Below are 114,700 nucleotides of genomic sequence, written 5' to 3'. Positions count from 1 at the left end.
GACCATGTCTCTGCAGTATTTAGGAGGACGGGGATCATTGCTGATAGGTAGACCATGTGTTTGGTATTGGGTTTAAGGCCAAATTGTAGAATACCGATGAGCAACTGGGTAGACAAAGGTAAAACAATCAATTGTTACTATGTGAAAGAAATTAAGTCATACAGCGTGGAGGCAGGCCCTTCAGCCCAACTTGCCTACACGGGCCAACATGCCCCAACTACACTAGTCTCAACTGCCTGCGCTTGCCCCATATCCCTCTAAATCTATCTTATCCATGTGTCTGTCCAAATGACTCTTAATTTTTTTTACAATACCTTTAGCAGTAGATGCAGTCAAACTAATTAGACCAAAGATTAACATGATCCCTAGCTTCAATGGCCCTCAATCTGGAGTCAAAGATATAGTTGAAAGATCGTGAGGTTCAGGAGGATACTTAACTTCATTAAAGAACCTAGAAATGGGGGAATCATTTCAGAATAAAGAGTCACACATTTAAGGAGGAGATAAAGAGGAATTTCCTATCTCAGAGGGTCTTGAAGTTTTAGAATTCTCAACCCCAGAGAGATGTGGAGGCATAGTCAATGAATATGTTCTAGCTGAGATAAACAGATGCTTGGAACATTATATAATATGATCAGTAATTTATGGGGATAAGCAGGACAGTAAAATTAAGAGTGGGATCAGGTAAGATTGGACACAATGTAACTATATCATTATTTTATTGAATATTCCAGGAGATCTGGTAAGTAAAGCATATTAGATCAGATTAAATGGGAAAAGAGAGCATTTGGACTTTCAAGCATATTCTCCATTCAACACAGGTAGTGCTGCTATAGCACTAGAGTTACATTTCTCAGAAACCCTGTGCGATAGAAAATCACATGATAAAAACAATCGTGTTAATGAGGAAAGGGGTTTGAGAGTTTCAAATTTAAAATGATAGTGTTATTTCCCCACCGTATTTTACCAAATAAAAGTATTTTTAATAACTATGTCTACTTTTGTTGCTGCTAGCTAAAACTACCAAAGACTGGGTTACATTGTTTTAGAGGGTAATATCTATCGCAGCGATCACTTGGCAATTTCTACAGCCTCCCACAGTGAACGTAGCCATCAGTGTTCTAGCAAAACAGTGGCGGCTGATTAGTGCAGGGAGGCTACATGGAAAATATTATTTGCAGATCAGCTATTTTTCTGCTTGCCAATTGTTTGAAGTAACATGTAAATAATTCTCCATTCCCCAGTTTAAATCACCGATTAGGTTCACGTAATTAAAATATAGTGCCCTACTTTATCCGTCACATGATATTCAATTCACATTATGGAAGGAACTCATTATAGCCGAATTACTTGTAATGTCATGGCCTGAGCTTCACTTTCCTGCCTGATCCCCATTGTGCAAGACTCCCTTACTGAGCAAATATCTGACGCTGTTTTCAACATATTCAGATACAACATTCTCCATTCCCTCTTGTTAGAGAATTCCAAAGAGCAACAACCTGAGAGAGAAGAATTTCCAGCTTCATTTCCATCTTGAACGTGCTTTTCCCGCATACCCCAAATCCACATTTGCCTTTTTTGTACACAGGCCCCTCAATCCTCACCCCACATCTTGTATGCAACCAATACTCCTAACTGGCACTGCCCATCGAACAACATCTAATGATACTTTGAAAATCACCCCCTATGATTCTGCCCCCGATACATTATAAAGTATCACTGCCAGGAACACTCTCACAAAACTTCCTCTACCCATGCAAATTCATGACATTGTCTTTTCAAACACATTACAGTTTTTAGCCCAGAATGCTTAACAATAAATTGGCTTCAGCCACTGAGTTGCAGGACAGAGGGTAATGGGAATTAGTGTAATTGGGTTCATAGCAAACAATCTATTGCAATACAAGCAAATAACGGCAGTCCAAACAAGTGCAGTACAAACAAATAAATGGATACTTTTCTAAAGAGCAGAAAAAACAGAATGCAGTTGAAACCACAGCATATGTTCCCAGTAAAAGCAGGATGATTAGAACAAACTTTCTGCATAAAGTCAATATTAGTCACGGACCACAGTGCAGATAACAGGCTTGGTGGACAAGGGAATTAATCGATCCTCTCCACTCCAGATGGAAATGGTGTTGTCATGATGTACAGCATTGTGAAAATTAGGGTCAGACCATGCTGTAACTCAGGAACACGTTTGCACCTTCTCTTAATTGAAAGTCACGAAATGAAATTGCAAGCATAATAAAATTGCCAGCGAATTACTTTTTCTCACCCCAATAGGGACTGTTTCAATCACTGCTGATATTGAGGCCAAGGGCAACGGAGATATCAGGAAACAAATGGATCTCATTGCATGTGTTTTATAGTCACTAGTGTGTATGGGGAGCAATTTGGTGGAAGGATGTCACACAACCAAAATAAAGCGTCTGACCCACCACTCCCACGTCAATCTGCACATTACATGCATCAGCTGCCCACTGTACTAAACTCATCAGTACTCCCAGCTGAGCTGGTCAACAATAGTTCACAGGCAATGGCAGGGGAAAATAACACACAAAGGCTATAAAAGTGTTTTATTCAATATTCTTTCAAAAAATGAATTTTTAAAACAATTATTTGTTCATCTGACAAGGTTTCCCAGTTAATTAAATGTGTTTGTTATGTGTTCAATCAGTAGTTTCCCACTTGATTTACAGTCCATTGTCACAGTATCTGACACATAAAGACACAGCAAGGATGAAGGGGAAAAGGAATTTACCTCACAAGGAAAGACCAATTCAATAAACCATGAGCAACATTGCTTTAACAAAATATTCCACTGTGAACTTTCAGTGCTCAATGCTTCCTTGACTGTTCATTGCCATAAATTGGTTGCCACTGGACATGTTTGCTGATGGAACAGCAGATAGACACAAAATGCTGGAGTAACTCAGCAGGTCAGACAGCATATCTGGAGAAAAGGAATAGATGCCATTTTGTGTCCTTCATACTCACTTTGCTCGGCCAACTTTGGAAGGTCCCCTCCACAATATTTCCCCACCCAACACAATTGCTATCCTTGGTCACATTACAAGGACCTGATACTGTGAATTGTATGAAGATGGTGCTGAGCAGGCTCCAGAATGGTCTTGGGGCATATATCTAACTTATGTTGTTAATGCATGAGACACGTAGAATAAAGGTATTACTGTAGACCTCGTCATCCTGCGATTTATATTTTGTCCTTAGAAGTGTAGAATCAATTTTATTCCTGCAAGAAACAAATAAACTCCAAATATATGATCTCCTTTCCTGGAGGGCTGTGGAGCAAGATGTTGTGTTCGTGTACATGATGCTTTTCTAGACTCTGAAAATGGAAACAATGGAAGGATGAGTACAAGGTGCTGGGGGGAGGGGAGGGTATATTAAAGAGGTGAAAGTGTTCTTTTTTATGTACCACATCTGACTCTTGATAGCAAAGTTTTACAGTTAAAACTTAAATGTCAATGTTTGTTCAAATATTTTGACTTTAGAAACTTCTCTATGAACACTCAAACACCAGAAAATTAGCAGTGACACATGGACACAATTAAAACCTTCATTTCTTCGTTAGACGAGGAATACACCAACTTGGAACTTTTTTTTTTTAAACACTTTGCATTTTAATCAATTGAAATTTTTACAGGAATTTGGCAGTGAAGTTTATGTAACTCTTTGACGTTAAAAACCAACAATGGCACCCAGGAAGTTACAATTTTAGAATGTTACACCAGATATGCTCATTTATTACAATACGATAACAAAAATATATCTCACAATTGTGAGATCTCATCTGCAGTTTGAAAAATACATCATCAACATGAAATGTCCATCACCACAATGTTTAAACTTGAGGCTAACTCTTTCTATGTACAATATATACGTGTTCACATCGTGGAGATCCTGAGTATAATACCAATAAATGTAAAAGACTGACTATATTTACACAAAAAAACAGTAATCCAAAAAATCAAGACGATTAATGGTAAGAAATGTTCCTATCTTTCCCTAATAATGTTTGTGAACACCTTTTGACTGAGCATAATGCATATCTCTGAATTTATACATGAGTAAAAAGTATTCAGAAACATCAGTAAACAAATGAAAATACACCCCGAGAAAGCTATGTTGATTTAGTAAATCAATTAGAGGAAACTAGGAATCATTCTTTTTTTACCATGTCTTTAGGTGTGGAAATGTTATGTTTCTTCAAATAATGAATCGGGCAAATTGCCATCTAATTTGGAAGCTCTTCAAACATATCAGCCAATATAATAGGCTCCAATCATGGATATCACTTGCTTAAAATAGGGGCATTAAAAAGAAAAGCATTGGGCAGCTAGTTGGGCTCCCAATGGCACTGCAAAGGAAAGCACTACTTCCGAGACCAATTTAATTAAGCGCCAATCATGGATATCACTTGCTTAAAATAGGGGCATTAAAAAGAAAAGCATTGGGCAGCTAGTTGGGCTACCAATATCTTAAATCTGGATGCCTGAGCAGTACTTCGGCAACTGGACATGCTAGATCACTGAGGTGTCCCCCCATTAATCTATGATACAATATTTTATACACATCCATTGTACAATACTTTGAAGGTTGTAAATCATGAAGAGATACCAGCACACCACGATTCTAAACATCTCCTGTGCACGCTGATAATCTTAAACGTTTTGGAAATTGTTGATTGCATCAGGAGGTCTGGTTACCATTTGTGGCAATAAAACGATGGTACACAAATATTTCCTCCACCAAAATACTAGGGAAAGGTGGTGCAGATGTATGATATGTAACAAGGAAGGATGGTTCTGTGGAATTACGTACATATATAAAGAAGAAATAAATGTTCTTTGAATTATTGGAGGGAGGGTCCTTCCCTCGCCCTAAAGACGAAATTAGTGTTCACTTATGAGCAATGAATTTTTCCACAAACTTCATGAGCACCATAAAATAGCAACCAATTTGCCATTCCTTCCGTAAATACTTTATATTGAAAATCTTGCCGGAAATCTGACAAGGTTGAGTTGAGATTTTAAAAAATTGGCAAGCAAATTACAGGAACTAGCAAATGATTCAAAAATCTCACACATTCCATCATACTAAAATATACATAGGCTGGCTGGTGATCCAGTGTACAGTCCAACAGTCAATAAGGTTTGGTTTGATGAAGTGAAGCAAGCGAGGCATTCAGATTCCAGAAGGAACGTGTTGAGCGGTGCAAACAAAGAAGAAAAGATTGCTTCGAGCATCATCCATACAAGCATAGAATAAAATGAAGGCAATATTGAACTCTTCATGCTGGGTAGAAACAAGCCTGTTTTGTTGTTAGGTCAGATGAGAGTAATGGCACAATGTTCTTTGGTCCAAAGCAGCCGACAGTTAATGTTCACGGACAGAGGAACAGAGGTAGAGCAATTCCTAATCTGTTCCTATATTCTGTACATCTTTGAGTTTGTCCAGGAATGTTAAGTCTCCTTAAACTTCTTTAAGTGTTATTTGACAGCCACCACATATGTCCTTTATCTCCACCAGGAATGCGGCATGGTTGCAGTAATGCTGCACGATGTTATCATCCATGTTCACCAGGATTCTGTAGGAGGCAAATTGGAAAATTAATGTCAAGTAGAGCTCACTAATTGTGATCTAAACTACCAAAGTCAAAGATAATTGCACCACAAATGTAACTCCTCCATATCTGAGTCATGGAACAAACATTTCAAATTACTATGACTATGAATCATAAGCAGGGAGGTGGCATTAGTCTAACAATAACCTTTGAGCGTCATGGTCACAATGGCTTCCTATTCTGCCATAACTTCAACTTTTTATTTCCCTGTGAAGTCCTCTTTCTGTAAAAGTATTTGAAATCCGCACAGTGGCAGAGAGTCAGAGATGCTGCCTTACAGCGCTAGAGACCTGGTTCGATTCTGACCGTGGGTTTTCATAGAGTCATAGAGTGATACAGTGTGGAAGCAGGCCCTTCGGCCCAACGCGCCCACACCGGCCAACAATGTCCCAGCTACACTAGTCCCACTTGCCTGCGCTTGGCCCATATCCCTCCAAACCTGTCCTATCCATGTACCTGCCTAACTGTTTCTTAAACAATGGGATAGTCCCAGTCTCAACTACCTCCTCTGGCAGCTTGTTCCATACACCCACTACCCTTTGTGTGAAAAGGTTACCCCTCGGATTCCGATTAAATCTTTTCCCCTTCACCTCGATTCCCCTACTCTGAGCAAGAGACTGTGCATCTACCCGATCTATTCCTCTCTTGATTTTGTATACCTCTATAAGATCTCCCCTCATCTTCCTGCGCTCCATGAAATAGAGACCCAGCCTACTCAACCTCTCCCTATAGCTCACACTTTCTAGTCCTGGCAACATCCTCGTAAATCTTTTCTGAACCATTTCAAGCTTGACAATATATTTTCTATAACACGGTGCCCAGATCTGAACACAATTTTCTAAATACGGTCTCTCCAATGTCTTATGCAACTGCGTCATGAAGTTGTTTTTGTACGGAGTTTGTATGTTCTCCCTATGACCACGTATGTTTTCTCCATGTGCTCCAGTTTCCTCCCACATTCCAAAGACATGCAGGTTTGTAGGTTAATTGGCTTCTGTAAATTGTCCCTACTGTGTAGGATAGAACTAGTGTACAGCTGATTGCTGGTTGGCGTGGACTTGTTGGGCCGAAGGGCCTGTTTCCACACTCGCTATATCTCTAAACTAAACTAACTTAAGCTACAAATCAGAGCCCTCTGCCTGAGCAATGCTAATACCATTTGATAGGGAGCAAGGAGGAAGCATGTTTCCTAAAGGGTGGCACACAAAATAGGTGGTTTTTATCCTCTCTGGAATGACACATTTATCGAGCAATTTGATTCCTTCAGTCCCTCTGGCTTAGAATTCAACCGTTGCAAAACGCCTGCAACAATTTTAAATCCCTTATGAAAACAGAGTTTAAATAATCCGACTGGTTCGCAATATTCATTGTATTTAAAATTAAATACAAAATTCCTTCCAATGAACTGGTAACACCTGTTTAAGGTTCATCAGATGAGACATTGAGCAAGGAGCAAAAAATCAGTGCTCAAATCAGCCATAGTCACATTCCAATCAAGTCACGAACGAACATTCCAAGGCCTTTAACTATCTGAGAGCATTCACTTCCTCTTATTTACTTGCTATTCCTTTTGTCTTGCATTGCTATAATATTAAAATTATCAAAAGCCATAAATCATCTCTAATTAGGGCTTTGGCACGACATTTTTATGATTGAACGAAACACCTCAAAGAAATTATAAGGCTAATATTAAACTCCTCTTCTACCTATTGTTCAATATCTGGATGGTTTCATCTGTGGCATTTGCATGAATGTAGTACAGATCAAAACATGCAAATGTAAGTATTCAAAAAATACATTGATATGAAAGTGTGCAGACAAATTTTAAGATTGCAGATCAATTTTGAAATCAAGGTACAGGCATTGCAATCTTAAAGTAACTTATTTCCAGTGACCAGCATGAGAATCATTTCAAAGTAATAGCATTACAACCATTTCCAAACCCATGTTTTGAGCTGTATTGTATTCTGCACTGATGTTAGACTTTGGTTTATCATCTACGCAAACACTGGATCTGGGAATAAAATCAATTTTCTCCAGAGGAAAAGTCACCTACTCCTTTTCTCCAGAGTGTCCCCCCCCCCCCCATCTCTACTTTCAGTCTGACAAAGGATTCAGACCTGAAACGTCACCTGCTCCTTTTCTCCAGAGATGCTGCCTGACCCCGCTGAGTTACTCCAGTATTTTGTGTCTACCTAGGTGAAGAATACTATGGAGATGAAGAATACTAGCTGCCGTACAAACAAATGGCAGGAGATGAGCTTTGAAAATGTCCAATTGGAAATGACACTATCAATGAAGAATTGCAAAACAAAGCAGGCCATTTGAAGCATCCATTTTGTGTTTCCATTTATTCTCCATTGAATTAGAATCCTCTTCACATTTTTGCCCTGTTCTCTTATGACAATTTAAAGAGGAATACCATGCATGTTCCCCTCATTAACTTGTTACAAATGAGAACTGAGGTCACTTCGTTACTGTGAATAGGGAAAGTTATTCCATCAAGATAACCAATACCTGAAGTGACTTTGATTTTAGTTTTGCTGATTTCTGGTTTGAACTGTACAGTTCGGGAATAGAGTTCTTGCACTGGTCATGTCTCCAGCTTGTGTATTCACCACTGAGGCTTGCTATTAATGCGGCAATGTAAACAAACCACTCCCAACAAAGATAAAATCTGCTCAATTACTCACCCTTTCATACACTTCTTGTAAACTTTGCAAATCCTCTCTTCAAGCAGCCCATACTTCTCTGAGATCTAGGTCGAGAATGTCAAAATACAATTGTCAGAAAAAAAGGTCAAACAAAATTGCTTCATCGGTCAACTCTTCTAAAGGCCTTATATTAGCAAGTCCTAATGAGAGTTGAATTACGGGAGAGAAACATGCTATTTACTAAAGGCTTTTACGAACCATTGCAGTTTTAGTGGACTTTAAAAAACTTTTTTGTTAAATGAAAGATCTGTTTTAAAGTCAAACGACCGACAATATTAAAACATGATGAAATTACGGGATATTCAACAGTTCTGCACTCCCACTTGTTACAATCCAGGACTACACACTTCTCAAACTCAACTTATTTGTGACCTTCCAGACTTGTTTCTCTGCTCTTTTATTCTGCGGTGAATTCTCTTTAACGTAGGAATGAAAGAACATATCAGGAGCAGAAGTAGATCACTTAGCCCCAACTGGCTCCAACATATAAGATCATGGCTGATCTGACTGTAATCTCAACTCTGCATTTCTAACTATCTACAGTAATTGTCTTGCTTATCAAGTACCTGTCTAACTTCACCTGAAATATTATTATTATTATTATTATTATTATATTATTATAAAAAGTCTCACCATTGAAAATGATAGCGCAGCTTTAAGGATTCTTGTAACAATGTTAAAAAAATAAAGTGAATAAATCAGGAATCTTGTGTCACAATGTCAGAAAAACAACCTAGCCTTTAACATCATCAAGACGAAGGAGTTGATTGTTGACCTTAGCAAGCAAGGCGTGAACACAACCCTGTCTTCATCAATAGAGCTGCAGTAGAGATGAACAACAGCTTTAAGCTCCTTGGGAACTAATCTCACCAGCAACATAACCTGGTCCCCGCATACTGATGCAGTGATCAAGAAAATGCATCAGCACATATATACTTGCACAGGCATCTGAGAACATTCGCCGTGTCCATGGGGATGCTCTCCAACTCCCACAGATGCGCTACATAAAGTATTCTGAAGGGATGCATCTCAGCCTGATATGGCAGCTGCTCTGCTCTTGATCACCTGAACCCGCAGAATGGTGAACACAGCCCAGTCCATCACAGGATCATCAATCATTCCATCTAGTTCATCTTGATGATGCATTGCATCAAGAAGCAAGAAGCCATTCCCTTTCTCTCTGCTATCTTCTGGAAGAAAATATAGGAGCTTGAAAGCCCATACATCCAGACTTACGGACAACTCTTCCCCACTGCTATCAGACTCCTGAAACAATCGCCTCTTTCACATCCGCTTCAAGGAGATGCCACATTAACTTATTCATAATTCTACCTCATTCAGTTATTCTGTTATTGCACCTTAGTATTTGTGCACCATTTCAGATTTCGCTACAATCTTTGAATTTTGCTTACGATGTTGTATTTATTGTATGTAGCTATTATTACCATACACTGTTATTGCATGAGTTTCACACAAACAAAGAATTTAATTGGACCCTCATGCACTTCTCAATAAATTAATCTGAATCTGAATCCGAATCTGAGTTGTTGCCGAAGTGCAAATTACCACCAGGGATAATGTGTACTCCATTAACTATCTGTTTCAGTCTATGCCTTAACACAAGATGCTAATTGCAACCAAGATTCAATCCCCTAGCAAATTGGAGTAAGTCACAATGCAAAATCATTTCAGAAATCTTGAAATCTAATGTCCTCATTAATAGGTACACAAAAATGTTGGAGAAACTCAGCGGGTGCAGCAGCATCTATGGAGCGAAGGAAATAGGCAATGTTTCAGACCTCATTAACGTCCCCATTAATATATGAGTCAGAGAAATATGCGGACAAATCCCTACTGTTCGACTGCATGATAAAATTATTTTAGTTTAGTTTAACGATGCAGCGTAGAAATGGGCCCTTCAGCCCACTGAGCCCATGCAGACTTTCCCTTCCGAATGTACACATGGTATCATATTCTTGCATGTCAATGTTCTTCCATCTTTCAACCATTCCTTTCCTGAGCTTCATGCAGGGGCAGAGCTTTGCACATGCCAAGCACTATGGGTGAGGACATGCTCGCTACGCTCTGCATTACATGTCCATTCCTCACTGATTTTGAACTAAACAGTTTGTGATGCTATATCACAGGGCAATAAAGAGTCCCTAGAAAGAATCCAAATGGGTATGCACTTTGGACAGATAAGAAATTTAACCCCTAAAAGGGTGTTAGTGAATCAGATTGGCTCCTAATGACCATCCAATAGTTTTTTAGTAATTACTGTTAATTTGCTAATTGTTTTATGATCATCTCTGCTAGTTATTTTGAGGTTTACTTTATTGACTACTTGCATTTAAGTTGCACAGTTGCTAAGCTGAGCTTTGAGCTTTTGTCTTTAGTTCCTTTGTCCTTTAGACTTCAGACATTACTTTAGTGATACATCGCGGAAACAAACCGGCCCACCAAGTCCGCGCTGACCAGCGACCACCCCATACACTAACACTAACCTACACACTAGGGACAGTTTAAAATTTTACCGCAGCCAAATAACCTTCAAACCTGTACGTCTTTGGAGTGTGGAAGGAAACCGGAGCACCCAGAGAAAACCCACAGGGTCACAGGGAGAACATACAAACACCTTATAGCCAGTAGTCAGGATCGAATTGACATCACATTCTCCCTCTGAATTATTATTCCAGCAATATAACTAATATTGTAACCATACTCCAATCCTTTGACTTTCACTGAAGGAGCCAAGATTTTGGTCTCACTTGACACCCATTCTCACATATATCCAGCAGGTCACTTGCTAAATATCAGGAGCTGTGATCCTGAATTATTTACTCCTCTCTTAAATCAGGAAGATAACAATAAGTTTTACCACCAGTAAAGTCACACAAACTGTGATTAGTTTACCCAGAAAAAAATCTCCAGATTGGTTTATGTCTTCCACTGAGGAAATAGTGCTGCTAAATATTTAGGAAAATTTAAAAAATAATAATTTAGTTAAATTCAATATATTAATATATTGCAAACAGTCAGTTTCTAGATCCCTGATGCCAATTTTTTCCCCGTAGGCCAACACTGGACCAAGGAGATACAAGGAACTGCAGATGTTGGAATCTTAAGCAAAACACAAAGTGTTGCAGGAACTCAGCGGGTCAAGCAGCATCTATGGAAGGAATGGACAGTCAAAATTTCGAGCAAAGAAGAATGGTCCTGACTGAAAACGTTACCTGTCAATTTCCTCCACAGATGCACCCTGACCTGTTGAATTCCTCCAACACTTTGTGTTTTGACAGTGGAATTATCTCAGTTTACAATTCAGTGTTATTTCCATTTCCAAATGTGTTAGAATGAAATATCTCATACAAAGGATGATCAAAAAAAGGTAAACCTCATCAGAAAGTTTAGCATCATTCCTGCCCAGGACCATCAACAATTAGGAGCCTTCACAGGAGAGGATACTAGGGTGCAGCAGTAATTCAGCGGATCAGTCGGTAGCTCTGGAGAACAAGGATAGGTGATGTTTCGGGTTGAGACCCTTCTCCAGCCTGAAGAAGGGTCCTGATTCGAAATGTCATCTATCCATGCTCCCTGGAGATGCTGCCTGACCCGGTGAGTTATTCCAGCACGTTGTGTCTTTTGTGCAAACCAGCATCTGCAGTTCCTTGCTTCTACAGCTACACGAGGATCAGGTTAAAAGCGAGCAGCTGCAGGAATCTCCTGTGTGTGGGTGATGTAAACAAACAATGACAAATTGGCAGCCCATTTGACACCTTTCTTGGTTTTTATTTCCTTGGAAGTCAGTGAATGAGATGCCGAACAAGCTCCCCCGCTGAGTTCCTGCAAAGTCAGATCCGGACTGTCAGGAAATGACTCATTTTAAGGAACATGCTCAGCTGTTTAATACTATAAAATGTACTAACTTGCACATTGATTTTCCTCATTTGCTTAATAACAATAAAAAAAAACAGGATCTACAGTTAAGGCAATTATGCAATAAATACTTACAGCATTCTTCAGTCCCTTAAGATTAGGAGTCTGTAACATCAAGGCATCAAATACATCTTCACACTCCCTGCGTACATATAGCAGCACTGGCAAAGGAACATGGAAATGTTTTATTTAGATTATATTTTAAAGTTGCTCATTATTCATTAAATTTGCTGGGAAAGCCGTGCAGGCTAAAGTATCAATATTCATGATATTATTATTATAACATCAAACAATTTTAGCGTCCCTAAGTCAGGAAGACTAAAATCAATTGTTCTACCAGTAAAGTGGCACAAGCTGTGAGTAGTTAACCATCCGAAATTTGCAAGTTGTTACGGTTCTTCCACTTCATAAATAAACTTGCTAAATAGTTAGGAGAATTTAAAAAAAAGTTGAATTCTGCATCTACATACACACTGCAACACTGTTTACATAAGAGACACTGCACAAGGTATTGCAGATGCTGAAATCTTGCAAAGAACACAAAGTGCTGGAGTAACTCCGTGCGTCAGGCAGCATCTGCGGAGGACATGGATCAGTTTTGGGTCAGGACCCTTTTACAGGCTGAGGGTGGAGAAAGCTGGAAAAAAGATTGTGTGGGAAAAAGCCTGGCAATAGATGAAGAGAGGCCCCGACCTGAAACGTCACCTACAATATTCACGTCCTCCAGAGTTGCTGCCTAACCCACTGAGTTACTCCAGCACTTTGTGTTCTAGACACTGCAACAGTTGATTGTCACAATGTCATTGTTAGTTTAGCATTTAAAAAATCAAAGGAATCTGCAAGCTGAATTAGATTTATTAGCTTTTTGTATTGCACAGTGGCTCCATAAAAACATACCGATGTTTTCTACATTTTATGAGAACATGTCCAAATTGCTGAATCAAACTATGTTTATGCCTTGAAGAGTCCTATTAAGTTTGATGCTGTGAGTTCAATCAAGAACATTTGTTGCAGATAGGTTTACTTCAATCCAATATTAAATTCATTACTTCTAATAATGTTAAAACAAACATAAATAAGTTCCATCCTGAGGGAGCCTTGTCCTGAACTTTGATGAATAAACACGATTATATTAAAAAACTATTATTTAATTTTTTTAAACTAAAATAAAGCACTGGCCATTTTATCCTATAATATCATTTACCCTAAAAAATGAAAAGTATTCTTCCTATATTTTAAACTATGAAACAATCGTCTAATACATTAGTTAATAATCGGGGGGAGGATTTATAAAAACGCTTTTGTGAATATTTGAATTATACACTTCATGTGTTTTAGTTTTCTTTATTCATTCTCAGCTTTGTTTACATAAGAAATTGTTCTTTTATTGATAATTAATTGAGAGTAACACAATCAATGAAAAACCATGTAGCAAACCGCTTGGATATAATAGACTTTGATGAGGACTTAGGTTTTCTTTATGGTTACCATACAATGGTTCAGCACGGTGGCGCAGCGGTAAAGTTGCTGTCTTACAGGACCGGAGACCCGGTTTTGATCCCGACTACGGGTGCTGTCTGTACGGAGTCTGCACGTTCTTCCCGTGACCTGCTAGGGTTTTCTCTGAGATCTTTGGTTTCCTCCCACACTCCAAAGACACTGGTATGTAGGTTAATTGGCTTGGTGTATGCGCAAATTATCCCTAGTGTGTGCAGGATAGTGTTAATGTGCGGGGATCGCCTTTTTGGCGAGGACTCGGTGGACCGATGGGCCTTTTCCGCTCTGTATCTCTAAACTAAACTAAACTGAACTAAACTAAACTAAACTAAACTATTTTCTGATTTTTATTGTATACTAGACCAAGTGCAGACCCGTTGGGTCTGCTCCCCCAATGGTGTGATCCCCCAACCCAATATTCCACCATGCACCCGTCTCCTCCAACGGAACTGAAGCCGTGCCCAAATGTAAGATTCCAGCACTCCCCTGCTTCCCTCAGCAGTGGATTAAAATAAAATCCAATTTCACCTTCCTGCCTGCTGCAGCAGTTCCAATTGCAATATCAATTGGCCCTCCTCCTCCTGTTGAAGCACTTGCTGTGATATCCCATTGAGGTGAAAAGTTCAAAGTGTTCCTGTCTTGCAACTTTGTTTTGAAGTGTGTTGGAAGCTGATAGGAAGGAGCAGCGAATCAAAAGGCAGAAAGGCAGCCGGACGGACGGCAGGCGGCAGCCACAGACTTTTATATAATAAAGATAGATAGAGATAGATAGATAGATAGATAGATAGATAGATAGATAGATAGATAGATAGATAGATAGATAGATAGATAGATAGATAGATAGATAGATGTATTAAAGGGTTGAAATAAAATACAATCAGCATGTACCTTTCCATTAATCAGTAAGATGCATTTTTCGAGTAGCTGCTTATTCTAGGAGGACATAATAATTAGTTTATCATCTTCCTGATGACTGAGGCAGACTAAACAGCAGGAAAGGTGCTGAGTTGAGTCAGCTTGGCCAGCTTCTGATTATGTTGCTGTTTGGATTGGCACAGGCTACAGTGTTAAACCAATTTTTTCTCCAAGGCTATAGCACCCAGCTTTCGACCCTACTTCATTCCAGCAGACATTTGGGCTGGCGTCCTTGCCACCATTACAAACATATTCAGGCTTCAAAATCATTAATTTTCAAACAAATTACTTCAAATGTAAAAAGGCATTTATTTTACCACAATTGGCACAACGTGGGTTGGCAAAATGTCAGTCACGTGGTATCCTGTGCCTTCCTATCCCTTACCACTTACAAAGAACACAAGTATAGCAAGGTTGTAACCCCAGTACCTTACTGATATGATCTGTGACTAGGCACAAACATTGCCATCTGAGCAAGGAGGCATGAAAAATCTAAGTAAATCTTAGACAATAGACAATAGACAATAGGTGCAGGAGTAGGCCATTTGGCCCTTCGAGCCAGCACCGCCATTCAATGTGATCATGGCTGATCATCCTCAATCAGTACCCCATTCCTGCCTTCTCCCCATTGTCCCCAACTTTACATTATTTCCTGAGATTTCTCTTACTGCTCCTCAGGTCCATAAGAATACTAAAGTTTCTCCATCCTTCCCCTTGCTGCGATGCCAATTCCTCCTATTTCCCATTCCTTCCCATATCTTCAGTCTCCAGCAGTATGTTTGTTGCAGGCTCTTGCAAGAGAGAGTGCTGCTGCTCTATTCAAGTGAGGCTTGGGAGTTAAAATGGACCATGTGCAACTCTTCACAGAAAGTTCCCTCCTTTCCTGTACCCGACCCATCGCAAACAAGCCCCAAAGCAATTTCTGCTAATACTCTACCTCGCTCTGGTTCACAAAGCTTGGCAAATTTGATGGGTAGATCCCCTTCATCCTTGAACAGTGTCTTGCTTCCCCTTTTGACTGGTAACCTGCAGATTTAAAGCAGATGATTGTAAGCAAGCCTACTTTAAAACAGAATCTTAAGTTTAAATGACTATCTTCATTAAAATCCTTAACATGCTCCAATGTAAATTGAGACTTCTTGGTCGAATATCTTGATTTTGTTGATGTTTTTGTTCCATTTAGATTCAGGAATCTCTTTGTTCAATGCAAAAGTTGGCTTGTAGCTCAGCCTTTGCCACCATGTTCAATGAGAACATCTAGTCTCCAAAGCATTTATTTATGAACCTTGGAGCCAGGTTCAAGAGTCCCTCCCTGAAGGGATCAGTGTCTTTGGGCAGACTGTGCTTGTTTGACAGTCCCTTCCAAAATAACAATCTTTGACACTCTCAAGAAGGTGTGGAGGATGTTTGAGATGTCACCACCTCCAAGAATACATTTACAACACACTCAATTACTGCTTGGATTGGTATGTGCCTTGGGTATAATCTTACTGAATCAGTCTGAAAAAGGGTCTTGACCCAAAACATCACCCATTCCAGAGATGCTGCCTGTCCGGCTGAGTTACTCCAGCATTTTGTGTCTTTCTTCTATTCTATCTGCAGTTCCTTCCTACACATTATTAATAATGCCCCTGTCTCACTTAGGAAACCTGAACGGAAACCTCTGGAGACTTTGCGCCCCACCCAAGGTTTCCGTGCGGTTCCCGGAGGTTGCAGGTGGTTGCCAGAGGTTGCAGGTAGTGGAAGCCGGTAGGGAGACTGACAAAAACCTCCGGGAACCGCACGGAAACCTTGGGTGGGGCGCAAAGTCTCCAGAGGTTTCTGTTCAGGTTTCCCAAGTGGGACAGGGTAAGCTTACTGGCCAGCTGTGGAATACCTCCATTTCACAAATTGCAGAGGGTCAAGAAGAAAGTGGTTGTTCGCCTTTACAAAGAGTAATTAAGGAGGGAGAATAAATGCTGGCCTAGACTTGCATTATTATCATGATTAAAAATAATAAATTTGGCACTGCTCTAACTTCCAACTTCACTGAATTGCAGCAGTGGGAGACCTCCCTCCTCCCATTTCCCTCTGATTTGCTCAGGGGCCAGGGCTGCCCAATTTTTCAATTTGCACTGTTAGCTTTGCAGAGCATCATTAATTACTTCATGCTGAAACATAATCACCAATTGTGCATTAATATTCTGCAAATCATATAATCATATAGTGTGTATGGAGAGACAAACGGGGCTAATGTTTCACCTTGATAAAGTTCCAGTAGAATGAGAGAGAAAAAAGATTTTAGGCCAGGAGAAGGTGTGGAGGCAATGAAAGTAAGAGTGAAAAGAAGTATTTAAATAGCGTGAATAGCAGCAGAGATTAACTAGTTAAATGGTTCTGGCGTATGAGGGAGTGGTCGTGAGACATAGGAGATATAACCATAATCAACATTAAAAAGGTCCTGATTTAAAGAACTGGGCAATGGTTACAATCTGAAAATGTTGAACTCTAAAGTCCCATTAAGCAGTGCCAATTAAACTCTTCCCATAAGCCGACATATGTTTTTGCATATCATTGTTTTGTGATGTCTGCATGTACCAACAGGCTTTACAGGCAAATAAATGCACTTGGTGTATGATCGCTGTGATGGAAGCACTGTGATGTTATATAACCCTGTAGGTGTTGTCAGTGCACAAAGCCGTTCGAAATTTCCTTAATCACCTTCTCATCTGATGATCAAGTTACTGGTTACTATGTTTCAGTTACTGAAATACACACCTACAACTTCTCACAAGGGAAAAGATTGAATGCACACAATTTAACAGCATAGGATCTTTGATGACCATCAGCTTATATACATCACACTATATCCCAATTCACCTCACAACAGAATAATTTGAGTCATACGCCACATAAATAGGCCCTTTCCCCCAACTTGTATACACCAACCAAGATGTCAATCTTTGCCAGTCCCATTTCCCTCTAAACTTTTCCTATCCATGTACCAGTCTAAATGTCTTTTAAACATTGTAATTGCAGCTGCCTCCCCAAATCCTCTGGCAGCTCATTCCATATACTGTATTCACCACCCTCTGCGCCCCTTCTCAATCTTTCCCCTTTCACATTAAATCTATGCCATCTAGTTTTAAACTCCCCTACACTGGGAAACAACCGTGACTATTCAACTCATCTATGCCCCTCATATATTCTATGTACCTCAATAACGCCAACCCCTCAACCTCCTACGTTCCAGTCAAAACAGCCCAAGCCTATCCAGTCTCTCCTTACAACTCAAGCCCATCAGTCCCAGTACCATTCTTGTGAATCTTTTCTGCACTCTTTCCACCTTAATGACATCCTTCCTATATCTGGGCGACCAAAGCTGCACAGAGTACTCTAAGTGTGGTCTTACCAATGACTTGCCCAGTTCTAATGTGCCATCCCTACTCCTGAATTTAATGGCCCGACCGATAAATTTCTTTATTCTTCATTATCCCATCCATTTGTGTCTCCACTTTCCAGGAACTATGTTCTCTCTGTTCTACAACACCTTCCAGGACCACCATCCACTGCATAAGTCCTGCCCTGGTTTAACCTTCCAAAATGCAACACCTCACACTTGTCAGTATTCAATTCCACTTCATTTCTTGGCCCATTTGCCCAGTTTACCCAGGTCCTGGTGTGATATTGTGATAACCCTCTTCATTGTCCCAATACTCCACCAATTTTGGTGATATCCATAAATTTACTAATTGTGATAAGAACATTGTCGTTAAAATCATTAATAAAGATGACAAACATCAGTGGACCCAGCACTGATCCTTGTGGCACACTCCTGGTCATAGGTCCCCAGTCTGAATAACAACCCTCCACTACCACCCTCTATCTCCTACCATGAAGCCAATTTTGTATCCAGTTGGCTTGCTCATCATGAATCACATGTAATCTAACATTTCAAGTTAGCCTCTCATCATTAAAGGCGTCGTTAAAGTCCATGTAGACAACTTCTACCTACCCACCCACCCACATCAATACTCATGGCCATATCTCAAAAAGCACAATCAAATTAATGAGGATAAACAGAAAGCATTCCTTACCTCTCAGGGTTTCTTGCTTCACCACTCATTGAGTGCTCCTGAAAACAAACAAGCCCAAGATGTAAATATAATTTTCAAGCGTTATCCGGGGTGCATTTAAAAATAATACAGACATGGTGGCTGAAATGGAAAGAAGATTTTGGAAGTCATTTTTCCAAGTGGCAGTTTTTCAATTGGGAACACTGAATGTGGCCAAGTTATATTTTCCAAGGTTTGTCTGTGTTACTTCATTTGTAACTATAGAGGTCTGTTAATATTCATGCTAATACTCCTGGATAACATGCTGCAGTGGCAACCTTGGATTCTGCTTTGATAAAGCAACTGTATTGAACAACTGTTGTGTTTATAATTAGGCTTGAGAGAGGAGCTCACTTGAACTGCAGCATTTCAACCTGAAATCTTGACAGTCCCTCTGCCTCCACAGATGCTGCCTGACCTGCTGAGTTCCTCCAGCAATTTGTTTTTTGCTCCAGATTTCAGCATTTGGAGATGCTTGTGTCTCACAAGGAGCAATGCTGTGCATGTATGCTTTTAAACTTTTATAAAGGGATTATGCACCAAACTGATTGCAATACAGTCTGGAGAAGGGAGATTAAGTTTGCGTTCTCTTTATTGGGCATGAGAGTGTTATGTGCTAACGTGTGTTCCAAAAATGGATTTCAAAATAAAATTTGCGAGTGGTTTGAATACTTGAGTGACAAAGCACAGCAGGGGGGTTGAGCTAAGCCATATAAAACAGGAAAATAAATTGGATTTCCAGTCGGAAAGCATTGGGCAATCTCTATTGAAATAGCAGAAATAGTTTGAAAGATCTTTTAGAGTCATAGAGTAAGTAATACAGTGTGGAAACAGGCCCTTCGGCCCAACTCACCCACACCGGCCAACAATGTCCCAGCTGGCCAAGTCCCACTTGCCTGCGCTTGGTCCATAATCCTCCAAACCTGTCCTATCCCTGTACCTGTCCAACTGTTTCTTAAAGGATGGGATATTCCTAGCCTCAACTACCTCCTCTGGCAGCTTGTTCCATTCATCCACCACCCACTGTGTGAAAATGTTACCGCTCGGATTCCTATTAAATCTTTTCCCCTTCACCTTGAACCTATGTTCTGTGGTCCTTGATTCCCCATCTCTGGGTAAAAGACTCTGTGAATCTACCTGATCTCCTTTAGTGAGAGCAGAAGGAGATCTAATTGTGCAGACTTTCATTCTAAACTGGTTCACCTGGCCACATTATATAATTTTGTGCATGAGAAATAGCTGCTTCAGGAGGGCCATGAGCGCGAGCAGAACAAGAGAGATAATGGCAAGCAAGAAATGTTACAATTGGTGCCACATAAACCTAAACAGGAACGAGCAATAGGCAGTATTAGTCCATCGTTACATACCAATCTAGTTCGCTGTGAATAAAGGAAATGAGCTTCTGGCGTGAATAGAACAGGAGATGAAATTAGGTCTGTCATTGGCTTGAAATATGTACGATCATTTCCTCTGTGATCTGGTAGTGGAATCCTCTTGTTGGTAATAGCTGTTAAATGGAAAGGACCAAGCATAAAATCAGGCAATTGGATATCGTTTGTTAATATTTTCTGTTCATATCCTAAGAGTAAAAGGGTCACATCTTCTGAATAATTTCCTTTACTTTCTTAATATAATTTACCTGTGATTTAACGTTTGAAGCTATTGTGTGGATTTCAAGCATTGACATAGAGGTACAGTTGCTTTTTTCCAATACTGGGTGTGGACAGAGAGGTGGATGTGCCCTTTAACTATCAAGAGGCTCATTGGCATCCTCTCTGGCTATTGAAGTCGTTCTGTGCTCCCACACCACTCTCTCCCCAATGGTGTTTAGACCTTGCCCAAAGGTCATATCCTGTTTTTCTTTCAAAGGCACATCTGATGACCATACTTTTTGAAGGGCACAAGGTCCCCAAACCCCTCCCCAGGTTGTTGTCAACTATCCCCGAGCATCCCTTGCTTGGAATCCCTCTGTTAATGGCTCTCACCATCCCAGCCAGGTCACTAATTTACCCAGGTGTTAGGTGGAAAATGTATCTAAAAATAATAAAGTATACTCTTTGTGAACGCTTTCTTTCAAGTTGCTTCCATCCTAGCTTCTTCTGCTGACTCTGTTTGTATTGTCAGTCAGAATATTTTTTCTTTCCCAAGATTTGGTCTCCATTTATCAACTTATTACAAGTATAAGGTGCAACATAACTTTGAAAATAAATGGTTTCAGGACCTGGTGAGGGGTGTGTAAAGATACGAAGTTGGTATATCCCTTTTATCTTATTTTACTTTCTTATATCATCTGTTCTCTATTTTCTCTTTCTTTTTCTTTGGTTTTCTTTTTAACTTTTTTTCGTGTTTTACGTTTCTATGGGTCTCTCTTGATCACTCTTTCACGCACTTACTATCCTATCTAACTCTCTCTACTTTCCTTCTTTTTTAAAGTTTCAAATAAGAAGTGGTTCAGGAAATGTATTATGTTATTTTTGGCTTGTATCATTGTAATGTACATTACTTCTAATAAATAAAATATTAAAAAAATAATATTTCTTTCCCAAAATGCTTTCACCTCAGAGGAACATATCCAGTGCATGCATGTGAAAGTCACGTTGAATAGCAGTGTGACCACACTGTATGAGAAACCTATCATTAAATAAAAAGGGAATACTGCGGAAGCTGGACATTTAAACATAAACAGGATATTGGAAAACACCAGCAGGTTAGTCAGCTTTTTATTAAGAAAAGATAGGTCATTATATTTTACATGTGCAGCCTTTATCAGACTGGTAATTCAAGTTAATTTTAGTGGGTGAAATGAAATAATGTATGTTGGTAGTTAGGAGGAAAGAAGAAGCAGTTACCCCAACCACAGAGGTCTGGTTAACGGAGTAAATAACCCGAACATGACTAAGTGGAAAGTGGTTGTTACAAAAGGTCATCGATGAGATAATACTAGCAAACATAAGGGGCAAAAGAATGTGCAAATAATGAAAAGGGAAAGAGATGAACTGACAAAGGTGAGGCTTAACGCAAATCCACATTTACAAAATAAATAAACATTAAAGAGGAAAAATGTAAAAAATTTGGGTGCAGCAGGAAATAAACTGCGGTGAAGAAGACGAGTAAAATGCAGACTGAAATGACAAGAAATAATGAACACCAAAACGGTAATGCAATGGTCTAATAGGGATATTAGAGTCCAGATATTAGGTACATGGTGCAAGGAATGTGGGATTTATCATTTCTTTTCAGTCACTTTCAGCGCATATGAACTGGATTGGCTCTGGAGGAGATGGGGAATGAGAGACAGTTACGGACAAAAGGCACATCCATTGTACAGGAGTGTGTCTTTGAAATTTCTTCTACCCGCCCCATTCCTACCATCCAGAACTATGCGTTCACCCAATATTATCGCCACAAGTTGCTCAGCCAGACCCTGCCACCTTTAAAGATCTCAGAGGCAGCTGATTGTAAGTGTTCCTTATCTTGCTTACCATCTGTGGTGGAATCTGGGAACTTGCTTTTTCGTTTAGATTGTTTGCGCTCTTCATCCCTCATTTTTCTCTCAGCGCCCTGTGTGAAAGGACGTGAAAAGAGTATAAATGACTATCCATAATAGGAATGGCAGATGAATCAGTAAACAAAATGGCATACTCTTTCCTTGTAGAAAATTCATCAAACTGTTTAATTTAACAAGTCAATAACAGTCACTCTACACCAGTTCTGTCTTCACCACTCTCAAAGAGTGCAGAATAATACATTGATAGTACCATCATCAGCTGATGACCACAAGAGGTCAACTGACCTACTCTGTCTGTGCTAGCTCTTTGATAAAGCTATATAATTCATCCCGCTCTCCACTTCTTTCTCTTGGTTCTTGGTTCTTAGTTTCTTGGTCCTCCAAAATATTCCAAATGGAATTTAAACTGGAGGTGGTGAAGGTAGGGATTAAGCCAGAAAGGGTTATTGGGAAGAAAATCTCCATTGCACCGTAATCTGGTTTTTACTTCAACTATTTACATAGTTTTTTTCCAACACTGATATCTGCTTCCAGTGCCATTTGGATCATGCAAGGTAGATCACGATGATGTCCTAGGTAAAACAAAACTCAATTTGTTGGCTTTAGCTCTTAGCAGTTATCAACCCCAACTCGAATGGAAATACTTTCTCTTTATCTGTTCTGACAAAACCCTTCATAATTTTGAGCATTTCTGCCAAACCTCCCCTTGAACCTAGTTGCTTTGAGAAGGTTCTCAATTCACTTTAGAAATTTGAAGACCGTCAACCCGTTATATTCGAATAAATCTATTGTGATTTTTTTTCAACCTTAGTTATATTCTAATAAACCAATGGTAGTGTATATAATCAGTGATGGACTGGGTCTAAAAATATTGGTTGATTCAGATTCAGATTCAATTTTAATTGTCATTGTCAGTGTACAGTACAGAGACAACGAAATGCAGGAGACAAAGGGGGCCCACTTCATCAGGGGCCCACTTGATATAGGGGGCCCACTTCATCAGGGGCCCACTTGCCATCGGGCAAGCTGACACCCTGGCCAGTCCGCCACTGTATATAATGTATATAATAGTGTATATAATAATAACTGTCACTTTAATAACTGAGTATCAGAATGGTGTGATTTATGTCATGTGATATATTCATTATCTCATGATACTGTACATTCATATTTCAGTGACATATTCAGTCTCGTGAATATGTGTGAGTATGCGCAGTGTACTTTTGTAAAATAAGGATGACCCACACTGGCAACAGCGTGTACTGAAAACCTATGTTTTGTTTTCTATCTACATGCTCCAGCTGTAATATCTTACATCTATTGTGCATTTTATTATGATTACATCCATTCCTCAAATGAGAGGCTCAGAACTGAACATAATGCTTTATTCCAGATCAAGTTCATCTTTCAAAGAAAATTCTTTACTTTCATACTCTAATCCATGATCAGCAATGTTGAAGATATCATATATTTTCACATACTTTCAAACAATCCATGCACCCCAGAATTCACTGCCTTTTCATTATCCTTTAAAATTCCATTCTTTAATTCACAATGTTCTCTGAATTATCTGTGCCAAATAGTATGATGTTATAATTTTCTACGTTAATTTTGTGAACATTTCACCACTATAAGTTTGTTATAATGTGCCTCATTGTTTACAACATTAGAGGTCTATACCATCTGCAAACATTGAAATTAATCTGTGGATATCCATTAATGTATTTCAAAAGAGCAGTGAACCTAATACTGAGACCCGGGAGTGCTAATTTTCAAATATCTTGTAAAAACCCAGTTAATCTCTTTGCACGCTTTATTTCAGACCATTGCTAATCTACTACTTAAATCTGATTTAGAACTAAAGTGGTTCTATAAACTGTTTAACCTAGTTGCATCTCTTGCCTGGTGTATGCAGGATGTTTGGTTGCAGGACAATCCATCACAGCATTGTTAAATACCAAACCATGCGTTTTCATGCCGTAAAAATATAAGGGTGGGGAATAGGATCACATATCATATCACAACATAAACAAAACTCTGTGAAACTGTATTTGCGTATTATTTAAACTCAATGAGTTCTTTCTCACCCATACTCTCTTTCATAGCTACATTCCATTTCAGCTTCATCAGTTATTTTGTGTTGGTTGAAGTCTCAGGTGTTTATTACATATCTTTCATTAATCCCTGCTCAGTTTTTAAAAGAGATCCTATCTCTTTTCCTTTTCTACCATTATTCATAATGGAAAACAAAAATCAACTCACACCAGAAACCTTCAGGTTTTCTTACAGTCATTACTAAGCCAGTGAAAATATTCTACAGTTTAAGTCGTCAACGGCTGGCATTTCCTCATTGAGGCAGGTTGTTAAGTTACTGATAAATATTGCAAGCTTTTACACTTCATTTATTTGTTAACAAGTCTGTGTAATACCCTAGTTGAACACCTACCAATGTCAGGTCAGGCAAACTCTATGCACATTATCTTTTTCCTGTTTCATACAAACGAATACAGGTGCTGGAAATCTAAAACTTTCTGTTAGGTTCTGTCAATAGCTGCACTTAGAGATAATGTTGGATATTTTTTGTAGTCAAGGCATTCAGTGCATGCTGAGAGATATTTTTTATTTTCCTTGGTCATCAGCTCCAAAAGGATGCAAAGATTCTAATCCAAATATTCGTTTTTATTTGCTTCATTGCAACCAGGGTGGGGGGTGGAAGATTGCAACCTTCACGTGGTCTGCCCTGTTTCGACTAATGTAATCAACTCGACGTGCACAAATGGAAGATCAAATAGAACAAGTTGTCCAACAACTTTAGGCTGTGCAGGACACACGAAAGAAGAAGAAGAAGAAGAAGAAGAAGAACCAGGGTAGCACAGTGGGATAGCGGTAGAGTTGCTGCCTCACAGTGCCAGCGACCTAGATTCGATCCTGACTACGGATGCTATCTGTGCGAAGTTTGTAAGCTTACAGCATGGATTTACTCCGGGGGCTCCAGTTTGCTCACACATTGCAAAGACATGCAGGTTTATATATAGGTTAATTGGCTTCAGTAAGTTGTCCCTAGTGCCTAGGTGCTAAGTGCATGGATGATCAAAGGTCGGCATGGACGCAGTGGACCGAATGGCCTGGTTTTCCATGTTGTATTTCTAAACTAAATTAAACTATCAAGATTGGAATATATCTGGCATCCAGAAGCATATTCTACACCTGGGCATCTATTCTGTGTACAGAGAAATTTGTATAGCTAATACCCTTTGGGAAAGCAGCTATTTCAAGCTATTATAGATTTAAATATTTTTCATTTACACAGTAATTGCAGGGTTTACCTTCACAATGTTGCCAGAAAAGCACAGTAATTGCAAAAGTACTTTGAATACCAATCAAAAGTTCGTGCTATCATTTGAGATTGGTCCACGGGTAATAGAAGAAGTCTGAAGAAGGCCCTGACCCAAAATGTTGCCTATTCTTGCCATCTACAGGTGTTGTCTGACCCGTTGAGTTACTACAGCACTTTATGTTTTTCTCAAGATTCCAGCACCTGTAATTTCTTATGCCTCTCAAGAGAAATCTGTGGGTCTATTCCAGCATTACTTTTTCTTAACATTGTATCCATTTTGATGCACTAATAAATCTCAAAGCCTTGACATAACTCAATTATTGAACAATTAGTGCACAGGTTAGGGGGCATTCCATTCATTGCACTCAATTGCAAAACAATTTTGGAAGTCTGGCTGTCATTTTAATTGTGCAACACCTATTCCTGTCACTGAGACTATTTTCATTGCAGGCAAATTATTCTCACATCGTTGGTGTCACTTTGCAACAATAAAAAATAATGCCATTATTGGCATTAATAGGAGTTATAAAAAAGTGCAAAGTACCCCTCATGTTCCCCCAAAATACTAAAAGTTTGCAATAATTAAAAAAAAAAATTTAAACACTGAGCCTCATTGACCATTGGGCCATGCTTACTGGAAATATGCACGTTATGCTTAATCTGTAGAATCTACGGACTGGAGGCAGGTGATGAGTGGTGTCCCTCAAGGATTGGCGCTGTACCCATTGCTATTTTTGATTTATATCAACAATTTGGATGAGAATGTAGAAGGCGTGATTGGTAAGTATGCAGGTGACACTAAAGTGGGTGGTATGGTAGATAGCGAAGATGGTTTTCAAAAATTACAGCAGGATCTTGATCAGTTGGGCAAGTGGGCTGAGAAATGGTTAATGGAGTTGAATGCAGATAAGTGTGAGGTGTTACATTTTGAGGAATCAAACCAGGGCAGGACCCTCACAGTGAATGGCAGAGCCCTGGGGAGTATTGAAGAGCAGAGGGGTCTAGGAGTGCAGGTACATAGTTCCTTGAAATTAGCATCACAGGTAAATATGGTGGGCAATAAGGCTTTTGGTACATTGGCCTTTCATCAGTCAGAGTATTGAGTATAGAAACTGGGATGTTATGTTGTACAAGATATTGGTGAGAGTATTGTGTTCAGTTTTAGTCACCCTGCTAACAGGAGGATATTGTTAAGCTGGAAAGAGTATAAAGAAGATTTCCAGAATGTTGGGGGCCTTGCAGTCGGCTGCCCTGCCAGCAGCGTGTTTGTTATTTAGACTACTTTTGTTTTATAGAGCATGTCTTAGGTGAGGGGTGGTGTGGGGGAAATGGGGGAAACCGTTTTTTCAGTCACTTCCTCGACGGACGTGACCTTTTCTGTCGCTACTCTGCCTCCCCTCTCGCGGCCTAACAGCTTGGATTGGAACTGCCTTTCCTGGAGTCTAGCCCAGCAGCGGGCGCAGCATGGACTTCTCCATCGCGGAGCGGGGGCGAACACTTGCCGGGGGTCACCAGAGTGGAGTACTCCGATTGCTGGCCTGGTGACTTTGGCATCATGGGGCTGTGTCTGCGGAGCTTCTAGCCGCAGGTGTGGACTTACCATCCGGAGTCTGGGATCCCTTGCCGGGGATCGCCGGAGAAGAGCTCCAAAGGCCGGCCTGCGGCCTGCAGCCTATAACATACTGAAGCCGCGGTCTCCGGTAGGAAAGTGCTGATTCGGGCACTCCAAGTGTGTTCGACCCTCCCAACGTCAGAATTTCAATCATCCCGACGAGAGGGCCTGTACATCTGGCCATCCATAGTGGCGACTACGGAGGGTTTATGGCCCCGAACACAGATGAACAAAGGAGGAGGACTGACTGAAGTGTATCGCTGCTGGCAAATTCATTTCACTGTACCTCCGTCGGTGCATGTGACGAATAAATTTGACTGTGACAGAATGTTTCCTGTACTTGAGGGCTTGAGCTGTCGGGAGAGGCTGGCTAGGCTAGGAGTACAGGAGACTGATGTGGTGATCTTATAGAGGTGCATAAGATTGTGAGGGGAATAGATAGGGTGAGTGCACACTTTTAACCAGAGTAGGGGAATCAAGAAGTAGAGAAGCAGTATTTAGTCAAATTGAAATTTCAAATGTTCAAAAATATTTAAATACTTTTATGACTTGTTCCATATTAAATGTGGGAAAGTGTCAATTTTACTGTGGCAGAATGAAATTTCCATTTTCTCTACAGTCCTTAGAAAGTCAATTTTGCACTGATGAAAATTATGCCCACATTTGCCTTGTGGGTTTTGATTCATTAGGAATGACACTGAGATCTACTAAACATATCATTTCAGTTTCTGCTTTCAATTTGATTAACAACTTATCTACTTTTTTTATACTTTGAATATATTTTTCAATCTTTAATGTTATTTGGTGTATGTCAATATTCCCCAGTTATCATAAACACCAGGTTTTAATTCTTAGCAATAACACGGCACTCAGGTGAAACAGTACCTTGTCCACAAATATTTTAATCTGGCAGACAGCCCGATGAATAGGTTTGTCCGATTTGGTTTCACAGTCAAAGGTGTCTATCTGGAGGTTTAAGGGCAGACCTTTGACTCCCTTCTGTGAGGAGAAGTCTGTACTCAGGCAGTTAATTCCAATGTGAACCTAATGGAAAGAAAACAAAATGAAATCTTTGTACACAGTTCAATGCATCTTTTTACAATGCATCCCATTTGAGCAAGACGGTAGCCTGTGGGAGGATCAGGAGTCAGAATGTTCCCAGGCAAGAGAGCACGTACTTAGTGTTGTCCTTCATTGGAGAAATTCCTTCTCATAAACGGATCCTTAGCACTCAGTGTTAGAGTGTAGAGTGAAACGTATTTTAGTTTTGGTCTCTGATCCATTTTAGATCACCTTGAGTAGAACTGTCAACAATGTTGTACTTTCAAAGTACAGCTGTGTGTTGATTTTAGACTTTTGTATTTTGTTTTACGTAGAGATCTCTTCATTTTATTGGTTTTCTTTTTCTCTTTAACGTCCCCAGCTCATGCTGCAAATTGATTTGTAGCAAGAATACAGAAAAATAATAACTACTTCTTTAGTTAAACCTCTTTCATTATGTACAGAGTACATAATGTACCGTGTCCATTGGGAAACAAGAGACCGCAGATGCTGGAATCTAGAGCAAAATAAAATAAAGGGCTGGAAGCACACAAAGCATGAAGCAGCATCTGTGGATGCAAAAAGGGATGTATCAATGATTTAAGTTGAGACCCTTCATTTTGATGGAGGGTGTGGGGAGGAATGAGCAAGATGGCCAGTGTATAGAAATGCAAGGGAAGGGTGGGATAAGTACAGGTACATGGTAGGTGGAACTAGATGGGTATGGCATAATGGGCAGATAGAGTCAGATGGGGATGGAAGGGAGAGAGAGAACCTGGGTGCAAAAAAGATCATAGGGAGTGTGGATTACCTGAAATTGGGACATTTCAATGTTCACACCATTGGTGTGTAAGGTACCTAATCGGAATATGAGACGTTCATATTCTAGTTTGTATTTGGTCTCTCTGTAGAAGTTCAAGAACAGACAGGCTGGTGGAGAAATGGGAAAGTTAATAGTGAAGAAAGGTTGAAATAACAACAGCGGAATGAGAGTTATTATTGGACACCAGTCAAATTTAACACATACCGTTCCTGTAGTACAAGTGGGTGAGGTTTCTGAATAGTAAACTTGGCAAGAAATTCCCTCCAGAATGCATTCATAGGAACTTAAGAAATAGGAGCTAGGGAGATCACAGGCCTCAGGGGTAAAAACCCTTTGAAAGAATACATTTCTCCTCATCTGAGTCCTAACCAGCCAACCCCTTATTCTGAATCAATGACTCCTCCCTGCACCCAGCCTGTCAAGGATTGTGAGAATTTTTGTAACCTTCAATGGGATCTTCTCTCACTCTTCTGGAGATCAAAATCCATTGGTCGCTCATGTGAACATCAACACTACTCAATCTCTCAGCATATTCTGTTTTACCTTACATTTTTCCACATTAATTTCCATCTGTCATGTGTTTGCCCACTAAATCAATTAATCTATATCACCCCACCCCCAAAAACTTCTCCCAGTGTTTATAATTCCACCTACCGTATTTGCCGGCAATGCCCCAAAAATAAGGCATGAAAATTTAACTGCGTCTTGGAGGCCGAAGGTTATGTTGTTAACCAAGAAAGATGTTGCTGTACTGAGGGTTAGCCAAGTCTATCCCTCATTGCTGGCAGCTGATGGGAAGCAGCTGTAAAGTGGGAAATGGCTGCAAAAGGACAGCTGGGGGGGGGGGGGGGGGGGGGGGGGGGGGGGGGGGGGGGGGTGTTGGGTAAGAGTTCCCTTTCACACAGCGTGTGGGGAGTCTGGCCCGTGTCAGCATGGCCTGGGCTGCACAAATTGGCTGGGCCACCAGGGGTAAAGTTACGGGGAGGGCAGGAGCATCTTTGGGCAGGAGCGTTGAGAAGGGGGGGGTCGGAGATCATGCCAACAACTCACTCACACACTGCTGCCGCGGCGCTCCGGGTGCGGAGCCACCGCATTGCGGCCGGGGACAGAAGTAGCTCGGATGGGTGCGAGCGGCCGCCAGGACCGGAAAATGGGACCGGTCACCACCTCAGCGCCAGCCAGCCACGGTGTCCTTCAGCACAGGCACAACCGGTGGAGGTGGTGGTTGGCGGGTAGCTACTGGGCGGAAGGCTAACTGCTCCGTCCCGAGCTTGCGCTCTCTCTCTCTCTCTCTCTCTTGCTACTAGTCCCGGGCGCTGTGCCTGGGTGCTACAGCCAGTCCTGGGGCAGGCCACCTGGGAACTACAGTTAGTCCCGGGAACGCGAAGGATCTGGAAACTGCAGCCAGTCCCGGGGCACGCAGGTGATGTTGCCGACCCCTGGACTAAACCAAACCCTTGATCCTGACCCGCCATCCTTTCCTCAAAATTTAGCAACTTAAATTGTGGGTGCGTCTTCTTTGCCGGAAAATACGGTACTGTAGTATCATCAGCAAACTCATTATTGTCACATTTGCACTGAGCACTAATCCCTTGAAATCCTTTCAAATGCGTTACGAGCCATAGCCTGCCAACTGAAGAAGGATTAATTTATCCCCACTCTTTGCTTACTGCCATGGGTGATTCAAAACAACTGAAAAACTGATGACAAAATCTAGGGCAAGATATAACACAGCTTTCCATTGCAAAACTTTGTTGAGCCATTGCCAGGCATTGTAAATAATCCAATTATCACATGGGGAGAACACAATATGGGAGGTTTCCAGATCGTAATTTGCACCCTTGGAACTGAATCGCAGGTGGAAAACAAAAACCGGTGGAAAAGAATTGAAAAAAAATCAATTTATGATTGATTTTTAATAAATAATAAAATACTACAATAATATGTTGCAGTATTGTTATATAAAGTCACAATTTAAATCAATCCTCATTAAATTATCGCTCTGCTCCCCTGGAATGCCTTTAATTTCTATAAATTGCAACAACAACACAAAAAAGAAAATAAGAGGGATAACATTAAAGATGAAATTCCTGCCCTGTAGCACAATTGTGATTAACATCTGGCTTCTCTTCAGGGTCTCAGGGTTATGCTTTATGGTATCAGTGCTCATTTTCAAACCACTTCATTGTTAAAATCACAAATCAACATTTCAAGCCGACAGGGGTTTTCTTTCCACAAATAAAGAAAGCCAAATAGAACATGGTTTACTGATTTAGATCCCAATTTAATCCTGTTCCAGGGATGTGAATTTATTGGGTTCTTTATTCAGTTTACTCAGGTTTCCTTTACCTTGGGACAGCTGCATAATGATTACAATCAGAGCCTGAAGGAGTTTCGTTCCAAGTACATCTATAGGCTGTGCTGTCAGAAGAGTTCTGAATCATCTGTCCAGGCTGGATTTTTTTTCAAATTTATTTCCTTGTTCTGTTTGACAGCGATGGATATGAATATATTACGCGAGCACTAAAGGTTGCCTGCATAGCAGGAAGAAATCTCGATTTTGTCGAGCAGCAGTTGAGGTTGTAATTCTCGATTGCTAACTCTGGAAAGGACAGAGAGAACGTAGAATAGACTGGGGAACGAGGCCAACTGGAACTAATGGGCACTGCACAGGTCTGCACACAGCGAACAACACTTTAATTGTTGCTGAAGATACAGTGAGATACAGTACAAGCCATCCACTCCACTAAAAAGACACACACATGTATATATATATACACACACACACGCACACACGTATACACACACACACACACGTATAAACACAAATGAATGCACACACGGATATGCACACATGCATACGCAAACATGAATGGAAATGCACACACAAAAACACACAACCACACACAGGCACGCTCACACACAAACAAACATGCACACATAAACACACACAAATGCTCGTGCACACACATATGAAAACAAACAAGCGCACTCACAAACACACACACACACACACACACACACACACACACACACACACACACACACACACACACACACACACACACACACACACACACACACACACACACACACACACACACACACACACACACACAGAGAATGGGGGCTTGGAGATAAAGGATTGAAGATAACAAAAACACATTAATACCAGGGGAAATCTACTCTTGATCACAAATGATAAACATATGTTGGAGTGTTGTTTGCTGGCTGTATTCACCTTCCTCACTATTGGCTTCAGTAAAGTCAAACTAACCAATTCTGCAGCATTCAGAACTACTCTCACATGGGTTTATAAGGATCATTTGCTCCGTTTTTATTTATTTCTTTGTATGCCCTTGTCTGTAATTAACTTGGATATACTGTTTGCAAATCTACGCCTCACAGCCTTTAAGGAGAAAGGTTCATAATGTTTAGGCACCTGTTCAAGGTGTACATTATTGAAAAAAGCCCTCTGGAATGTTACATACCTAAAGTGTTTTTAATGGGATGATGTCTGCATCCCCACCTCTTAAAATAACATTCAACTAACTCTCCAGCAGTGGTTATGTTGCACTAATGTGGAATGCGTATAATTTTAAAGTAGCATTGGAACATATCTTGCAAATCTCCAGATAAGGTTATATAAAAACCATTGAAGCAATGACCACATCGAGGTTATTGCTTGAAATCGGGCCAATTTAGTATGTTCACAATATCATAGACTCGCCAGAGTGTTTGGAATATTAAAATATTGAAAGTCTGATTTTATGAAGCATGTGACTCTTCATTGTGATTATTTATTCATTGATCGAATATAGACATCGCTGGCAATGCCAGCATTTATAATCCATACCTAATTGTTCTTGCACCAAGAGGTCACATACAAATTAACTACACTGGAAGATCTGTAATGAAATATCGGCTCGACAGGCCAAGCGTAACCAACACTGGTCAACTCCATGAATGTTTATATTAATTTTGTAGTTTAGTGGCCATTGTAATGAATGGCTTTATTTTTTTAACAATCTCAATAAATCCAATTAATAAATACAGATTTTTTTTTTAATGAGTTTTATGTAGCTTCATTGTACTTATTTGTAAAAAAAAAGCTTCTTTAAACATACAAATAACATTTCAATCATTTAACTGTACAAAAGCACCAATTCTCTATTATGTTTATCATCTACAATCTGAATACTGATCAATCCCAATTAATTCAGACTGGGGGTCATTTACTATATCAGCAGAATACTTCCAGGTGTGATATAAATTATATCTGTAGCTCACTGAAAAATCAGAACCTATTTTGTGAACTTTGAGCTAATCCCCAGAGGGTATCTCTGGAGAGAGGGTAGGTCAATGCTATGTTTTGTTTACAATCTATCATCATGTCAAAACTGGTCAATGAACTTTAATTGAAGGTGGAAGACAGGTAATAATTATCAGGCTACAGGCATCCCAGCAGAGATGTTCCATTGCTGTTAGGAGTCTTGGCTAACAGTGCGAGTTTCCTAAGAGATAATACCATTTTAAATTTGTTCATTTAAATAAATTGGATTCCTTCCTGGATAATGGCTATGGACTATCATAATGATGCTTCTGTGATCCGATGAAGCCTGACTATTATCACAACTTTCCAATTCGTAGATGTGATTTGCTTCCATTGGCAATGGCCTGAATATTCTTGAATTGCTGCACTCCAGTGAAAACTGCCTGCTCTCCAGATGATGCCAACATTCAAAGGAATGAGCTATCAACGACTTGTTCCTGCAGTTATGACATTTGATTTTTCTCATTATAAATATGTGTAACACAGAGCCTTCTTGTTACAGATGGACCTTGAATTATCTTGGAAAGCTTGATCTTAAAATTAGTTGCAATCGCATTGGAACCTGTCCAAATTACTGCCTACAGTTATATTTGTAAAAACGTAGAACATAAAACAATATAGCACTGGAACAGGCCCTTCGGCCCACCATGTCCGTACTGCACATGATGCCAAGTTAAACTAACTTTCACTGCTGACACGCAATCCATATACCGTCGTTCCCTGTATTTCCATTTCCATTTGCCTATTTAAAAGCTTCTTAAAACCCATGATCATAGATGCCGCCAACACCTCTGGCAGCACGTTCTATACACCCACCACTCACCATGTATAAAATTAGCCCCGCACATCTGCTTTAAACTTTTCCACTCTCACCTTAAAGCTATGCCCTCTAGTCTTTGACATTTCTACCCTAGGAAAATATGTTTTGACTGTCTACCCTAGCTATGTCTCTCATAGTTTTATGGAATTCTATAGGGTCTCCCATCAACCTCCCACATTCCGGAGCAAATAATCCGTGTCTAATTTCTCCTGTTACTGGAGCTTCAGGAGAGACAGGGGTGAGGGAAAAAGAGGAAAAAGAGTTGCATTGTTGGTTAAGGAGGATGTCACGTCTGTGTTCAGAGGTGACATTACAGATGGTTTGTCCAGTGTGGCTATATGGGTGTATAAGAAAGGGGTGATCACCTTGTTGGGGATGGACTACAGACCCCTGAATAGTCAATAGGAATTAGAAGAACAAATGTGCCGGGAGATTGCAGACAGCTGCAGGTCAAATAAGGTTGTTGTAGTAGGGGATTTTAACTTTCCCAATATAGACTAGGAAAATCATAGCGGGAAGGGTTCAGATGGGGTGCAGTTCTTCAAAAGTGTTCAGGAGAGTTTTCTTAAGCAGTATGAGGAGACCCCCACACATGAGAGGGCAACGCTGGGTCTAGTACGTCCTTAAATATTGTATCTCTTTTCAAGGGCTGCAGGGAGAATGCTGGTAACTATAGGCCGGTGAGCTTAACATCTGTAGTTGGTAAGTTACTTGAGAGCATCCTGAGGGATAGGATATACAGGCCTTTGGATGGGCAAGGGCTGATTAGGGATAGTCAGCATGGTTTTTTTTGTGGGAGGACATGTCTCACAAATATGATTGATTTTTTTGAAGACGTGACCAAAAAGTTTGATGAGGGCAGAGCTGTAGATGTTGTGTACATGGACTTCAGCAAGGCGTTCGACAAGGTTCCACATGGTGGATTGCTCTGGAAGGTTAGGCTCGCATGAGATCCAAGGAGGGATAGCTGAATTGATCACCAATTGGCTCCATGGAAGGAAGCAGGAGGTAATGGTGGAAGGTTGCTTCTCAGATTGGATGCCCGTGACTAGTGGTGTGTCTCAGGATTCGGTGCTGTGACCGTTACTGTTTGTCATCTACATCAATGATTTGGATGAGAACATACAGGGCAAGATTAGCAAGTTTGTTGATGAAAGCGAGTGGTTTTGCAGATAGTGAAGATGGTTGTGAACGAGCAGGATCTGGATCGATTGGCCAGGTGGGCGCTGGAATAGTTGATGGGATTTAATACAGAGAAGTGTGAGGTGTTGCATTTTGGAACGTCGAACAAGGGCAGGACCTACACTGTAAATGGCAGGCCTCTGGGTAGTGTTGTGGAGCAGAGGGATCTAGGAGAACAGGTGCATGGTCTCCTTGAAGCTCAAGTCGCAGGTAGATAAGGTGGTCAAAAAGGCTTTAGGCATTTTGGCCTTCATCAGTCAGAGTATAGAGTATAGAAGTTGGGAGGTCATGTTGCAGTTGTATAAGACATTGGGTGAGACCGCATTTAGAATATTGTGTTCAGTTCTGGGCACCATGTTATGGGAAAGATATTGTCAAGCTGGAAAGGGTTCAAAAAAGAGTTACGAGAATGTTGCCAGGACTAGAGGGTGTGAGCTATATGGAGAGGTTGAGTAGGCTGGGTCTCTATTCCATGGGGCGCAGGAGGATGAGGGGATATCTTATAGAGGTGTATAAAATCATGAGAGGAATTGATCGGGTAGATGCACAGAGTCTTTTGCCCATAGCAGGGGAATCGAGGACCAGATTCCCTAGGTTCAAAGTGAAGGGGAAAAGATTTAATAGGAATACGAGGAGTAACTGTTTCACAGATAGGGTGGTGGGTGTATGGAACAAGCTGCCAGAGGAGGTAGTTGAGGCTGGGACTATCCCATTGTTTAATAAATAGTTAGACAAGTACATGGATAGGACAGGTTTGGCGGGATATGTACCAAGCACAGGCAAGTGGGACTAGTGTAGCTGGGAGATTCTTGGCTAGTGTGGGCGAGTTGGGCCGAAGGGCCTGTTTCCACACTGTATCACTCTATGACTCTATGACCCTCTAATCAAGGCAGCATTCTGGTAAATCTCATCTGCACCTATCCAAAGCCTCCACCTCCTTCCAGCTTGGCTATAGATGTTCAACATTTCTGGTTGCACTGTCCTGCACTGTTCCTAATATGAGCCTTTTCAATAACTCCCTATTGGTAGTCATCAGTTCAATAGATCCTTCATTGGGAAGTGCCTTAATCATTTGGCATTGTAACAACAACAGCATAAGCACGAACATCTTCCCTGCCACTCCCTTTTCCATGGTTGGATAGATGTCAAGTTGTTGTCTGAACAATGGAAATTGTACAAAGCCTTTAATTTCAGCTGACTCAATTAAGTTAGAAATGTCCCTGTCAGAAGCCGACCATAATTCACAATTATGCTTGCATCATCAGCAATTTCGTAACATAATTCAGCCTTTCAATTTGCATAATCCATTGAATTTGCTGCTCGAAAGCAGAGAACCTGGTAAGTATTTGGGTACCACGTAGGTTTTATTCCATATTACCTTATTGAACCTTGATGTACAGCCATATATAATATTAGTTTATGATCTGATGACCAGTCTGAACTTTGGTCCTTATGTTTGTTTGCTGGCTATGAAATAAGGGAGTGTGACAGTTTTTGCTTGGCCTTGAAACTCGAAATATATTATTTTGGTCAGTCATGAAGATCATTTATTTCACGTGCTGTTGGACTGTATTGTGGAGCCGGCTATCCATGTTCTCCAGAGATGCTGCCTGACCCGCATTGTTATTCCAGCATTGTGTATCCTTTTGTGTATTAACCAGCATCTGCGTTTCTTTGTTTCTATTTCTACATCACTGGGTCCGGTTAGCATTAACAAAGGTGTAGAAAGGGAATTCTTATCAAAATAAACTTGGCGATTTCTTGTGTAGAAAGGAACTGCAGATGCTCGTAAACAGTGCCCTCCATAATGTTTGGGACAAAGACCCATCATTTATTTATTTGCGTCTGTACTCCACAATTTGAGATTTGTAATAGAAACAAATCACATGTGGTTAAAGTGCACATTGTCAGATTTTAATGAAGGCCATTTTTATACATTTTGGTTTCACCATGTAGAAATCACAGCAGTGTTTATGCATATTCCCCCCATTTCAGGGCACCATAATGTTTGGGACACAGCAATGTCATGTAAATGAAAGTAGTCACGTTTAGTATTTTGTTGCATGTCCTTTGCATGTAATGACTGCTTGAAGTCTGCGATTCATGGACATTACCAGTTGCTGGGTGTCTTCTCTGGTGATGCTCTACCAGGCCTGTATTGCAGCCATCTTTAACTTATGCTTGTTTTGGGGGCTAGTCCCCTTCAATTTTATCTGCAGCATATAAAAAGCATGCTCAATTGGGTTCAGATTGGGTGATTGACTTGGACACTCAAGAACTGACAATTTTTTAGCTTAGAAAAACTCCTTTGTTGCTTTAGCTGTATGTTTGGGATCATTGTCTTGCTGTAGAATGAACCGCCGGCTAACGAGTTTTGAGGCATTTGTTTGAACTTGAGCAGATAGGATGTGCCTATACACTTCATAATTCACTATGCCAGTACCTTCAGCTGCCATACATGCAACAGATGAGGTGGTATGCTTTGGAATTGGATCACTCTGATATAAGTTAATCTTCGTCTCATCTGTCCACAAGGCCTTTTTCCAGAACTGTGGTTGCTCTTTTAAGTACTTCTTGGCAGCTGCCATCCTATAGTGGTTTGCACTTGCAGTGTGCCTCATTTCTGTTTATGAAGTCTTCAGGTCATTGACAATCCACACCTGACTCCTGAAGAGTGTTTGCTGTTTGGGTTGTTTGGGGATTTTTCTTTATTATAGAGATCTGTGGAGGTCTTCCTTGGCCTGCCAGTCCCTTTGCAATTAGTAAGCTCACCAGTGCTCTCTTTCTTCTTAATGATGGTTCAAACAGTTGATGTTGGTAAGCCTAAAGTTTGGCTGATGTCTCTAACAGTTTTATTCTTGTTTCTCAGTCTCATAATGGCTTCTTTGACTTTCATTGGCACAGTTTTGGTCCTCATGTTGATAAACAGCAATAAAAGTTTCCAAAGGTGATGGAAAGACTGGAGGAAAGACTGGGTGCTGAGAGCTCTTTGATACCTGCATTAAGGAGGCATTTAAGCACACCTGAGCAATTACAAACACCTGTGAAGCCATGTGTCCCAAACATTATGGTGCTCTGAAATGGGGGTGAGGGGGGAACTGTGTATAAACACAGCTGTAATTTCTACATGGTGAAACCAAAATGTATAAAAATAGCCTTTAATAAAATCTGACAATGTGCACTTTAACCACATGTGATTTTTTTCTATTACAAATCCCAAATTGTGGAGTACAGAGGCAAATAAATAAATTATGGGTCTTTGTCCCAAACATTATGGAGGGCACTGTATACTGAAGATAGACACAAAGTCTATGGGTCAGGCAGCATCCATGGGGAGGGGTGCCGACCCAAAACTTTACTGATCCTTTTTCCCCAGGGATGCTGGCTGACCCGTTGAGTTACTCCAGCACTTTTTGAGTCCATCTTATGGGGATTTCTTACATGATGGCAACACCTAGGTTGTTCAATCCACTCTGGAATGTAACCACAAACACTGTGTTCAAAAGAAGCCTTAACGCAAAACACAATTTTTACAGATGTAGTGTCTTCATTATGCTGTAATGCTAATTAATCCATTCTAACATATTGCACTTTTAAAATTAAACATTTATCATAAAGAGATTAGCTTATGATATATATTTTTTCTTTTGATCACTGTCTGGTGGTTTTGAGAATTCTGTAAAAATTGAACACTGACTGGGAGGCAAGGAACCCCTCAGATGCTGGAGGAGTAACAAGCATTCATAAACCACAGCCTACCACCTCCTCATTCTAACAATAGAATAGGTGCGGTCCTCAGCATTTGCCTCCTGAGAAAATATTATGTGGTTACAAACATGAGTTTAAGATTGCTTAGCATTCAAAGTAGGCGAAGCAACATTTGCAAATGGACAAGATTCTTGGGAAGCAAGTATGTGTCACAACCCAACTATTGGCTCCACTCCTCCACTTCATAACTCAGCAAAATAATCTGGTTTATCCTTTCACCGGGACCCATTTGTGCTATAATCGTCTGTGAAACCCTGCTAAATAGTAACATTAGTTTTATGATTGCACACTCTAACTGGCACTGTCCATTAATTTCTAGTCCAAGCAATGGTTCTTGGCATTTTTTATCCAAACCTCCTTACTAAAACCTCGTGAGTATAATGTTGGGCTAGGTTCATATGGAATGTCCACTGCTCTGTCCCAGAATGAAGGAGTGCTTTTAGAGTACAGGAGGAGAGATCACTTAATAGAAATTCTCTAATTGCCTCAGTGGAATTCAAAGTCACACATCTGGATCAATATTCCAGAACTCTGGATAATAGTTCACTAATTTAATCAATAGCTGGGAAAATAATTGCTTTTGCTTTCCAATAAAAAAACCCAACAGAATGGTCAAATAAAAGGCTACCTTTAAGTGGCATACTAAAACCAGTAGGTTATGGATGGAGTGAAGTGCTGCTGGAATTATTATATCAAAGATCTATACACTGTAAATGGATTGATTTTAATCATGTATTGTCTTTCTGCTGACTGATTAGCACGCAACAAAAGCTTTTCACTGTCCCACTGGTACACGTGACAATAAATAAACTGAACTGAACTGTTCCTGTGACAAGTAGGTTCCGTAAACTTTCCACAGAGTTACGATAGAAATGTGTAGGTTCAGTAAGGGGAGAAAAATGGAAGTATTTCTACACATCCTCAATCACAGGAGGCAGATAGATGACCTTACACAACCTCTTCCCAAGGTACCCTCCACCAAACATGACAATACACAGTCAGTGTGGTTTACTTTAGATGGCTTTAAGGAATTGTTTACTACACTAAACACAGGAAAAGGAATTTCTGGACCACATGTGCTCTCTTGAACACCTCCAGATGTTCACAAACTTGTAGACACACTTTTGGCTAAGTTACAACAATACACGACTGACACCACATTTACTGGATAATTTAAATGTAACCCAATCCTGTGACATTTTTCCTGTCCACGTTGCAGCATAAGACCAGCCATGGATGCCAGAACTCATCTCATCCCCAGTATATTGCACCTGCAGTTCCCTAGTGCAGACTTCTATGCCCAATGCTTCTCAGTACTTTCCTTTAGTAACCTCCATTTCCTGTGTGCATATTTATTTACAACACCTCCAGTTCAGCACACTCAGGCTAAATACCACAAGAATCTCACCTTAACCGCTTTCTGTATTAGGATGGCAAGATATCCAATGACTCGATTAGATCAACGAGGAATAGGCAGTAAATGTTGATCTTATCAGCAATTAACAAACTCAAAGACTGAGTGGATGTTTGACCATTTATGAACTCATAAAAATATGAACACATAATCACTTCTGTCAATCTATCATTTACAAAAACAAAACAATGGAGGTTGCCATTTATATATATTTTTCATAACCTTAGGGATGCGTTGACACAAATCATTTTTTTCATTTTTTGCTCAATTTATAAATAAAGATAATTGTAGATATAAGAATCTTTTAAACCAATTTGAAAAAAAAAATTGTTGGATTTTTTTGGTACAGTGTTGACTGGGTGTTTAAAAAATATATATATTTAATAAAATATGTGATTTCTGTTCTTTGGAAGAATTTATTCAGCTTTTCTATCTGACATTCTGATCTGTTGCTGTTCTTGGAATGAAAATTTGAGCAATCATGTACGACTATGAAAATATCAAGATGTTAACTTCGACAGCAAAGAATAGGAAATGTGATTGGACTTGCAATACAGATAACCCTCGTTATAAAGGAACATAGGGGGGGAAAGGGTGTCCATTATTCCCAATTGTCCACTATAACCGAGTAAGGGATTCGCTCCAACAACCTAGTGGTCACTCCGTGAAAAAAGAAGTTGTTTACAAATACAGTACAAAGCTCTTTTTAACAGTTAAAATTGATTTTTTGTTTTTGTTTAAAAATACTAAAGGCTGTTTGTTACATTGTTTAATAGAGTGTCATTGCACAGGATTGATCGAAGCAATTGCTTGTCAATTTCAATGGCCTCCCGCAGTGTAGCTGGCAGCCTGTGTACTTAAAGAGGCAGTGGTGTCTGCTTACTGTTGGGACACTCCGTCCACTATAACCAAAATCTGTTATAAAGACGCCCGTAATAACGAGAGTAGACCGTACACTGTTTGAACATAGAATAAGTACATAGAAAAGTGCAGCACAGGAACAGGCCCTTCAGCCCACAATGTCTGCACCAAACATGATGCCAAGCTTGGAAGCACCGGAAATTGGAGGAACAGCACCTCATATTCCGTTTGGGGAGTCTGCACCCCGGGGGCATGAACATCGACTTCTCCCAATTCTGTTAGTCCTTGCTGTCTCCTCCCCTTCCTCAGCTCCCCTGCTGTCTCCTCCCACCCTCCAGCCTTCCGGCTACTCCTCCTTTTCCCTTTCTTCTCCCCACCCACCCCCACCCCTGATCAGTCTGAAGAAGGGTTTCGGCCCGAAACGTTGCCTATTTCCTTCGCTCCATAGATGCTGCTGCACCCGCTGAGTTTCTCCAGCTTTTCTGTGTAACCTTCGATTCTCCAGCATCTGCAGTTCCCTCTTTAACATGATGCCAAGCTTAGCTGCCTGCACATGATCTATGCCTCTCAATTCCCTGCATATCCACGTGCCCATCTAAAGCCCCTTAAACGTTACAACATTAATACATTATACAGATCTGTAGAAAGACTGACTGTCTGATATATAGAGAAAGGCAGAAAGAATTAGGTGGATATAAAACTAAAAGCAAGATGTTATTTCTTCTTGTTTCATCATTTCTCTTTGGTCACATGCTTTTCCAAATCAATCTGTGCATTTCACTGAAGGTGTATCTGACACATTGCTTGCCAATTTTATCCCAGACAATTCCCAGTTTTACCTTGGCTTCCTTGCTGGAATCCCAGATGAAGGAAAGAGCATTGAACGCCACCTCTTCGACACAGCTGATAGTGCTGTTGCTTTCCTTGTAATCTGCTGTTAAATCAAATGGACACAAATAAGGCACAATATGGACAACACAAACACCTTCAGACAGGCAGCATCTCTGGAGAGAAGGAATGGATGACGTTTTGGGTCAAGACCCTTCTTCAGACTTTTCTCTCAACCCGAAACGTCACCCATTCCTTCTCTCCAGAGATACTGCCTGTCCCGCTGAGTTACTCCAGCATTTTGTGTCCATCTTCGATTTAAACCAGCATCTGCAGTTCTTTCCCACACATCATTGTTCTCCTTCCCTGCAACGTTATTCAAGATTCAAGAGAGTTTATTGTCATGTGTCCCAGATAGGACAATGAAATTCTTGCTTTGCTTCAGCACAACAGAACATAGTAGGCATAAATACAGATCGGTGTGTCCAAATACCATTGAATATATATATATATATATCTACACATACATAAATAAACAGATAAAGTGCAATACGCTATTAATGTTCAGAGTTTAGTATGAGTTACATAGATACATAGAAAATAGGTGCAGGAGTAGGCCATTCGGCCCTTCGAGCCTGCACCGCCATTCAATATGATCATGGCTGATCATCCAACTCAGTATCCCGTACCTGCCTTCTCTCCATACCCCCTGATCCCTTTAGCCACAAGGGCCACATCCAACTCCCTCTTAAACATAGCCAATGAACTGGCCTCAACTACCCTCTGTGGTTGAGTTGAGTTTAATAGCCTGATGGCTGTGGGGAAGAAATTATTTCTGAACCTGGATGTTGCAGATTTCAGGCTCGAGTACCTTCTACCAGAGGGCAGCGGGGACATGAGTGATTGGCCAGGATGGTGTGGGTGTTCTATACATTTGTGACGTCAAATGTATAGAACACCCTGACCCAGTTTTGCGAAGAATCATAGGATCATAGAAAGGGCTCAGCACAGGGGAAGGCTGTTCAGCCCATTGTGTCCATACTAGCTCTCTACCAGAGAAACTCACCAGTTCCAACCCTGCATTTTTGTGTACCTTCGAAGTTCCAACCCTCGGTCTGTTTTCTGCTGTCTTGCAGATATTTCCTCACCAGATCTTTACTCTACAGGCTCTGGAAGGCCACAATGGACTCTGCTCCCACCACATCTGTGAGATTCTAACCACACGCTGCAAGTTTTTCTTTGTGCCACTATTAATTCCATTCCCCTTTATGTTATGCTTGGGATAAGTAGTAATTCACCCTTCCAATGATGGGACTCATAATCCACTTTAACCAGACAGATCATCATTTTTGATACTCCGATCAGATGAATGACAAGGTGCTGATAGGATTCCGTGTGCGTTTTTCATTCCCCAACTACTAATTCCTCGCTACATTGCAACAGACATGTTGGTGGAATGTGAGGTGAACTCAGGTATACATTTAGGCAGAAGAGCTTCCAAAAATGTATCCTTGTACCTACAGTCTGAGCAGTGACTGTAGCTTTTGACAAGGGAAAGGTACAATAAAACTCCCACTACAAGTAAGCTTGGGCCAGGATGATATTGATTTTCTTACCGAAATCAATGACTCGTTGCTTTGCAGTATGCTGTCGGGAATGCCAGTGTTTCCAGTACTTAATTTGTTCTTCCACAGGCTTCCCATTGTCAAATACAGCCATTATCATGCTCTGCACAAAGAAAAACAGTAAATTATTATATAGCAATTGTTTTTAGGTATTGATTTGATGTGGATTTTTTACTTTATACTTCTACTTCCAATGTACACCTTTGGGGCATCCGTCTTACTGTGAGAGTCTTTGCACATGAAACCCTCAGCAAACAATATATTGCAGGTTAAGTTCATCAATAATATGCTAAGTGATTATTAGAACTAATATCTTCATTGAGAGTGTATTGAAGTGGCTTCCATTAAAATGAATGTCAGTATTGTGTCTATTAGTAATCCATTATGTACAAATTAATTTGAGCCTTAACATCCTTATGTTTTAGCTGCATATCTCTATACAGAGAACCTTTATGAATTCATAAGAATTGTTAAATTAAAAGCTACTGCCAACTTGTTTTAGATCAGTGTGCCCTGGGTGTTTTGTTAGCATAATAGGTCTTGTTAAAGGTTTAGAAACCACAACAACAAGGCAGAGCTTCCTTTCTCATTATAATCGAGTGTTGCTGAAAAGCAATATTATTCCTGGAAGCCCATTTCAAGAGGCAAATTTATTAGCTTACTTCCTGGTATATCTCTGACAACTATTTTCCATTGAACTAGAAGCAATTATTCTCAGATACCCTTTTTTTTTTGTCTATTGAGTGTGGTGCACCTATTGCCACTGTGTATCTTTTTAAACCATAGGCCTGCCGTACACAGTTCTCTGTATCAGAAGTAAGAAGGTTTAGGCCACAGCTCAGGATCGTGTGCAACAAAACCTAGGCTGGCCCTCCAGTCCAGTACTGCAGGAGCGCAGTATTCTCAGATAGAACCTTAATGGCACTGGAGGACAATGGTGCAGCTGTTAGAAACTCTGCTTCAAAGTCTTGGTTTCAATCCTGACCTTGGATACTTTCAGTGTGGCGTTTTCCATGTTCTCCTAACGACTGTGTGAGTTTCTTCAGAGTTCCTCCCACATCCCAAAGACATGTACATTGCAAGGTTAATGGTGTTGAGGTAAGTGGTAGTACCTGGGGAGAAGTGGGGAGTTGGGAGTTCATGAGGAAATGGGGAGAATACGTTTAAAATGTAATGTGATTGATGGTTGGTGGTCAATGTGAACTCCATTGGTTGAAGGTCCTGTTTCTGTGCTATGACCCCGTTAAACCAAGCCACTATTTGTTTCTGAAATGGATTGCACTGTTTCAAAGGCCATAAGATATAGGAGCCGAATTAGGTCGTTCAGCCCTTGGAGTGTACTCCGCCATTCAATAATGGCTAATCTATTTTTCCCTCTAAATCCTGTTCTCCTACCTTCTCCCTGTAATCTTTTACGCACTTCCTAATCAAGAACCCATCAATCTCTGCCTTAAAAATACCCAATGCCCTGGCCATCTCCTCCACAGACATGTGTGACAATGAATTTCAAGAGTAGGGCGGTTAAACCTAAAGATGTTGCTGGAAATATTCAGCAGGTCAGGCAGTAAATGTGTAGAGGGAAACAGAGTTAATGTTTCAAATCAATTACTTTTCATCAGAGTGGAGTTAATTGTTTTTCTTTCCACAGATGCTCTCTAAACTATAGTGCACTTCCAGCAGACACAGGAATTGATGTGTTTTTGACCTATTGAGTTACTCCTGCACTTTGTGTCTTTTGGGCACTCCAGAACTTAGTCAGATACCCAGCGTCTTTCCTTGCGTGAGTTATTCCCAGTTTCCTGTCAAATACTTATGCATCAATCAACATCTCAAACAATATTTGATTGCCACGTTTCCAACATTGCAACATTGGCCTAATTCCAAGATAATTTCCTTGGCTAAAAAAGGATTTCACCTTAAAGGGATATTACGACACTACATTAATTCAGGTATTTTTTTTTAACTTGTTTTATGGAACTCCTACCATTGAAGGAAACCTAAAATTCTACTGCTGGCAGAATGTCTTCTGTGGAAAGTATTTCTATGTTCAGAGAGCTTAAGGATGAGGAGGAGCTGGAAATAATCAGAGGGAAGATTGATGCACCCCAGGCAAGTTGGACTGACGTGTTGTTACCTACTGATGACTAATTCTGCAAGATCTCCTTGAACATATGCACGTACACGTGCTTCACTTTCACCCCCCCCTAAACTTCCCTAGTGAAGCCTTTCTGCAGGCTAGGTCTGTGCTCTCGATGATGTCTGCACATGTGTGGAACTGAACCACTTAAAAGTTAGTGTGTGACAATGATTCGTACTATTAGATTGTTGTACCATGATTTAAGGTGTTCAACCTCAAAATAAGGGGCTACCAATTGCACAATGCTTTAAATTGGCCTTGAAGCATGCCTAACTCTGCAGAAAAAGGATGATACTACCACTGAACCTATAAGGTTTTCTTCCTCCGTCCTTACGGGTTGAAAGTTTCTCCAGCTTTTTTGTGTACCTTCCTTACCTTTGGAGTTTGAATTATTTAAAAAAATTCCAAATTGGACACAAACCGTTGTAGTAACTCACTGGGCCAGCCTGCATCGCTGGAGATCATGGATAGGTGGTGTTTTGAGGCAGGAAACCTTTTCAGAGACAGTTCCTCAAAGAGAGCTCCTAAACCTGTATGGTTTTCTTTCTCTTTTTACTAAACAAAGAGCTGAAGGAACACAACTGGGGCGCTGCATGATGGCAGCCTCTGCCTACAGTCTGTGTGTTTTTCTATCTTTAAAAAGTTTTTAGTTTGTTTAAAAGTATGTTTTGGAAGATTTTTGGAGTATTTCTATGTGGTGTAGGGGGAAACCGTTTCCCAGTCACTTCCTGGCGAAGATGCGACTATTCTCCGAGTCGTGTCCTCGCCCCCCCTCTCGCGGCCTACCAACTGGATTGGCGTGGCCTTTCCTGCCGGAGACCAGCCAGAGCTTCAGCGGCGGTGCAGCGCTGGATACATCATTGAGCGTGCGATGCCTTACTTGGATCGTCGTTTGAAGCTCCGGAGTTTTGGGCCTGCTGCTTCAACATTGGCGAGCTGTGCTTTGCGGAGCTCCCAGCCGCGGGCAGCGTTGACCAACATCGCGGAGTCCTGGGATCCCTTTGCCAAGGGCTGCCAGAGTGAATCTCCGCCCAACTCGACCTGTAGACTTCGGGAACCGCGGTCTCCGGTAAGAAGTGGCCGATTCGGAGGTCCAAGCCTATTGAGAATGTTCTCCCGTTCCGACGTCGGAGTTCCATCATCCTGGCGAGAGGGCCTGAACATCGGGCCGCCCGTAGCGGAGGATGCCTGAACTTTAGTGCCTTCCCTCACAGTGGGAAACTTTGATTCTGCTGTGTGGGGATGTTTATGTTAAAGACTATCGTGTTCTGTGTTCTTTTTTATTCGTATGGCTGTATGGTGACGACAAATTTCACTGTATCAATTGGTGCATGTGACAATAAATGTCTCTTGTCTTGGAAGGAATTGGACCAATGACATTTTAGATCAGGACCTTTCCCTCAAAGAGAAACACTGAGCCTGTAGTCTCTGGCTCGTAGATTCTAACACAGAACCTGACTTTTTGATACAAAGAGTTCAAGGAAATGACAAAATAACTCGCAATAAAATCTTATGAAACAAACATGAAGAAAAAGAGAAATTATAAATGCTGGACCCCTCCCCCCTCCCCCGCAGGCTGAAGAAGGATCTTGACTCAAATAATCACTTATCCATGTTCACCAGAGATGCTGCCCGACCTGCCGATTTACCCCAGCAATTGTTGTCCTTTTCTGCATTAACCAGCACCTGCAGTTCCTTGTTTCTACATTCTATCATCTTGGGAACGTTCCTCAGGAATGTGACAGATCTAAAGGGTCATTTGTTCTTTGCACATAATTCCAATTCATCTGCTGTTTTCTTGACAACATTTTCTGGTTTGTTTTGGACTTACACCTTAGAATATGTTTGCTCTCTGAAAGAAAAATATAACCAATGGTCCAATTAAAGTCCAAGCCAGATCCCAGATGATAAAATGATCTGTTTGTGGCATACGTGTAGGGCAGCCTGAGGCACTGAAACCATAATAATACCTGCATGCAGCAGTATCCAAGACAACTGCCAGCATGATAAACCGCTTTGCAGGAATATGTTCAATGATAGCAGCTTTGCATTTACCCGCTTCTTTCCTGTACATACACTTTCTCATGTGTAGAGATGAAAACATTACAACTGCACAGTTTTAGTGTAAACAGGTTAATGAAACCAACATGAAGAATGTAAGATTTCTTACTCGAACTTTGGTTGAGGATGATTGTAAACATTTGTCACTCTCCGCAGCTCTCAGTGTGACTGGATAAAACTGTCCTTTGTTGAGGTAACCCAGTGATTCCTCCCCTAGTTTCTGGTTGACGGATTTAGGTGCCTCCAGAATGTACTCAAAGTCGACCCTTAAAAGATGGCAACAATCAAATCTGTAATCATTCATGTCACTGTTCTTAAACAATTAAGAGTTCAATTTCCACACATATCCTCCCTGTAGGACAACTTGTCTGCTGGTAGTCGATGTCACATTATTTGATCACATGTGCCAGCATAAGACGATAAGACAAATTGTCTCTTTCAATGCTGCTATTTTGTACAATCTTGGTAAAGTTCAGATCATAGAGGTACCAGGCAAACCTCCCTGTGGAAACTCAGCATCAAAAAAATCAACCAGGGATGTCATCATTTATATTTTGCTGCTCTAATATTCCTCAGCTTAGGAAGCCATATGGAGATTTTTTAAATTATCATTTAGTTATCATTTATATTAAAATATCTATGTAAGTTAATTTGTATGGAGTCTTATGAAAATCCATTGAAGTCCCAGGTATTACCTAATTAGAAGAAACTTTGTTTTGTATATATTTTTCAATGCATATTATAAATAAATAAAAATGTTAAAAAAAAAAAAAACATTACCTGCTATTATTAGTTAAGGTAAAATAAATATTCAATTAACTAGAACTTCTTAAATAGTTTGGCCTTTCCATCAATTTAACAACTAATTATACAGGGCTGTTCAAGAAGGAACTGCAGATGCTGGAAAATCGAAGGTAGACAAAAATGCTGGAGAAACTCAGCGGGTGCGGCAGCATGTACAGCAACTGCTTTGCAGGCTCCTTACCTGAGCATTTAGGAGGTAGGAGGTTTAAATGGATTGGCATCTAATAGCTGGAGTCTGGGGTGAGATTGGTTGGTCATTGGCATGATGAGTAGGTGGCAAAGTGAAGGGATCTGTCCCATACATAGGGAAACAGAGGGAAACACAGGGAAGGGCTCTATCCCACTCTGATCCAAATCCAGTGCTGCATTACTAAACCACGATTGCCCTTGGAGTGACCTCTGACCTCTAATGTCCCTGGCAACGCTCCTGGAGGATTGTTGCACAGTAAATCACTTCATCTCATGAACAGCCGATATAAAAGGCATGTTAGAGGTATCGAGATGATTTGTAATCAGAAGTTACTGGTCAAAACACCCTGAAAGTGGTTGTTATCTTACTGTTAGTAAAATGATCTTACTGTCACAAAATGCTGAAGAAAATACAATTACGCAATCACATTTCTATGTACTGAGGTTAAATTGCAGTGCACTCTGTGTCACACAAAATAATATATTAGGTTGAGTTGGCTTGAGTGCTCTGCCTGGGAAGCTTAGGAATTTTTAAATGGCTATCTATTCATCAATTACTTAGCATCAGGTAATCTCTTCATTTAACATGTCCAAGCATTACACGAATAAGAGCTGGGAGGGTCTGAGAATATGTGATGTTTCTTTTTCTCACACTCCCTTTCAACAGTTAACCTCAAAGTGCCAACAAAATCTGTAAAATAAAGCATGTTCCTTTACAAGACTGTGATTAACAGTGTGCAGTGGAATTCACCTACCTTGAGTTATTATTTGTGATATTCTCTTCGACACAAGGTGGTCTCATCAAATCGTTAAGAAAGGCCTACATTTTTTTTAAATCAAGAGATTTTTACATTAGTTACATTTGTTTTATTATTATACACAAGTTTTTCATTCATCAATGTTTATTCTGCCCTGCATCGGCTCCCTGTATCGAGGGACAATGCAATAATGCTCTTTAATCTCCTTCGCAGTAGGTAACTTTAAACATGAGACGGATGATATTCCTGCAGTCTATATGTGTCATTTGAAAAAACTTTGTTAATCAAGGAACTGAAGATGCTGGGAGCCTGAAATAAAACAAAAATGCTGGAGAAACTCAGCGGATGCGGCAGCATCTATGGAGCGAAGGAAATAGGCAACCCTTCTTCAAACCCTTCTTCAGGTTTCGTCTCGAAACGTTGCCTCTTTTCCTTTGCTCCATAGATGTTGCTGCACCCGCTGAGTTTCTCCAGCATTTTTGTCTACCTTCGATTTTCCAGCATCAGCAGTTCCTTCTTGAACATAAAACAACAGGTGCTGGAAGTACTGTTAACGTTACAAATTGGGATCCTTCATCCGAACTCCGAAGGGTTCCAGAGCTGAAATGTTAATTGTTTCACCTTCCACAGATGCTGCCTGCCCTGCTGTGTGTTTCCAGAATTCTGTGTTTTTATTATTGGACAAAGCCTTGATGCCAAAGTAAATATAGCTATTTTAATTATGTCTCTTAAATGGGAGTTCAATTTTGTAACACAATAGCCACTGAACCAGCTTCCCATTTAAATATGAAGCATGTTCTAAATTAAACTTGTTGTAAACATTTGAAAACATGCATTAAATTAGCTGAAGTGGAGGAGAATCAAATTCAATGATCACCTTTGCTCTGAGTTCAATAATTTCACAGCAACAACCCAGACATAACTATAGGTCCCAGCCTTGAAAGGCGCTTGGTTAAAGAAAAGAACATTAGCTTGGGTTCTATATCCTGACTTGTACCCTGAGATTCTTATGGGAGGTATGAGCTGGGGTTGTTTTATTTCTTTCTTCACCCGGTTATTCATTGGCCAATATATACCGCCTGTGGATTACTTGGGAATTATTGAACAGATTATCCCTCATAAAGTGATCTCTTTCGAACCAAAAGGAGAACATTTTCAATACATTTTGTTGCAAAGAGCAACAGGGTTTTGCTGGCATTTGTTGCCTTTTGCTCAAGGGGACAGGAGGATGCAGAAACTTTGGAGAAGGTGCAGGTAGAGTTTTTTCCAGATTGTTTTCCCTGGAACGTTGGAGATTGAGGGAAGACCTGATGGAAATATATAAAATTATGAAAGACATAAAACAATAAGAATGTTTCTCCTCGGGTAGGAATGTCAAAGATGAGACGGCGATGCTTCATGGTGAGAGGGGCAAAGTTGAAAGGAGATGTGTGGGACAGTTTTTTACACTAAGGGTGATTGTGCCTGGAACACGCTGCCAAGGACATTTGAAAGGCTTTTAGATGGGCACATAGTTATGCAGAGAATGGAGGGATATGTATCATGTGCAGCCAGAGGAGATTGATTTTATGGCAACGTGTTTGGCATGATGTGTCTTATGTTCTATGCTCCGTGATTCTTTGAGCTACATCAGGATTTACATAGTCAAATTTAAGGACTTGAATGCTGACATTTTATTTCCTTGACTGAGTTGTTTTGTCATTGCTTTAAGTGAAATGTTTTGTTCTCCTTGATTAGCTACCGACCGCTCATTCCCAACTGGTGTGACAATGTCCATGAATGCCCCCAAGGAATTTTATATCACTATTTGGATCATTTTATGATTTTGAAAATTAAATGCATCGTTGAAACTGCTGGAACCATTAAACATCATGAATAACTTAATTTTCTTTGCGGGGAAAATAAACTTCACTTTGTAACTTTCACTTTCAAATTCTTATCTAACATATTAGGTTCTTTCTAACATATTCAAAAGCTGAAAGGGCCAGAAAAGACTAGGCTTGTATTCACTGGAGTTTAGAAGGATGAGGGGGTATCTTATAGAAACATATAAAATTATAAAAGGACTGGACAAGCTAGATGCAGGAAAAATGTTCCCAATGTTGGACGAGTCCAGAACCAGGGGACACAGTCTTAGAATAAAGGGGAGGTCATTTAAGACTGAGGTGAGAAAAAACTTTTTCACCCAGAGAGTTGTGTATTTATGGAATTCCCTGTCACAGAGGGCAGTGGAGGCCAAATCACTGGATGGATTTAAGAGAGAGTTAGATAGAGCTCTAGGGGCTAGTGGAGTCAAGGGATATGGGGAGAAGGCAGGCACGGGTTATTGATAGGGGCGATCAGCCATCATCACAATGAATGGCGGTGCCGGCTCGAAGGGCCAAATGGCCTCCTCCTGCACCTATTTTCTATGTTTCTATGTTTAAATCTTCATTATAAGTTGTCTCCTGAGTGGTGATTCATTCATGCTTCCAGCCCGTTCTGGAATCAATCATTGTTAACAATTGTGAACTAATTCACTTTTATTGCCCATTTTTTCTTATCCCCATAACCAATACCATCGGCTGCAATTCCACTTGATGACATATACAGTAAGTGTAGGTTAACTCTGTGAAAACATATCAAGGAATCTCAAAGGTTATCAATGGAAAGTTCAGAATATTCAGCTCCATGTGGTCTTGTTCTCTAAACATCTCACATGCAATCCTCATCTCCAGTGCTTAGTAACCCCAGAAACATAGAAGCAATTTTCATCTCTGGATTATTGCTTCATGTTTGCCATTATTTAACTTGGAGTACTGCCTGATGACTCATTCACTGTGGATGCATTCTACAAGCAACCATCACGAGGGGTGTGACAGTAGGTAAGGATAACATCATCTACTGTTCTCGTCCCCAACCAAGAAGCCACCAAATTAAGGTAAAGGCTATGCCAAGAGCAAAAAGGCAAGTCCTCACCTGCATTGCATAAATCCTGTGCTGCACATACAATAACATACAATTAACATTGCTGATATTAAAATTAGATGTATCATTATCTCTCTAAAATTATGTTTCCTTCATTTTGCAGATGTGGGCATTGTTGGCAAGGCTGGAGTTTACTGGCCTTGAGGCCTTGTGACGAGGTGACATCTTCTTGAACTGTTGTAATCCACTTGCTGAACCTACTGCCACAATGGTATTGGGATGGTAGTAGCAGGATTTAAACTCAGCACCAAGGAAGGAATGGTCATTTGTTGCCAGTTCAGATTTGGGTGCACCTTGGGGAAAAAAATGATGGTGATAGTGTGTCCATGCAACTCCTGCCCTGGCCTTTCTTTGTGGTAGTGGTAGTGGTTTTATGACATGCTGTCTAAGTAGGATAGAAGAGTAACTGCAGTGCATTTTATAGATGATGCACACTGCAGCCAATTGATGGAGAGAGTAAAAGTTTAGGATGGTGTTCCTGAATAGAGTCATAGAGTGACACAGTGTGGAAACAGGCCCTTCGGCCCAATTCGCCCACACCAGCCAACAATGTCCCAGATACCCTCGTACCACTTGCCTGCGCTTGGTCCATATCCCTCCAAACATGTTCTATCCATGTACCTGTCTAACTGTTTCTTAAACAATGGGATAGTTCCAGCCTCAACAACCTCCTCTGGCAGCTTTTTCCATATAACCAGCACCCGTTGTGTGGAAAAATTTCCTCTCGGATTCCTATTAAATCTTTTCCCCTTCACCTTGAACCCATGCCCTCTGGTTCTCGATTCCTCTACTCTGGCCAAGAGACTGTGCATCTACCCGATCTATTCCTCTCATGATTTTGTATACCTCTATAAGATCTCCCCTCATCTTCCTGCGCTCCATGGAATGGAGACCCAGCCTACTCAACCTCTCCCTATAGCTCACACCCTCTAGTCCTGGCAACATCCTCGTAAATCTTGAATGTTGTTAGAGGTGATTTCATCCACGCCAGTGGAGACCTTTCCATTACACTCCTGGCTTGTAGATGGAGCAAAGGCTTTGGGATATCAGAAAATGAGTCTCACCTTCTGATAGACCCACTCACTGTTCGGCTCATTTAGTCATATCATTCATGGTGGTCGCCTTATTTCAGATTAGTCGTGGAGAAACCCAGCGATTGTAACAGTCAAGGGTAAGGACTTCCCTCCAATTAATATTGTTTCATAAAATGTAAGAAATAATTGCAATATATATTTGCCATACTAAAGAAGATAGACTAACCTCAGGTGATATGTTCTCAGCGACCCATCTCTGTTGTGGCTGTGTCATTAAAATATTATCAAATGATTCGGTGAGATTGCAGTCGTATAAATCTCTGGGGGCGATGATACAGCTATCTAATGAAGGCTGACATTTGGGAACTGGAAAGGAAGCATCTGAATGGAACCGTTGGGATCTTCTAGTTGGATCAAGGTACTCTGTTGACATAATGATATCTTCAGGCAAAGGTTTCATAGTTGGGATGGGATTTTCCAGAAATGAAATGTTGTCAAAATCAAATCCAATGCCAGTGTTATTCCTGTAGAAAAAAATATATCTTGAAGTTAATATTTCAGGTTGATGATTGTTCCGATGAACTGCCGAATGCCTCCAGCATTATCTGTTCTATTTAAGAACAGTGGTGGTCGTTATGTCGACCTCTGAGGAACTCTGTTGTAAACCTCCTTCCAGTCCAACAAACACGTGTTCACTACACTCCGTGCCCTGTATATTTATCTAGTTTCCATCCATGCAGCCACACACTGCTTTTAATTCCGAATGCTTTAACCCTGATTGAACCCTATTATGAGTCACTTTGTCAACTGCCTTTTGAAAGCACCATATCAACAGTGTTTTCCTTATTGCCTCCCTCTGTTAATTTGCTGAATCAGGTCAGTGCGATCTGGGTTCTGAATAAGAGGAGATCATTTGGGCTTTCCATTTGCCATGACTCGCCCAACATTTCAGGACAGGGAGGAGGAAATGATGGGCCATGGATATGTTTGATGGTCCATTCAGCAGGTCTACGATGGTCCACAAAATTTGCCTTGGCCACTACCACAAATGGTCCTACACCTACCATTATGTGCATTGTTGTGGGAGCCAGTGGTCTTATCCAACACCAACTGGTCAGCCAGATTTTAACAAATGTGGGTCCACTGTTTTGGAAATTGTGTAGCTATTGGGCATTCTCTGGCATATAGGTTAAAGTAGGGCAAGGTGCCATTTTAGCGTTTTGGAAGGGAGAGCTACTTTGTTCATTTTGCCACTGCTGTAAATGAAATAAGTTCCTTTTCTCTCAGATAAAAGTCAGTTAGAATAGAAAATACAGATTGCTCTTAGGCAAATTCAATCCAATATTGGTTACTTCTGCTCAACTAAATAAAATGTAACGTGGCAAAAAGTACGGCAGGATCTGATTTCTCCTACCTCCTTACTGCGTTTGGTTCACACGGGCGGGTTACTTTTCCGGGCAGCAGAAGTCTTTCTTCCTTTGGCACCTTTGAAAGAAAGTGCGAAAGGTTAGCAAACATGAACACAGAAATATGCAAATTGTTCAGACTGGAATATGAATACCATATTGTTACATGTGACTAGGCACAGTGAGATTCTTTGCTTGCAGACACAATATACACAGATAACAGCCACCTACGGCGCTGACAACGTTACAAAGCACGCTGGCTCCCCCTTTTGTCCCCCACCCTCCCACCCACCACCCCCCAACAGTTCCCCCATGCAGGGTCCTCCATTGTTCTTCCCTGGTGAAAAAAATTATACCAGTCATCAGGAGTCAATGTGAACTAACGATAGCAATTGTTGAACACTTGCTGCAGAAGATTCATCCACCAGCACTGGTCACATCAGATATTATAAACAGAAAGGACACTCATTTTTAATCTCCAATTACATTATTTTGAAATGTGTTGAAATGGCAATAACAAGACTGCAAGATCCCTGAAAGATGGTGATATCCACAATAAATTGAATCATTTCATAATGTCAGTGAAGGAAGAATATTGGCCACGGCACCAGAGCTGAATCACCACCTCTTCTTCAGACTAGAATAATCAGAGCTGTTACATGTGGAAAGAGTTTTGTTTGACATCTTGTATATAAAATCATGAGAGAAATAGATCGACTAGACACACAGTCTTTGCCAGGAATCGAGAACCTGTGGACATAGTTATAAGTTAAAGGGGGAAAGATTAAATAGGAATCTAAGGTGTAACTTTTTCACATAGTGGGTGTATTGGACGAGCTGCCAGATGATGTAGTTGAGGCAGGGACAGGCAGAATGTGGCCATTGACCCAATGTCATACTACGAATAGACTTCACGTTATCTGTATTTTGACAGTGACATATTAGCCTTGGTTCCTTTTTTTAATTATCAGAATTGTGCACATAATTTCAGAGTGACAGCACGTCTCAATTGAGACATACTGTACCAATCCTTCTTTTCAAATCCCAGTGTTTTCAATTCCCCTTCCCTGATGTGAAGAGAAAATAGTTGCACGGTATGCTTTTGTGTTAGTGATATAATCACATTTACGAATTTCTCAGTAGCATGCTTGGCCCTCAGGGGGAATACATTCTTATTGACCGAAAACAACACGGTAGTATGTACAGGAAAGAACTGCAGATGCTGGTTTAAATCAAAGGTAGACGCAAAATGCAGGAGTAACTCAGCGGGACAGGCAGCATCTCTGGAGAAAAAGAATGGGGGGATGTTCTGGTTCTGACCGTATGTTGGTGAAGTACAGCAATGGAAAATAAAGTTGAGCTTCACTTCAGAATATTAAGTGCAGATGGTGATGTTTGTGGTAGTAAAAAATAATTAGTTTGATGTTAATAAATCTAAATTTAAAATAATTTTTCTCATCACCTTTGTATCAATTGGCTATAAAATGATTCGACATGATATATTTTCATTGGCTTTATACTATTATAGCATCGAGAAAAAACCTTAAGGTTTAATTTGTTATTCATTTTTAAAGTAAGCATGTGAGAGAAATCTGTAGTTATTGAAACACTCAAGAATAATTTTGTGACATTAGTGTAACTAATTTATATAAAGTGACATTAGTGTAACTAATGTCACAAAATAGTTACTAACAGTTTGGGCAACTTTACCCATCCAGAAGGAAGATAGAATCACAAAAAAATGGGAGAGAATAAAATTTGCAACACGGCCTCAAGTTATTCTGATGTCATATCAAAATCGAACATGTTGAATAGCCGGAGGGAAAAATGACATTATATTTTGTTTGTTTACCCCTTGTTTTATACAAAATTAATATTTCCTTTTGGTCATCGGACCTTCAATCAAAACAAATACCTTGTAGTAATCATAGAGGAGGCTTAAAGCAGCCACACTTTCATCATCACCATTGATGCTCATCATGGCCTTTGTTGCTGCAGTTAATGGGTTTTCAAGGTAGCTTTTCCAGGCTTCATCCTCATTGGGGACAGAATTCAATTGGAAGTTAACACCCTCATTGTGCAGAACCATCACCGGCCTCATCCTGAAATAAATTCAGCAGAATTTCCATTAAAACCAAGTAAATCAGACATCACTGGAATAACCAAAATACAGCCCAGGGGGGATTCTTTTACCCTCTGCGGCTATCAATCTGTACAACTCCTCCCCCTTCTCTCGTCGGGTAGACTGACTCCCTCCCCAACTACCCCCCTCCTCCCCCGAATCTTTGCACAACCCCAATCCTTTCCACTCGTCACTTTATTTTCAAGTTTGATGTATCTTGTGTTTTAAAACCGATTTCCCTCCTGGGATAAATAAAGTTTGATCGTATCGTATCAAGTAGTAAAAAAAAAACAAATGTTTAATTGATACCTCAACCTGTGATGCCAAAGACCAGTTGCAGAATGTTTAGTTTTAGCCACTCATTGATACCACTTCTCAATGAACTGTTCTACAAAATTGTAAGGCAGGTAAGATCAGACAAGTGGGAATGAGAACTTGTCATAGAATTCTGGAGGCACAAGAGACAGCAGATGCTGGAATCTTGAGCAAAAAACAAAGTGCTGGAGGAACTCAGCGAGTCAGGCAGCATCTGTGGAGGGAATGGGCAGATGATGTTTTGGTTCGGGACCCTTCTTAAGACTGGTCTCATGACGGGTCATGAACAGTCTCATGAAGGGTCCTGACTTGCAATGCCACCAGTCCATTCCCTCCTGAGATGCTACCTGACCCGTTGAGTTCCTCCAGCACTTTGTGTTTTGTTCATTGGTTTCTGGATTGGCTGCTGAGCGTAATTGTGATCAGCACACCTAAGATTCCAGGGAGCGTGACATTTCAAAACTGACATTGGGCAAGGGAAGAAATATATACAGTATATATAAATGGGTACTATAGCAAAGTCCAGCTTGTTTTTTTGCACCAGAAATAAAATAGTGGTTAATGTAACCTGACAGCTAAAAGGCTAATTTAAATGAAATAAGAATAGCTGTGAAGTTGGGAAAGAGATGAATTATAATCTCATCAAAATTGAAGAGTGAATGCAAACTTCACTAATTGTCAGAAATGAAAGATTGATTAACAAAAACCCAGCATGGTTCTGTAAAATGGTGTCTATCCCAAAATAGTATAGTCTGAGCAGTCACAAATATTCGTAAATGCTTGATGCGTGAATGACACTAATGGCTCCTGTGATGATAATCCACGCAGTTTCATTATTGCTTGTTTTCCTTTCTATTTTTGAAATGTGGTTCAATAGTCAAAGCTCGTCACACCCCTGATGACATTTTAACTGCGGGCTCTTTGCTGCACTACAAAAGCTTGTTTTTCTCAAGCTCCTAATGACAATCTTATTTAAAAATCTACTTTTCAAAGGAAAAATATCCTCAGAATTTGCCATGCAAAAGACTGATCTCTGAGATAAGGGTCGCATTCCTCTGCCACATCCAGAATTAGCACCATCAGTGCATTGCTTTGCATTCTAACCAATTAATTTGGTAGAAAAGATTAAGAAAAGTCAAAAGTCACATAAAATTATATACATGGGAGGGTGCTTTAAGTGATACATAGACTTTAGAGAAAAGTGCTTTTAAGCCAATAGTTCTCCGTATATTCTCAATTTGGTTTTCCAAGAGCAGGAAAGAAGTGCTAGATTTTGCTACACTGGGACTATCCTTGTCATGGTTCCTCTCTTGAGACGGTCAGTGGAGGTGTCAAAGACTTGGGGTGACACAGTGGTGCTGCGGTAGAGTTGCTGCCTAACAGTGCCAGAGATAAGGGTTCGATCCTGACTATGGGTGCTGTCTGTAAGGAGTTTGTACTTTCTCCCTACGAATGTGTGTGTTTTCTTCGGGTGATCGGGTTTCCTCCCACGTTCCAAAGACAGGCAGGTTCGTAGGTTAATTGGCCTACTTAAAAATTGTGAATTGTAGCTAGTGTGTAGGATAAGGCACGGTAGGTACGGGGTGATTGCTGGTTGGCGCGGACTCGGTGGGCCGATGGGCCTGTTTCCTTGCTGTATCTCTAAAGTCTAAAGACTAGAAGGGGAAAACTGAACAGGGATGTGGGGGGCAAGTTTTGCACACAGAGTGGTGGGTGCCTTGCAATGTCAGGAGTGGTGGTGAAGGCAGATATGGTCATGACATTTAAGTGGCTTTTAAATAGGTACATGATTATGCAGGGAATGGAGGGATTTGGATCACATGCAGGCAGAGGAGATTTGTTTAACTTAGTTTGACACACACATTATTGGCCAAAGCGCCATTTCATGTGATGTGCCTATCTATCTGTTATGCTCTATGTTCCAACTCTGACATTTCCTCAACAAAATGCATGGAACATTTATCTGGTTCCCTTCCACAGCTGAAGGATTTCACATACTGAACAGAATGACAGATTGTGCACATTTATGTGAAGGCAAGGAAACCTTTATTATTCATTTGGAGATTGAAGTTTTTTCACTAAAATTAAGCTTTCAGTTTTAGGATATATACATTTTCATTTTGTGCCATGGGAATAGTAATAATGTCCGTTTCCATAAATGAATAAATCAAGTGTAAAACTTTTGTTACTTTAGCTCAATAATAATCCATCACTGTGATGCACCATTCCCACTGAGAGAAGATAACATCTAGTAGTAGACTTTTGATCTGATGAAGAAATGTTTGACACTTTTCCCAATGTGATAAAAACTGTCAAATGTTTCCTCACTAGAACTTCAGAAGTTCTTTTGAATTAAACTTCAGTTGATGGTACTAAAGGGCATAAATTAAATATCTGAACTATGTTGGAAATTTCATAGTCAGCGAGTGAAAATCAAAAGAAATTTTGAAAAACCTGCAGAAGCTAGATTTCTGAAATACAAATCCCAAACTTGATATTTGACATCCAAGTCCTGAAATATTCATTCTGTTTCTCTTTACACAAATGTTGCATAGCTCGCTGAGTGTATCCAGCATTTTCTGTTTGTGAGCAGAAGTTACTAACCTGGGCTAAGTTTAAATTAATTTGCCAGTGATTTGTCTGATTTAATTCTTCAAGAATGGAGCAGGAAGCTAAAAAGACTTGTATTTTTGACATAAAGTGCTGGAGTAATTCAGCGGGCCAGGCAGCATCTCTGGAAAATAAAGATTGGTGGCATTTCAGGTTGCGATCCTTCTTTAGACTCCTTCTGACATGATACGCCACCTATCCTTTTTCTCCAGAAATTCTACCTGATCCACTCAGTTGCTCCAGCACTTTGTGTCTATCCTGTGTTGACATGTTTTAATGAATCATTACTAAACCGTATGGAACAGAGGTAAATTTCAGCTTCTCACACTATCTCCCACAAATGCTTTGATTTCCTTCAAAAAGCATGTACTTTAATGCTCCCTGCTTGCTCACCTGAACTAGTGTTTAGTAACATCAAGAAATGCTCTGAATACAAAAAGGATGGGCCATTGGGGAAAATATACAAGTTTCTTTTGTACAGTGCCTTTTACAGCCCCTTCTGAATAATGAAGTCAAGTCACATTGAGTTTATTGTCATATGCACTAGTGTGGTGAGGTATACCATCATCTTCGTTGAAAACATCAACGGGAATGGTGCCTTACAATGCACTGTACGACAGTGGTCGCAACTCTACTTAAGTGTGGATGGCCGTTGGCTCACTAGGAGCTCATCCGCCCTTTGACAGGTCTTGTTTTTGATCTTGCTGGGGGTCCACCAGGTGGGGGAGACGGTTTAGTTGCTGACTATCCGGCCATGGAGCAGGTAGCACGGGATTACATGGTACCCGTGGCGGGGGGAACTCCCCCCGAACTGAGTCTAAAACTCTAAATACTCTAATGGTATAGGTACAATGAAAGTTTTGTTTGAACAGCATCACATGTACAACCTCTCAGACAACATTTAAAAAAACATAACATATATTAATCAAACATAGACAGTCAAAAGAAAAAATAACTGTCCAAAAAAACAATTACAACCCAAAATATGCCCATGGTAGTGGAAAAGGCGGTTTAGAGTGTTACATCTTCGAGGTAGGATTAAAGTTGTGCAAGTTGGTTCAAGAACCTGATAGTTGTCGAAAAGTGGCTTTTCCGGAACTAGGCAGTGTGGGACCTCAGGCATCTGTACCTCCTGCCCAAAGGCACAGGAGTTACAAGGTGCAACAAGGTATTTCTGAAATGTAATTATTATTAAAATGTAGTTAGTCTACCTGCGAGGCCAGTTGTACTTGAGTTTCATGTACCATTTGAAAGATGATCTCTGACAGTTCAGCAACCTCTCAGCACTTTACTGTGTCAGTGTGGAATCGTATGGGAGCAATATTAGCCATTGAATACTGTAATTTGCCCTGCTTTAAGTGGTTGAGGTCTACAGCATCTGTCAACCTCTTTTTTTTTGCTTACAAGTGTACATCTATGATTGACAATTCTATGTATAAATATGCAATCAAAAATATTGTGCCAAAGTGACATTTTCAAGAACCATGTTAAACAAAACAGAGTTAACTTCTCAGGACTTGAGAGTCAAATACTAAGTTTGGGATTATCTCATTGGAATAGAATAAAATATATTTATCTCCACAAGGATGTAAGAGCTGCTACGTTTCACATAAAATAATGCATATTATCATTGAAGATGGAAGAAGTGATTAGTATGGGTGTCAGGGGTTATGGGAAGAATGCAGGAGAATGGGGTTGAGAGAGAAAAGTAGATCAGCCACGATTGAATGGCGGAGTAGGTGTGATGGTCCAAATGGCCAAATTCTGTTCCTATAACTTAGGAACTTGTGAAGGTGATTTTCACTATTGCACTTCCAGAGATAACAATCGTCATTGCAAATGTGGATTTCACAGATATGCAGCCCTCTGGATTATGTACATGATCTTTGTAGAAAACATATTGTTGCAGCCTGCATGGGACCGTAACTTGCAATGCAGATAACTGATGGGACTTTTGGAGTTTGCATCGACTAAACATCCTTTCGTTTCATTTCCGGCTTGGTGTACAGAAATATTAGGTAAATTTCAGGAAATGCTTATTCCTATGATGGTTCCTATCAAGTTTAAAGAAGCAAAAAAAGGACAGAAACTCAATCTATTTGATGCACTGTTGAGTCCACACGTTGCTCAACAAGATAAAGATAACATCTGCCCACCATTAACAGTGTCCGACAAAGAATTGCACACTCATCTAAGCATCTTAGAATTTATTGTTTACTAGTTTGATCATCAGCCTCCCACCACTGATACTTCCTCATGCATACATAAACAAGTGGGAGAAAGACATTATCACTCCAAAAATAATGATGGCAACCTTTAACTGCTGCATTCCTGTGGCCCCCGCTGCTAATTTTGATCTGTCCTGATAGCCCTCAGTTGCAATGTTCACCTTTCCAAGCAGACAGTTAACCCTAATATACTAACTGGCGCCTTGCAATATTTACAGTGCATCGAATTAATGGGCATGGACACTTCTCCTGACTGCTGTAAGTATTGCCATTGCTGCCCCATCGCTGCATTCCAAGTTTCTCCCCTCTATGAGGAAAACATTGACTGATCATCTGTCCTGATCAGCTCATTCACTCTATGCCTCGCAGTCTTCAATGATCCATAATCTGATTTAGATAAAACATTTGAAAGACTTCTCCCCCAAGAATCCCCCTCCCCCTTTTTTTTCTCCCACCCACTCCCTGCCCCTGAACCCTGGCTGACCTTGCACTGGTTTCTCCCCCCTCCCACCCATCCTCCCCACCACTTCACCTGCATCTCTTCCATTTGCTACACAACTGTCCTAGCCTTTCTGCCTTTCACAACTCACAACCCTTTATCCTTTTGGGCTCACATCTGTCTTTTCATCCCTGGCCTTTGTCCAAAGACCTGCCTATCAATGAAAACCCTTTTGCTTGTTTCACCGATTACCAGCCATGCTCTCCCCTGCCCTTCCTATTTTCCAGCTTCCTTTCCTAACACCTCTTCAATCATTCTGAAGAAGGATCCCGACCTGAAATGTCACCTATCCATGTTCTCCAGAGACCCATTAAGTTCCTCCACCACTTCTTTAGTAAACCAGCATTGGTAGTTCCTTGTTATTACACAAAGACTGAAGAAAGCTGTTGTCTCCAATCCTTGCTACAAATAGAATATCGTTACCACCATTATTATTCAGTGATTATTATTTCAGTCTCAGCTCTACAATGTGAAACATTGATGGCCATAAACTTAGGATCCCTTCATCAATACAACTCATTTCCAAGAATGAAGCCACATAGATACCTCAGTTCTGATATCTGCTGCTGAAACCTTCATCCATGTCCTTGTTCTCCTCAAGCTCAACTATCCCAATACTTCTTTGTCCAACCTATCACTCGTCTCCAAAAGTTGTTTCATCTTCACTCGCCCTTCACTTAAATGAACTTCCAGCCTTCTAAATATTTTCAGTTCAAAATGTTTATCCTTGTGTTAAAACCCATAATGCCGTAACATCTTGTTTGTAACCCCTACCCTATCATCAGCCCATTCAAACACAGTTTTCTATAAACAGAACACTTCAGCATCACCTCTTCCCATAATCTTCCATGGCTAATCATTCTTTAATCCATCAATTCCCCATGCTTTGGATATCATTCCATAAATCCCCTTTATCTTTTCACCTCTGCCTGCCTAGATCCTGCAATGCATTTAGTTTTAGAGAGACAGCGCCCACCGAGTCGACATTGTCCAGCGATCCCCGCACATTAACACTATCCTACACACACTAGGGCAAATTTACACTTATACCAAGTATACAAACCCAAGCCAATTGACCTACATACCTGTACGTCTTCGGGCTGTGGGAGAAAACCAAAGATCTTGGAGAAAAGCCACGTGGTCACGGGGAGAATGTACAACGTACAAACTCCGTACAGGCAGTGCCCATAGTCGGGATTGAACCCAGGTCTCTGGCACTGCAAGCGCTAAATGGCAGCAACTCTACCGCTGCGCCACAGTGCCGCCCGTCATTTGGCATCTATCCTTGACCAAGTCCATATGGCTTTGAACATCAGTCTATATTTAAGACATGGTACAAATTTATGATTATTAAGGGCCTGTCCCACTTACGTGACTTTTTCGGCGACTGCCGGCACCCGTCATAGGTCATTGCAGGTCGCCGAATATTTTCAACATGTTGAAAATTCAGCGGCAACCAGAAAGACGCTACAACTCTTTGGGTGACTGAGGAGACGACTCACGACCATACAGGCAACACCCTGGCGACATGTCGCGGGGTGAAGCATGTATGGTCGTGAGTAGTTGCCTAAAGAGTCGTACCTTGTCCTGGTCACCGCTGGATTTTCAACATGTTGAAAATTTTCGGCAACCTGCAAATTTTCGGCGACCGATGACGGGTGCCGGCAGTCGCCGAAAAAGTTGTGTAAGTGGGACAGGCCCTTAACAGATCTTGCACTGAATTACTATGCACACTCATTCATTAATCAATGCTGTGTGGCATTTAAAAAAATCTAGTGACGTATTATTCCTTTCTTTAGCAATAGGCAGAAAATTGCAGGGAGTAGGCACCAAAATTCTTGATATGCATGACAAGCATAGGCGCCACATATGAACAGTCAGTGGAGCATTATACCTTTGTGATCGATGTAATGAAATTTTGCATGTGAGTTCTCAAGTCCACCTTATTGTTAACCATTGCACAGAGGGGAACCTACAGCTCCTAAGTCGAAACATTTGGAGTAAGCCTATGAATGTTTGAAAACATTTTATTATAATTATGATGTTGAAGGGAAATACTGCGCAGTTGCAGCTTCCATATTTATGTTGGCCATTAGAATTTTGGAAATTGACTATTGTATTTGCTAATATTGTGTGTATGATATTTCCAAATTGTAGCAATAAAGTGAGGGGAAAGTTTGATATAAGCAGAGAACATTGGGGTATTACACACATGTTCACACCATTGGGTTGCAAGCTACCCAAGTGGAATATGAGGTGGTGTTCCTCCAGTTTACATGTGGCCTCATGCTGGCAATGGAGGAGGCCCAAGGTAGATGGACAGAATGACGCATTCCCACACTGATAATTCCCTATCCCATTCCCACACTGATAATTCCCCTGCCTATTCCCATAAGGACCTTTCTATGCCGGGCCTCCTCCATTGCCAGAGTGAAGCCACACGCAAACTGGAGAAAAGTAGCTTACATTCCGCTTCAGTACCTTACAACCCAATGGCATGAACATTGAATTCTCCAATTTTAGGCCATCTCTAACAACCCCACTCCCTTTTCTTCCCCTCCCCTCTGCCCCACCTGGACAACCCACATATTTTTATCCTCCTCCACCTAGACTATTTCCTCTTACCCCCCACCCCTTGCCTGTTTTCACCTATTATCTGCTATGCTTTGCCCTGCCTCGATTCGAAAAGCTACCTCATAATGTTCTCCAATGCCTGACCCGCTGAATAACACAAGCACTTTTTATACCACTTTCCAGTATCTGCAGTTCATTGTTTCCACAGTAATGCCAAGTCACTCTGAGTACTAGTGGAGATAATTTAGCAAAGAAGATAACTCAATTAATGATCTGTGTATTTCTTGATAACTTCTTTAAAAAGGTGCCCATTGAAATTAGCTAGAGGGAAATACAAAGCCTTGTTCACCCTAGATGGTGGACTGAGATGGTCCATTGAGCAATAGCAGTAAGCTATTGTGCTTTTGTGTTGGTGGCATGAGTGCCTTTGAATATTAAGGACTGAGGCATGAAACCCAAAGCAACTGTTGGTAACTGGGTGCAGGTGATGATGAGCATTAGTCTGTGTCTAAGATGGCGATGGAAGGGCAGGTGTGGCATTTGAAGATGCATTCAATGATCTATACAACAAATGTACGGTCATTGAAAATGCCTTGGCATTGTACCTATATATCCTCAGGAGTGGACTCCACGTACTAATCAATGCTTCTACATGCAGAGGAGAGTCTCCTCTCTATGTCCATAGGGCACTTTTCTAACATGGTCTTCAGAACCACATTAGAACATCTCAAAGTCCTCCCCAAGGCATTGTACCCAGCTCAAAATTAGTATCAAAATGAATTCCCACAAGTGTTACAGCCATGGTACACATGTCTTTAAGACGCACAGACTAGCTTTGAGTGTTGCTGACAGAAAATATTACTCTCCATTGGGGCATGCAGCCACTCAGTTCTGCCTCCTACAGCCTGCAGGCTGCAATCACATCTGCTTCATCAGCATGTTTGCAAGCTGCCTGTTTCGGACGCAACAGTCCTGGGCTAATTGAACATCAGAGACTCTTTGTTCACTTACAAAGGCTACCCAACGTTGCTGTCTTCTAATACTTTTGTTCCTTACTTTACAGGAGATATCAAAAAGTACTTAAAAAAGTTTTGTCAGGGTCCTCCCATAGGAATCTTACATTTTAATGAAGCACCAGCATTGCTTAATTAGTCCTGAAACCATTGCACAATTTTTCGCTTCTGGAACGGTTTGGAGGGAGGGCTCATCAATTACCTAAAGCATTAGTCATAAACGAAACCTGACAAATACAGACATGTTGTTGCTATGGGTGGTTCGAAACTACAAACTCTAAATCCCTGAACTGTTATATGTTGCAGTGGGCAGCACACCCATACTTCTGTTCACGGAGTATTCCTTTACATAGAATGGCATATAGTTTTAAGCACACAATTAGACATTCGGTTGAACAGTCTTTGTTTATTCTCCACTCAGCCTTCGTCCCAAGCATTTTCAACAACTTTCTATATTGTTTTCACCATTATGTTTATTTAGCTTCAGATTGAATGTGCCTTTAATTATTTCTCCAAACTATTCCTTGTTCATCATTCTCACAGTAAAATGTAACTATTGAGTTCACTCAATTCATAAAATGTGTGCTTCCATTTTGTTCCTTCAGAATACAATAATGGAATTTCAAGAGATGAGTGTTCTGGTGCCCAGGATATGTGAGGTCATGCAATAAGACAAGTAGGTGAAGGTGAATGGGGGGGGGTTGCTCTACCTCGTGGTTGCCTCTCAGGAAATTTTGGATCTGCCCCTTTGGAGAACTGAAAAGCATGCGGTCTCAGAGTTTGAGTAAACAATGTTGATGCTAGCCTTTGATTAATGTTAATCCAGTGGTTTGATTCAAGTTGGTTTGATTATTAACTGTAGAGTTATAGATGTAGCCCAGTCCAACACACAGATCAGACTCCTCACCATTGTCTCCATCTACACCTCACGATGTCTTGAAGAAACATCCAACATAATAATGAAAGACTTGTCCCACCCTGGGCATTCCTTCTTGTCCCTGCTCTCATCGGGCAGAATGTAACAAGAAGCTCAAAAGTGCGCACCATCAGTCTCTGGAACAGCTTCTTCCCCTCTGTTATTGGGTTTCTGAATGGCCCATCCTTAAGCTAGGGTACTGTTTGATTCAACACTACCCCATTGTGGATATTGGACTTTATCCATGTAACTGATGTGTTACAATGCTGAGAATTATATTCTGTATTATTTATCCTTCCCTTTACCTATTGCACTTGATTTTGACTTATTTGTATGTATGTATGTATGTATGTATGTATGTATGTATGTATGTATGTATGTATGTATGTATGTATGTATAGTATTATCTGGTCTGATTGGATGGCATGCAAAACAAAGCCTTTCAGTGTACCTCATTACACATGTCAATAATAAACATAGCCTAAGATTGTGGTATGATATCCTACCCTAGTAGGCCATGATATTAGTTAAATCCAAGAACTAGTAATATCAGCCAAGACGCTGGTCCACTATATTCTTCAGAAACAGGAACTTTGGTCTTCATCCTACTATCCTTTGTCGGTCAATTAAAAAAAATCACAACATTCAAGGGCACGACTTTCAGCTAAAACTTTAAAGATACACCCAAAACCTCCTAATAGCGGGAGGCAATAGGAAATTAATGTGGATTCACCAGCCCATGGATACCTTTTGGAGTCAATCCCCACAAGGAAAAGAAGGTGGATGAGTCAAAGATCCCCTCTAATGCTATTTTGACTGCAGAGTTAAAAGTTATTTAGTCTGCCCTGCCAATGTTATTTGCTTCCAATGAATCGATGGTGCCAAACCACATTCCAATGGCAATTGTTTCCGCCAACCAATCTGATATGGAAGTGTATCTACACATAAATATGCAGGTGTATTAGGGCCATGTACAAATGACACACAAATTGTTACTTAGTCGCTCCTTAGTGTATCAGATTTAAAAAATAACCACGATGGAAAAGTGTGGACAGGGTGACACAATACATTGAAAACTACGCAAGTCATTAAACTATGTGACTTGGCGACTAATTATTTCAATCTAGATGTTATTCATCTTATAATGTTGCAGTGTTCGTGTGTATCCAATGTATCACAACAGTCCAGCTCATAATCACAGAATATCATCCGTTCATTGCTGAAGCTCAGACCTTAGAGCGCAAGTGCACTTTGTTGCTAACATTTAGCAAAATGTCAGAAACTATTTTATAATTGTTGGCCAGAATTGATTATACAAAGTAGTATGAAAATTATTTTTTTCCTTTACCCGATTGTATTTTCCTCAAAGCAATCTGAATGTATGATGAAAATCAAATGTATGTAATGAAAACTTAATAAACAAAAATTTACAGTCATTTCTAGCCAAAGTTTAACTTTATGCATGTAAGTTTGTGGTTCATTAATAATAGACTTAGTAGTTTTAAGAGCAGAAAAAAGATCCTGAGCTGCAACAAACCTGTCCTTTATGATTGCTTTCTAGCCAACTCCCTGTGTTTTCATCTTATCTTTCAATCTCCTCACTCTCTTGAAAGATATGTAGCTGTGCCCTGAACCCATCTATTACTGTCCAATTGCTTCTGCTTTAAAAGCCACAATCTTGTAAATTAATTCTCAAGCTAATTACTCTTTGTGCAAAATAATTCCTCATTCTGAATTTACATCCTCTGACATTCAGGCTTCTTGCAGTAGTAAGTAACATGCTTTGATGAACCTTTACATAATGTTGAAACCATGATGTTTGGTCGTATTTAGGTTATTACCAAATAATTCACATCTTGCTTCACTTATAACTTTAAGTTCATGACATTGATGGTCATTTTTGTTGGTTTCAAATGGGGCAATGATTGCTCTCATAGCCCAGTGAGTCTGATGAAGATTTAGCTATCAAAATAGCTTTCTCTGACGTTTAAATTAAATGGGAAATATCAGAAATACTCAGCAGATCAGGCAGCATCTGAAGAGAGAAACTGAGAATGTTTCAGGTCAGAGGCCCTTTGTGAAATCTGGAAAATCACTTATTCCTCACTTTCCAGTTCTGACAAAAACTCTTTTACCTTAAATGTTAACTCAGATGCCACCGAATGTACTGAGTGCAGTTTTCATCTTTATTTCATATTTTGGCAGCTTTGCTTGCTAATCAACACATTAACTGCATAACTGTGTTGTTCCACTCATTCATGTTTCATATTGTAAATTAGAAAAGTACCAGTGAAAAAGATGAGCTGTGTCATAGAGTCTACACATAGAAAACTTGGTCATTACGCTATCTAATTCATGCACTTAGCAAGGTTTCTGTCGGCCTAAGGGCAGGGTTACAATAGCTGAATGTACGGATCTGAGGAACCTACTTGCCATGGAGTCAACTCACCATCCTTGCTCAGGGATCTATGTAAATACTGCACGTTCCCACTTGCATGCTTCTGAGATAGTTTCCAATTTCCTCAACTGCGATATCTTTCCACTGCAGCCTTTGAACACATTGGTTCCACATCCTGCTCTTATGCTTTCATGCTCATTTCTTCCAGCAGGTATGAAGTTGTGATTCTCTTGTTCTCACCCTCCACCTCCTCACTTCCACATTAACAGATTATCCTCCACTGCCAGTCACATCTTCCCACCAAACACCTCAATTGCCACATTTTGAAAGGACCATTCTATCTGCATTTCCCTAATTTCTCTCCACCGGCTGCCACTCACCTTCCAATCCAACTGCACGAGAAACGACATCTGTCCTTTTACCTCCACCCTCCCAGGTGATGCAGAGAAGGTGATGCAGAAAAATTATGTCTATTTCTTTGACTTTAATGTTTCTCAAGATGTGGTATCCACATCAGGGGAAATGAAACACAGATTGGCAGATCATTTACTATTCTATTTGCAAAAATGCCTTGACGCTTTAGTTCTACATCCCACCGTAACTCTGACCTCTCTGTAATTTGTTCCATATACCTTTTCAACAAAGCTTAATATAAACTCAAAGAACAGCACCTAGCACATGGCACCCTTCAAAAATCTACATTGAATTCACCAATTTCACATTAGCCATTTTATGACTTGCATTACCAACATATGTATTTTTCTCTCTCTCATCTTGTGCTATTTCAAATTTCATTTGTCTCCTCTTATTTACACTTCCTCACACATACCTTTTTTTTGGCCAATAGCACCAATATTTACATAATTTATTCATTCTCCACCCTGTCTGTGGCCATTCATTTGTTCCTGTTGTCCTTCCCCCTTTGGCTGCAACTTAAAAGCGGTTCAATGCTTACTTTTCTAATTTCTGATGAAAGATCGATAAACTGAAAAGCTAGCTCTGTTTTTTCACAGGTGCAACTGCTGTTGGCTATTTCCTGTATTTTTTGGTTTTATTTCAGTTGAAACATCTGCTTTACTGTGCATTTGTGTGAAGCTTGTAAACATAGAAACATAGAAACATAGAAATTAGGTGCAGGAGTAGGCCATTCGGCCCTTCGAGCCTGCACCGCCATTCAATATGATCATGGCTGATCATCCAACTCAGTATCCCGTACCTGCCTTCTCTCCATACCCTCTGATCCCCTTGGCCACAAGGGCCACATCTAACTCCCTCTTAAATATAGCCAATGAACTGGCCTCAACTACCCTCTGTGGCAGAGAGTTCCAGAGATTCACCACTCTCTGTGTGAAAAAAGTTCTCCTCATCTCGGTTTTAAAGGATTTCCCCATTATCCTTAAGCTGTGACCCCTTGTCCTGGACTTCCCCAACATCGGGAACAATCTTCCTGCATCTAGCCTGTCCAACCCCTTAAGAATTTTGTAAGTTTCTATAAGATTCCCTCTCAATCTCCTAAATTCTAGAGAGTAAACAAATTATAACATTCCATTATATGTAATTCCCATACCTTCAAAGGCAATGCAAATATGCAAGAATGGTAAATTAAAATTAATAAGGTAAAGCTGTGCTACATTAGATTAAAATCATCAATTCAAAAATAAGTTTAAGAAAGGACTGCAGATGCTGGAAAAATCAAAGGTAGACAAAAATGCTGGAGATACTCAGCAGGTGAGGCAGCATCTATGGAGAGAAAATAGGCGACGTTTCGGGTCGAGAACCTTCTTCAGACATGTCGAGGGGGGGGCGGGAAATAGAAAAGAAGATGCGGAGGCAGTAGGCTGTGGGAGAGCTGGGAAGGGGAGGGGAAGGAGGGAGAAAGTAAGGACTACCTGAAATTGGATGTCAATGTTCATACCGCTGGGGTGTAAACTACACAAGCAAAATATGAGGTGCGGTGAGATCAAGCGCAGGCTTGGCGATCGCTTTGCCCAACACCTCTGCTCAGTTCACAATAACCAACCTGATATCCTGGTGGCTCAGCACTTCAACTGCCCCTCTCATTCCAAATCCGATCTTTCTTCCTCGGCCTCCACCACTGCCAGAGTGAGGCCCAGCGCAAATTGGAGGAACAGCTCCTCATATTTTGCTTGGGTCGTTTACACCCCAGCGGTATGAACATTGACTTCTCCAATTTCAGATAGTCCTTGCTTTCTCCCTCCTTCCTCTCCCCTTCCCAGCTCTCCCACAGCCTACTGTCTCCACCTCTTTTTCTTTTCAATTCAAATTAAGAATCCACTGAATGTGCAGAATTCACAGCCCAGAATTTATCCATTCAGCCGAAGAGGTCCATCCTGTTTATATTCTGTATTCCAATATAATGACCTCATTCATCCCATGTCAGCAGTCATTCTCTCTTGTGTTCATTTCAAACCTTCCCTTCATGTGTTGATGTCCACAACTCTATTCATTATCATCGCAATGCCAAGAAATTCCCCCAAAGTTCTGTATTGGATCTGTTGGCTGCAACCTTATCTTTATTCCCCATGAACGAATCTCACAAGTGGAAACAGTTTCTCCACATCGATCTTTCACATGGATTTTGAAGGGTTTTCTCAGATCAAACTTCCACAGACACCAGAGTTCAGCCTGTCCAATATTTCCAGAGAATTCAGACTTTCAGTAGTCGAGATTTTTCTGAAAGTATGAAAGCTGGAAGCTATTCCAAGGCTACTCAACCCTTCTTTCTCACAAATGTAACTTACAGGTAATATATGTTTGAATGAACAGAGCATCTATTAAACAGCAGGTATCAAATTGTCACGTAAATTTAGTTTTCTATTTGATTTACTCACACATAATATAACATGGAAACTCTGTGTAGGAAATGCCTCAAGACTTTTCAATATATAACACCAAATTATAATTAAATACTGTTCATCAGCTTTTCATAACAGGGAGGCCATCATTGCATATCAGATCGGATTATTGTCCCATGTGACAACTGTTTATTGTGTTTGCCATAGCTAGATTTTCTTCTTTTGCTTCCTTTCCGTTCTTCAGTTCAACCAGCTAAATCAACATCTTTCACTTGTAATATTTATTGCACATACCTTTTATTAAAACAGATGGAGGACGAATGAATCTCCGACTTATCTGCTCCAGAGCAATAGCTTTCAATACGCAACCAAGTTCTCTAGGCTTTACTTTAAGTGCGGTTCCCACCAATAGAGCTCCAATAAGGTGTGCGCATCATACTTAATTTGCAGAACCACATATACACCACAGTTTGCTCAAACTTGACTTGCACGTGGAAAATCTGCTTTCTTATAATGATGCTTTCTTATAATGGAGGTGATGGCCCAGATGTTATGAATCTCTCTGCACGAAGCCTCCAACTTGTGTATCAGATTCCTAGTCCGTTCAGAGAACCCCCCAAAACAAAAGCCTGAATGTTGGCGGACTTGCTTGTTAAAAAAAAACTGGCAGAAAACTTCTTAAACCCAGCAGAAAACTCCGCTGCATGCACACTGTCACATTAACAAGGAAGTAAGTGTATTTTTTAAAGAGAGACTTGATATTAATGCAATTTCTTTGGGCAAAGACATCATAAAGTACTATAGCTGTAACCAACAAGGAAGTTAATAAAGGGGTGATTGCAATAACTGATGACATTCCAAATGTACAATCATAATCTTTAATTATTAGCTTTAACACATCTGTGTCTGTCTCCAAACTTGCAATTGCCTCATGGCAAAAGAAACTATGACCCAAAAAAACAAGAGCAAACAGGTGCCTTCTGATCTATATGATGTTTTGTGTTAAATGGCCTTCACTTTACAGCTGTTGAGTTTTCTTTTAAGATCTGAGTAGGAGCCCTGCTTCACAGCTATGGGAAGTGTTTCTCCTGATTCAGACTCTTCACACTTTCCCAACACCCACTTAATAAGGAAGAAAATTACATGCATAAAAATTTGCCTCCGGCAATATTGTGTTCTGCTGTCGAAACCGTCGAATGACAGCGGGGTATTTTAAGTTTGTTTAATTCTAATAGTGGGCTTGGTCTGACAACGTGACAAGTTATCTGTGATCACTTTGACTTACGATATCATAACAGAAACTAAGGAAACCACGGGTTTAATTGACAATAGAAAGACTTTCCTAACCCTCTTTCTTCAACTCACGCAATCAAATTTAAATGCATTACAACACCAGGGAGTTTCTTTAAAAGAAAGACATATTATGCTGCTTTCCTTGTCCCAGTTTTTAAACTTGGTAAATACTACAGCAATTCTACAGGAGTTTATTTAGTCTGGTAACTGCATGATATTACACTTTACTTTCACAGCTACATAGTTTATTTCATTTTATTTTAGCTTAGTTTAGTTTAGCTTAGTTCATTTTACTATATTTTATTTTATTTAGTTCAGTTTAGTGGTACAGCATGGAAAAAGGCCCCCTGGCCAATCGAGTCAACACTGACCATCGATCACCCGTTCACACTAGTTCTATGTTATCACACTTTCTCATCCACTCCCTGCACACTAGAGGTCAATTAACCTGCAAAACCGCACATCTCGTGGACGGGAGAGGAAACAGAGCACCCAGAGGAACCCCACACAGACACAGGGAGCATGTGCAAACTCAAGGCAGACTGCAACTGGGTTCCTGGGTTTAACGACAAAAATGCTATGTTATAACGATATCTGTCTCAGATCTGCTACTGCATTAATCATGCCTGTGTCCTTTCTAGTAGGAATTAAAAAAACATCAAATTCTCTCTTTCTGTTCAATTATAAAACTTTCCCTACATTTCTAATACCTTTCCTTGTCTATTAAGCACTTTGGGAAATTTTGAGTTTGCAGGTGCACCATTAAAGCAACATCTTTCTTTATATATTGAAGATGTTGCCTGCTGTGAACAGGTAAATACTGTATATAAATTAGGAGCAGGTCTGTCAAATTAAGTCTGTCAAACCTTCACCATTTAATAAGATTATTTCTAATCTGATTTTAATCTTGAACCTGCTTTCCTGTGGGCCCGTATATTTCACTCCTTGATCAGGTATCTATCTCTGCTTCAAAAATATTCAAAGGCTTTGCTTCCACACCCATTTGAAGAAAGTTCAATAGATTCATGATTCATAAGAGAAGTTTCATCATATCTCAATGTAAAGAGTGGCCCCTTTTTTAAAAATAGTGATCCATAGTTCCAGATTCTTTACAGGAGGAAATATGTCCTCCTCCTCCTCCTCCTGTCTGTTGAAACTCATCAGTATCCTAAATGCTTCAATTAATTCTCCTCTCATTCTTCTAAACTCCAACAGATATGAGGGCAACCTCAGCAACCTTTACTCATAAGCCCACCCATCCTTTCCAGAGATAGACATAAAATGAAGCAGGTCAGGCAGCATCCCTGGAGGAAAGGAATGGGTGACGTTTCATCTTAAAATTGCCATACAAAGGGTACTTTCGTCTCCTTTTGGGTTGGGACCCTCCTTCAGACCCATTCCAGGTGGAGACACAAGAAAGTTGTTGACGTGGAAAAGCTTTTCCCACTGAGAGTAGGGAAGATTCAAACAAGAGGACATGACATGAGAATTAAGGGACTGAAGTTTAGGGGTAACATGAGGGGGAACTTCTTTACTCAGAGAGTGGTAGCTGTGTGGAATGAGCTTCCAGTGAAGGTGGTGGAGGCAAGTTCGTTTTTATCATTTAAAAATAAATTGGATAGTTATATGGATGGGAAGGGAATGGAGGGTTATGGTCTGAGCGCAGGTATATGGGACTAGGGGAGATTATGTGTTCGGCACGGACTAGAAGGGTCGAGATGGCCTGTTTCCGTGCTGTAATTGTTATATGGTTATATTATATGGTTAAAGTGTGGTGGTGGCATCTGAAGAAGGGTCCCGACCCTAAAGGTTGCCTGTCCATTCCCACCACAGATGCTGCCTGACCCTCCGAGTTCCTCCAGTACTTTTTTTTAACCCTTGCTCTGAGCTGCTTCCGATACATTTACATTATTTCCACATAAAGAGACCAACATTGTACACAATTATTCAGACGTGCATTTACTTATGGAGTATATGAAACCTAATCTCTCTGCTTTTGTATTCAGTTCCTTGGCAATAAATAATAACATTCTGTTGGCTTTCCTAATCATTTGTAGGATCTGCACACCATTGTCTTACAACTCATGCAATGGAATACCCAGATCTATCTTCACCCGTGAAATTCACAATCTCTCATCACTTAGTTAATATGCTCCATTTATTTTTCATGCCAGAACAGACAGCTTCACATGTTCTCACATTAAACTCCTTTGCCAGATCTTTCTCACTCACTTATCAATATTACTTTGCACTCTTGTTATGTCCCTTTCATAATTTACTTTTCAACCTATATTTAATATGTTTAACAAATGTTGGACCTCAGCTCTGATCGCTGCAGCACATCTTTAGTTACGTCTTGCCGACCAGAAATAAAAACCCTCCCACAGATTTATACCTGCTCTTTATTTCCTGCTATTCATTGAGACCGAGTTATACAGCACAGGTTTTCTCTCTTCTCTTTTTGGATAAAGAGTCATATTCTCCAATCTTATGGAACAGTCCCAAAACCAGGGAAGTTGTAAAAGTAAAACCACTGCATCACCTATCTCACCAGCTATTTATTTTAAGATCCTCGGATGTAGTCCACCAGACCCAAAGATGTGTCAGCTCCGAGGTCCAATATGCTGCTCCTGGAATTCCCTAACGTTCCTTCTTCTTTTCCAATTCCCATTTATAACTATTTTCTGCTTGTTACTAATAGTAAAGGCTGATGCAAAATCTCTGTTAAATTGATTTGCTAACTTCTTGTTCCCAGATTCATTATCTATTAGACTAATGCTTACTTTGTTAATCCTATTTTTTTTCTTTAAATAACCAGAGAAAACTCTTAATATTTGCTTTGAAATTTCTTACTAACTTCATTTCATGCTCTAATCGTGTAGTTACTCATTGATGTAAGAAAGATGCTTTCTTTCAGCGTCACTGATCAGTGATGAACAGTGGATGCCTTTTGTTCCTACTGATATTTGCAAGTTCGGGACACTACTCATGACAAAGCCCAAGTCCTTGCATTATCCTTCCCCATTAATGGTTTTCGGTACTCTGTGCTGTTCAATATGTTCTGTTTAATCTTCTGATCATGGCAGTTCATACTCTGTTCTGATCATACACGGTTCTGGTGTAAGACTATTATAAAATACAGGTAGCCCTTTCATTAAGCATTGCTGCAGAACCTTGTGGGCTTCAAAATTCCTTGCATTCCTTGCACTTAGCAGAGTGCTAAAGCAGAGAGAATAGAAAGATTAAGATGGGACCTCCAAGTTCCTGCTCATTCTTATAATTGTAAAGGTTCACTATCTCATTCTTCCTTCTGCAATTTCAGTTTAACAAAATGCATTGGACAGATGGCACTGGCAGCATATTGCCATTCATCATATGCCCACCTTCTTCAATGTTCCCACGACAGATTATGATGAAAACATACTTACAGTATGTACCAAAGATAGACACAAAAAGCTGGAGTAACTCAGGGGGACAGACAATGTCTCTGGAGAGAAGGAATAGGTGACATTTCGGGTCGAGAGCCTTCTTCAGACTTCAATGCTTACGTACCAGATCAATTTTGGTCAGAATCTAGGTCCTCCCAAAAGATGAAAATTGCCGATGAAAGCTTTCATGTTCTTCCTTTTGTTTAATGTTCTTTGATCAAATTGGCCCACACGCTCCCAGCTATTGCCTCCCAATCCCAATGTATCTGGAAGATTTGTGAAACTCCACAGGATGTGTGCTCAGATTATCCTGGAGTGATGTCAGCATCTCCTTCCTCTAGTCAAAAGGCCCTGATCACTTAATTTGGAATGATTCATGATGAACCCCTAAGTATTGTAGGGTCAAGTAACACTGGCATGTTCTGGATGACACTCTGTATATACATAGCGAGTGTCGTTGAACAGTGAGCCACAGTGGGAGCCCCTTTAGAACTGCTGATATCTGCTAATTTAAGCCACTACTTATGACAAAGCCCAAATCCATGTGTTATGCTCGCTGGGCCTCTCCTATCTAACTGCTTGGAAATAATTTGGAAGCATGGCTGCCCTGGATCTCATCAGCTGTTCTTTTTATCATTCTTGATTACTTCTTTCATCACAACAATACTCATTGCATGCTGCAGCACTCAGTTAATTGAATCTTGAATCTTGATCTTGAGTTAAATATTGGACATTTAAAGACAAATGTTAGTGACTGTTTTGCACTGCAATAATACTGAAACAAAATAAGTTAACAAGAATGCCATGAATAGAAGAGCAAATGTCCTCTTCTCAAACTAATTGAAAAGATACAACATTGTGGATTTCTTGAGGCTTTTAAATGTGTTTGAGAATCAAACTCCATCATTGCTCTATCTTAATGGCAGGGCACATTTTTTTTGTGATATCCATAACGTCAATTTAAATACTTGCTAGCATCTGATATGTCAGACATGCATGCTTTCTGCTTTGCGAAGGTACACCTGTATAGACAACCACCTGTTAAATATTTGTCCTACCTCCCCCTCTTATTTTTAGGCACAGTTTTACAGGCCACTTTTTTTTAAATAATGCGTCTGGGACTAATTTATAGAGCAGAATGGTTGTATTCTGCTCTGGCAGTGAGGCAATTAAGTGATTAGCACTTCCACAATTACACAATGGAACAGATGGCACGATAAAGTACCCAACAGAAAATTATCTTGATCCATAGTTGTGGCAACACAGCTCAGAAAGAGGTGGGGAGCTAAATTCTGCTGTTTAACAAACCTCAGTTCTTGTCGGATATACACATGAATGGAAATACGCATTGAATTCGGAGAGATGTATACAGAATATATATTTAAAGTAGAAATTCTTTATAAAGTGAAATCCCATTCATAACAAGAACGCTGCAGTCCTACAAAAACATTAGAGACAGACAATTGTGCAAATTATAGATAAAGCAAACACCATTTGAATCTCGTTGATCTGACATTGAAAGTCAGTTTGTGTTTTCTCTTCAGCCGTTGCTTGTTGATCCCCGAACTCTGCCCCTCCATGTATTCATTTTTTAATCTTCTCTTTTGATTGCAGATGAACTCTGCATTTGCTTTATCGTTCATCCAATTGATGCATTTATCTGAACTAGCATGGTCACAACCAAATCTGATTGTCAGTTTAAGATAGAGATGAGGAGGATTACTTCTTGTGAACCTGGGGATTTAGTATCCCGGAGAACCATTGAGACTGAGCTGTTAAATTGATTCAAAGCTGAGACAGACATACTTTTGAACAATGAGGGGTGGGCAGGAGGTGGGATGGTCAAGGTTTATGGGGACAGAAGTGACAGCCACATCAGCTCTGCTCCTACTGAATAGTGGAGCAGGTATGAGAGACTGTATGAACTCCTCCTCCTATGTCCCATGAGATCCATGCCTCTTGAGTCAAGAATGTTTTTGTCTGGACACCAACAAAGGTTGGAATGAACAAAGTTCAGTACTTCTCACCAGTTGCCATTATTAATGAAACTTGTCCTTGCGCTGCAGGCAGTAAACTCATCTGCTTCACTGCAAATTTAAACATTCTATACCCTCAATTAAGTTCTTCGCAACCCTCACTTTTGAATTCATTTGGTTTAGTTTAATTCAGAGATACAGCATGGAAAAACAACCTTTAGCCATCAAGTCCAGGCAGGCCATTGATCACCCATACACACTAGTTCTATGTTATCACGTTCATTCCCTTGACACTGAGGGCAATTTACAGAGGCCAATTTACGAACCTGCATGTCTTTGAAATGTGGGAGGAAACCGGACCACCCACGTGGTCACAGGGAGAACATGCGAACTCCACACAGACAGCACCCGAGTTTGGGATCAAACCCAGATCTCTGGCGCTGCGAGGCAGCAGCACTGATGTGCCGCCACTAAATTTAAAAACGAGTGTCCCATTGCAATGATTCAGAGTTATTACTTGTTGAAGCTTGACAACGGTTGTGAGTGGGCAAGTACTGATTACAAAACTTGACGTAATTACGTTAAATCATAACGTAATGAAGAAACAGAAACTGAATAGGGCCAATCGAAACAGCCGCGTTTTAATGTCAAAGCGATATATATTGTCACAATGTTCATGGTATACATTAATCAGTTTTAAATACCTTTCTAATATTGACATTTGTATAAAACAACATGTGACTGATGCTGAATGTGCCAATGTTTCCTGCAGTTATATTGCTATAGATTCACAAGACTACAGCTCTCAGAATGATTGGACATACTTGTTCACAATTTTCTCCAATAAAGAAGCCAGGGGCAACATCTCTGCTGGACGCTGGTTATTTAACACATACCTTCATTTTTTTTGTGCCCCTCCCAGGCAGTGTGATGGAGGAGGTCTGATACATTGAAAGTCATGTTTTACCAAAAGATACAAAACATTGCTGTTCGAACATTCAGTGCCAACTAAAATAAACGCCTTTGAGGCACAGTGGACTGTCAACAACTGTCACTTGCTTTGATCAACAGCGTCTCAATGACAGCTTTAGTCTACTTCCCTGCTATTTTCCCATCACCGAATATAAACCCCCCACAAGCAGGGATAGGAAAGAAAGAGTCAGATTTACGATCGCTGTGGAAATAAACGGAGCCTCAATAAAGCATTCACTGGACGCTGATCATTCACTTTAAAATCAGTAATTGCTTTTAGAAATATCACAGTGTTCAGCAGAGTTTATCTTTCACATCAGTTGTTTCTATCCTTTGTCCAGTATGTACTATATCATTAAGTGGATGTATTTCCTCAACTTTTATAGTTCAACTGATTTTTATTTGTCTACATAATAGTAGGTTACAAAATGAAAGTGCAATAATCCACATCAAGGACGGAGATATTAAAAAGGCGACTTCAGTGGAATTTGTGGCGTTAAATATTACTAATTCTAAATTAAATATATCATATTTCTGTTACATTTTTGTGAATACTAACATATAATACCTGGAAATTACAGACAGGGTTTGTATGGATTAAACAACGGGAAGGATGAATGATTTATTTATTTGCTATCTTCTGAACAGACAGCAGTATCCTTCATATATTGTCAAGCAAATCGATATCCAAAAAGTTGCCCGACTTCCCAAGAAGGAATTAGTTTAGTTTAGTTCAGTTTAGTTTAGTTTAGTTTAGTTTAGATGCAGTGTGTAAACAGGGCCTTCGGCCACAGAGTCCACACCAACCATCAATCACCATTACACTAGTTCTAGGTTATCCCACATTCGCATACTACACACCAGGGTCAATTTACAAAAGCCAATCAACCTACAAACCTGGAATGTGGGAGGAAGCCAGAGTACCCTGCAAAAACCAACGTGTTCTCAAGGAGAACGTACAAACTCCACACAGTCTGCATCTTTGGTTGAGATCAAACCGGGGCTCCGCCATTGTGAGGTAGCAACTCTACCGCTCCGCCACAATAGAATGGGGTGAATCCCCTCCACCGCCTCTAGTTTGTTGTTGTGGAGGATTGTGAACCAGACTAATAACAGTACAGGGAAGAAGAGGTATGATTGGGGGGAAAATAACATTAGTTAATTATTAGAATTGAAAGGCCAGAAATGAGATATGATGGGTGAGGTATAGTTGATTTGATATGTATTTTAACCGTATTGAGCTTTGTCCAAAGAATGTAAAGAATGGACATACAGTAAATTCCACAAAACTCACAAGGAAACAAGAAACATTATGCTGTTCCAGTTCCAAAGTGAATCTAATATGGTCATCAGGTTCAGATCATGAATGAGCTGTCACTTTAGAAAAAAAAGTTTATACACATGGAATAAATATGAAATCGAGTAGGAACTGAACAAACTCAACCATCATATCGGCTTCATAGCCTTTCAATTCTAATTACTAACTATTGCTAAGATAAAAGCGAACAATTGCTGCAACCATGGTTACAGGATGCTCTGATGCCATCACGTGGTCAGATTAAACTGTAATTATACGGCTCCAGCAATGGAGGAAGCTGATCCTCTGCGGAGGGAAGGAATAGTGGAAATCTCAACTCGTGTTCAATTCTTCCTCACTAAAGAAGCAAACACACAGAACAAAAGAAAAACAGACACTTGGCACAGGTACAACATTTGTCCGTTCAGTAAACACACCAACGTTATAGCGCAGCTTAATCTGGCCCTTGTATTGCCTATTTCATGTAAAGCGTCATTGCTTAAAATAAAGTAATAACAACTATTGCGTTTAGCCAGAGGATTCACTTACCCAAGCTCCTTAGACATAGTCTGTCTCTTCACAGTAACCTTCACCAGTGATGTATTTTTTATAACCACTGCTCTTTCTCTCTCAGGTCAAAAACATCCAGGTGGGTTTTGTGTGATATTTCTAGTTAAAAGCAAACCGCGTCAATGATGGATCTCTATTTATTTCCCTTAAGGTTCACTGCAGGAATTTTGCTGACAGGTAGGTTCTCCTGCCCTGTTTCTGATTGGCCTCCCCAGATACAGGTACGCCTGCAGGTGAGTCAGACAGGTGTACAATAACAGGTGCAATTGCTTAACCCTTTAACAGCTGGATTCTTGAAAAATTACATTTTCCAGATATTAATCCCATACGTGTTTAGAGAAAGAAGAAACTTTCTTTATATGGCCTTCTATTCACTGGGTGATTGGGGATCTCATAGAACATATAAAATTATTAAAGGATCAGACAGGCTAGATGCAAGAAAAATGTTCCCCATGTTGTGGGAGTCCAGAACCAGGGGTCACAGTTTAAGTATAAGAGGTAGACCATTTAGGACTGAGATGAGGAATAACGTTTTCACCCAGAGAATTGTGAATCTGTGGAATTCTCTGCCACAGAAGGCAGTGGAGGCCAATTCACTGGATGTTTTCAAGAGAGATTTAGATATAGCTCTTGAGGCTAACGGACTCAAGGCATATGGGGAGAATGCAGGAACTGGGTACTGATTTTGGATGACCAGCCATAATCATATTGAATGGCGGTGCTAGCTCGAAGGGCCGAATGGGGTCTACTCCTGCACCTATTTTCTGTTTCTATGTTCATATTGGACACATCAGAACAATCCAAAGCACTTATGATCAACGAACTACTTTTGAATTACTTGGGGCAACACAGTGGCACAAAGGTAGAGTTGCCTCCTTACTGCGCCAGAGACCCGGGTTCAATCCTGCCTATGGGTGCTGTCTGTATGGAGTTTGTATGTTCTCCCTGTGACCACGTGGGTTTTCTCTGGGCGTTCCGATTTCCTACTACATTCCAAAGTCGTGCAGCTTTGTAGGTTAATTGTCCCTAGTGTGGAGGATAGAACTGGTATATAGGTAATCTTTAGTCGGTGCGAACTCAGTGGGCCGAAGGGCCTGTTTCCATGCTGTATCTCTAATCTAAAAAAAACTACTGACATATAGAAAAGTGGCGCCCTATTTTGGTGTAACAACTCCCACATATAGCAATAAAATAGGATACCAGATCATCCATCTTATGATCGGAAGAAGGGTTCTGACCCAAAGAGTTTGATGAAGCATCCATCGTTCATCAAGACACCAATTTAGATTAGATCATAGGCCCAGTTCTATGGATTTACCACTTGCTCATTAACAGTTCTAATAAAACCCATTGGTTCGCGTTTCACTGTACCTTAGTACACGTGACAATAAAATACCTTTGAACCTTTCGATAGCCCTCAGTGTAAGCTGGCACAGTGTTTAAATCTTTGTGGTTTATCCTGTGGCATCAACAAATGTATTAATTGTGCTTTGGAATCTTAGTTCCCGTTCATTTAGGAACCTGTTTAAAACTTCCCCTAGCTAGGCTCCTGAGGGACACGTATTAATCGTTGTCACTAGACTGATCATTTTCACTGCAGGGTTTCAAAAAGGCAACATGTTGAATATTCATTGCAAATTATTTCCAATCATTTATTATTTCATTATTATCTGTACCAGCTTTCCAGAAGAACTCCAAGCAATTTCTTGTGCTTCAATTCTATCAATGTCTTTCTCACATCCTCAAAGAAAGTGAGTTTCTACTTGGGTTCCCTTCTTGATTCCATATTAAAAATCTTCTACAACTTGAGCCTCCAAAACAGTTCAATGCTTTCTATGCTGGCTTTGATAGGGGGAAGCTCAATGTACCTTCTCAGGCCTCCATAGTCCCCTGGTGACACAGTAAACCCAGTAATCGAGGTTGAAACCATCAGAATGTGTCCAGTCCTTATGGTGCACCTGGCCACGTTCTCAAAACCAATGCAAACCAACTGGCTGGAGTTTTGGCAAACATCTACAACCTCTCTTTACTAAGGTCTGAGATTCTACCTACATTATGAGGATATCATCAATAATATCCAGGAAGAGAAATACTCAAAAAGAGTAGTGTGATGTGTCTCAATAACTACCGACTGCTGGCTCTGACATCCTTGGTGATAGAGTGTTTTGAGAAGTAAGTTATGACGCATATCAACTCCTGACTTAGCAAGGACCTGGACCCATGACAATTCACTACTGTCACAATAGATCAACAGGGGATGCAATCTCACCTACTCTTCACACTGCACTGGACATTTGTACCATAAGGACAAGCACCTCAGGCTGTTGTTTGTCGACTGCAGGTTAGTGTTCAACACCATCATCCCCTCCAAACTTATAATCAAATGAAAGGCACAAAGCACTGCAGATGCTGGAATCTGAAGTAAAACAAAGAGAACTGGAGTAACTCAGCAGCATCTCCGAGGGACGTGGACAGGCAATGTTTTGGGTCAGCACCCTTCTTCTGACTGATTGCACTAAGTCTCAAACTCAAAGTAGACACAAAATGCTGGAGTAACTCAGCGGGACCGGCAGCATCTCTGGAGAGAAGAAATGGGTGACATTTCGAGTCGAGATTGTACTTGGATTCTCCTCATCTCCATGTAATTGGATCATCGACTTCCTCATTGGCAGACCAAACCGGTACGAATTAGCAACAACATTTCCTCCTGCTCTACCCTCCCTATACCCATGGGCTGTATAGTTACATGCAACTCCAACGGCATCTTTAAATTTCCTGTTGACACCAGCACGGTGGAACCAATAACAAGTAACAATGAGTCAGAGTACAAGATGGAGATTGAAAATTTGATTGTAGGGTGCCAGAACAAATGTGCTCCTAACATTAGTAAGACAAAGGAGATGACTCCTGATTTCAGGATTGGAAACCCGAGGACCCAAGAACCTATCTTCATCAAAAGAATGGCGATGGAGAGAGCCAAGTTTCTGGACATGCGTATCTCTGAAGATATGTCCTACAATCACAAAGCAAGCTCATCAATGTGTTTACTTCCTGAAGACGATTGAGAAGATCAGGTATGTCGCCGAATATTCCATCAAACTTCTTTCGGCAACTTGAACACCCAGGAATGAAGGCAAGTGCAGAGAGTGGTAAACATTGTCCCCAGTCCCCATCATTGTATGATTTTAAATGGCAGCCAATATCATCAACAACCAGTGCAGGGAGGGTGGCACAGTTACCCAGCTGATAGATGTTTTGCCTCCTGGTGCGAGAGAGCCGGGTTGTCCCTATGATTGTGTGGGTTTCCTCCAAGTGCTCCAGTTTCCTCCCACATCCCAAAGACATGTGCGTTTGTAGGTTAATTGGCCCTGGTGTGAAGAGAGTGGATGGGAAGTGGAATAACACAGCACTAATGTGAACGGGTCACATTTTTATATTTATCTTACATATTATACCTGTTGAGCAAGCGTGTGGTTCCAGTAATGTGAATAGTATCAACACTTAAATGTTGATGAGCTGGCCTACAGGGAGGAGGTCCAGCACTTAGCATCATGGTGCGCTGACAACAACCTGGCCCTTAACTCCAAGAAGACCAAGGAGCTCATTGTAGACTTCAGGAAGTCCAGAGGCGGCACGCACACCCCCATCCACATTAACGGGACGGAGGTGGAACGTGTTTCTAGCTTCAGGTTCCTGGGAGTCAACATCTCCGATGACCTCTCTAGGACCCACAATACCTCTACTCTGATCAAGAAGGCTCATCAGCGTCTCTTCTTCCTGAGGAGACTGAAGAAGGTCCATCTATCTCCTCAGATCCTGGTGAACTTCTACCGCTGCACCATCGAGAGCATCCTTACCAACTGCATCACAGTATGGTATGGCAACTGCTCTGTCTCCGACCGGAAGGCATTGCAGAGGGTGGTGAAAATTGCCCAACGCATCACCGGTTCCGCGCTCCCCTCCATTGAGTCTGTCCAAAGCAAGCGCTGTCAGCGGAGGGCGCTCAGCATCGCCAAGGATTGCTCTCACCCCAACCATGGACTGTTTACCCTCCTACCATCCGGGAGGCGCTACAGGTCTCTCCGTTGCCGAACCAGCAGGTCGAGGAACAGCTTCTTTCCGGCGGCTGTCACTCTACTCAACAACGTACCTCCCGGTGACTGCCAATCACCCCCCCCCCCCCCCCCCCCCCAGACACTTATTATTTTTTATTCAAATCGTTTGCTATGTCGCTCTTCAAGGGAGATGCTAAATGCATTTCGTTGTCTCTGTACTGTACACTGACAATGACAATTAAAATTGAATCTGAATCTGAATCTAAATCTACAAACCCATTCCAAGATCAATTGAGATACAAGCAAAACCCTTGCAGCATTTGTTGTCATCCACTCATGCAATCACATTTCTTTGTGTTCAACATTTTCTTGTTTCCCTTTAATATCCTTCTTATCTTGCCTATATAATTCAGTTTTCTCTTTGTCATGTCAATGTTGGTTTTCTTTAAACATCTGACACTTAATAGATCTTAAAACTCCATCATTTCCCATCATTTCTTAAAATGCCTTTTTATTCCTTTCAGATTGCTTAACAAGCCAAGTGTGCCCTTTAGGCTTACTTTGCTATTCATTAGCACATATTGGTTCATTTCCTTCAGATCCATTTCCTTGAAGGAACTTACCTCCCCATTCATTTTTTAAAACTGTAAAGCTGACCTTGACAGGAATCCTCAGGCACTTAATAGATCTTTTTCATATTGAATTTTGGGTTGTGTTCACATAGTCAGTTTTTTAACGTCAAATGTGATTACTTTATGACCACTGATACTCGCTGCCTTACTCACTTGTGCGTGGAGAACTGGATCATCCCTATTACTCATTTTCATAGCTTAGTTGTTTTATTGAGTCATGAAACAATTCTCAATTAACTCTAAGAATTCTTTCTTGCTATACCAGTACAAATATCAAGCCAGGCTTCATAGGAATAATAGTGAAATCAATTATTTAATTGAAAAGTGGTTGGGACTTTCCAATGACCACAAGAGGAATTAATTGGGTAAATCAGAAAGCTTTCGCTGGAAATTATTCAGTTACACAAATAGGTTTACCAAAGGAAGCATCTTTAAAATACATTACTTTACTTTAGTTTAGAGGTACAGTGTGGAAACAGGCCCTTTGGCCCACCGAGTCCGCACCAAGCAGCGTCACCCCATTCACTGGCATGATCCAACACACTAGGGACAATTTAACCAATGCTAATTAACCTACACACCTGTATATCTTCGGGGTGTGGGAGGAAACCGGAGCACCTGGAGAAAACCCCCATGGTCACAGGGAGAATGTACAAACTCCATACAGAGTAGTCAGGATCAAACCTGAGGTAGAAACTCTACTGCAGTGCCACCATGCTCCCAGATACATTGAACAACTGAAGTTATCTTTATTATAAAACATTCAAAAAAATTCAAAAATCACTGGTCAAGATGTCCATGTTATTCCAATTACTTAACGTGTGTACATCATTGGTTATCATTTAAAACTGTAAAGTTAACCTTGACAGGAATACTTTTTAACAGAGATTTCAACTAATTGCGTGTAATGGCAGGAGGATCTTATTTTTTTTTTATTTATTTTTTTATTTATTAGAAGTACAGTAAATTACAATAATACACATCGCATATATCTTATTACATTTGTTGTACCACTTCGTTTTTCGAGCTTTAAAAAAGATAGAAATAAAAGAAGTAAGGAAAGTGAGCAAGAATCGTGCAGGAAAGTGTTGGGAAAAGAAAGCCCCTTAGGGAAGAAGTTAGAGTGCGCCGGATCAAGTTAGAGAAGGAAGTAAAGAAAGGAAATAAGACCCTAGAAAGAAAAGAAAAAAAAGGAAAAACAATCGCTCTATTGTAACACAAAACTCGCAGATCCTGGTATCATTTATATTTTAAATTACTATTGCACCTTATGCTTGCAATAGTTCCATAAATGCAGACCACGTCTTTTGGAAGTGGTCTGCTTTGTCTGCTAGGAGGAGTCTCATCTTTTCCAAGTGTAATGTTTCGAACATGTTTGAAATCCACATTTTTATTGTTGGTATTGGAGCATTTTTCCAGAATTGGAGTATAAGCTTTTTTCCCCATTATTAGCCTGTAATTAAGTAAGTTCTTTTGAAACACGTTTAATTCGGGGTTACCTTCCGATATTCCAAAAATGATCCATTCTGCTTTTGGTACAAGTTTTATTTTAAATAATTTTGTGAAGATTTCAAATATTTCGTTCCAGAATGTTTGGGTTTTTTATACGAAAAACAAAAGAGTGTGCTATGGTAGCTTCTTGTGACTGACATTTATCACAAATGGGTGAGACATTGGGGAAAAGTTTATTTATTTTAGTTTTTGAATAATATAGTCTATGTAATGTTTTATATTGAATTAGAGTATGTCGTACGTTGATTGAGCATTTATGCACATATAGTAAGTGTTTATCCCAGCTCTCTTTTGAAATTTTTATAGCTAGTTCTTGTTCCCAGTCTCTTCTAATACCATCGGTTGTAGGTATTTCTATATTTAAAATAATGTTGTATAAGTATGATATTAGATTTGCTGATTCAGCCTTTATCTTCATGGCTTTATCCAATAAGTCTGGGGACATGTTATGATCGTCTTTTGTGTTTTTTTTCAGATAGTCACGGATTTGAAGATATTTAAAATATTGATTATTTTTCAAATTATATTTCAGTTGTAATTGTTGAAATGATAATAATTTTCCTAATTCATACAAGTCTCCGAGCGTTTTAATTCCCATTCTTTCCCATTGTGTAAATGATTTATCTATAATTGAAGGTTTAAACGACGGGTTATTGACTATTGGCATTAAAAGAGATAGATTTCTTAATTTTAGATTCTGTTTTATTTGTTTCCAAGTTCTAATTGTGCTATGTATCGTTGGATTTTTATTATAATTTTTGTTATTCAGATTCATTGGTGAGAGGAGAGTCGCTCCTGTATTACACGGAGAGCAGTCCTCTCTCTCCATTACAATCCAGTCCACCTGCTGGGCAGAGTTGTCCAGCAGGTGAATCATATTTTTAATATTTACTGCCCAGTTATAGTACATAAAGTTAGGGAGCGCTAGACCACCCATCTCTTTTGGTTTACTAAGGTGTGCTCTTTGTATTCTGTGGGATTTATAATCCCATATAAAATTTGTAATGTCTGAGTCTAGTTTATTGAAAAACTTTTTTGGAAGATACATTGGAATTGATTGAAATAAATATAGGATTTGTGGTAAAAAGATCATTTTTATAGCATTTATTCGACCTATTAAAGACATCGGGAGCGTTTTCCAGAATTTGATTAGATTATTTAGTTTCTTAAGGGACTATAATTGGCGTTAAACATAGCGTGATAGTTTCTAGTGATTTCAATTCCTAAATATTTAAATGTTTCTGTGGCTATTTTAAAGGGGAATTTCAAGAGATGTGTTGAGTCTTTCGGTTTTATCGACATAATTTCACTTTTGTTCCAGTTTATTCTGTATCCTGAGAAAGATCCAAAGTCCTCAATTAGATTTAATATGTTTGGTATACTGATTTGGGGTTTTGTGATATACAGTAATACGTCTGCATATAAGGATATTTTGTTATTTGAATATTTTGTATTATAACCGTAAATATCCGGGTGTGTTCTAATTTTTTCAGCTAAAGGTTCAATTACCAGAGCGAATAACAGCGGTGATAATGAACATCCTTGTCTATTGCCCCTTGTTAATTGGAATTTCGTAGATAGTATATTATTAGTTAATATTCTAGCCGTGGGTTTGTTATATAATAATTTTATCCATGCGATGAAGTTCTCTCCCATTTGAAATTTTTGCAATACTTTAATCATATAATCCCATTCTACTTGATCAAACGCTTTTTCTGCGTCCAATGAAATCATAGATAACTCTTGTTCTTGAGGTTTGTGAGAGTGCATTATGTTAAGCAGACGTCTCAGGTTATTAAATGAATGTCTCTTAAGTATAAATCCCGTTTGATCCTCATTTATTAATTTACTAACTGGCAGGAGGATCTTATATTGTGGCCCTTTATAACAGCATGATGTGACCGTATTTAATACAATCACTCTTCAGGAGACGATAACTTCCATTTTTACAACCCAATTTATATCAAGGTAGGTCATATTTAAGCATCATCACACTGGAAATCACTTTTACTAGTGTGGATCCCCATTCCTACAGATCTGAAATACTTTTGGAGCTTTTACTTATAGGTGCATCACATTTATTTCTCTCGATCGAGTCATGATTATAAAACTATAGTAAGATAATAGACAATAGACAATAGGTGCAGGAGTAGGCCATTTGGCCCTTCGAGCCAGCACCACCATTCAATGTGATCATGGCTGATAATCCCCAATCAGCACCCCGTTCCTCCCTTCTCCCCATATCCCCTGACTCCGCTATCTTTAAGAGCCCCATTTAGCTCTCTCTTGAAAGTATCCAGAGAACCGGCCTCCACCATCCTCTGAAACAGAGAATTCCACAGACTCACAACACTGTGAGAAAAAGTGTTTCCTCATCTCCGTTCTAAATGGCTTACCCCTTATTCTTAAACTGTGGCACCTGGTTCTGGACTCCCCCAATATCGGGAACATGTTTCCTGCCTCTAGCGTGTCCAAACCCATAACAATCTTATATGTTTCAATAAGATACCCTCTCATCCTTCTAAACTCCAGAGTGTACAAGCCCAACCGTTCCATTCTCTCACCATATGGCAGTCCCACCATCCCGGGAATTAACCTTGTAAAGATGCTGCAGATGTTCTCCTAATCAATGGTAGCCAGTGCCATCTTCTTTGCTGTCGTGTCCTAGGGCAGCAGGACGAAGGCTGCGGACACCAGTAGAAGTAACAAGCTTATCAGGAAGGCTGGCTTCATCCTGGGGGTGGAGTTCGATTCACTAGAGAGTCTTGGAAGGGAGGATGCTTCTCAAACTGAGGAGCATCTTGGACAATACAGCTCACCTCCTCCCTGACACACTGGTCAACCTTAGAAGCATCTTCAGCAGCAGAATGGTTCCACCAAGCTGCAACACAGAATGCCACAGGAGATCTTTTTTCCCTGTGGCTATCAAACTGTACAACTCCTCCCCCTTCTGCCATGAGGTAGACTGACTCCCCTTCCCCTCCCCCCCCCCTTCCCCCTTCCCCCTTCCCCCTCAATCTTTGCACATCCCCAATCCTGATCTTTCTACTCGTTACTTTAATTGCATGTTTCATGTATCTTGTTGTGTTTTATGACTGCAGGCAGACCAATTTCCCTCCTGGGATAAATAGTTCTATTGTATTGTATCGTATGATGCATTTGTTTAATTAATTTATTTTAATTACCATAAATGAATTGATTTTCTCAAGGACCCATTCTGAATAATTTTCTGATTAGCTCAGGAGATAGACAGTTGCTCTATTAGTTCACCCAGGTGCTGGACTCTACCTGAAATGGAAGGCATTTTTTGAATAGGTGTTTGACAACAAGTTCCAATACCAAGCTCATAAAATAATTATTAGCCACTGCAAATGTTTGAAGCAACTTGCTCATCACTGACCTCAAAACGTGACCATTTTCAATCCATTCAATTTATGGCGAATTCATTGGCCCTTTACTAATTACCATTATCTGATCTTACACTTCTTAGTATAATTTAGAGATACAGCGTGGAAACAGACACTTTAGCCCACCGAGTCCACGCGGACCAGCGATCCCCGCACACTAACACTATCCTGCACACACTATGGTCAATTTACAAATGTTCCAAGCCAATTAACCTACAAACCTGTACGTCTTTGGAGTGTGGGAAGTGACCAGAGACCCCGAGAAAACCCACGCAGGTCATGGGGAGAACGTACAAACTCTGTATAGACAAGCACCCGTAGTCAGGATCGAACCTGGGTCTCAGGCGCTGTAAGGCAGCAACCCTCCCGCTGTGCCACTGGAAAAGCCTCAGGACATACAACATGCATCTACAATTCTAAATGTCTTTAACTATCACAAAGAAGTACCAGCATTGCAATTCATTTGCATGGTGCTCTGCTTCCTCAGCACAAGGTGCATGAAGGTTGCTTGCTTCTGGAGCGGAACAAAATCGTGTCTAATTCCAGATAAATGGCCATATTTGTAGGATTCTGACTGGGCATTGCTGGTTGCAAATCACCTTTGCCACAGTTATGAAATGTCTGAACGTGGTGTGCATGGGATGATGTAATTGCTCACTCAGTGCATCTTTGGATTGTTACCTGAGAACATATGTCACATTTTTTCTGAGGAGTGACCACTGTTTCATTGTGCCGCAGCAGCTTTATTTAAAGAATGCCTCTTTGCTGTTTTTTATTTCAGGTTCCAGGCAACAGTTATTGCATATCCCATATCGTCCCTGAGAAGGCGAAGGTTTAGCCATTGGAGCATTGCAGACCTTGTGAAGAAAGTACTGCATTGGCACTGTTAAACAGAGAGTATATTGCAGACAGTTGAGAAGATTTTGGCTATCAGGATAAGTTATCATGGCCTTCTGGATGGTTTGCGGGTGTCATTGTAGGATGCAGAGCCTCTGATTGTAGCCACAATAATAAAGTGGTTGGTCCTGGTTGAGTATCTGGTCAATGGTGACACTCAGGGTCGATTTTGGGAGACTCACCATTAGTAAGGCCATTGAATACCAGATAGGTTGTTGTAAATGATTCTTACAGATAGGTTTGTGACAACAGGCCCAGAACCAAAACAGTTGACATGGCACACAATATCCCTTCAGTACCATTTTACAATTCCGTTTATAAACTGTATATATGTATGTTTGAGTGCGTGCATATGCATGTATATATGTATGTGTGTATGTGGCTTATGTATGGATATATGGATGCATGTATCTGTTTGTGTATGTGTATATATATATATATTGAGATGAGATAAAGTTTGTGAATTTATTGATGAGTAGCGGAGAGGGGGTAGGAATAAGTGAATATTTCCTCCTACTCCTTTTCGAACATGTAAGATTTAATTTGTGATGTTTATTCAATGAGTTATTCAATGAGTTGAGTATAGTTTTTTGTTCATTTCATGTTATTGTTATTTTGCTTTGTTTTTAACTTTTTTTGCTTTACATGTTTGAAATAAAATATATACTAATACTACTACTACTAAAGCATCTGAAGACCTCGGGAGTTCCCTTTCTTATTTAATAGGTTCACCTGTGCGTTAAAACTGGATTTTATACATGCAGTCACACCGTCCCTTTTCCCCCAATACAGGGTCTTAGAAGCGAGGTCCAACCTTTCTAGATCCATCTTATTAAATTGAGCCTCTACTATGCTGTCCAAGTGTTCACTATCCACAATGTTTTCCAATTATTCACATATTTTCTGACTTAGACCTTTTGTCAGTCAATGAAAATAAACCAGATACCTGGTAGTGGTTGTGGTAGACAGAAAATTTAAGGATTTGTTGCCAGGGTTCATCATTAATTCTCTCATTTGTCAGTGTAAGAATGGAGATTTTAACTATTAAAAAGTCAATGTGTTTCTTTACCACGAGGAATGGTTGGTGTTTCAAACGGGATCAACTCATCTTACAAAATAGATGGGAATAAATAACTTTGCACAGGAGAAAAAAAAAATTAGTATAAAATATGTTTTCTATAACTTAACTAGTGTGCTAACTAGATTAGTGCATTAACAGCTAGATAATCAAAACTAAACTAGTCTGGCAAATCCATTCAATAACAGCTAACCCTAAAGATTGTAGCTACAGTTGAAAAGGTTATTTTAAGTGGACCAATTATTGAAATAAAATGACAAATATTTTTGTGGTTGCAATTTCAAAAAAATAACATGTCATTTTAAATTGTACAAATGTGTAATCATATTGAAAGCGGAATTCAATGATACAATCACACTGATAAAAATCTCAGAATAAGAGCGCAATAAATCTCTGGTTCATAGTAAAACATAGGCAGGAAATGTCTTCATATGATGATATTAATCATTAGCCAGGAAACGAGTAGCCTGCAGATACCCAGAATTTAACCTACACCTGGAGCATAATATTGATTGAACACATTGGGCACTTGTTCAAGAAGACACTGATGTTCCTTATTATTAGAACATTGCAAAACTTTCCCTGCCTAATGTCAAGCCTTCATCATGAACAATGGCAACTTCGATAAGATACAAGCAATAATAGACATGCATAATCTCACTACATTCCTTAAACAAGAGGTACCATACTCTCGGAGACGAGAAACATTGTAGGAGAGAGGGCACAAAGTGTACCTCCACTATTTTCACACTCTTCCCATGTGCACAGATTTACACAAATTCATACTTGAACAAAAGAGGCACAGCATAACCTATGCATTGGCAGTACAGGAAGACAGACGTTGCAGTAATTACTTGTTCTATGTAAAAATAAGAGCCAATTGGTTGCAATAAAATCCTAAGCAGATACAAAACTGATTTACCTTATCTAATAGATAAGGTAACTCATTCTTACCTATTTTAAATACTCCATTTTATGCAAAGATTCCAATGGTGGACATAATTTCAGCCACGTTTGTACAACATTAGTTTCAATTTAGAAGTCTGCTAAACAGACATAGACAACACAGACAGATATACAAGCACATCAATAGCTGTAGGTGTTTCCATACCCCAGTTTGTGCCTGTGGTTATGTTTTATTGGCGCCACTATAACTAGCACTAGGTGGTCCTTAAAGCAGATGTGTCAGAGAGTGATGGCCCAGTCACAACCTTAACGAGCTTTGTTAAACATAGCTTAAAGCCCCTAGACAATTGCATAATAATTTCTTTCAATATTACATCCTGAAGTACAAATATACTGATGCACAAACATATCAGTGAAAGAAAGTACTCAAACCAGACAGAAAACTAACAGAAAATATCCTGTTTTACAAATTCTCTACAAAAGGAATTGAACAGCACATTCTGCAGAAACATTACTCAATCAGCATGGCTACATACAGTCAGTGTGTACTTGATAGTACCATTTGTGCACATACTTAACATATCAACTTAATCTTTTCAAAAGTAATGTATTGACTTTGCACACAATGACATTGCAGATCATATGGGGATTTTCAGGTCAATCACACATCATTCATTAACAATGACCACATGAAAACACCACTGATTTCTCAACTCATCTGTCAGTTGTACTAGATTCCCATCTCCAGCACTTTGAAAACATGGTTTGGGATACCATCTATGTAAAATTATAAAGCTTTGTATAAACAGATCAGGATGTATCCTTGTGATTACTCACTGTGAAGCCTATGAATATTGCCACTGAGCCACTCATTGCATTTAAATCCCCAGAGGAGGAAGAATTACATGGGATACTTCTTTCTCAAAGCCTTGACAAAAGAAATTGATATTACAGACATCTCAGTTTTCTGTGAATGCAACTTCGTTCAGAAAAAATAGCGCTGGAATTCAGCCTTCAAAATTGTACATACTTATATAATTGAACATTTCAACTTCATGTGTTCAACAGGAATAGAATAGTACGTGGTGAAAGAATAACCAAAAACCTTAACAGTGACAATCGTGGCTTAGTAAAAGTACTTTGACAGAATGTAGTTGTTCAAGACTTTTCCAGATGTTTGATGATATAGATCAGTTAACTACATCAGTGCGGTACAGAGGAGTGCTGAATTGTTACAGGTGTCATCTTTAGGATCCTATGTTATACTGATGGCCCTACTTCTCTCTATGCTGGATGAAGAAAAATAGGGATTTTTTTCAATTTAATCATAAGATGGGAATATCACTTACAATTTTGGTATTTAATGTCCATCTCCAATTGCCCCTTAACAGAAGAGGCATTTGAGGGTTAACTATATTGGGTGGTCAAGATCACAAAAAACGGAAACCAGACCAGACCATGTGGCCCCTGCACGTGTTACCCCGTTCAAATTTAGTCTCATCTTTGATCTGGAACTTTGAGTGTCGAGGCACATAAGCCCAAACAAAGCAAGAATTGCAGATTTCTCCCCCTGAAGAATTACGGTTATTAGTGCAGTTTTAATGATAATCCGGTGCTTATCTAAAACTAGATGATGTGTAGGAAGGAACGGCAGATGCTGGTTTAAACAGAAGATAGACACAAAAAGCTGGAGTAACTCAGTGGGACAGGCAGCATCTCAGGAGAGAAGGAATGGGTGACATTTTAGGTCTGAAGAAGGGTCTTGACCCAAAACATCACCCATTCCTTCTCTCCAGAGACGCTGCCTCTCCCGCTGAGTTACTCCAGCTTTTTGTGTAAAACTAGAAGATATTGTCCTTGGATAAGGGATATGAGATTTAGAGGGGATCTGACGAAGACCTTCAAACCCAGAGGATGGTTGGAATCTGGATCCCACTGCCTAAATGGATGTTAGAGCCAGCTACTCTCATATTTAAGAACTATCTAGATGAGCACTTAAACTGCCAAGCCATAGAAAAGCTAAGTCACCAGTACTTGATAGTTGGTGTGGATATCATGGACAATGGGGTCTTTTTTGTGTTGTGTGACTATGATTTCAAAAGTGCTTATGAGATGCAATTTGAGGCGTCTTGAAAGAATTAATAGATGCTGGAGTAATATATTAGAGTCAAGTGTGTTTTATTGTTGTACTGTATGCCCCAAAATAGAACAATGAGACTCTAACTTGCAGCAGCACAACAGATATGGAAACATAGTACTCTGTAAACATCATAAATATGCAACATAAAAAGTTCAGTAGAGATATATTAAAAATCAAACAATAATAGTGCAAAGACAAAAAACAATGCCCCAAGTCTATGTAGTTTGCAGCTTGCTGTTCCTCTTCTAAAAATATTTAACAAAAACATTTATGGTGTTAACTTCATGCACATTTGGATCGATTTACGAAAGAGAATACAAACTTGACAGAGCTTACATCAAATGGAACAATTACACTACCTAAAGATGCAGCAGCTTTAGATGTATAGTGTAAAGCCCCTGTCCCACTTGCGTATCCTTGGCACGCTAATTACGCGACCCCGTGGTCGCGTTGAGGCGCGACGGTCCCGCGACTTCATGCGCCCGCACAGCCGTCTGGAGCGCGTGACAAAATGCTGGAGTAACACAGCGGGACTGGCAGCATCTCTGGAGAGAAGCAATGGATGATGTTTCGGGTCGAGACTCTTCTTCAGTCTGAAAGAAGGGTCTTGACCAGAAACGTCATGCATTCCTTCTCTCCAAAGATGCTGCCGGTCCCGCTGAGTTACTCCAGCATTTTGTGTCTATCTTCAATTTTCTTGGCCCCGCTCTGGGAGTAGAAGTGGGGGCGGATCCGGATCCGCAACGGCCGTGAGCCCCAGGCCGAGCTCGGCGATCGTTTGCCTTCTTCTGCTGCTGATAGCGGTGAGACATTGCGTTGCGCCAGGGTCTTGGGCCTGTCCCACTTTGGCCGTCAGTCACGCGACAGGCCGGTGGTGTGCAAAGATTTCGATCGCTACAAAATTTCAGAGCGCCGCCCAATACCGCGCACAACTACATACCCCTCCGCGCTTCTCAGTGGGACCGGGCCCGCGCGGCCACACGATGCTCATGCGCCTCAACGCGATGACGCGATCGCGTAATTTGCATGCCAAGTGAGACAGGGCCTTAAAGGTAATCACACCAACACCATAATGTGCCAGACATAAAAAGCACCTGGAATGGTCAACAAACTTTGTAATTTCATCCACTAATATAGGCCAACTTTCTCAACTTTAAAGGTTAATTTTTGAAAGAGGATGGGTGGAACATATTAGGCAGCTGCAGGGTGAGGTCACGTGAAATAATTTTTTGGGACTTGTGTTGTTTTCATGGTTCAATTTATTTGGCAAGCTGACATGCCACACGCTCTTTACAGGAAATTCTACGCCAAATAAGACGTGGCAACGTGAGCAGTGTGCTTCAGCCCGAGGCAGTGACCAGGAGAGAGAATGCCTGTCACGATAAAGGAAGGATAGCTGTGGCTAAAGTCTAAAGATTTGAGTTGTTTGCACTTAGCTGGAGAAGAAGTCAGCTCCTTCAAAATGAAGGATCAAACACTAAAGTTGCAATTGCGAAGTACGAGAGATAATGGATAAATAGATTAAGCTGTCATCAGCAAACATGTGGAATTTCCTATGATTAAGTTGTTATCAGCAAACATGTGGAATTTCCTATGATGCCATGGGCAGCATTTAGATGTCAGATGAAATGTAATTCTGGGGTATTGAAGGTGATAGTGGAAAAGTTAGAAGGGAAAATATTAATGGCAAGGTTTGTAAATGGTTTCAAAAATTATGCACAGCTCACTTCCTTCAGACCATCCTTCTTCTTACAATTCTCAAGCTGCCAAAATGCAATTTTAAACCTTCCATGATTTAAGTTCTGAACTCTTCCACTGCTCTGCTCTACCTTTCACGGCTGCATTAAGGAAAATGGCATGACTATGCTATTTCGGACTTACAGGATAGGATTTACAATTTAAATTGTAAGTCCTATCTTGACTCATCCAGGGATGCTGCCTAATCCATTGAGTTATTCCAGCACTTTATGTTTTTTTTTGTAAACCAGCATCTGTCACCCTTGCGTTTAAAATATTGGTAACCAGACTCACAACCTAACGTCACCTCGTTATTGTTTTCTAAAAGTGATTTGAATTTGCGCAAACTTAACTATCTGGAAATAAGATGTAGGTCTTAATTGGTTTTGACTCCACAACTATGCGTACTCTTACATGTTTCCATGACCTTGTCTCCACACCCTCTTCAATAGAATTGCCTACAGACTTTAAGACTTCTAAAGTTATGCGTTTAGATGCTTTCTATTGTGATTTTGAAAGATTGGATTTGTGCCAAATCACTAATCACAAAGCCTATATGACACTAATATCAATACTGCTATTGTATTGAGAATGCCACTTAGTCTCATACTTTGCTTCCCCAATCATCATCTTCATAATTTGTGGAAACACCTTTCCCAATTATTTTCTGTTTTTTTTCCTCCTTCATGACAGGTATGCTCCTGTGGAAACAGTGTCCATGTGCCATGACTGGGTGTGTGGCCAACTCACATAATAAGTCGAACAAAGATCTAATGCCTTCAGACTACACTGGAACACAGCTAAGATGTATCTGAAAAGGTCATAGATATTTACAAGACAGCACACACACGCTAACAACTGCTACAGACCGAGTGAATCTGTTGTTCAAGAAGCAGGCACACCACGTCTGCCGCCCAATAGTATCACAATGCAAACACCCACATGGATGCGGAGAAAATGTCATGTTGCGTGCTTAAGGATAATTTTGTTTGTTAGGAATATCTGACAATGTTCAGCAATGCTGTTGATGCCAGATTCATGTGAAGGCTTTAAGCCTTGGTCTATTTCCCTCACAAATCCATGGATGCCCTGAGCAGCATTGTTTTTGTCTGAGAAATGTGCTCATTACAACACAGCCAATATTCACAGAGGATTTTGCTGAAAGATTCAGTTATTGAAATTTCACGACAGTCTTTAAAATACCTAGGAGATTGGAAAAAGAAGCCCAAAGTTGTCCCTAGATGATTTAAAACTGATGATTTTACTTCGGAGTCACGTGAGTGACTACGTGAAGAACCCACCCAGCGCGCAGGCGCGGCATTACGTCAGCAGTGCAACAGCGGCAGCAGCTGGAGCCAGGCTCTCCAGCTGCAGCATAAAGACGAGACCTCAGGTAAGTGCCTTTTTTGTTACAGAGTCGCGCTAGAGAGAATAATGGCCTCTCGCAAGCGACCAGCCAGGAGGACTGCCTGCCCAACTCCACCCGAGGACGGGTCCATAGCGGGACGGCAGCCTCTCGCAGCGGAGGAGCTTTTTCAACGCTCCCGCTCACCCGACACCGAGCCACCCCCAGTGCTGCAGATTTCAACGCCCCGCACAGGGAGGAAGGCGACACATAAAACCGACCGGCCGGTGTCCTCCGATGAATCGGAGGAACGGGAACACTCTCCCCCACCGAAAAGGGGAGACGCTCGGATCAGCTGCATGAGGCAGCTCCTCGAGCGCATGATAAACGAGGAGATGCGGCATCTCCCAGGAGGACGGGCTTTGGCCTCCTCCTCTCCACACCCTTCTGTACCCTCTATGTTCGAGGGCAGTAAGGGAGGCCAGGACTGGGCTGGCCTATCCCAAGGGCAGGCGGAGGATACCGTCAGCATGCCGGGCGTGCCGGAAGAAGAGCTACTGGGTGTAGTGGGCCGATATGCGGCACCACCAACAACTGGGATGGTGTTGCCACCCAGAATGGCGGCCACTATAAACAGGCTGTCCAACAACCCGCTGCAGGACAAGGCTGTCCAGCAGGCCCTTGACAATTACATCGCGCCAGAAAATTGCGAGGCGCTGAGGGTCAAGACGGTCAATGGGCAGATCTGGAACCAGCTGGGGCAGCAAATCAGGGCTCAGGAAGTCAAAATGCAGCGAGTCCTGAAGCTCCACTCAGCAGCCGTCACCGCCTTTGCTCGGTCCGTTGGGGATGAAGACCTGACCATACCCCAGCAGGATGCCCTCGCACTGATGTGCAGCACCACGTATGAGCTAAATAACCTACGGCGGGACAACATCAGGCCTGCCCTCAACCCAACATATGCCGGCCTCTGTAAAGCTCCAGCGCCCGAACGACAGGCGCTGCTATTTGGTGCGGATCTGGCCAAAAGGCTCAAGGAGTTGGAAGAGGCGGCAAAACCAGTAGGCCTCATGAGGGCAGGGCCAGGACCGAGCAGGGTGAAGACACCCAGTTGGCCGCACGCCTCGGCAGCCACCAGCAGATACCGAGCTGGTGAAAGCCTGGTGACCGCCTCCCACTACCCCCAGTGCTCTTTTTTAGAGCGGGGCCCAGGGCGGAGCCATGGGAAGATGCGCCGCCCCACCGCAGCACCAACACGGACAACCTTGGGCCAGACCCACCGAAAACGACCCCACAAGTGAACATGGAGGTAGGTGGGTCTGGTTCCTGTCAACATACACAGACAAAGGGTGTAGTATTAACAGGGGGACGTTTGAGGTTCTTCAAGCATGTTTGGTGCTCCCTTACTAACAATAAGTTTATACTCAACAGTATTAGTGGATACAAAATTGAGTTCAAACCAGGCGTAGAACCGCCAGTTCAGCACATGCCCCAAAGGGTGTTCCTTCCCTCGGCAGTTGAGAAGGTAGAAGGACAAGCTGAACTTGATCGGCTCGTGGCTAAAGGCATCATAGAAATGACCACACACGAGCCGCAAGAATTTGTATCAAATATTTTTCTCAAAACCAAAAAAGATGGTGGATGTCGCATTATTATTGATCTGACGTCACTCAATCAGTCTGTTGAGTATCAACATTTCAAAATGGAGACATTTGTCACTGCCAGACAACTGATCTCCAAGGGATACTACATGGCAAGCATAGATATCAAAGATGCTTACTATTTGGTACCCATTCATAAAGATTACTTTAAATATCTGAAATTTATCTGGAGGGGCCAGCCATGGCAGTACCGAGCTTTGCCCAATGGTTTAACGACAGCTCCCAGACTATTTACGAAAATTCTTAAAGTGGCCATGAAGAAATTGAGAGAAATAAAACATTTAGTTGTGGCCTATCTGGACGATGTTCTCATATTAGGAAGAACACGGGAACAAGCTGTCGCAGGAGTGTTAGCCACTAAACAACTCCTTGAAACTTTGGGTTTTATCCTTCACCCAGATAAATCAATATTGGAGCCTACTACTAACATGGATTACTTAGGCTTCACTATTGACACGATTCACATGACTGTCACTCTGCCCAGAAACAAAACAGTTTCACTCATTGAAGCTTGTAGCCATTTAATTGCTACACCGCAACCTAGAATACGGCATGTAGCCAGAGTTATTGGCTCTATAGTAGCAGCATTTCCGGCTGCCCAACATGGGCCCTTGCATTATCAAAATCTACAAAGAGCAAGGACTCATGCATTACGCCTTCATAGGGGGCATTATGATCGCAAAATGGATTTACCCGCTGAAGCCAAATCAGAACTTCAGTGGTGGGTTGACAATATTTGGCACAGTCACAGTCCTATCGCCGTAACCAATCCTAACATAACCATTGCAACGGATGCCAGTGCTTTAGGCTGGGGAGCTACTAACTCCATAGACAGCACAGGTGGCAGATGGACTAACTCAGAGGCATCGCTACTACAATCACTGGGCATTAACTTTTTGGAAATGCTCACCGCCTTTTATGGGCTAAAAGCATATGCATCTGATATGCGGCACGTGCATGTTAGAATTATGATCGACAACACTACGGCAGTATCTTATATCCAGCACATGGGTGGCATTAAATCAGTATCATGCGACAAATTAACTGCTATAATCTGGCAATGGTGTGTCGAGAGACATATTTGGCTATCAGCTGCCTATTTACCAGGCAAGCTAAATTTAGTGGCGGACACCAGGTCACGAAAATTCAACGACAACATCGAATGGATGTTGGACCCAAAATTATTTGCTAAAATTGTCAAGCAATATGGTACGCCAGATATAGATTTGTTTGCGTCTAGGTTAAATCACCAACTACCCATGTATGTGGCTTGGGAACCAGACCCAGAGGCAGCAGCGGTAGATGCCTTCACGCTGGATTGGGGAAATTTATTTTTCTATGCTTTCCCTCCCTTCTGCCTCATCAGTCGGGTACTCCAGAAAATTCAGGCAGACTCAGCCTCTGGCATTCTGGTCGTGCCCGACTGGCCTACCCAACCATGGTTCCCAATGTTCCACGACATGGTGGTAGAGACACCAATGGTCCTTCAACACCACCCCCAATTATTTAGATCAAATTCGGACTAATGTCTCGTTGGTCTTTACTATCTTTACTTCAACTAGTGTCTATCTGTGATTCCACACCGCTGCTTGGAAGTATGCCGCGCCTGCGCGCTGGGTGGGTTCTTCACGTAATCCCTCATCGTAACTCCTCATAAAATACAGATCAAACTTCGTACTGGTAAGTACTCGTTTAATCTTACTATTTTACCAGTATATTAGTGACATAAAGAGGCCAACTACCAACCTATGGCATAACACATTAAGCAGGATAAATAGTTTGATAGTTTGGGTCAAGAATTATGTACACTAGCAGATGATCCATTGATGAAGTTGCTGGAGCTGCTGCCTCGCGGTGCAAGAGACCTAGGCTTGCTCCTGACCTTGGGTGCTGTTTAGTTTAATTTAGTTAAGAGAAACAGTGCGGAAACAGGCCCTTCGTCCACACCGAGTCCACACCGACCAGTGATCACCGCACATTGACACAATCCTACACTGGGGACACTTTACATTACATACCAAGCCAATTAACCTACAAACCTGTACATCTTTGGAGTGTGGGAGGAAACCGAAAACCCACGTGGGTCACGGAGAGAACGTACAAACTCCGCACAGACAAGCACCCATAGTCAGGATCCAACACAGGTATCTGGAGCTGTAAATCAGCAATTCGACCGCTACTCCACTGTGCCGACTCTGTCTGCATGGAATTTGCACATTCTTCCTGGGATTGGATGGGGCTCTTCCAGGTGCTCCAGTTTCCTTCCATTTCCCAGAGACATGTGGGTTTATAGGTTAATTGCCTGTATAAATCGCTCCTAGTATGCAGAGAGTGGATGTGAAAGTGGGATATCAGAACTAATGTGAACCAGTGATTGATGAACTGCGTGGACTCGATGGGCTGAAAGGCTTGTATCTTTCAATCAACAGGCTACAGTGTCTGGGTTGCCCATCTGAAGAAACTGGGATTTATGCATGTTCTAAATTGAGGCAGCAGCGAGAGCTAATCATGTATCAGTTCACCAGTGGGAACCCTTGGAAGCTCATTGAGCTCAAATATCATGCAAGCCCTTAGCAAGTGAAGGTGAAGTTGGGACCAGGGCCAAATGGCACTGAAGAAGATTGAGGTGGCTCTGGACAATGACTGTGTGCAATATACTTGTGTAATCAGAGGGACCAAAAGTGTAAACAAGTATCCTGCTGCGTAGATGGAATCTATTTGACCCAACGCGCCTGTTATTTCATTATACAGTTTTCCTCACTCCCCTGCTTTCCCCACAATACTGCAATAGATTTCTCCTTCATATTCCAATTCCATTTTAAAAGTTAATTCAATCTGTTTCCACCATCAGTTCCAGAAGTTTATTGTGAAATAAGTGCTCCTCATCTGTTCAATGGGCAATTACCTTCAGAATACTGAGAACGCCCTTCAAACTTTCAGCACGTGGGAGACATAATTTATTCAACTTCACTGAAAATCTCTTGAATATTCTCTGTTTATTGTGTGTTTAATTTTGGAAGATACCTGTAAAACCAGTAAGTTAGGCGGTTGAAGATTTGATGATAAATTTGGAGAAGTTGCTTATAACAAGCTGCAAGATCTTGATATGAATATTTGAGGTGCCTAATATCCTGAGACTAGGAAGTAACTGGCATACTTCCAGAGCAATGGGGTGGAACAGTACACAGCGAGAAGAAGTGCCAGATACCCAGGTCTAATCCTGTGACCACCTGGGTTTCCTCTGGGTGTTCTAATTTCCTCTCACCTCCTAAAGACATGCAGGTTGGTAGTTTAGTTGGCCACTGTCAATGTGCAGCTGAGTGGTAGAAACTGGGGAGGAATTGATAGAACAGTGGAGAGAATCTGTTGTAAGGAAAGGTTTGTGGGGAAATAGGATTGTGCTGTGAGTTAGCATAGACTCAATGGGTTGAATGGCCTTATTCCATGTGGTAAGGAAATATGGAAACAAGGCACTAAAACCGTTTCATTCGGTGTAAAATATTTGCACGAAGTGTTGGCCATGATCTTTTTCTTTCTGTGCAAAATAATTTAATATGTACAAGCAGGCATAGATTTCAGAGTCAAGTCATACAGCATAGAAACAAACCCCATGGCCCATCACATCTTAGCTATCTAAACTAATACAACATGCCCGCCTAATTGCAGATCCCTTGCTCATTCGAATACCTGGTCAGATATATTGTTCATGTACCTGCATCCAGCACCCCATTCTAGCACCTCATTCCAGATATCACCCACTCTTTGTGTGAAACATTCGCCCCTCAAATCCATTTAAATCTCCTCCCAGTCACCTAAAAGCTACACCTTCAAGTTCTAGACAACCTGACTTTAGAAAACGGTCTCTGATATCTACCCTATCTACACCTTTCCTGGTTTTATACACCTCCATCATGTCACCTCTCAGCCTCCATCACTGCAGGAAAGCAGATCCAGCCTACCCAAAGTCTCCTCATACTCAAACCCTACAATCCAGGCAACATCCTCGTGAATCTTCTGCACCCTCTCTCGTTTAAACACACCTTTCCTATAACGTGGTGACCAAATTACGTCCCACCTCTTATACACAAAGCATCAGCCCATCAAGACGAGCATGCCATACATCATCCTCATCATCCTGTCTATCTGTGTTGCCAGTTTCCTGTATAGTCTTTCCATGACTGGATAGCTAGCAACAACAAAGGTTTTCACTGTCTCTCAGTACACATGACAATAAACTAAACTAAACTAAAAAAAAGATCTCTCTGTTCTACAATACTCACAAGGACCTGCCACTCACGGTGTGTGTCCAGCCCTGGTTTAACTTCTGAACATGCGTTACTTTGCACTTGTCTAAGTTCATCTATTCCATCTATTACTCCTGTTACTCTTCAAGATTCAAGAGAGTTTATTGTCATGTGTGCCAGATAGGGCAATGAAATTCTTGCTTTGCTTCAGCACAACAGAATATTGTAGGCATAAATAAATACAGAACAGATCAATGTGTCCATATACCATTGAATATATATATATATATTGAATATATATATATACACACACATAAATAACCAGATAAAGTGCAATAGGTTATTAAAGTTCAGATTTTTGTATGAGTTGAGTTTAATTGCCTGATGGTTGTGGGGAAGAAGCTGTTCCTGAACCTGGATGTTGCAGATTTCAGGCTCCTGTGACTTCTACTTGAAGGCAGCGGAGAGATGTGTGTGTGGCCAGGATGGTGTGGGTCCTTGATGATGCTGCCAGCCTTTTTGAGGCAGCGATTGCAATAGATCCCCTCGATGGTAGGGAGGTCAGTGCCGATGATGGACTGGGCAGTGTTTACAAATTTTTGCAGTCTTTTCCGCTCCTGGGCGCTCAAGTTGCCGAACCAAGCCATGATGCAACCGGTCAGCATGCTCTCTACTTTGCACCCATAGAAGTTCGAGAGTGTCCTCCTTGACATACCGACTCTCCGTAATCTTCTCAGGCTATAGTGCAAGGTCACGGGTAATCTAATCTATTTTCCAGTCTGTACCCCATAACTCTAAATTCCTCTGTAAACTGAAGTCTATTTTTCTAAGCAAGTATGTTCAATGACTCCGGCTTCATAGCTTTCCAGCATTGAGAGCTACAAGAGAAATCTGCTATCTGCAACGCCTGAGATCCGGCTTCCATCCTGACTATGCCTGCTGTATTTAGAGTTGTACATTCTCCCCGTGACCTGTGTGGGTTTTCTTTGGGATCTCCGTTTTCGTCCCACACTCCAAAGGTGTGCAGGCTGTAGGTTAATTGGCTTGGTATAATTGTAAATTGTCCTTAATGAGTTTAGGATAGTGTTAGTGTCTGGGGACCCCCCCCCCTCTTCCCATCCTCCTCCCATTGATCTCTTGAAACTCTTATCCACCAGCAAGTCCAATCAATCTAACTCTAGTATGCAGCCCTTTACCCTAAAAGTATTCTCTCTAGTTCTGGATTCCCACCCAAGGGGAAACATCCTTTAACTGTAAATGATAAGTTCATAAGTGACAGGAGCAGAATTAGGCCATTTGGCCCATCAAGTCTGCTCCGCCATTCAATCATGGCTGATCTAACTCTTCCCCTCAACCCCATTCTCCTGCCTTCTCCCCGTAACCTCTGGCACTGTACTAATCAATAATTGGGAAAACAAAGCACTCCTTGAATCTTTGACCAAGCTTTTTGTTCATCTCCTGATACTTGGCTTGTGGTCAGGTAGTGTCTGATCACTCATGTGAGGAATCTTGGGGCATTTTGATTCATCAAAGCAGTAGACTATTGAAGGAGTGCTTTGATGGGAGGAGAGTGAGAATGATTGAGGAAGGGAATTACAGAGTCTACTTGTCTATGTTCAAGGTTGCACATGGGTGAGTGAAGGAAATCAAGATAGAGCAAGAAATTGGCACAGAACAAGTCTGGAGATCTTCATACTAACCTAAAAATGAACAAGATCCTTTCAGTTTAAATTCTCATCCAATAGATTTTATGTGGCCTTCTCATGGTCTGGAGCATGGGCTCAAGTTTTGAAGAGCAGTTTGAATCAACCTTCCCCTGGCTCAGCAGCAGTTGCTAACAACCCAGCCAAAGTAATGACAACAAACGGGTCTCTGCCCTGAGATTTGAGAACCTGAACATAAAAAAATCAAGCCCGGGGAATGAAACTGAACTATTCACGTAGTTCCTATGCACTTACTTTTAGTCCTATGCCTCTGCCAATTACCTGTCATTGACAGAAAGTACACAGTGAGAGCACACATTGTCACCATATCAGACAAGATGCAGCCAACAAAAAGGTATCCATTGACTGATGTTGCTCTGTGCTTTATTTGTTCGCTGTGAAATCTAACCATCTTAAAATCTCACTTCAGAATGCTAAATACATCCTCTGGGATCACTTTCATGATAGTGCGTGCCAACCTAGCTTGTAACATTTTAACCAAGCAAGGTAAAGGTTTGCAGAGGTGCGTCTTTGTGATAAAACAATACGAGATTATCCATGCCGTTCATCTCTTCACCTTAATTGATCTTTTTCTTGACCAGGACTAGTCACCATCTAGTGTCTGTGTCTTATTTTTTAATTTTGAAAAGCATATCAAATTATTATGCACTGTCTCTTTCTTTTGTTTTAATCATCCTAGCTGAATGGTTGACCCGCAGAAGGTGGAATTTAAGAAAGATAAACTGCTTTGGTGCAGATTCCACCCGTGAAACACTACACTTTGTATCAGCGCATAATTATCTACTAACCCAACACAGGAGCGAGCTCAAAATGATTCACCAACAGAGTGGTATTGACAATCAATGCCAAGACTAGGACTGGTGAACTTTTTGCTTTTTATGTTTGTCACTGGATCAAATCTTTCATTCTTAATTTCACACCAGTTCCCTATTGAATTTCTCAAAGAGTTTGGCAGCAATAAGTGGTAGACTCAGCCCAGTTTATCATGGGTACTGTTCTCCTTACCATTGACACATCTACATGAGGTACAGCCTTAAGAAGGCCTCATGTATCATTAAGAATCCAAGTGATTTAGCAGAGGTGCTTACATTGGCTCACAATGGTGGAAGGTGTTAGAAATGTGGTAGGCTACATGAATGCTAGGCATGAGTTCCAATTGTTAGGGTTTGTATGCAGGTGGATATTGGGGATGTGATGCCTAGAGTCATCTCTGTGGCAAACAGGTCATTTAGCAGAATATGGCATTTGATGATTCATTCATTAACCTTAACCACATCATGGTATTGGGTGTCTTGTGGTGCAATATCCCAACTCCTGGCATTAACATCCACTGAGAGTATCTGCAGGGCACTTCCCACACCTACAGAGACCAACTTTCCCCAATCTCATCAAAGATCTCAATACAGCAACAGAACAGCCTTGGGTCTGCTCTCTCCCGCATGAAGCCACATGTCCTTTAGCAGGACACAAACAGCTTTATGATGGTTTAAACTATCAGTGGGAACCATGCAGCACCTTCCTTTTAGGAAAAGGTGCTGGTTGAAATACTGCAAGGTAGCTTTTACTGGTGGGGGCCATTCACCACCCTGACGTACCGCTAAGCCAATGGAAATATAAAAGTTATAGGTTGCATTCTGAAATCATTATTATGTGCAACCTGCATTTTGTGAGCAAAAATAAACAAATGCTGGAGGAACTCAGTGGTTGGGGCGACATAAGTGGCCAGATGACGGTTCTGGTGGGAACCTTCTTCTTACTAACGGAGTAGAGGAGATGTAGTTGGTAGACAGAGGTGAGGGGAAGGAGTGGGGCAAGAACTGGCAGGTGAAAAGTGGATCTAGGTAAGAAGGGGTTAATTGACAGAGAGGTCAGGTTGGAAACAAAAGAGTGAGGAAAGTAACCAAGATTAGAGGTAGTAAACCAAGGCTGGAGGTGATTCCTGCACCCATTAGACATGGTCTTCTTCAAACTATTGTGTAAGTTTATTATATATAAATTGAAAAAGGCCATTTCTGCCTGTTTTAATACATATCCCAGACAGACTGTCATCCTTTCTGTTCCATCAAGCCGCTTCACAGGAGCCTGAAGACTGCAACAACCAGATTCAGGAATAGCTACTTTCCCACAGCCATCAGGCTATTAAACTTGGCTCGGACAAAACTCTGATTATTAATAGCCCATTATCTGTTATTTGGACTTTATCAGTTTATTTATTCATGTGTGTATATATTTATATTATGGTATATGGACACACTGATCTGTTTTGTAGTAAATGCCTACTATGTTCTGTGTGCTGAAGCAAAGCAAGAATCTCATTGTCCTATCAGGGACACATGACAATAAACTCACTTGAACACTTGAACACTTGTTATATTATTCCAAGTTTGCCTTAGTAACATTAATTAGAATAATGAAAAGGTGCTCCCATGCATCCTTGTTGGCTTTCCAGAAAGCTAGCCTTCTCTGAGATGAGAGACCGCAAGGAACTGCAGGTACTGGTTTATATAACCATATAATATAACAATTACAGCACGGAAACAGGCCATCTCGGCCCTACAAGTCCGTGCCGACACAGCTTTTTTTCCCCTTAGTCCCACCTGCCTGCACTCATACCATAACCCTCCATTCCCTTCTCATCCATACTCCGTAGCTGGAAGGTCCAGGTCCAAGGAAAGGTTGTCAACGTTATCTCTTTGACAAGACTTTGGTCACCTCTTCCTGGTCTACTTGTTTGATAATTCTGTTGCGAAAAGCTCAAGGACAATTCAAGTTATAAAGCTACACATTTGGTAAATGTTACTGGCTGTGAATACCAGGCTAATTGTTCCTTTGTGTGAGGCATGAAGAAGGTAATGAACCGGTTGGATACACATAAACACATATTCTTACACTACTGCGACTATACCACAGGCTGCATACTTTTTAGTCTTCTTTGCTCCCAGTCATCCCAATCATCATCAAAGTGACGAAAGATGTTGCCGACAGTGATATCAGTTAACACTTTCTCTCCTATAACCTGTTCAGCAATGGTCAATTCAGGTTTGGCAGCACCGCTCAGTTCAAACATCAATGAACTGAATTCCGGAGGTGAGATGAGAATGACAAGAAGGTACCATTAAGGATTAAGGAGATGTAAAAATGAAGTCAATGAGCATTAAAGAGCAAACACTCCAAAATGTGGAGTCACTTCTTGAACAAGAGAGGATGATGTGTTTGTGAGAGGGCCATCATCCTAGATCCAGGACATCATCATAGACACACTTAAGGATGATATAGCAGGCCTACCCATCTTTAACTACCAACTAGGATTTTCCTTCCATTACAAAGTTGTTGTTGTGGATTGAACAATGTTCCATCCCATTGGCAAATCCTTAGGAAATAAAGCAGCCCATGTCTGTATACAGCTAGTCCTAAACAACATTCAGCCATGGTCTTATGAGCAGCCAGTAAGTAACATTTACATCACAACAAGTGCCTGGCAATGAACATCTCCAAAATTGGAGAGTCTAGCCCTTGCTCCTGACGTTCAATGGCACTAGTATCACCAAGCTCGCTCCACTCCACCCCACCACCATCAACGTCCTGTGGCTCTCCATTGCCAAGAGCTAGACTGACCAACCATATAAATATACAAATAGAGTACCTCACCTCCTGATATGTTAGTAAGCTTAGTCGCCAGATAGATGCAAAATTCCGCTCAACAGTCTGATGGAACACTCTCCACTTGTCTGGTTGAGTGTAGAATCGACAAGACTCCAGGAGTTCTTCAAAACCTTCTATGTTCAGCAGGTTCGGGTTCGTGCACTGTGTAATATTTAAGAAAAAATGAGTAGAAAATATAATAGCAGTGTTCAATAATTTTGGAAAACACACCAGTCTGGTGCCTCCAAAGTCCTGATGGTGTTGGATTATCAACGTTTTATTGTAAACTACTGACTCCTCTCTCAAGTGTTTGCTGCAACTGTGCCATAGCATTCGCTTTTTACCTCTCCCTTTCCCACCATTTAGAGTTCTAAAAAATGCTTCCAGGTGGAACGGCACAGTGGTGCAGCGGTAGAGTTGCAGCCCTCGGTTCAATCCTGACTGCGGGTGCTGTCTGTATGGAGTTTGTACCCTCTCTCCGTGACCTGCGTGGGTTTTCTATGGGTGCTCTGGTTTCCACCCACACTCCAAAGACATACGGGTTTGTCGGTTAATTGGCTTTGGTAAAATTTAAAATTGTCCCTAGTGTGTAGGATAGTGTTAGTGTGTGGGGATTGCTGGTCGGCGCGGACTCGGTGGGCCGAAGGGCCTGTTTCTGTGTTAAATTAAACTCTTAACAAACTTGAACCTGCAGTGCTGATGTGATTAGAGGAAAAGTACTGCTCAGGTTTGGAATGCAGGAGAAACTTCAACACAAGCCTCATAATGTAAACATGGATTGAGTCCAGATAAAGAATAGTAAGGGGGCGGATTAGAACACTGCAGCGTATTCAAAAGGATGACACTCTTCACGTTTGTTAGGTAAGAATTTAAGATTTATAGATAATATGAACAATGCTATGTAATGGTGGCAGTTCCTTGCCCTGCAGATTAGATTGGTGCATGCCATTACTGGGAGTCACCTATCCTTTTTTAAAAAGCATATAATTATTGTCATTACCTCTGTACTCTTTTGTAAAACCGAAATCATTTTTTTTAAATGGTTGGTATCTGCCTCTGTTCCCACTTATTATGTAACATCCGATTCAGTACAGTTCACTCATGGCAAAAGAATTCTCATTTCTGCGAGAAATGTATCTTTTTTGAGGTGACTGGTCAAGGCAACACTGGTGATGAATTACCTACCTGACTTTGTGTAGCCCTTCTATCCTCAGGTTGTGTTTCATTAAAAACAGGTGCATTTGTCGTACAGTCAGTGCTCGATTATCCAGCAGCCCAGAGACGATTTGTGAGTTGACTGTACTGAGGAGAGGAAATCCCACTCTTCCCAGTCTGACCCCTCTGAGCTCAGCGGAACCTCTGGTCAGCTGGTTTGCCTGCAATTTGTTCAGTAATATCTCTCTGGTTGTGGCTTGCTGACAGTGCAATCAACAGCATAGCCTTTATAATGGAAGGAAGGTCATTGGTGGAGTAGTTAAAGATGGTTTAGCCTGCTACACCATTCAGAAGAGTGTCCTGGATCTAGGATGAAGGCCCTCTCACAAACATATTGTCTTTCCTCATGCAGGTAATGACTCCACGTGTTGGGAGTGTTTTCCCTTTAATGCTCATTGACAATTTTTACATCTCCTTCATCGAGGTGAATGCACAGCATTCTCGAGAGCTCCTTGTTGCTTTAGTGGTGTGATCTTCAGGATTCCCAATGCATTATGGCTCTGTGGGCATCATCAAAGAAAGTAAAAGCCTTTGCATGTAGAATGTGAAGATATTTGATCTCAGAAGAATCAAAGCTACAAACCCAATGACATCCATGATGGGCACAACACAGATATCTGAACCTACCGATCAATATTACTCTTCTACAGAGACATGGAACATATCATGGTGGGCAGAAGGGTCTGGGACTGTGCTGTACAGTTCTATGACTATGAAAAATGCACCACAAGCACTATGTAGTGGACGGCACAGTGGCACAACTGGTAAAGCTGCTGCCTCAAAGGGCCAGAGATCCAGGTTTGAGCCTGACTGTGGCTGTCTGTGTGCAGTTTGCACATTTTCCCTGTAGCCGCGAGGGTTTACTCTGGGTGCTCCGGTTTCCTCCCACATCCCAAAGACATACGGGTTTGTTGGTTAATTGACCTCTGTAAATTGCCCTAGTGGATGAGAAAGGGGGATAACATAGAACTAGTGTGAACGCCTGATCGATGATCGGCATGGACTTGGTGGGCCGATGGATCCATTTCCATGCTGTATTTATGACTGAATTTCTCACCTTTAGACTGGTGTCTCCTGGAGTGGGGCTTGTTTCGTTTGCCATTTATGGGATGTAGACATCCTCAGAAAGCGTAGTATTTTACTCCCCATCCCAAATTGACCTTGTGAAGGCAATGGTGAGTTGCTACGCTGAACCACTACACTTCCTTTAGTGAAGATCCTCTCACAATGCTGTTGTGTAGTGAGTTATAAGTGGTAGTCCCAGTAATGATGAAGGAATGACAAATTGAGTGGATACCTGTCTTTGAGTGAAACCTGCAAGCGATCGTCAACACCTAGTCATAACAGAAGGTCCAGAAAAAAAATGTTGATTTCAATCAATGGGTATCAACCTAATTAACTTCAATGCTTTTGTTAAAAGATCCAAAAAGCACTTGAGGGAATATGTTCCATGCGGCAAATTGTTCTGATCTGGAACAAGGGCGGTAGAAGCGGATAAATAAATAATTTTCAAAAAGGAAATTAAATTACCTAGGGAAAAGAACAGGTGCTCCCAACAATAACTGCACCCAACACAATTGACTGAACGGCATATTTTGTGGTATATTATTCCATGATTCAATATAGTTATTTGCATTAAAAAGCTGAATAAAACTAAATATAATTGATAAACTAAATAAAACCAGGATGATATGTTCTGTACACAGCATCTGTAGCATAAGTTAGCCACGGCAAAGCCCAGGAGATGTTTATAAAAATTGTGTTACAAATTTCTGGTAACTAAACAGCCACAGAAATTTCACTTGTCAGAAAATTATAATGTTAGGAGGGAGAGACGTTTGTGTTCACAATTGTATTAAATACAAGTTTGGGTTTCGAAGACTATGCCAAAACGTTAAAAGCCTTGAAGGAAAATACAAGAATGATGGATCATCCAACAGGTAGTTATTCTGTCACTTATCCTTATACAGCCTAAGGCTGATAACCAAGAATGTACTCTTTATTTAACTAGACTGTTGGCTTCTTTTAAAATCAATTACCAACTGGGTTTCAGCAACATTTTAGGCACCCAAGATCAGTTGTGAAACTCTTGCCAAAGTCAGAGCCAAGTCTATGCCAACAGTTCAGTGTTTCAGTAATGTAACTGGTTAATGATGAAAAAATG

General features: G+C 40.8%; 1 protein-coding gene and 1 long non-coding RNA gene across 3 annotated transcripts; one reads left to right on the top strand and one right to left on the bottom strand.

Moving 5' to 3' along the window:
• Positions 1–3,622: 3,622 nt before the first annotated feature.
• On the bottom strand, positions 3,623–94,895 carry LOC129709748 (grainyhead-like protein 3 homolog). Of its 2 annotated transcripts, none has more exons than XM_055656303.1 (16): positions 94,877–94,895; positions 57,230–57,416; positions 55,323–55,393; positions 54,135–54,432; positions 49,905–49,969; positions 48,266–48,422; positions 43,950–44,061; positions 42,345–42,439; positions 28,149–28,307; positions 22,289–22,367; positions 20,174–20,313; positions 18,789–18,826; positions 15,650–15,738; positions 12,376–12,461; positions 8,344–8,408; positions 3,623–5,614 (listed from the first exon to the last, which is right to left on the bottom strand). In XM_055656303.1, the coding sequence occupies exons 2-16, from the start codon at positions 57,413–57,415 to the stop codon at positions 5,500–5,502; spliced, it is 1,755 nt and encodes a 584-aa protein (XP_055512278.1). In that variant the 5' UTR covers position 57,416; positions 94,877–94,895; the 3' UTR covers positions 3,623–5,499. The 2 variants fall into 2 exon arrangements, with proteins under 2 accessions (XP_055512278.1, XP_055512277.1); XM_055656302.1 differs by lacking the exon at positions 94,877–94,895 and adding an exon at positions 82,321–82,495.
• LOC129709751 (uncharacterized) lies at positions 78,250–94,866 on the top strand. Its single transcript, XR_008725570.1, has 3 exons — positions 78,250–82,178; positions 82,493–82,574; positions 92,729–94,866. It is a non-coding gene; the product is annotated as an uncharacterized LOC129709751 (long non-coding RNA).
• Positions 94,896–114,700: the final 19,805 nt, after the last annotated feature.

The sequence above is a fragment of the Leucoraja erinacea genome, chromosome 26, assembly GCF_028641065.1.
Source record: "Leucoraja erinacea ecotype New England chromosome 26, Leri_hhj_1, whole genome shotgun sequence".
Lineage (NCBI taxonomy): Eukaryota > Metazoa > Chordata > Chondrichthyes > Rajiformes > Rajidae > Leucoraja > Leucoraja erinaceus.
Note: the sequence above shows the minus strand (reverse complement) of the source record. Positions and strands in the feature narration are given on the sequence as shown.

Coding starts and splice junctions, on each gene's coding strand:
- LOC129709748 (XM_055656302.1), bottom strand. Junction 44,062..48,265: donor CATCCTCAACCAAAGTTCGA/GTAAGAAATCTT, acceptor TTCTTTGTGCAG/AGCATGATAATGGCTGTATT. Junction 5,615..8,343: donor TACAAGAAGTGTATGAAAGG/GTGAGTAATTGA, acceptor TGCCTCCTACAG/AATCCTGGTGAACATGGATG.